This window comes from Polyodon spathula, chromosome 8 (genome assembly GCF_017654505.1).
Source record: "Polyodon spathula isolate WHYD16114869_AA chromosome 8, ASM1765450v1, whole genome shotgun sequence".
Classification (NCBI taxonomy): Eukaryota; Metazoa; Chordata; class Actinopteri; order Acipenseriformes; family Polyodontidae; genus Polyodon; species Polyodon spathula.
This window is the reverse complement of record NC_054541.1, coordinates 13,336,841-13,458,528: the sequence shown is the minus strand read 5'-3', so window position 1 is coordinate 13,458,528 and position 121,688 is coordinate 13,336,841. Positions and strand designations below refer to the sequence as shown.

General features: G+C 45.8%; 4 protein-coding genes and 1 long non-coding RNA gene across 9 annotated transcripts; 4 read left to right on the top strand and 1 right to left on the bottom strand.

Moving 5' to 3' along the window:
- Positions 1 to 2,913: 2,913 nt before the first annotated feature.
- Positions 2,914 to 18,043, top strand: LOC121319463. The gene is made up of 4 exons (XR_005950705.1): positions 2,914 to 3,091; positions 9,053 to 9,132; positions 17,390 to 17,530; positions 17,823 to 18,043. It is a non-coding gene; the product is annotated as an uncharacterized LOC121319463 (long non-coding RNA).
- A 6,247-nt stretch (positions 18,044 to 24,290) lies between these two features.
- LOC121319461 (matrix metalloproteinase-24-like) lies at positions 24,291 to 55,558 on the top strand. Of its 2 annotated transcripts, none has more exons than XM_041256910.1 (9): positions 24,291 to 25,008; positions 42,224 to 42,372; positions 42,743 to 42,859; positions 44,291 to 44,595; positions 45,243 to 45,404; positions 46,286 to 46,500; positions 46,832 to 46,970; positions 49,039 to 49,305; positions 50,034 to 55,558. In XM_041256910.1, the coding sequence occupies exons 1-9, from the start codon at positions 24,883 to 24,885 to the stop codon at positions 50,372 to 50,374; spliced, it is 1,821 nt and encodes a 606-aa protein (XP_041112844.1). In that variant the 5' UTR covers positions 24,291 to 24,882; the 3' UTR covers positions 50,375 to 55,558. The 2 variants fall into 2 exon arrangements, with proteins under 2 accessions (XP_041112844.1, XP_041112843.1); XM_041256909.1 differs by having other exon boundaries at positions 44,291 to 44,604.
- Positions 55,559 to 58,586: 3,028 nt separating this feature from the next.
- LOC121319462 (eukaryotic translation initiation factor 6-like) lies at positions 58,587 to 71,812 on the top strand. Its single transcript, XM_041256911.1, has 7 exons — positions 58,587 to 58,692; positions 60,341 to 60,472; positions 60,615 to 60,700; positions 62,876 to 63,051; positions 67,627 to 67,803; positions 70,337 to 70,518; positions 71,376 to 71,812. The coding sequence occupies exons 2-7, from the start codon at positions 60,369 to 60,371 to the stop codon at positions 71,383 to 71,385; spliced, it is 735 nt and encodes a 244-aa protein (XP_041112845.1). The 5' UTR covers positions 58,587 to 58,692; positions 60,341 to 60,368; the 3' UTR covers positions 71,386 to 71,812.
- Positions 71,813 to 83,161: 11,349 nt separating this feature from the next.
- LOC121319459 lies at positions 83,162 to 95,628 on the bottom strand. Of its 2 annotated transcripts, none has more exons than XM_041256906.1 (5): positions 95,484 to 95,628; positions 93,335 to 93,712; positions 91,235 to 91,501; positions 89,997 to 90,149; positions 83,162 to 83,988 (listed from the first exon to the last, which is right to left on the bottom strand). In XM_041256906.1, exons 2-5 carry the CDS (start codon positions 93,615 to 93,617, stop codon positions 83,858 to 83,860), a joined length of 834 nt encoding a protein of 277 aa, XP_041112840.1. In that variant the 5' UTR covers positions 93,618 to 93,712; positions 95,484 to 95,628; the 3' UTR covers positions 83,162 to 83,857. The 2 variants fall into 2 exon arrangements, with proteins under 2 accessions (XP_041112840.1, XP_041112841.1); XM_041256907.1 differs by lacking the exon at positions 95,484 to 95,628 and adding an exon at positions 95,090 to 95,189.
- A 12,127-nt stretch (positions 95,629 to 107,755) lies between these two features.
- Positions 107,756 to 117,434, top strand: LOC121319457 (oxidative stress-induced growth inhibitor 2-like). Of its 3 annotated transcripts, XM_041256903.1 has the most exons (7): positions 107,756 to 108,115; positions 108,753 to 108,861; positions 109,551 to 109,633; positions 110,863 to 110,999; positions 112,020 to 112,211; positions 114,672 to 114,763; positions 115,240 to 117,434. In XM_041256903.1, the coding sequence occupies exons 2-7, from the start codon at positions 108,836 to 108,838 to the stop codon at positions 116,264 to 116,266; spliced, it is 1,557 nt and encodes a 518-aa protein (XP_041112837.1). In that variant the 5' UTR covers positions 107,756 to 108,115; positions 108,753 to 108,835; the 3' UTR covers positions 116,267 to 117,434. The 3 variants fall into 3 exon arrangements, with proteins under 3 accessions (XP_041112837.1, XP_041112839.1, XP_041112838.1); XM_041256905.1 differs by lacking the exon at positions 108,753 to 108,861 and having other exon boundaries at positions 107,757 to 108,115; XM_041256904.1 differs by lacking the exon at positions 107,756 to 108,115 and having other exon boundaries at positions 108,122 to 108,861.
- Positions 117,435 to 121,688: the final 4,254 nt, after the last annotated feature.

Sequence of the window (121,688 nt, the reverse complement as noted above, 5' to 3'; positions counted from 1 at the left end):
CACACACTGTGTTTCACCAGGCAAGACAGATGCTTGGTAATGTTCCTGGTGACACTGTCCCAGGACCCAGCTTGTGACACTCTCCCAGGATCCAGCTTGTGACACTCTCCCAGGATCCAGCTTGTGACACTGTCCCAAGATCCAGCTTGTGACACTGTCCCAGAATCCAGCTTGTGACACTGTCCCAGAATCCAGCTTGTGACACTGTCCCAGGATCCAGCTTGTGACACTGTCCCAGGATCCAGCTTGTGACACTGGATCCAGCTTGTGACACTGTCCCAGGATCCAGCTTGTGACACTGTCCCAGGATCCAGCTTGTGACACTGTCCCAGGATCCAGCTTGTGACACTGTCCCAGGATCCAGCTTGTGACACTGTCCCAGGCTTGTGATCCAGCTTGTGACACTGTCCCAGGATCCAGCTTGTGACACTGTCCCAGGATCCAGCTTGTGACACTGTCCCAGAATCCAGCTTGTGACACTGTCCCAGGATCCAGCTTGTGACACTGTCCCAGGATCCAGCTTGTGACACTGTCCCAGGATCCAGCTTGTGACACTGCCCCAGGATCCAGCTTGTGACACTGTCCCAGGATCCAGCTTGTGACACTGTCCCAGGATCCAGCTTGTGACACCAGGATCCAGCTTGTGACACTGTCCCAGGATCCAGCTTGTGTCCTACAGAGGAGACACCCTGAAGAGCAAACACAAGGCCTGGGGAGTCGTTATTATAATGGGGAGAGGGAGGAGTGTAAAGAACCCTATAGAGAGAGAGGATCATTCATTCTGCTTAAGAGAGGATCATTCATTCTGCTTAAGAGAGGATCATTCATTCTGCTTAAGAGAGGATCATTCATTCTACTTGTTTTATGCTGTAATGCATCACATCATTGTTTCATCAGCATGGCTGGAGGTGAAAACCATTTGCACTGTGACTGTTATTACTTTGACTTCATTAGTCTGTTTGGAAGTGTTTCCATGAACACATTCAGGCAGCCTTACACACAATTATGGAGATCTATTTGAATAGCCTTTTTTTAAGCATGCTCAGGAATTCATGCAAAGACCCTGAAGATGTGTAGACTGTAAATTCTGTAGGAGCCTAAACATATGCAGCATGTACAGAAACACTGTGCTAGATAAATGCATCATCCATAATACATTACAAAGACCACTCTGCAGCCCAAACACTAATCCGGAGACACACAGCAGTGCCTTCTCAATCCTGAGATAAACAGTGTGCAAAAGGCAATGAGCCAGTCTCCTTTAGAGATTATTGACTTGAAGGCATTGGAGGTTTGGGAAGAGGGTTGTATTTCAGGAATCCTGCTGAGGTCACAATGCAGAACACAAAGAAGAGAAGGCTGGCAGTGCACCTTGGTCCCGGCTCACCGGCTATGCCGGTACCACACTGTACAGGTCCCTGTTTCAGACGGCAGTTTCAGAGGGCAGCTGCAGTCAGAACTGAGGGTGTTAGATATCCATTTGCATCACAGTTTGATCCATTCCAATGAGTTTAATAAGACACACCTGAGTTTGTTACCTGTACTCATAGTACTCATCAAGCTCATAGTAAAACCTGGAATGGGTGAAACAGCTATGCAAAAAGAGTCTTATTCCCATCCCTGCTCTTGAATGTATTCATGACGTCACAATGAAACAATAACATCTAGTAAAATGAACACCCACACGCTGCATTATAGAAATATAAATGGATAGTTGTTTTTTGTGTTTTTTTTTATTTTTAACTAAATATAATACAGGTATCTCTGAGTAGTCCGGGTCGATCACTAGTCAACAACAGGATGCCCAGATCAGATATTTAATCTCGCTCGCTGCATTCGTCTTTAAGAAGAGTGATACACTAGTTCTGGGAAAATCCATAGAATGATTTATTAGAGAGGCTCCCCACAGCCATAAATCTTTAAGGAAATAAAAATCTCTTCCCAAAGAAAGGGGTCAGCATGATGAATTGCCAGGCTGCAGCAGCGTGTTTGTTTAAGGGGCGTCCCTTTCACAGGCTGTCTGATAAAGCCCTCAAACTGGATGCCCTGTTACAGACCCAGTTCAACTCTCTAGCTGTCTCCAATTCAGCCTTTGAGATCAGTCCGGCTTCCCTTAGAAACGCACGATCTGCAATTCCAGATGTTTTCATGACTTGGAAAATTATTCAGGTCACACCAAAGGATGTTTTTAATGATCATTTTGTGAAACAGCTATTATACAAAATATTGCAATACATACAGTACAGTGCAAGTAAAGAATATGTAACGTTTATTTAACCAGTGAAGTGCTCTTGAGATTAGTATCTCTTTTTGAAGGGAGACCTGGTCAAGAAGGCGACACATTATACAAAAGCAGGTTTTCAAATATCCCCTGCAGGGTACTTTGTTAGGGGTGTGCTGATGCTCATGCCTTTGAGACGTATTAATCAGCAGGTATTACACGAATCCATTCATTAACATGTTGAGTTCAAAACCACAACAGCAGTGCAGCAGCAACAGTGTCAGCGCCCGGCTGAGAGGAAAACTCTTCCAATCGGCTTTTAAAACACTGTGTGGAACTTTATTGCAATTGAGTGCTCCTCAGCTGTAAAGGTGAGTGAAGGACAGCTTTTCTTGCTTTGCAATCAACACATTGATGAATGGCACTGTCTAATCCCTGCCCAGAAATACTTCTTAAAGGTGATTAGGGGTACCAGCAGGAGCATCAGTGCACCCCTAGTGCCGTCGAATCTGCAGAAACGTGAGAGTGAGCGTGCAGCGAGCCTCGCTCTCCTGGCGTGATAATCGACCCTCCCTCTTCTGTTTCTCCAACACTTTCCGAGCTCTTGTGAAGTGAACACGAGTCAATGGGTAGTGAAAGGGTTACTTCTTCCAGAACGCATTGTTATTGTTCCTGTTCTTTTGCAGAGGGACGGGACGGGACCGTACGGGACAGGACGGGACGGGACAGTGAGTCACACTGCTGTTGTGTCAGTACATTCACAGTACTGGATCACACAGAATGAACCAGCTTGTTTGCCAGAGCACTCTGAATTCCATGCATATGAATGTGGGAAGAAGATGCAACGCAACAGATTTTCAGCAAATAAAGGTTTGCATTGATTGGAAGTAAACATGCAGAGACGCATTTCACTTGCTGCTGCTTTCAGGATCATTTTTGTGTCAAGTTGCATGATTTAACTAGCTTGCTGTATTTATTATTTTAGTGTGCTAGCCACTCCTCTCAATGCGTTTTCTACAATCACTTTATTACAGCCTCCTTTTGATTGCAAAGTTCTTAATTTTGGGGTTGAACTCCCAGCGCTTGGCAGGGAGTCCCTCAGAGGTTTCTGTTTCTGTTCTCTGTGCATTTCAGTTCGGAGACACGTATTTGGCATTCAGCTGTCCTTGTGCTGAGTGTAATCTGCTTCTCTTTGAAACGGCAGGACACAGAACGAGACGGGCACAGCCTGCACGTTCATTAATAGCGAGTGCGTTAGTCTACACGTGTAATGAAGGCTGCACTCAGTTCAACAGGAGCCGCACTGCTCTCTGCCTCTGCGTTATGTGACTTCGTGCTGGTGTTGATAACTACTTTCCCCCCGGAGCGTGTTTAAACAGGCGCGCTGATTGCAATGCTGGTCCTCTTCGCGTGTTTAAGTATCATTTTTAACCACCAGAGGGCATGGCTGTCCCATAAACATGAAGACTGGAGGCTTCATTGTCAGTTCAAATATGTTCGTTATAAAGCATTGTTTTACTGTTTATTTTTAATGAAAAACCGCATGTTATTGTTATAAAACTACGAAGCACACAGCTCTTACGAGACTAGCTGACTTGCACTGCTCGGTAGTTAACCCTGGCTTTGGAATCCGACTACAAAATACTTACCGCATTAATTTTGAAGTAAAAAATGGAAGGCTTTGCCCTTATTAGCCAAACGGCAATATAATGAGATATTACTCTGAAAAATCGTTTTGTTAAAATCAATATTTGTATCTTGTTTCATTATTGTATTTGCATAATCAAGATCAATAGTGTTTGACAATCCCAGAACTTTTGAGCAGATTAAGAGCTCAGAACATCATTTAAAAAGAAATAGTCAAGTTAACCAAATAACTGAGGGGAGAGTAGGGTGGGGGTTGGGTTGGGGAGGGTGGTTAAAGGGGAGGGGAGTGTATGGTGGGGGTGGGTAGGGGAGGGGAGGGGGGACGGTGGGTAGGGGGAGGGTGGTTACGGAGGGGAGGGGAGGGGAGTGTAGGGTGGGGTGGGGAGGGTGGTTTACGGAGGGGAGGGGGAGTGTCCCTGGGGTGGGCAGGGGAGGGGAGGGGAGGGTGGTTACGGTGGGAGGAGAGAGGGGAGGATGGGGTGGGGAGCGTGTAGGGTGGGGTGGGTAGGGGAGGGGAGGGTAGGATGGGGTGGGGAGGGGAGGGTGGGTTACGGAGGGGAGGGGAGGGGAGTGTAGGGTGGGGAGGGGAGGGGAGGTTACGGAGGGGAGGGGGATTGTAGGGTGGGGTGGGTAGGGAGGGTGGTTACAGTCCCAGGGGAGGGGAGAGTGGAGTACGGTCCGGGGGGAGAGGGAGGGAGGAGGATGGGGGGGGGGTGGGGAGGGGAGGGTGGTTACGGAGGGGAGGGGAGTTTAGGGTGGGGTGGGTAGGGGAGGGGAGGGTGGCCCCTTTGTGGAGGGGAGGGGATGGTGGTTACGGTGGGGAGGAGAGGGTAGGATGGGGTGGGGAGGGGAGGGTGGTTCAGAGGGGAGGGGAGTGTAGGGTGGGGTGTGTAGGGGAGGTGAGGGGGAGGGTGGTTACGGTGGGGAGGAGAGGGTAGGATGGGGGTGGGGAGGGGGGGGGGTGGTTACGGAGGGGAGGGGAGTGTAGGGTGGGGTGGGGTGGGGAGGGGAGGGGAGGGGAGGGTGGTTGATTTGGGGAGGGGAGGGGAGGGTGGTTACTGCAGGGAGCTGAGGGGTTCTAGATCTAAAACGAGCGCAGGCTTAGCTGCATAAATCAATTCTAACAGCGCTTGGGAAAGCTGCAGATCAACAGCCACTCTCGCTTCGTCGATATTTAATTGTGCGTTCCATTCCTTGTTAATGACAAGGGTCTTTTTTGATGTATGTGTCCAGGATTAGTTGTCTGAGATTCTCTTCCAGTCCTCCAAGTTTTATAATGTGCCATACAAAACTACACAAGAGGGGGGAGGGCAGCTCCATATACAGAATTTAATACAATCTGAGCATTACAATATAGCATCATTCACAGCCAGCCCATGTCCATGTGGAGACACTCTGAAAAGTGTCCTGTATTGGGACAGGTTTGCTTCATTTCTGTTAGTCCTTTGATGACATATTGGCTAAAAAACGTTACAAAGGCTCCCATTCACTGCATGGCATATCATGCTGCCACTTCTTGACTGATTCTGATGAAGTCAGAGCGCATAACGGATTGTTATTTTTTAAAAATAAAATCTAGAGATGTCCAAGGCATACATCACATCCATAGCTATAACAGGAGGACACAGCTCATTCCAATAGCCCTGCTACACATCCTCTACACCTCGGCTCAGTTAGGCTTTTGCAATGAACAACCAATCGCCCAAAATGTCAACAAAGGAAACAAAGGGTGTATTTGTATTTCATTCTGAAGGCCTGGCACACCATGAACGGGGCTAAATGTTCCTTCACTTTCTCCTGCCATGCTGAGGGTGTGGATGAGCTCTGCAGGGAACTCTCTCTCTCCCTCTCCTTCTCTCTCTCTTTCTCTCTCTCTCGCTCTCTCGCTCTCTCGCTCTTTCCTCTCTCTCTCTGCCTGTCTCTCTCTCTCTCTCTGTCTCGCGCTCTCCTCTCTCTCTCTCTCTCTCTCTCTCTCTCTCTCTCTCTCTCTCTCTCTCTCTCTCTCTCGCTTTTAAAAAGTTGAGTCAGATGTTGGGACAATGTGCCACTGGTCATGTCCTCATACTGGGAGGAGATTTTAACTGCACTATGGATTTTAACAATGATAGAAACCACGGGGAGCCCAATCCCCGATCTGTTAGAGAGCTGGCCACTTTTGACCTGCAGGAGAGATGGCAGCATCTGGGCAGCTTGCTGGAGGAGAAGGCGAAGGGCTCCCTGCTCAGACCCCATTTCACTGAGCTTAAAGACATGGATGCTCCTACAGCCTTCTTCTTCAGCCTGGAGAGGAAGACAGTGGAGTGCAAGCAGATGAGCTGTCTGAGGCTGCCCTGCAGGAGAGAGGTCTCCAGCCCTGCACAGCTCAGACATGTGTCAGTGGATTTTTACAGTGGTCTCTTTAAGGCTGAGAACTGTGACCTGGGAGAGATGGAGCGACTGCATCAGGGGCTCCTCAGTCTGAGTGAGGAGGAGTGGCACAGTCTGGACACCTCGCTGACCTTCCAGGAGCTCACTGTCGCTGTAATGCAGCTCTCCAACGAGAAAGCACCCGGGATCGACGGGTTGCAAGCTGAATTTTATAAATGATTCTGGGACTGTATCGGACAGGATTTTTATAAGGTCCTTCAGGAATGCAACCAGGATGGAGAACTGCCTTTGAGCTGCCGCAGGGCATTAATCAAGCTGCTACCCAAGAAAGGAGACCTCTGTAACCTTAAGAACTGGCGCCCTGTCTCATTGTTGTGCTCAAACTACAAAATCTTTTCCAAGGTACTGGCAAATCGGTTGCAGACACAAATAGGATCAGTGGTGCATCAGGATCAATCCTATTGTCTACCAGACGGATACATTTTTGATAATCAGTTTTTAATAAGAGACCTTTTTAATGTGTCCAAACTTTTTAATATTGATGTTGGTTTAATTTCAATTGAGCAGGAAAAAGCTTTTCACAGAGTTGACCATGAGTATTTGTTTCATACACTAAAGGCATTGGGTTTTGGCCCTGTTTTTATTTCTAATATTAGACTCCTCTATAAGAATGTTTTTAGCCTGGTGAAAGTAAACAATGATCTGAGTGTCCTTTTCCCTGTGCAGAGGGGGATACGGCAGGGCTGCTCTCTCTCAGGGCTGCTCTACTCCCTCTGTATAGAGCCTTCCCTGCATCAGCTGAGGAAGAAGCTAACCAGGCTGGCTGTGCCAGCTGCACCTAACAGCGCCCCCATCAGGCTACCTGCGTATGCTTATGACCTTAATGTTTTCATTACTAATGACAGGGATGTCACTGTGCTGGAATCCTGCATTAAGAATTATGAAAAGGCCACTTTAGCTCAGGTCAATTGGGCAAAAAGTGCAGCTTTTCTGTCTGGTAGCTGAGAGGGAATAACTGCCCCATCACTGCCCCCAGCGCTGACCTGGGAAAACACTGGGGTTAAGATATTGGGAGTGTTTTTTGGGAAAGAAGTGTTTGTGCAACAGAACTGGGAGGGATTCCTGGATAAAGTGAAAGGGAGGCTGCAGAGCTAGGCTGGTGTGTCTGGACCCTCCCCTGGGTCTGTTAAATGAGATTCAGAAATGTCTGGTCCAATTTTTCTGGAGTGGGCATCACTGGTTGTGTCCGGCTGTCCTGTCCCTCCCCCGTGAGGAAAGGGGGCAGGGGCTGATTGATATCCCCAGCAGGGTGGCAGTGTTCAGGCTACAGGCTGCCCAGAAGCTGCTCTATGCCCCAGAGCTGAGCTCACCTGGCTCACTCACTCCTGCACAGAGCGGGAGAGTTGGGGCTCGACAAGCACCAGTTTTTAATACCCCCTGAACAGCTCAATGATAGCGGACTGGTTAGTTTTTATAAAAACCTGCTTAACGCATGCAGGATTTTAAAAAACACTAGATCAGAAGAGTCGCTGTGCACTAAATGGGTTTTTGAAAAGCCTCTGTTTTTTAATCCCATTTTTAAATGTGAAAGTTTTAATTCTGTACATATGTCTTCAGTGTTTTATAAAGCAGGTTTTTTACTAAGCTTGGCCAACTGCTTGATTTTAGTGTGTTTAAATGGAAAGCCAGTAGGGAGTTAGCTATATCACTACAGATCAAATCAGTGCGGTTTGTAAAAAAGATCCTGAGTGATTTACAGGTCTCTTTTATTCCAGCTATGTCCCAATTTTTGACTAGTCTTTTATCAGAGCGCTTGGTTTCAGAGCAGGAGCCCCTGCTCCCCACAGTGCTAGTCTCCCCCTCAGTGCCAGAGGAGGAGGAATCACCTGGCAAAATACTGCTGTTGAAGAAAGTGACAGAGGTGGCTTTCCATATGGCAGAGAAAAACCAGCTGTATGAAATGTATATTAAAAAGCTTTATTATAATCAGCTGAAGGATCTGGGAGACACTAAGTGGAGAGCTCACCTCAGTGTTCCTGACGATGAATCCCCTGTCTGGAGAGTTTTATATAAACTACCCCTGCCCAAGCACTCTGAAGACCTGCAGTGGAGAGTGCTGCACGGAATTATAGCCACAAACCGGTACTTGAACCGTGTGGAGCCGGGGGTCAGTGATCAGTGGAGACAGTTTTCCACCTGTTTTCAGACTGCCCCCAGCTGCAGCCTTTTTTAAGTTTTTTTAGAAAACCTGCTGGTTTCCTTGGGAGTTGTTTTTACAAAACAGCTCTTTGTTTTTAACATTAAATATAGTTTTGAACAAAGAAACAAGTGCACACTGGTCAACTTTGTACTGGGTCAGGCAAAATTGGCCATTTTAAAATCTGTAAATAATGCTGTAAGCATTTTTAGAATCCTGATGGTCTCCAGGATTAAGATTGATTTTCATTATTATCAAATGGTGCAGGACTTGGAGAGTTTTAAAGAGCGTTGGTGCGTTGGAGATTGGGTGTGCGATGTAAGTGAGGAGGGGGAGCACATTGTGTTCCTACAAAGGTAAAAAGAAAAACCCCAAAAAAACAAAAAAACTTTAAAAGTGATCTGAATGGACCGTGATAGTGTTGCTATTGTTTTGAAATTGTTGCTTTGTGGCTAGATGTATTTTTTGTTATTATTTTGGATATAATAAAGGGATTTTAAAACTCAAACTCTCAATCTCTCGATCTCTCTCTCTCTCTCTCTCTCTCTCCCTTTCCCTCTCTCTCTCTCTCTCTCTCTCTCTCTCTCTCTCTCTCTCTCTCTCTCTCTCCCCCTTCACAGGATGAGCAAGTGAGAGAAGCTCCACAGAGACAGGCTGGGAGCTCAGAGGCACACAGCATATAAAACATAGTGAAAGCATGGTAAATCACAGGCAAGCAATGTAAAGCACAGAGGTATGGTAAAGCAAATTAAAAAAATGATAAAAGCATGGCAAACCAGGTTGGTAAAAGAATCAGAAGATTGCAGAATTGCTGTTCAGATTTACTGTGAGAAACATCTATGATTTATTATGGTTCTAGAAGACTTCTCATGCATCAGAAACGACACACAGAGGATTGGTCAGCCCTGTTAGCCAATGAGAGTCAGAGTAACATGGAGTTTTTTTTTCCCCAATGCCATGAGTTCTATACTAATTTGAGAAAAATGAGCCCTCAGGTCCACTAGGACACCAAAACAATGTCAGCTTAGTGTGGGTCTAGATAGAGACCACTCGAAAAAATGCTTTCTATTTTCTGAAATAAAACTAAGAACAAAATAAAAAGCGTGCACTGTAAAGATGAAACTCATTAAAACAGCAGGGTTATTATACCCTTCAAAGAGCCCCAGACGAAGATCATTATTTATAGGTTTAATTACAGCTTTAGAACGCCAGCTGCTTGGCCGGATTAGACAGGTCCGCTGGTTCAGTCTCGCGCGCTGCGATTCTTCAGAGACTCTGCGTTATCTATAGAAGCGCTGTGTGTGCGCGCGCGTCGCTGAATAATTCACTCCCAGAGACTGCAATATAAAATATTAAAACACGCCTCCTGTTTGTTCTCATCGTGGGTTCACAAAGGCCACGTGCTTGTCAGCTCAAAGTAATACTGCTTCCCTGGCCTCCAAAATCAACAAATATACATTTCAGCCTTTCTTTGTGCTGCTGTAGGTCGCTGAGTCTCACTATCCATCTCCCATTAAAAATACACAGGCTGATTGTCATGGGGAAGTTTACCGGCTTACTGGGTAAGGCTAATGTCTTATTATACAGTACAGCCTTGCAGCTTCTATTAAAACTGACCCTTGCCCCATTTAAAGACAAAGATTCTGGCTAGATTAATAGGGACCCAATCATAATCTCAACCTCTTCAGTATTTACTGCATTTACTGGGGAGGGGAGGGGAGGTTTGGTGGTTACAGTGGGGTGGGGAGGGCAGGGTGGTTAAGGTGGGGAGGGGTGGGGATGGTACCATGGGGGTGGGTAGGGTAGGGTGGTTACTGTGGGGAGGGCAGGGTACGGCAGGGTCTCAATGAGAAACAAAGAGGACAGCAGAAGAAGCGGGAATGTGCATGGGAAACGGCACTGTGCTTGTTTCCTTTCTGTGCAGATTATAGGGAAGGTTATTTTTGGAAGCCTGCGCTGTGTAAGAAGTGTTATACTCCAAGGAGTCATTCTGCTGCAGAATTACAAAATCTCCCAATTAGAATGCCAGCACCTCCCCACCCACCCACCACACATTTCATAGACTGTCTGCTTTCTGATTAAAGATGAATCACACTTAAGATGAATGGTTATTAAGTGTGTGCTTTGGAGCTCTAACAGAGAGGAGAGTTTTATAGAAAACTACACTAACGACATGTAACTGACGATGCCCAGCACATGCTATCTTTAATACATATTGTCATTACTCTGTTTGCTATATTAACTTCTGACTAAAATCATTTCAATTATTCATGTATGTATGTCACCAAGGGCCATTGTGAATTAAATAAAAACCAAACCAAACTCACACACACCTTAACCTATGTAATGTGAGTATTTATAAACCTGTGTAATTTACATTACAAAATGCAACTTTCTTACCTGGGCAAACAGAGTTGAAAGGTGGTCAGGATTTCTGAGGGATCAGGAAGTGCAGCCTTGCCTTGCTAGAGATGGCTTTATAGTAAAGAGAGCCCACACTGGAGCAGCTGATACAGCATAGCTTTTCAACACGTTTCCAGTATAATGTCAGTGACCATGTGCAGATGTCCACACTTTAGAAAGACATCAAGATCAAAGCTATGCTAGAGAAGTGAAGCAATAAAGTAGACACACTGTGTACAAAAACAAGAGCTCACTTTTTAGAAGTGGAATAACTAGATGGATAACAATAATGGAATTATAAATGACAAGTGGCCTTCTCAAATGTGAATATCTAATTAATTAGCCATAGATCTAATAACCGAAGGCTATGATAGTGTCTCACTCACCGCCTACATACTACCTCAGCCCGGAAAAAACAGCATAAGCAGTATAATAAGATTATCCCACCCACACACCCCCAGCTCCCAGCCCCTATGTGTCAGCTCCCAGCTCCCAGCCCCCAGCCCCCAACTCCCAGCTCTCAGCCCCCAACTCCCTGCTCTCAGCCCCCAACTCCCTGCTCCAAGCTCCCAGCTTCCTACCCCCAGCTCCTAGCTCCTATCTCCCAGCCCCAACTCTCTGCTCCCAACTCCCTACTCCCAGCTTTCAGCTCCCAGCTTCCAGCTCCCAGCCTCCAGCTCCCAGCTCCCAGCTCCCAGCCCCCAGGTCTCAGCTCCCAGCTCTCAGCTCCCTGCCCCAAGCTCTCAGCTTCCAGCTCCCAGCCCCGAGCTCCCAGCTCCCAGCCCCCAGGTCTCAGCTCCCAGCTCTCAGCTCCCTGCCCCCAGCTCCCTGCTCCCAGCTCCCAGCCCCCAGCTCCCAGCCCCCAGCTCCCAGCTCCCTGCCCCCAGCTCCCAGTCCCAAGCTCCCAGCTCCCAGCCCTGAGCTCCCAGCTTCCAGCTCTCAGCTTCCAGCACCCAGCTCCCTGCTCTCAGCCCCCAACTCCCAGCTCCCTGCTCCCAGCTCTCAGCTCCCTGCCCCCAGCTCCCAGCCCCCAACTCCCTGCTCTCAACCCCCAACTCCCTGCTCCAAGCTCCCAGCCTCTAGCTCCCAGCTCTCAGCTCCTAGCTCCCAGCTCCCAGCTCCCAGCTCCCAGCTCCCAGCTCCCAGCTCCCAGCCCCCAGGTCTCAGCTCCCAGCTCCCAGCTCCCTGCCCGAGCTCTCAGCTTCCAGCTCCCAGCCATGAGCTCCCAGCTCTTGGCACCCAGCTCCCAGCCCCCAGGTCTCAGCTCCTAGCTCCCTGCTCTCAGCTCCCAGCACCAAGCTCCCTGCCCCCATCTCCCAGATCCCTGCCCCCAGCTCCTAGTCCCGAGCTCCCAGCTCCCAGCCCCGAGCTCCCAGCTTCCAGCTCTCAGCTTCCAGCACCCAGCTCCCTGCTCTCAGCTCTCAGCCCCCAACTCCCAGCTCCCTGCTCCCAGCTCTCAGCTCCCTGCCCCGAGCTCCCAGGTCTCAGCTCCCAGCTCCCTGCTCTCAGCGACCAGCACCCAGCTTCCTGCCCCAGCTCCCAGCTCACTGCCCCCAGCTCCCTGCTCCCTGCCCCCAGCTCCCAGCTCCCTGCCCCCAACTCCCAGCCCTGAGCTCCCAGCTCCCAACCCTGAGCTCCCAGCTCCCAGCTCCCAGCTCCCAGCTCCCAGCTCCCAGCTCCCAGCTCCCAGCTCCCAGCTCTCAGCTCCCAGCTCCCAGCTCCCAGCTCCCTTCTACGCTCTATCGTCTACCCTCTATTGATTCCCCCTACTCTCTACCCTCTATTGATTCACTCATCCCTGCAATCTGGAAAAGACAAACAAAACACAGGCACACAGTCAGAAGGAACAGTTAGGAATGAGCATCTGCTGAATGTCAAATTGAAGCACTGACCATAATGCAGAAATGTAATGCGAACATTCCTTACCCTTTAAAAACGGTGTGTGTGTGTGTGTGTGTATATGCATATATATATATACACACACACACACACACACACACACACACACACACACACACACACACACACACACACACACACACACACACTGTATTTATAACAACAACATCAGCATACCTAGTTATTTCTGCCAGGCGGAATCTGAAACAGTGTAGCTAATTATTAAAATAGTTTGCTTTTTTTTTTTTTTATTTAGCATTCCGAATTCTTTTAACTTGATTTTCTCCCCAGTTTGAAATTATTGTCAGCAGCAATTGCCCACACAGAGTGTTAATACAAATTGCCTTGAATTGGGAGATTATCTCTCAGACAGATGGACAGCAGCAGCCGCTTCCAGTGAACGGTTTCAGCTGCAATCTGTTATGTTCATGTTAGCACCGCTTGCATTCCTTGAAAAGTTATGTAATCAATATAATAACTGATAAGCATGTCTAGGACAGCTGTCTCAAAGCGCGGGATACGAACCCTAAACCAGCAGCGTTAACCATATCATATACTGTCACTGTCATCACCTGTGCTGCATAGCGCTATGGGGTTCCAGCTTCGTCTCTTACTGTTCTGCTGTAGTGACTTGCAGGTTCCTAGCATGGGGAGTTAATGAAACATTGGAACAGAGACTGGGGTCGCATTTGAATTATGATGCAGCTATCCCTTATAGGAATTCTTTCAAAAAATCAACCGAAAGAGAAACGTTGATGAAGATCATTCTATGCAGTGATGTCCATTGACAAGAGCCGTTCTGTGTCTTTGTACTTCATTAGGGGACCCGCAAGGGTACTTGCTGCATAGATAAAATGTATTACAAGCCAGTGAACCAGAGAGTGCTCTATTAACTCATCATGCCTTGTGAAAGGTTAGCAATGATTGTGACAGACTTTCCTAAGTTTATACTATGCATTTACAATAGAAAAACCTCCTTCGTGTAAACTGCACAGTGCTTTCCCATACTGTTCTTGTGCATGCTTTCCCATGCCTTTGCACTTTGCTACACTAGGCTCTTATCCACAGATCACTAGAGAGGACCCCCCTGGCTGACTGCGCCACATTTCAAACAGCGGCTGAACGGGAGCACTAATTGAAAGCACGCGCTGTAACTGGTTTCCCTCGCCTGGCTCCAGTGCGTGCGGGGGTGTCGTTTTAAACGCCCTTCTCTGTGTGTAAATGCTCCTGTGGCAGCATTGTTGAAAAACGCAAGTGTTGTAAATGATTTATATGCTTCATATGAAGCTAGATATTGGGAGAATTAAAGAAGAAAAAGAAGGGAGAAAGTGATCGAGCAGCGCAAAGGGATGATTCATCCTTGCCGATTTCTGTTTAGAAAGGCTTTGTGTTCCTAATCCAGAGTGCTGCCGCTTCATCATACTTCAACCAGGTGACCTTTACTGAAGTAAAAAAAAAAAAAAAAAGACAACAGGGATATGAAATTGACTTTTGAATTCCATAAAATGATAACATTTTAATGAATGCAAAGTCGACCGCAGTTAAAGATGGGATTTGTCACGTGAAATTTAACAACGAGAAGCGCTCACCCACCTCTCCCCCTTTCTCCCAATCCACGGAGGATTTGCATTCAATTTTGAAAAATCATATTGCTTTTGGCGAGATACAGCAGTTAATCCACGCCTGCATTAGCTTGTTTTTTCTTGATTTACATTTCAATAGAACTTCAAAACGAAATTGAAGAAAAGCCCAGCTCTGCAGCGAATCACTCCGGCATGCAACACGAGAGTATTATTTTTTGAATGTTGCAAACGCACTGCAGCAAAAACAGCAAAGATTACTGCTAACGTGTAGAGGTGCCTTGCAGCAAAAAATCTAATTGCTTCAATTATAATGATCTAAGATGAGGCAGATCTTAATTACACTGTTTAATAAATCTCTATTAATCCTCCCTTATCAATACAACAAATATAATTTTTCTTTTTAAGAGTGTCTGTATTAAGACCAGCCGCTATTTAGATTGTGAAAATAGACGCGGATTTGTTAAACTACACTTCAGTACATGGAAGTAGGAGGCGAGCGTTGGACTCGATGTTGTACTTAAAAAACAAACAAACAAAAAAAACGCTTCGGGCTCCAGTAAAGGCACTCGGCGTGGAGTGCAGGATGCGCCCTGTAGTCTGAACGTCGCTGGTTTGAGTCCAGTCTGTTTCTTGTTGCGCTCCGACGCTGTGGTTCTGGGTGGCTGCATGGTGAATCCGCACTGTGTAAAGAAGCGGGGGGCTGACCCACACGCTTTGGAGAACAGTGTGGGTTCGTCTTCGCCCCGCCCGAGTCAGCACAGGGGTGGTAGCAGTGGGCTGAGCCTATATCCACTACATCAAAAAAAACTAAGCATCTGCATTGACTCGTTTTATAATCGTGTATATTTAAAGAGACAGGGCTGTGCCGTATTTATTACAATTGAATGCTGAAGCTTCCCACAGCATAACACGAGCCACTTGAGAAGAGAATAGCACACTCTGTCTCTCTCCATGGCATTGTACCATTACAAACGCATATCTAACAGAGCAGCATGTAGTTCTGAATTGTGCATTGTCTGCTGTCTGCAGCCAGGAGGGGAATATCAGTGACAGGGAGTGCATCTGTCAAGCAGGAGGCTAATGATCCAGGACGGTACTCAGTCTGTTACCCAGCGAGTTACCTCACTTTATTGTAGTGGCATTTGAAACCACATCTCCTGCCACTTTTTTTTCATACTGGTCTAGCTTCTCCTGCTTCACAAGGTATACATCATCTCAACACCTCCAGGTTTCGTGCTTGAGTGAAGGCTTGGCAATCACATTAAGAAATGAATGCTTTAGAAACGCGTGAAATGTGTTTAATGCATGAAATAGATATTCCAGGACGGGAGACGCACAAGGTTACACTGCAGTTTGAAGGGTATGTTTTGAACAGGTCTTGTAATATTGTGATAAAAGACAATGCACTTGAAGCATTCTATATGCGCTCATCCGGTTCCTGCTGGCTGATCTCAAAACATAAAGGATCCAAGTGATTCAGCATCAACACCATGGCTGGGTACCCCGTTCCAAAAAAGCAGATATTAAAGAAATCGTTTGAGTCAAGATTATGGATTATGGGTTATGGATTATGGATTATGGATTATGGGTTATGGATTATGGATTATGGATTACGGGTTAGCCTGTTTATCAGTTATCACCTTGGGCCTTAACATTTTACATATATACAAAAATAATAGCGTTTTAGTTTTTCTTCTGGACGCTCAATCCAACAGTTGATGACTGTACAGATGGGCTGTCTGCTGTGGGCTAATTTCTCCATTGTTTCCTAATACTCTGCCAAGCACAATACACACTGTGTAACAAGCAGGTGATCCAGGAGGTCATAAATAATATTAATAATACTAATAATAATGACAGGATATACATATCTATTATAAACAGTCAATCTAAACATCTGTTATAAAGGGTGTTATAAATAATAATAATAATAATAATAAATAATAATAATAATAATAATAATAATAATAATAATAATAATAATAATAATAATAATAATAATAATAATAATAATAGTAAGTGTGTAGCAATCAAGATCCAGCTTTGTAAGACTAGGTGGTAACTTTGCTTTTCAGGGAGCTGGTTCTACAGGTTCAGACGAGAGAGGGTGTGCTTTTTAAGGACAGAGGGTGGTTTGGAGAGGGAGCACCTCCAGGGAACGCTTGCTGCATGTTCCTCATTACATGCTGCTTTTTAGCGCAGATGGAAGGTCTGCTGTGTAGGTTTTCTTCATGATCTGGTTCTCAGCCAAGCAATAAGACGAGAACACTGTGTATCAAACAAAATAGCATAGACAGAGGCCCAGAAGATTAGCACACAGCGCTCTGCCAGCACCATGCTGCATGCACTTCAGGTTGATTGAAGGACAAAACAATCTCGAATGTCAATACTCTTGGAAACATTGAAGAAGAAACACAAATGGTAACACATTTGTAACACAGTCTTGGTCCATGCTAGGTCTACTGAATGGCCGCATGCCTTATTGATTTCTCACAAACAATCAAGTCTCAACCTGCTTTGTATCAAGCCATTCATTGGTGTGTGTGTCTGTGTGTGTGTCTGTGTCTGTGTCTGTGTATGTGTGTGTGTGTGTGTGTGTGTGTGTGTGTGTGTCTGTGTGTGTGTGTGTGTGTGTGTGTGTGTGTGTGTGTGTGTGTGTGTGTGTGTGTGTGTGTGTGTGTGTGTGTGTGTGTGTGTGTGTGTGTGTGTGTGTGTGTGTGTGTGTGTGTGTGTGTGTGTGTGTGTGTGTGTGTGTGTGTGTGTGTGTGTGTGTGTGTGTGTGTGTGTGTGTGTGTGTGTGTGTGTGTGTGTGTGTGTGTCTGTGTGTGTGTGTGTGTGTGTGTGTGTGTGTGTGTGTGTGTGTGTGTGTGTGTGTGTGTGTGTGTGTGTGTGTGTGTGTCTGTGTGTGTGTGTGTGTGTGTGTGTGTGTGTGTGTGTGTGTGTGTGTCTGTGTGTGTCTGTGTGTGTCTGTGTGTGTGTATGTGCTACAGCAGTACAGACCCTGCAGCTCATATTATTAAAGTCCACAGTCCTGCACTCCATTCCGTAATGAAGGTCCATTTATTTTTACAGGTCCAAGGCCAGTGTTCTCCAAGGCTGGCTGAACACTTGAGTATCCCAGTTACAAGCCGTGCTCCCTGATGTGTGACACACTGAGCTGTGGAGAGTGGAGACCTTGTGTATACTTCAGAATACTACAGCCCAATTACACTGGTAAAGAATTACATGCTTCAACACTTTCAATCTGATTTCAATACCGAAGCATGCCTGGAAATGCAGAACAGCAGACAAAAGGTCACCTTATATCTCACTGCTGCTGATACATAACATGAATGTATGTATATATATATATTGGAACTTTCAGCGTCATAATATAATATGTACCAAGAAAAAGCAGTCTTTCAGGTGCATCATTGCATTTCTTCCCAATATTGTTTGCAGTTTGTCATCAGTAAGGATATACATTCTCTCCTGTCTTTTCACCTGTCGTTGTGTGTGTGTGCAGCACGCCAGGAAGTCCTCTCACAGTAAGAACACTGCTGTCTCCCAGCCACTGCAGAGCACACTGCCTGCCTGCCAGAGCGTCTGAAGACTGACTCATCGCTGTCCTCAAGCAGACTCGACACACTGCTATCAACACGCATATGGATCCATGGATACAATTACAAGAGTGTCATTTTCAAAAAGGGCATGATTTAAATCTGCTGTCAACTTAAATATACAGTACGTCCACTCCACTGTTCACAGAGTATTATTGAGTCAATATATTTATTTGACATTAGGTTTTTAAAAAAGTATATATATATATATATTATATATATATATATATATATATATATATATATATATATATATATATATATATATATATATTTTTTGTTAAACTCTCTTATTCTAAGCTGGAACATGAACAATATCTCAATGTACAAAAAAATTAATAATAATAATAATGAGCTAAAATGCCATAATGCATTACAGCAATAATACATCATGAATTACCAAAATGACAGATCAATTTGGCACACACGCTGCCCTGTCTAACAGACCCCCCCTGTGTCGGCTGTGATTGCTTTCTGATAAGCACATGTCTATAAGCAGTGCCAGATGATATTACTGATGAGAGGTCTATGGGAGAGATGTCTTGAGTGTGCTCCCCAATAAGCATGTACAAGATAATCACGCCCTGCGCAATTCTGTTGTGCTACTGGAGGCAAGAAATACCCTTGAGAACCCTGGCATAGGAGGAAAACATCCCTTTGAAAAGTACTAGAATCAGATGGAAAAAAAAAATTGCAAACCATTTTCTACAGCAGACCGAATCAATAAGACTGCACCCGCTTCATGGAACTGAATGCAAATCCCAGTGTTCAAAAGAGGATCTGGGAATCAGAGCCACCTTCTTGCTTTAGTCCCATGTGTTCTCTGTGTGATAAATACATCAGACTGACCTACTTCCAGAGACTGAAGAACTGTTTTAAAAATTCTGAACCACAAACCCCATGCACTTGACAGGTGACCCCTGAGTAGCTACTTGTGTGTGCGTGTGCGTGTGTTGCGTGTGTCTGTGATTGTGAGTGTGTGTGTATCTGTGCATGCGTGTGTGTATGTGTGTGTGTGCGTGTGTATGTGCGTGTGCGGTTGTGTGCGTGTGTGTGTGTGGGAGGGGGTCTACAACCTTATACTGACATTCTGAAGATCTCAATTAAAGAAGAAGAGAATGATATAATTGCGCATGTTTTCTTGTTGCTCAGAGAGGTATCTGCTTCAGGAGTCTGTGAGACGCTTCTGGCCCGATGAGCCCTTGTTGTTCCTGACAGCACTGCTGGAGAAACTCGCTTTGGCAGCCTTGTGATGACAGCAGCGCCACTCAATGTGACAAGTCAATGTGTTCACTCCCAGAGTTCATCTGCAAGCACATTAGATCCATAGTCATAACATTCTGGAAATGCATGTTATAGAGAGCAACACTGCAGAATATCGAGAGGTGAAGAGAAAAGGGACTGGGCTAACTCATGAATCTAGGATAACGCATTAGCAGTGCTGTACCAAGCATCAGCTCATGTTATAAATAAGAGCTTGTTACTGTGGTAGCAGTAGTAGTCATTACCTAATATTGCTTATAACATCCTTTATAACACAATCATAGATGCATTATTCACTGTTTATTAGAAATCCTTTAATGACACTGTTCCCATGAAAGTTTCCAGTGAAAGCTGGGTTTAATTCTGCAGCTGTGCCTGCATGAACAGTACAATAGATGTCCAGCTCTGATGTTAATTGACTAGAACAGAGCTGGACAGAATGGCTCTTCCAAGGGGTAGAGCTGCCGGGCCAGATTCCCAGACCCCAGAGAGAGGCAGTGTGAGTGAGTCTCCGTGCCGCGCCTGTCAATGCTCACATCACTGTGCTTGAGAACAAACAACAAGGGCCACAGTGTCAAGTAGAGTGAAGCAGACACCGCAGCCCACAACTGCATTTATCAGCACAAAAAGGAACAATTTGTCCAACACAATCCCCTATTACAGCGCTGCTTCTGAAGAGCGCCCGGTCTTAGCAGACTTAGGAGTTTGCAAATGAAAGGTTTCTTTTTTTATTATCTATGAGTTACTAGAGCAGCCCCATCGTGCAGACAATGCTCTGTGTGTTCTGGCTCGGAAAAAGGGATCAGCCAAATAAATTCAGCAGCTAATTAAAAAATCTGTGGAACAGAAGCGAGAAGCCCTGAAATTCTGCTTAATTAAAGGGTCCCTAAACTTTCCCTGCATAATTAAAACCATGCAAGATCTCCAAGGTCTTGTTGTTTCATCAGCGCACCTCACTCCCACTCCACCCACCGGTAAAGAGCAGCTCAAGTTATACTCATCCATCCAGAACTCTTTAAGAACTTCAACACTGGAGTGCATTCTATTGCTCATGGCTCTCAATAAGTACACAAAACTAAAGCAGCCTAATCACCAATGCCTGAACTACTGTAGATTTACAGACTACAATGTGAATTATTATTATCACCCTGTGACTGACGCCCATGCATACTTACATCACGCTTCAAACATTTTTCAATCTATCTAAAGAACTGCTTGTGCAGTTATCAGGAAACTTGGTATTCACAGTATTTAGCAGGCTATTGAGAGTCATCCAATCATGCTGCTACAGTATATGGGATTGTGTGTCATTGCTCATTCCTGCTCCTTACTCTGCTGGACATGCTGCTGCTGTTATTGAATTACGCTGATAGCTCTCCTTTTCAATTTGCAGCTGTGGCAATGGGGTATGCATGTTACTGATGCACTTCATTGGGGTGCAGTGTTATGTTCAACCAGAGACCGTGGTGATTTTAAAGGATTGATAAAAAGAAAAATGTTCCTACGCTGAGCTGTGTGTGAGTTGTCGGGCTGCCTTGGCCATGGCGCTGCTCCAGATGGAGGGGTGTGAGTTCATGTATTCCTTATTGTTCTCCTGGAGCCGATCAGAACGTCCCGCTGCCTTCACAGCCTGCAATGGAATTATCTGCATCCCAAAGAGTGGAGCTGCACAGATTGTGACCCACTTATAACAAGCCTCTGAACGAGTGAGGGACTAGAAGCGCTTCCTCGCTCAACCCCCAATTCAAAATCCCGCATTCATTCTATTTGTGCATCACTTCGCCGGGTGCATTTAAACAGTGCACATCCAGTTACAAGTGTGCAGCATCTTCTATAGGTTCCTGGATTGAAGATAATGGGACTGTTTTAATGATCTAAACAGTGTATAATGTTATTTTGCATTGCTACAATGTACTTAACGTGTACATCGTTTTGCACAATATATATAAGTCCACAACTGGATCAGAAATGGTTTCGGTTTAGGGTTAGGATTATGATTCTATCATGCAAAAAGATGAACACATTAAGTACATTGTAACTATGCATAATCACATTGTAATGCTGTGTTAGTACACATGTATTTACTAAGTATCTACTGTGTAAAGACATCGTAATTAGAGGCACAATGTAAAGTTTTACCAGAAAACATTCGAAAATGGTCAACTGCTGGTAAATTAGACTGAAATATCTTTGCACCAATCACAAGATGACGATGACTTAACCAAGCTACAATAAAAACTAAATGTTTACTTCACTTCTTTAAACAAATTAGTCAAGTGTAATTCTAGAGTCGTCAATTACAAGTACAGAGCTGCGGCATTGAGCTTTAAAAATATATAGTGATCTTAATGCGACTTGATCTGCCATATGTGTGAAAAGATAAGGACTGTGGCATGTCTTTGCACTGTAAGACGCTCCAGAGATATACCAGCTGTCTCCTCCATATGAGACATAGATGTGGCGATCGTACAAAAAACCAAAGAGCACTGAGAGAGGTAATGAGAAGCATGCATGCAGGGTTCAGCAGCATCTTGAGCAGGATAGCGATGCATAGCTTGCTGAGGTTAAAGCTCTGACTATTGAAAAGACTGTGCACGCTCCTGCATGCTGTACTGCTTCATTATTACCCAGGGTTTAGATGACTTCTGTTTGATCAGCCACATTGTCTGGTCAGATCGGTTGATGTGTCGTGACTTGTGACTCCACAAGCCTTCAGTACTGCATTGTTCTCACGACTCTGAGCCTTTCCAGGATCTCATTCTGAGAAATTTCTGCAACACCTGCCTACTGAAATTTCTGATTATCAACGTTAGCCCCATCGTGGTCTTTTAGTGCAACAGCATTAACCATTCATCAACACAGCTAACACATCTGCAGTAAGAATAAATGGTGTGTATCTAATGAAGCCTGTCTCAGCCATTGTTTCCCCAATGGTAGCACCAGCGTTGGTTGCTTAGTCTGAGGAGAGATGGACACATGAGAATGCAAAGTATTTCCATTGTAAGGGTATATCTTAGACACAGCAGTTCCAATGCATATCCAATATAGGCAGATCTGTGCAGTCAACAAGACGGTGGCAGCGTGCAGGAAAGCTGTGGCTGACCGTGTAATTATGAAGGTCATTGTGCACACTGGCTGATGCTCTTTCAGATGTCACAATACTCTACTCAAGTCATTGACTTCTGGGGCGTGCACCACATCTGAAAGACATTGGCCAGAAATAATGCTATGCCTTTCTACGCTTTGCAGGGAGCGTACCCTGGAAAGTCTTTCAGGAGAATGTTTAAGGAGTGTGTACTGTAGTTCTACATTGCAGTGATTGAATGGGTTTCATTTCTTCATGGCAACATGTCTAGTGACACACTCTAGTGCGCAAGTCAGCTTATACCCTGTCTGTGAGACTCCTTTAATGAAACAGCTGAACTCTTAATCCATGTGTGACTCCTCTGGAGTCTTCTGATTCATTAATAAACACCACCAGGATCTCAGGAAGTTAACGAACGTATTTCCACACGGGAACCACATTTTAATGACGGTGTTGCTATGGGGTGTGTGTGTGTGTGTATGGGTAAGAAGCAGCCCTGCAGTTGATCTGCATCACTGAGAGTGTGCACACTTTTAAAGGGACTTTTCAGGGGTTCAGATCATTGCAGTATTTGCAAAGGGAGTTGTTGTCCATCTCATGAACAAAAAGACAGACGCCATCAAAATAGGGCAAGCCTAGAACTAAATCGAGCTATTCTATTTCATTCACAGCAGCCTTTAAAAAAGTATCAGATTGCAAAAGCTGTGCTAACTGCATGCCATTATCTAACACTAATTTGTTTTTTGGTGCTACAGGGATAGCCACGCTGCCACGATTGACAATGTCGCCCCTGGCTTTGTATTTCTATCTGTTGCTCTGGCATTGACACAGCAGGCCCACTTCATGCAGTGCACTGCAGTTCAGCTGCCAGTACAAGCACTCTACCTTACTCACAAAACCAGCTCGCCTTTCTCTAGGAAGCAATTTGAGAAAAGTACCATTTACTGATGGCTTGTGCTGAGACTGTCCATTGCCATTCATTTCTCATTTGTAGGGAAGGTGACAGCCTGTATGCCTGGTGTATTGGATTCCGAATGGTCTCCCCATGGCTACAGTAACAGGATGCCCGTCTCCGCCACTTGGTATTCCACAGGGATTGCTCTCCTGTCATACATACTGTATATATTGTGCAGCTGAAAACCTGCTGTCATTTAGGAGAAGGAAAGCACAGCAGTGGCTTATTGAATGTGCATCATGGAAACACACATTAGAAGGAGGAAGGGGCTGGAGAGTTGCTTCCTCTTATTCCTGGTGACTATCACTGTGCTGCCCATTCACCAGCTGATCAGCAACCTCGCTGCAGGGCTTCTGTCAAGAAGGGCACTGGCAGCACAAGTGCCAAGTGGCCTCCTCTAGTTTGTTCATTATGTTTTAATGTTCTATTGTACTGGGTTGGAGTTGGGGTCAGGGTCAGAGTCAGGGTCAAGGTGAGGGTCAGAGTTAGGGTTAGGGTCAGAGTCAAGGTCAAGGTGAGGGTCAGGGTTAAGGTCAGGGTCAAGGTTAGGGTTATGGTTATTTGTTCCAAACAATGCTATGAAATACAGGCCTTATTGGCCTTCAGTTTAGAGAAAGAGACATGGAATTACTTTGATAATGTAGTTTGGAAAGGGTTTTACTGATGATATATATATATATATATATATATATATATATATATATATATATATATATATATATATATATATATATATATATATAGTGGCAGAGTAGGGGTTAGGAAAGAGGGTTTGCTGCAGGACTACATCCCCCAGAATGCCATAGGGTTGGGATAGAGTCAGCATCTAATTTAATGAGGGATACCTGCCTGGGATTGAGCAGGCAGGTATACTGTATAAGAAGGATTAGAGTTTGTTTTGTCTGTTTTGTTTGTGTGTTGGGGAATAAATATACAGGCACCGCCCTGTTTACACCCATCTGTCACAAGGTCCCTGAATGTGGTCCCCTGTGCCACTATGTATATGTGTGTGTGTGTGTGTGTGTGTGTGTGTGTGTGTGTGTGTGTGTGTGTGTGTGAATATAACGACATATATACTTGCCTCATGTAAATATAGTAGCTGAGTGCTGATCAGATAAAATGAACTCATATACTGTAAATACAATCTGAGCGTCATGTGACTGGCACAGAGATGTGAGATGATTGCCTGCACTTCTTTCACTTACACGGCACCCCTGTCCTCTGGGTGTTCGGGCACTTTCTGGAGAAATTGCATGTACACAAGAAGAGGGGATCAAATGTTTTGCTGATTAAAAATTACCTGAACTGCGTGCAACAGAACGCAATACAACTGTTGAATGAAGCATTAAGCCGTTCAGTTTAATATGTGCCTGTAGCGCGGCAGTGAACGTCTTACCTTAGCGAGCCTCGGCATTGTACGCCCCGGTTGCTAGGCTTGTCTCTGTACTGTGGAAACATTGCAGCTTTAAGAGACGAGTCTGCGCACTGAGGGACCGAGTTTAGTGGCTGGTCTGCAGTGAAATAAACCAGAAAAAAAATCAGGGAATGAAGGAGCATCGTTCAACCCAGGAATAAAGACAGGACCTGAAGACTGGGAAACAGGAGAAGAAGAAAAAAAAAAAAACAACTCACACGCACAGAGGGAAGAATAACGGGATCAAGCATGGCTGGGATGGGAGGAAAGAGGAGGAAAGCTGGGCTCCCGGGTTTCTGCTGGAAAACCTGCTATTTTCATATATTATTCTGGGTAGTTTCAGTGTGCGGAGAGGAGAAGACCTTCATTGTGGAGGTAGGTCAGGAGAAACAGAGTCTCGATGCAACTGCTTTCTGAGCACGGAGAAGAGCGGCAGCGTGGCATTGCTGCTGCTGCAACCTAGTAATAATAATAATAATAATAATAATAATAATAATAATAATAGAGAAACTATTGCAGTGCAATATGAGGTTCCACTCACAAAAGATAATTTGCATAAAATGCATGGAGAGAGATAGATAGATAGATTATACTAATAGGGTATTCTGCACCAGAGAATTTACAAGACATTGTAAATTAATATAGGCGCAGTCAATAACGAGCGAAGAAACAGAGGCGATAAAGCCAGTATCGTGCACTGCATTGATAGACCTGAATGATATTTCTGTTGAGGAATAGCTATACTATTCACAGAAGCGGAACCTCATTGAAGAATGATGAGCCCGCCAGATTCAATTTTAATAACATTTTAATTGTCAATCGGAACGCAGTGTAGAGCGTTGCATTGCGAATGTGTTTGCATTATATATACAGAACAGGAAGCGGCTGTGCGTTTGAGATGCAGTATAACGGCTTCTCTGTTTGATGGGGGTGACAAAAAACAAAAGAAATTCGTGGTAATCTTTGACTGCGTAGTAATACATCGCGGTCTGTTTGCCTCGCCGACACCGAAATAGCTGAATTCCATGCAGTGCAAACACAGCACGTGAGGCTTATGATGTCTACTCATTACCCATATGCCAGTAATTTAATAAAGATAAACAGTGCATTGTGGAATAAAAAAATGGCTAACATGGGACACTCGTTAAAGCATGTGGAGGTATGTTGTCATGCTGTGAAAGTGGGTGCCGCAGAAGCAAATTACAACAATAAACTCTATAAATATATAACACTACTCTGCAGCAGCACTATGAACTGCATCCCAGAGGTAAAGCAGTGTCTGTTTTTTTTTAAAATTTTATTTAACATTATACATCATTAATTCTTCTTCTTTTTTTTCTATTAGGTAATACTAAACTAAACTAATCTAATGCTAAGACCCCCACCCCACCCCCCAAACAAAGAAACCAGAATTCAGCTGGATTCCAAATATAGCTCATTTCTAATGTATGGGAATAGCAACGAGCCGCTTCAGAGCTCAAGGGGGCACTGGTGACATTAGAACTGAGGATATAGAAAATAGGGGGAGAGCATTTCTGCTTAGTTTAGAACAAAGAACTTGCACACCCTTTCTATAGAACAAAGAACTGTAACCTTGTTTCTGCATGTTACCAATACCAAAATAAATAAATACGCATGCAAGGATTATAACACGCACGTATGCAAGGATGGCATAAGGACAAGTAAGGGTTGCAAGCATGCTTTGCACAGAACCTTGCAGCCAGTTCCAGTCTTGCAGATTCCTTGTGTGAGAGAGACATGCATTCCTTGTCTCCTCTCAGCAACACACCTCTTGCGGGTGTTGTGCATGGCAGCCGTGCAATCCTTGCTTGCTCTTGTGTCCTCCTGGCACAGTTCCTGCGTTGAGCTTGCCTTCATGTATGGGCATCCACGCCTCGCTTGCTCCTGGTAGGATCCTTGTGTTTTTGTTGGAAGGGTAAAACACTCCACATGAGCAGGTGTTCATTTCAGTTCCTGATGCATGAGAAACGCACACACATTGACCTGCTATTGACTTTTGAGGTTGTTCTGTAGCCAAGACATGTGGCTCCTGCCCATTGTATTGCATTGTGTGTTTTTGCATTGTTCAAGTATGGTTACTGCGGGCCTTAGAGGGTTCTGCGTGGCAGAGTATTACACACAGACCCTGCTGTTAGATATTTCTGTGAGCAGTGTTTCTATGAGAGTGTTACAATAGCACATGGGAGGATTCTAAATGAGTTGTTTTGTTTTTGTTTTTTTTAATTAAGATATTATAAAACTGAAGGTGCATTAGCATTTGAACTGCATGGGTTTTTAATTTGTAGGATGCAGATTTTAATTTATGCAAAGAGATGTATTTTAAACAGGAAATGTATTAAAGCATTGTTCGTATCGTACTGTATCTGGATTTTCAAACATGTTTTATACACTTTGTATCAGGATGGGAAATATGCAGTCCGATCCATTGCACAGACCATTAGGTCAGTGCCAGGTTTTACTATCAGCTACACCATACACTCCTACTGTAAACCTCTTACCAGTGAAGTACAGTTTCACTTTTTAAGCTCACAGTAAAACCTGGAATGGCTCAAATTGCTATATATTGAGAGTCTTATTCTCCCAGCCTTGTTTATATGAGTCATATTATGATTTCTTTATGAATGTCTTTGATATTGGATTTTAATCCCTACCACTATATATATATATATATATATATATATATATATATATATATATATATATATATATATATATACTATATATATTAGTAAATCTATGACTTTTAGTACTGATGAATATTTTGACTAATTATAAATCATTGAAGAGGTAGATCTAAAAATGCATGAATCTAAGCAAGTTCTATTGATGGCTGAAGTGTGTGGTCACACCTTTTTAATGCACAGTATACAGTAATGGGAGATTGCAGAGCCGACAACCTGTTATATGAATAGATTGGCAACACTGAATATTTTATGCTATGCAATGAAAAAGCTGCCAGACAAACTGTCAGTAGTTGCTAGCAAATAACCTCCGAGCCTGCCTCCATGTTCTAATTTAACAGTGCATGTGATCAAGTAGTGAAGACGGGAGGGGTTTTAATGAGCTTCTTAACACTCTCACACTGCTTTTTTAGGAGGCTGTGTGAATACATTAACACAGGCAGCTCACGCTCATGATGTCATCTGCATCTGATTCCTGAGATCTTGAGATGCCATGCATAAAGAAGACGAGCTGGACACCACCAGGAGCCAGTCTAAAGTGCCTGTCCATTGTTAGTCTCTTAAATGCAAACAAACTGATGCATTGATGCCTAACTGTGAAATCACATTGGGTTTGCTTATCCAAATCCCAATTGACTTGAGTGAATACTGCTATATTGTGACCTGGAACCTCCCCACCACCCCCATGGTATTGGGCAGCAGGGCAGTCAGAATAACCCACAAAACAAATACTGAGGTGCAGTGAATTGCTGCTTCTGTTTCCCATAGGTGGCTCTTTTTATAAGCCCTTCTTCGAGGTCCTTAAAGGGCTGCTAGCCAAGGTTTAAAAGCCTGCCCTCCTCTTTCCTCGGTTAAAGATCTCTTGCTTCTCTGATGGTGTTTTGTACTGCTGTGATGGAGAATGCAGCCGCTCCCAGCGCTAATGTGCACATTGTGATCACAGCTCTGGAGATGGAAAAGTTGCTGTTTCTTCCTGGTATGATGTCATGTGAGCTGTGGCTCGGTTGGTCTTGCATTTGAACTCATATTCTTAAGTAATGCACAGCCGGTCATGGGGACCCTGTTGAAAGATATGTCTTGGGTACCATGTTTCTGCTGGTGAAACTCAGCATGGGCATTTGATATGAAATGCAACATTATTCTAGTGCATGCTGCTGATCTAGGTCATGGTGTCATACCTTTTCATGTGGTATTGAACTTACTGTCCATTCTTTACAATGGATCAGAATGATACCATGCCCCTTGTGTACAATGCATATTGACACTCTGTTAATTGCAATATTATTCTCAAGTGCTGCATACAGTAAGTTTTGATGGAGGTAGAGTTTGGTGAAGAATTGAGCAATTGACACAGATCTGTTGAGTCGAATATGAATTCCTGCTTTATTTTATTTGAGACATGAGCATGTGTTGTGTGTTGTTAAATAAACGTGCAATTAAAAGTTAAACATGTTTAATAAACAACACATAACAGTTTAATAACAGCAATGCATTCAGGCAGCTGAATGATCAATCGATATATAGATTGATTGATATAGTACCCATCAAACTGACTGTCGTCTGGAAGGGCAGGTTTAGCAGTTAGCCCTTTCGCGAGCCAGTCAGATGGACTTGCACGTTTGTTTTGCTGTAAGTCTTTTTAAATGTATTTTGCAGACCTGCAAGCTCCCTGACTTTATAAAACTTTAATTTGCTCGTAAATCTGCTGCTGTTAAAGTCTGCCTGTGGAGATGCTGCTGCTAGTCTGGCATTGGCATTCCAGTTTACTTGCATTAGCAATCTGAACCGCTGCTTCAGGCTAGAGAAGGAGAGGCTCAAGAGTGCACCATGGTGGGACATCATAATGCTCCCTGTGCTGTGTTATAGTTTACAGCAGAGAATGGACAACGGCATGCCGATCCAATGCACAGGGCACAGAGGGCACTGGCCTCGTGAGTGGCTGTGATTCTGCAGTGCATTGACTCCACAGGGAACAGAGGGAACTGGCCTCGTGAGTGGCTGTGATTCTACAGTGCATTGACTCCACAGGGCACAGAGGGCACTGGCCTCGTGAGTGGTTGTGATTCTACAGTGCATTGACTCCACAGGGAACAGAGGGCACTGGCCTCGTGAGTGGTTGTGATTCTACAGTGCATTGACTCCACAGGGAACAGAGGGAACTGGCCTCGTGAGTGGCTGTGATTCTACAGTGCATTGACTCCACAGGGAACAGAGGGAACTGGCCTCGTGAGTGGCTGTGATTCTACAGTGCATTGACTCCACAGGGAACAGAGGGAACTGGCCTCGTGAGTGGCTGTGATTCTACAGTGCATTGACTCCACAGGGAACAGAGGGAACTGGCCTCGTGAGTGGCTGTGATTCTGCAGTGCATTGACTCCACAGGGAACAGAGGGAACTGGCCTCGTGAGTGGCTGTGATTCTACAGTGCATTGACTCCACAGGGAACAGAGGGAACTGGCCTCGTGAGTGGCTGTGATTCTGCAGTGCATTGACTCCACAGGGAACAGAGGGAACTGGCCTCGTGAGTGGCTGTGATTCTGCAGTGCATTGACTCCACAGGGAACAGAGGGAACTGGCCTCGTGAGTGGCTGTGATTCTACAGTGCATTGACTCCACAGGGAACAGAGGGCACTGGCCTCGTGAGTGGTTGTGATTCTACAGTGCATTGACTCCACAGGGAACAGAGGGAACTGGCCTCGTGAGTGGCTGTGATTCTGCAGTGCATTGACTCCACAGGGAACAGAGGGAACTGGCCTCGTGAGTGGCTGTGATTCTACAGTGCATTGACTCCACAGGGAACAGAGGGCACTGGCCTCGTGAGTGGTTGTGATTCTACAGTGCATTGACTCCACAGGGAACAGAGGGAACTGGCCTTGTGAGTGGCTGTGATTCTGCAGTGCATTGACTCCACAGGGAACAGAGGGCACTGGCGTCGTGAGTGGCTGTGATTCTACAGTGCATTAGCGCTGGGATGGGTGTTAACACATGTCAGTTCTGTACTGTTCTAAAAGTGCACTGAATGCATAACTACATACTGCACTGTGTACAGGGTACAGCTGGAGCAAAGAGCAGGAAGGCTGGGCAACTCTGCACAATCTTAATTGTTTAACTGAACCATTTAAACCTCCTGAAGCAGATCATTGTTTCATTCTTCTTATCAGCCTGGAGTATATAATGGCCCTCCTCATCTGCTCAATGGTGTGATGTTTAGTATTCAGTATGAGCACTGACTGTATGAATGAAATCTTGGCTCCTCGCGCTACAGAAGGGACGTCCTTATTACAGTGCTGTTGCACCGGCGTAGCTTGTGTTTTCAAACTGGGACTCTGCTTCGTCTAGTTGAGCAGTGCTGAGGCAGGAGTTTGCTTTACAGAGCTTTAAAGAGAATCGAGAAGGCATGTCCAGGTTCTGTGTGAATACGGTATGTGTTTATATCACACAGCTATTTCAAGTTGCCTACTACAGTGCAGATGTTATTAATGTGGTGTAATCCACTCTCCTGCATGGGTCAGTGGTCACGAGAGTCGGTTCATTACGACACATTCATGTGCTTGGCTGACAGTGACGTTAACCCGCTTGTTGTTTGGTTTTTGCACTTGCTTAAGTATTAAATATTAAAACCCAGAGATAGATGTGGAGGAGCCAGGTGCTTGTTAATGGTGATTATCGCAGGGCGTGGTTTCTGGTCAGTGCAGTAACTCGTCACCTGACTGAATTCAGCGGCTGTGTTATTGTGCGTATTGATTGACACCTTTCAGATGTCAATCATAATATATAAATAGACATACTAGAGACAATCTTAGACAAAGCTTTCTGTGAGAAGTCTTCATCAGCTCTGCTTCTAGATGTTTGTCTAATCCTTTCGGACGCTACAATTCTCTCCAGTCACTTTGACCATGTGTAGGCCAGTCGTTACAGTCTTCTGGCCTCTGTGCCAGGAATCTGTTTCAGCTGCAGTTTGGGGTACAGATGCTGCTGTATGTCTCTGATCAATCTCTGCTTCTATCTATTTTAGGTTGAACTGTCTAATAGCTAATTGCCCTTGTTCAGTCAATCATGGCTCTTCACTGGGTTGTGCTTCTTTCCCACCCTTGCCTCCTGATGCGCTGGCTTCATTATCCCTGCCTAGGGAAGCTTTCCCCTGGAATGGGGAGATAGTGGAGGCCTCAGTGGCTTAGAGTTTTAATGCACATAAAGCAGTGGAGAAGTCACTGGAGCGCAATGCAATATGGAATACACTGGATTCCTTGGTTTGAGAGTAACCTGTTTAGGAAACTGCATCGATCCCATGTTGTGTGTTTCAGAGGCGCTTACTGCCTAGAGCGTCGGCCCATCCAAGCAATAATAAAATACTGTGAAAGGGCCTTGCACAGTAAGGTATAACCCATGTGCAATTTACAGTCAGCGTGCTCTAACCATGAACTATCGAAACCAGCAAGCAATATATATATATATATATATATATATATATATATATATAGAGAGAGAGAGAGAGAGCGCTGTCTGTCCATCTCCTCATCTGTCTGTCTCATCTGTATTTGTTTAAGCACATGCTGTGGTTGTGATGATCTCTTTTTGCAAGACACTGAGAGCTCTAATGTGAATGTGTTACATTATAAACCCCTTGAGCCCGTGCAGAGTTGAGTGACGTGGACAATAATGTGCAATGAAGCAGGGCTGAAGGGTACCTGACAAGGCTGGCTTGATCTCTCGATGAGAAACCCACGTCTCTGGAGTCCTCTTGCAGCTCAAATGAAAAAAACACTCCAGGATGAATAATGTTTGCAAACTGAAACAAATCTTTCAGAAGGTGGCTTGCAGTGTAACAGAGCTGCACATTTACCAGCGTTGAGGTGAAACTTTAGATCAATGTGAACCTCATGGGTCAATCGTTCAATGGCCTCTCTGAAACAAGCTGGATGGATCCAATCAAGTCTGTGACAGAAGTCACAATCACTGCACACTGGTCTAGGGTGCCAGGAAAGGGGGAGCAGTGACAGGGCCAGTGGCATTTTTTATCAATTGAAAGAGCTGTTCAGAGGCTGCCTCTTTGTTAATGGTTATGGGTGTGCAGAGCTGTTCAGGGGCTGCCTCTTTGTTAGGCTGCCTCTTTGTTAATGGTTATGGGTGTGCAGAGCTGTTCAGGGGCTGCCTCTTTGTTAATGGTTATGGGTGTGCAGAGCTGTTCAGAGGCTGCCTCTTTGTTAATGGTTATGGGTGTGCAGAGCTGTTCAGGGGCTGCCTCTTTGTTAATGGTTATGGGTGTGCAGAGCTGTTCAGAGGCTGCTGTTCAGAGGCTGCTCTTTGTTAATGGTTATGGGTGTGCAGAGCTGTTCAGAGGCTGCCTCTTTGTTAATGGTTATGGGTGTGCAGAGCTGTTCAGAGGCTGCCTCTTTGTTAATGGTTATGGGTGTGCAGAGCTGTTCAGAGGCTGCCTCTTTGTTAATGGTTATGGGTGTGCAGAGCTGTTCAGAGGCTGCCTCTTTGTTAATGGTTATGGGTGTGCAGAGCTGTTCAGAGGCTGCCTCTTTGTTAATGGTTATGGGTGTGCAGAGCTGTTCAGAGGCTGCCTCTTTGTTAATGGTTATGGGTGTGCAGAGCTGTTCAGAGGCTGCCTCTTTGTTAATGGTTATGGGTGTGCAGAGCTGTTCAGAGGCTGCCTCTTTGTTAATGGTTATGGGTGTGCAGAGCTGTTGGTCCAGTGCTGAGTAGGGTTAGGGAGAGCCCATATTAAACCCAGCTGAGGTGACACATCACTTATGAAATGGATGGACTCTGGCGATCTGTGCTGCTAAGCAATGCTCTTGTGTCGGATGGATGTAGCTGACCAGGAATTTCACTGTATTCAATGATAGAGCAGCAGCTGACTGTGCTGTGAAATGGTTTCAATTGAGAAACAGGCATGTGGCATGAAAAGGGGTTTCCATTGGTAAAAACACATCTATACATGCAGAGAGCTGTGCTTCACATGGTCTTCACTGTTTGCTCATTTCATTGAAATTCATTGCAGGACTGTGAATTCCCTTTAATTTAATGAATTATTCTCTCTAGTTAGTGTTTGATACTATATCTTACTTACCTGCGCTTCGCAATACTTTATAGCCCCTTGAGGTACAGTACTGTGCAAAAGTTTTAGGCAGTTGTGAAAAAATGCTGTAAAGTAAGAATGCTTTAAAAAATAGACATGTTAATAGTTTATATTTATCAATTAACAAAATGCAAAGTGAGTGAACAGAAGAAAGACCTACATCAAATCAATATTTGGTGTGACCACCCTTTGCCTTCAAAACAGCATCAATTCTTCTAGGTACACTTGCACAAAGTCAGGGATATTGTAGGCATATAGTCAGGTGTATGATTAAACAATTATACCAAACAGGTGCTAATGGCCATCAATTCAATACGTAGGTTGAAACACAATCATTAACTGAAACGGAAACAGCTGTGTAGGAGGAATAAAACTGTGTGAGGAACAGTCAAACTTAGCTAACAAGGTGAGGTTGCTGAAGACAGTTTACTGTCAAAAGTTATACACCATGGCAAGACTGAGCACAGCAACAAGACACAAGGTAGTTATACTGCATCAGCAAGGTCTCTCCCAGGCAGAAATTTCAAGGCAGACAGGGGTTTCCAGATGTGCTGTCCAAGTTCTTTTGAAGAAGCACAAAGAAACGGGCAACGTTGAGGACCGTAGACACAGTGGTCAGAAAACAGTGGGACCCTGGTACACCCATCTACTGTCCGGAGAAGTCTGGTCAGAAGTGGCCTTCATGGAAGACTTGCGGCCAAAAAGCTATACCGCCGATGTGGAAACAAGGCCAAGCGACTCAACTATGCAGGAAAACACAGGAACCGGGGTGCAGAAAAATGGCTGCAGGTGCTCTGGACTGCTGGTCAAAATTTGAAATATTTGGCTGTAGCAGAAGGCAGTTTGTTCGCCAAAGGGCTGGAGAGCGGTACACGAATGAAAGTCTGCAGGCAACAGTGAAGCATGGTGGAGGTTCCTTGCAAGTTTGGGGCTGCATTTCTGCAAATGGAGTTGGGGATTTGGTCAGAATTAATGGTCTCCTCAATGCTGAGAAGTACAGGCAGATACTTGTCCATCATGCAATACCATCAGAGAGGCATCTGATTGGCCCCAGATTTATTCAGCAGCCTGACAACGACCCCAAACATACAGCGAAAGTCATTAAGAACTAGGAAGAACAAGGAGTCCTGGAAGTGATGGTATGGCCCCCACAGAGCCCTGATCTCAACATCATCGAGTCTGTCTGGGATTACATGAAAAGAGAGAAGCAGCTGAGCCTGCCTAAATCCACAGAAGAACTGTGGTTAGTTCTCCAAGAGAGAGAGAGCCAACCTACCTGCCAAGTTCCTGTGTGCAAGTGTACCTAGAAGAATTGATGCTGTTTTGAAGGCAAAGGATGGTCACACCAAATATTGATTTGATGTAGATTTTTCTTCTGTTCACTCACTTTGCATTTTGTTAATTGATAAATATAATCTATTAACATGTCTATTTTTGAAAACATTGTTACTTTACAGCATTTTTCACACCTGTATATACTATATATCTGTGCTCTAGTTTGGTCAAGTGTGAAAGATGTAATGAACTCACTGTATAGAGATACAAACATTCCCATTGCAGGGAAATGAAAGATGCCAGATGGGATGCATTAGGAATAATTGATTAGAGAAATGCAGCAAGTCCTTTCACGTGATTCAGCTGAAATCAAATCAAACACGCTCCTGTTTCATGAAGAAATGGAGGGTCACAGCGAGCAGTGTTTCACATTTGCTGAAACTCCCAACCCCCTCCTGATCCAGAGCTTACCCAGGATTGTTATCAGGCTATCTTTCACCACACTTGTCTATACTTTGCTGTGCTTTCATTATGAAATACCGCAGTAAGCTTCATACAAATGTAGCTTTTCCTACAGCCTGTAGAAACAGGGACACTGGTTTTTAGGAGCGCTCTAGTTGGATAATACCAATAAACCAAAGTTGGAGAACTTTATGGTCAATTTAAAATATATATTTTAGCTGATGGAAAAAAAAGAAAATTGTACATTAACCTCTGTCAAGCAGAGACTGCAAATTGTGTCAGCTAGTGTGGTTGCATTGAGATATACTGGATGAATGTCCAAGACCACTCACCTCACAGCACTCCAGTGGGATTCAAACCCAGGGCTCCAGAGCTGAAAGGCATGAGCTCCTTTACTAGTCAGTTTATTGGTTCTTTAGTTTAGGCATGTCGTGGAAAAAAGTTTGATTTGTTAGTAACCTTTAGGGATGTTTGAGTGAGTAGGAAGAAGCCTCTGCAAAGTGACCAGAGGATCCAGAAGACTGTCAGCCGCTGTTAAGAAGCATTTCAATTTCAGATTTATCTGATTGGGAAATTGCTTCTATTAAGTAATGTGGGGCTTGTTAAAGAACTAATTAGCGCAGCAGCCTTGTCAGATCAGCTCTGTGAACGATCCTCAGTGTGGTTGCTGGGGTCCGCGCGGTTCATCACAGAGTCGATGCTCCACCAGTCCACATCGATCAATAGCACTCTCTCCACCTCGCCGGGATCCATTTCAAATCAGAGTGAATACTGACAGCGATTTAATGTCATTTCGTCTGAAAGCACTCGGATTTGAAAATGATACGCACCCTTGTGTCTACATTGAACTGGCCTGTCTCGCTGGTGTCATCTTTGGCCTCTGCGATCGTAAAGAGGAGACAGAAGCAGTTTTCTGAGTACGTTAGGTGCTCCTTTATTTGAACATGCTAGTCGGGCTCGTGATATGCCCTGCAGGATCGCTGAAGCAGCTTGAGTCACACTTTTCATCATGATGCCTTCTTCAGTGCTGCCAGCAGTACAGGTGTGCGCCTTGGTGAGCAGCAGACACCACTTTATACAGGTCCGCTCAGACCCAGCCCATTTCTGATCCCTGACAGTACAGACCGATGCAGTTCACGAGGAGTTTTTGTGTTGGGTCCCCTGTGCTGGTTACCAGTGTAACGTAGGCAACCCGGCTGTGTATTAAACTCCAAGCAAGCGCTGAGCCACTGTGTGAAACACTGAGACTCATGGGCATTTACTGTATATTCCATTATCTCAGCATGCGGACAGCGAGTATATTGTAAAAGCATGTTAACAAAAAGAAGCCTGCACATTCACTGTGGTAACATTTGTACACATGGATACTGTGCATTGAATTAGAAATGTACCCCCCTACTCAGAAAATAAGAAGCGGTTTAATAATGAGTGGTAAGGAGAAGGGGGTCAGAATAATAGATTTGGTGTAACTGGAGGCTTCAGCAGGCTGCAGTGTGAGAATAAATGACAATCATTATGTAGCTTGGACTGGAGAGAAGTAACAAAGCAGGCATTGGAAGGGTCGGCGTGTGCTGTGCCAGTTTCACAGTAAATTTCAGTTGGCAAAGCTAGCGTTTGCAATAACGTTTTCTAGCAATAAGAATTGCTCACAGTAGATGCCGATGGCAGCTGCGTTTCGCTCTGCTGTGTCGCAGTGCTGCCTAGTAAAAAGCTGGGGGAGCTGGCCTTGCTTTCAGCTCTGTTCCAGTAAAGGGATCTGTTCGAGACTTTGTTGTGAGAGCATCTAATGAAGTAGAGTGCGTTGGCGTATCCTTGGGGAGTTGGGGAGGGCTTTGCTATGATATCGCCCCTGGTATCTGCAGAGAGGACTGTGCTGGCAGAGCCTACTCAGGGAGAGTTTTCATACTGAAGTGCTATGCTTTTACTATGGGAAACTTTTATAAGGGCCAGTCAGGCTGGTATAAATGAGAATGTGTGCTAGTGGTACTAGCGAACAGGCCAGATATCAGCCTCCCTCTGTTTACCTCGGATTACCTTATGAGAGATCTTCAGATTTTGATTATAGGTCTGTGGTAGCGGAGCGTTCAGCTCTGGAATTCTCTCCCCAGTATATTCAGGAGGTACAACTTGAAGTGTTCTGCTCTGCCACCAGCATTAGTACATGCTGCTTTTGTACCAGTCATCTCTGCCAGACTGACACACAGAACAGCACGGAGAGATGCTTCTCGAAACTGGGAGGGAGAGCTCAGACAGAAGTACGGGGGGTGCTGTAAAAACAAATCCGCCACTTCTCTTGTACAGCATCTGTTGCAGTACAGTTAAATTCCCTGAACTGTTACTGGCTGCGTGGGTTTCCAGTGTTGAAGCACTGTGTTTTTTTAAATTATATCCAAGCTGGTTTCAGGCATTGGGCATGTGGATGCAAACCCTTTCCCTAGTTCTGTTGTGGGTTTTGTTCCTGCTTTTGCAGACTGCAGTAACAGTATTGGAAACTGTGTGGATTGATTCAGTAAGCAGATCTGGATTCTGCCAAATGGAAACTGAGGGTTGATCCATTGCAGATTTGACCTAACGAGCTTCGTTAGGCAAACCTGGGCTGGCTACTGTACATATACACTGTAGCTAATTAACCTCCTAGTAATGGATCAAAGTGCTTAGCAGTGTCCTAGTCCCTTCATTAATTAGGGGCTTGGTAAACCTCACTCACTTCCAAAATAAAAGCGAGGAGAGGAAGGTTGATATCTGGGTGCATAAATAAAGGAATGGAATCAAAAAAGCAAACCCAGCTTGCTTCTAGTGTGCTTCCTTGAGTCGTGGAATCCAGGGTTGCTTGTTTGTTGCGAGTTTATCTCCGTGGTTCTTCCCGTCTCCCTTCCTGTCATGGTACTCTGGGATTGTGGTGTAAAATCGCTGCCTCGTGATTCTATTGGAATGATATCCCCGAGCTGGAAGCAGCAGCTTGTCCAGGCCTCTCCACCTCTCCCTCCAGCAGCAGCTCTCTGGTGTCAAGATCTGCAGTTTGAATATTGCCTTGCTATTATAGTCAGCAAGAACCGGGCTTAACGAGTCTAAAGTGCCATGACAGCAGCCGCCCGGGGGGGTGTGTGTCCGTTCCCGCACCCTCCGCTTGCTGTTTCTCGAAAGCTAATTCAGCTGTAGCACTGAAATGTAAGCTTATGAGCTGATTTGTATTTTTATATAGAGTGGCTTGAGAAGATTAGTTATGGGTTGTTATGTTTCAACAGCATATTGGTCCTGGTCAGTTTCATTGTTTTTTGTCTTTTTAGTAGCCGGTGAGTGAGACTGATTCATTGTTTTATAGATTTCTGCTTTCATTTCAATGTGTATGTAAATGTATTAGTGTTGGAAATCATCGATGTTTAGTGTAACATTGTTGGTAGCAGTTATTTGGAACAGAAAAGCCACGCTGATTAGGAAAGATGTTTATACGAATGCCATTGCTATTGTGCGAGAAATGTATAATACCAGCTCCATTTGCTTTGTGACTTCTAAGACTCTCCATTTAAAAGCACGTCAGAAAATTAGATTTGGACATCTGTAGCTATCTTTTTTGCCTGTCTGCCTGCCTGCCTACCTGCCTGCTTCTCTGTTCACTCTTTTTCTGAAAGCCTGCTTTCGTCGCTCTCCCTCTCCCCGCTGTCACCTCCCTCCTCACAGATACACATTTCACGTTTTCATTTCCTGCCAGGATGACAGATGTTCGGTGCCACAATTATAACGTAACACACATCCACAATTGGACAGAAGATTGGTATTTTTCTCCAAATGTTTTAATATAGCAAAAACAATCCTGTGAGATCTACATATAATAGCCTTTGGGCTTCATAGCATTCTCCCATTTATGATTGGGTAGTATTATGCTGTGTAGTAAAGCAAACCCTACAGCAATCATCACAGGGAATAAATATGAAGTCTGTTCTTTTGATAATTACCAGCTGGTATATGCTTCATAATTAAATTAAAGGAGCCAATATAAACAATCATAATAAATACATATTTTAAAAAATGGTGCAAATTGAATTTTTTGTGTAAAGACCTTGATCAGTCTAAAGGTACTGTTGCTCAAATATACTGTAATCGAGGCATAATAAATGCTGGTGCATTCCCCCTCCTTTTATTGCATGGACTTTTCTTTTTCATTTCTGCAAATGTTTTTATTTTTGTTTCCCTGTGAAAAGATAATTGAATGTGGCTCTCTATCATAGTGTGGAGCAATAAAGGTTTATGAGGGTCTAAATTAAAACAGGAAAAGAAGGAGAGGCATGCTTGTGAACGCATGCTGCTGGAACAGGTCCCACTTGATTAACTACAGCTTGCCTTCTCATTAGCAGAGCCGCTTGCTTATTAAAATATGTAGAAAGGAAATCAACCTTCTGAGATGAACTGCTTCATTGTGGAGGTGTTGTGTTTATCTTTTTTTTTTAACAATTATTTTTATTCGTTTTCCAATTTTCACCCGATTTCGGAATGTTGAATTATTATTCAACCCCGCTCACCGCTGCAACCCCCAAACTGACTCGGGAGAGACGAAGACGAGTGCCGTCAGCCATCTGCTTTCTTTCGCTCTGCAAGCCCGCTGTGCAGCCACCTTCAAACTTACAGCGTCGGAGGACCACGCAGTTCTGAATTGTGTGCAGGCGCCCGGCCAGCCACAGGGGTTGCTGATGCGTGGTGAGCCAAGGACTCCCTAGCCGACCTAAACCCTCCCTGCCTGGGCAGCGCCTCGCCAATTGTGTGCCACCCCCTGGGAACTCTTGTCCATGGTCGGCAGTGGCATAGTTTGGATTCGGACCGCCGATCTCCAGGCTATAGGCGCATCCTGCACTTCAGCGGAGCGCCATTACCGGATGCACCGCTCGGGATCCCCCCGTCACTTGGATCCTTGACAATGTTTTGAGATCACAAAGCTGCTAGGAACCGAATGAGCTTAGATGGGCCGAATGGCCTCCCCGTGTTCATTAATTTTTTTTATTAACAAGGAACAACATTACAGCACTATATTAATAACGACACATTACCCGTGTCATGTTTTAAAGTAATGATAAGGATAAGTACAGTTAATGTCTTAGTTCATATAATGCTATGTCACATGTTATTACTATTAACAATGGCTTGGTATTGTTATAACACATTTTATTACACATCTATAGATGTAGGCTAGGATGTTTGTAACAGATACTCCAACTAAGCTGTTATCCGGCACATGCAGTCGTGTGACTAAGCTGGTATGGATTCTCAGTATTGGTAGCAGCACTGGTACTGATAAGCACATTTCAATTAGAGTGTAATGCATTAATGTCCAGCAGGTGGGTGTGCAGTATCTATCAATCAATCAATCAATATTTATTTTATGTAGCGCCTTTCATAGTGGACCACCATCACAAAGCACTGTACAGGGGTTATGGAAGCCAACAGCTGTAATTGTATTCAAAAAGTTGCTTCCTAAGAGTCTTTGATATTTTTAATAGGGGAAAAAGCATGGTACTTTTCCACTGTGACGGCTTGATTTATTATCATGTTTTCATCTGGCCCATGCTCTATAGATCTGCACACGCCTGTTTCGTGGTGCTGTGTGTGCTTATTATCTGATGATGAATGGCACACTGGTACAGTAAATGCTTACGTGTTATAAAAAAAGAATCATGGAAACCAGTGGGGGTTGTGCACAGATTAGGTTAACACTGTGTGTGCGTTTGTGTGTGTGTGTGTGTGTATGTGTGTGTGTGTGTGTGTGTGTGTGTGTGTGTGTGTGTGTGTGTGTGTGTGTGTGTGTGTGTGTGTGTGTGTGTGTGTGTGTGTGTGTGTGTGTGTGTGTGTGTGTGTTTGCACGTGTGTGTGTGTGTGTGTGTGTGTGTGTGTGTGTGTGTGTGTGTGTGTGTGTGTGTGTGTGTGTGTGTGTGTGTGTGTGTGTGTGGATGTGTGTGTGTGGGTGCGTGTGTGTGTGTGTGTGCGTCTGTGTTTAATTCTACTATTTAAGGGGCAGGTTATACATTATGTGTCTGTTCTGGCAACAGTTAAAAAAATACTTTTCTACAAGAGTAACACATTTGTTATCTTCTGGGACACCAGCTTGCTGCTGCCGCTGCTGCTGCATGATTAATAATGTGCTGAATGAGCAATTCCTTTTAGATTTTCCTCCCCCTCCTCCTCTTGCCGTGATCTCATTATGATGTCTCTCATGGTGTAACGATATATGTTTTACCATTGCCGATGTTTAATGCCCCGTGCTAACGGGACGTGCTCTTCCAATCGGCAAGCTGCAGAAATCAGTTCTTCTGCAGATACTTCTTCTGTTTGTGCTTGATTTCTGTAGTGCTGGGGGAAGTTGAGGAACAATGTTTACAGTCAGGCACAGTGCAGAAACATGGCTCTGCTTGATTTGGTTCTTCTAGTTTGATGTGCTGCCCCTCACAGCTCTGCAGGCAGTGCTCACTGCAGTGTTGACCTGAACTGCCCCCTGCAATCAGTCCTGAGCTCAAGCAAAGACTAAGTAACTGTGTGCTGTTTGTTTTGTGATGTGGACTGATCTCCACTGGGGACCGAGTTCAGCCCTCCAAACACATTTCAACTTGTGACCTGAATCGCACTCCATCTTGGAATTCATTGCCTTGGAACATAAAAACAGCCTCTTCAAATCCATCATAAATACGTATTTTCAATCTGACTTGGGTTGCAAATCCTGTAAATACTGACTGTGACCAGGATCATGTCCGTTGGAATTGTTTTATTTTTCATGCTTTTATTTTGCAGTGCTGTTTTTTTTATGCTTGTTCGAAGTGCTTTTGTCCTATTTTGAATGATTTGTCTCTTTTTGCCATTGATTTTATAATGTGTTATTTCTTGCTGCCTTCTCTTACCAGGACCCTCTTGAAATGAGATGTATTTCTCAAAGGTTCTGTCCTGGTTCAATAAAATAAATGTGTAATTTGTGTACGAACAGGAGCTGAGCCCTCTGTGCCATGCAGCCCCCTCCTCACCCTTCACCTGGCACTTTAGATACATCCTTCCTGATCTGGAGTCTCTGTTCTATGTTTCGTTCCAGACATGGCTGAAGAACTATGGCTACCTTCTCCCACACGACATCCGGACATCCGACCTGCGGTCCGAGAAGGCCATGCAGTCTGCCGTCGCTGCCATGCAGCGTTTCTATGGGATACCTGTGACAGGTGTGCTGGATCAGACAACGATAGAGTAAGAGATCTTTATTGGTCATCTCCTTCCCTTCTTTGGTTCGTGGAGTGACGGGAGTCTGTTAGTGGTGGTTCAGCGGACTGAAGTTTATTAAAGAGTAGGTCAACCCAAATTACCCGGGGGATAGGACTAGAAAGCATGAAATGCAAGTGGAGAAAATGAATATCTAGAGGGTAATTGATATGTGGGCATGTTTACCAGTCTGATGTGGTAGCAGGGTCATTAGTTACCTGGCTCATTAATGAATCCCGTTGATACAGCCCCTGGGGCAACAGACACAAACCCTGCTCCTGGATGTCGTAGACCAGTTCTCTTCCTTCCTTTCCCCCACACTGCACCAGAAAGCTGGATCTTCTTCTCATTTTTCCAGGTGGATGAGAAAGCCTCGGTGCGGAGTGCCGGACCACCCTGGGATCAGCCGGAGAAGGAGGAATAAACGCTATGCGCTGACAGGACAGAAGTGGAGACAGAAACACATCACCTACAGGTAGGAGCTTCTCCTGGGGACTCGGCTATTGCTGTAAATGAGATGGGAGTCGCTCGGCGGTTTGAAGGGCTGGAGTGGGCTCTTTGGGGTTGGCTTTTGATTCATTCATTTGGCCTTGCCTCTGCTATGGTCCTGCTATATGAAGCTTGAAATAGATGATCGGACTAATGATGTATAAAATCACATTACACAAGGGTAGACTCTTTTGCTAACTTACCCGGAGAATTGCATCCTTCAGGGTAGCTCATTCTAAAACTTTTCAAAGTGCTCCAACACAAATTCTGAGCTAAAACCCAGAGCTTGCCTGTTCTGGTGTTTGCAGCTCTGTCTCAGGTCAGCAGTAAAACATATTGATTCTCCAAAGCTGTACACTTTTATCGACTTGCCTTGGCTGTTCTCCAGGATGTATTTTAGAGATTTGCACTCCACTCCACCGGGTGCCAGTTTCTTCCATGAGGAGAGAGTGCATCTCTCCAGCTCCTGGATTGCCCTCATCTCTAAGCAAGGCTGAGTTCAGTAGCATTTTGATCTGCCCCCAGACGGGCCTCACAAAGGTGTTCCTGTGCTTTCCAGCCCTTTTCGGTCGAGTGCTATATTTGGGATTGTGTTGGAGGTAACTGAACCCGATCTAATCTTTGCATGCTGTCAGGACCCATCATTATCAAAGCTTAGTCTGGACACTGGACTCGAGACTTTGACGTCATGTTGCATGAGCGTCTGGCTTCAGCCAGCAGGCAGCCTTTTTATGATTGTTCTTGGCAGATGTGCTGTTTCATTTATGTGCACCTAGAGTCACCAAGAGATCCATTTGATATTTCTCTTGGGATTGTCCCATAAAAAGCACTAAGAAAAAACATCAATGTTTTCTTGTTCTCTGCTTACAGCGACTTAACTTGACCTTTGTCCTGTGCCACGCTGCAATTAATGGCATTTAGTTTGTATTATTGCATACTGGTATATTCCAATATTTTCCTGGTGTAGGCTAAAGTCACAGTTGCATCGCTCAGTGCATAAATCACGCCTTGCATGAGTACCACCTCCACATCCTGACTGGTTCACAATGTGCACACATGTCCACATCCCAGGAAATCCTTTTGGTCTCATTTTATTTCAGCTGAAATCTTTTCCAATTTTGGTTTTCTATTATTGTTACTGATGTCAAAAGGTTCCTGAGTGATCATCTTGCATGTCTGTATAGTCTTGCATTCAAGTACCTTTTTCAGTGCCGAATTGTCTTGGTGAGATTAACAATCCTGCAGGAGGGAATACATCTGTTGTTAAGCACAGCACAGCAGAGGACAGGCTCAGCCTGACTTCCGCAGGAGGCTGAAACCGTACTGTCCACGAATACAGATTTAGCTTTGAAATTGTCTTGACCTGAATTCATTTTAAGTCAAGAAACATATTTTGTTTTTCTTTTGACTGCTTCAGCATACATAACTACACCCCCAAGGTGGGAGAGCTTGAGACACGGAAAGCTATCCGGCAAGCTTTCGATGTGTGGCAGAGGGTGACCCCGCTGACGTTTGAGGAGGTCCCGTATCACGAGATTAAGAGCGAGAGGAAGGAGGCAGACATCATGATCTTCTTCGCTTCGGGTTTCCATGGAGACAGCTCTCCGTTTGACGGGGAGGGGGGGTTTCTGGCCCATGCCTATTTCCCGGGTCCGGGGATCGGAGGCGACACGCACTTCGACTCAGACGAGCCGTGGACTCTGGGGAACGCAAATCACGACGGTAACCGTGGTAAATTCCTTTCAATCTAGCATGAATAGGCCAGCTGTGAAAAAGATGATTTTGTGCTTATTAGCAAAGCCCTGTAGGATTTAGAAAGGGAAGGAATTTAAACATATAATCCAATCAAACATAGTCTGGTACCATGCGTAACAGTCCATAGGCTTTTCTCTTAAATGACATGACTGGAAATCAGGCACAGGTCAAATGCTGGGAAATTCAAGTTTTGCTGGATATTGACCTCAGCTGTGTATTAATTCCCAGAGTACAGGCCTTCCTTTTATTTTCATTATGATTTCTAATTCCTTGTTATTATATCATGGAAAGATAAATAACAAAGGTCAGCCGTGCTGGCAGTAAAACACAGTGGAGAATACTTGGTATTTTAGTTTATACAAAACACTGATCTACTTCAAGAAAGGAAAAAAAATCCAAACCTTTAAATTCCCTCTCCGTTCAGTTTTAAGCAAAGAGCAAAAGCTTCTCTCAGTGTGTCTGCCAGTCTCTCTGGTGTGGATCCGATTCGTTCTGCAGTCCTGTGTAATCTTGCTTTCTTTTTACAAGCAGCTTGTTTTTTTAATAATGACTGAGAGGAAACAAAAATGAAAATATCGTTGTGTTTGCTTGTTTCCCTCTGCCCGCTCTTTTAGGAAATGACTTGTTTTTAGTGGCAGTCCACGAGCTGGGCCATGCCCTGGGCTTAGAGCACTCCAACGATCCCAGCGCCATCATGGCTCCCTTCTACCAGTACATGGAGACGCAGAACTTCAAGCTCCCCCAGGACGATCTGCAGGGCATCCAGAAGATCTATGGTTTGTAAATGTGTGTCTTGTGAGTGGTGACTGAAAGGGTTAATTACCTTGGTGAGATGATATATACAGTATGCAGACAAAACACGTCCCACTCAATAAAAAAAAATTATATTCCCTTAATAAATGGAGCTAGTCAATCAAACCTCGAGACATGCCAGGAATGGCAAAAAAAATGTGGGTAAATCCAGGAAGATTTCTTTGGATTTAATCCCATTCAGTAAGCCAGCTTTGATACAGATGATGTAGTGCTAGTGGGATTTAGTTGATGGTAATTTAATAACATAACCCAATCAAACACAGCCTTTACGAGTTGCACATTCTCATGAGAGTTTTATTTAATTTGATTGTTTTTATGTTCTTTTGTCTTCCACGCTGTTTGGAAAAGAGTGCGTTTTTCCTCAGGGTTATCCCACAATCTCCTGACTGTGGTTTGAATATTTAAATGTTTCTGCTCAACGTTCCCACCCCTAGTGGTTTTCTGATCTGCATTCTCCAGCGTCAAGACAGAAATATGAGATTTGGCTGCAAGCCTAGGCTTGTTTTTAAGAGTGATTCTTTTCAAACCCAGGAAGGATCATTGCAAGTTGCAGACACTCCCCAGCAGGCTATTTGATTTGATCATCAACTGTGAGCCTTCCTGTCCAATTGGAAACCATTGGGAGACTTTTATCAGCCAGGTTCTGCTAGTCGAGGACTCACAGAGTCAACAAAAGTCTCAGGAGGTCTATGGGTCTTAACTTTCCGCTCCTTCAATCGCTGCCTCTGTTAGTTAAACCCAGTGAAGGGATTGTTTGGAGAGTTATGGGTGCCGTTTTATATCTCACTTACAGCAGTTTCTACAGAAGGGCCTTTGTTGCTATTTTTGTGTTTTTGTTTTTCAGGCCCTCCTGCTGAGATGCTGGAGCCCACCAGGCCCTTGCCTACTCTACCGGCCCGTCGATCCCACACCAACTCGGAAAGGAAACACGACCGGCAGTCCAGACCCCCGCGTCCTCCCTCGGGGGACAGGCCCCACTCTCCAGGGGCCAAGCCTAACATCTGTGATGGGAACTTCAACACTGTGGCCCTGTTCAGGGGGGAGATGTTCGTATTTAAGGTGAGAGGACACAAGTTCTCCCAGCAGTCCCTCACAGTTTAAATTCATTTGAAATTGGAAGCTCCATGGTCTAGCTCCCCTTCCAGCTGGTGTTGCTGTAGTTGTGTTTGTGTGTTCATATAAGACACTGGTCCTGTTTTAATGTGTCTTCTTGTTCTGTGTGTTCATTTAAGACACTGGTCCTGTTTCAGTGTGTCTTCGTGTTCTGTGTGTTCACTTAAGACACTGGTCCTGTTTCAGTGTGTCTTTGTGTTCTGTGTGTTCATTTATGACACCGGTCCTGTTTCAGTGTGTGTTCATATTCATGTTTTTTCCATGCTCTGTGTTGCAGGATCGCTGGTTCTGGAGGCTGCGTAACAGCAGGCTGCAGGAAGGCTATCCCATGCAGATCGAGCAGTTCTGGAAAGGGCTTCCTGCCAGGATCGACGCTGCCTACGAGAGGTCTGATGGAAAGTTTGTGTTCTTCAAAGGTATGTTTATTGTGTGTTCGTTGATGAAATACCTGTAGAAAGCTCTGTGGATGGAGAGTTTGCTGCATTGGTTTCATATCTTCATGATAATTTGTGAGATAAAGCTTTGTGAGTAGGGTCCACTACCTAAATACCTTTACATGGGCAAGGAATCATTTTGCAGTGTGCACAGCTCGCCTGCAGAATGCATAGAGAATTTTGATTCCTCAGATAGGTAGCTTTACTCTGACTTGACCATGCATGCAAACATGGCCTCTGTAAACGGGTAACATTGGATCCTTAAAATGAACGAAGTAAGTAAATGAATGTGGAGTGTGAGTTCTTGATGTGGGGTAGCCCGCAAGCTACAGTGCTCTCTTCTTTCTTAACGGTCCAGCACGCACAGAGAAATCCCAGCTCCGCTTTCCCTTTCAAGGCAGAGCGGCAGTCGCATCAAACTCTCTGCAGTGCCGTGTGCTTCAGTGTGAGCCTGTCTCATCTTTCCTGTGGCACTCGGAGCTGGCTCTGTGTTCATGAATTTACTGCAAGCTGCATGAGGCTGGTCTGTGGAAAAGGATGAGTCACCGCTGTTTTCAAGTCAACCCTTAGAGAAATGAAGCATCGGTTTAGCGCCGGAGAGAAATAAAGGTGATTTCTAATCTAAAACCCGATGCTCTCCCCCTACAGTCCCCAGTCCTTCCTCTCGAAGATCAAGGCTGCCTCTTATTAATCTCATTGAAAATGTGCACGCCAGTTACTGCGGGTTCACAGTGATGACTGGCAGGGTACTGCTCACACATGGCAATGTATCTCCCCATAGAAGAGTGTTCCTGCAGTATCAGCACTGCATTAAAGATTATCCGAACCCCTCTGTTGCCCTTGCTAGCCTGTCTGCTCGTCTCCTGCCTGCTGTTGTGAAGAAAGTGGAATTACTATTTACAGAGCAGCGCAGAACTGGGTGTTTTGTATTTAAAGGTAAAGGGGTTGTAATCTATACTGTATATTTGTTAGGAAGTGTCTTGAGCAAGAAAGTAATAAAATAATATCACAGTTGCAATCCGATGGCAGAGGTTTTGCTGTGTTTCTAGAAGCCCGTTTTGCACAAGCATAAAGCTGCTGCAAGGCTGAGAGGGAGCTGCTAGGTTTTAGCCAGGATGACTCATTTTGATGTTCCTGATACTGACAAAAGCTTTAATCGAAATGTTTGCCTGCTAGACTTACAGTTTCCGTACAGTGTGACCTTCGATGCTACAACAGTTCAATCAATCACTCAAGGTGTGTGTTCAAGTCCTCAGAACAGGCTGGTCCACACTGGGCCATGCTGTGGACCTCAAGATATGTGTTCAAGTCCTCAGAACAGGCTGGTCCACACAGGGCCATGCTGTGGACCTCAAGATATGTGTTCAAGTCCTCAGAACAGGCTGGTCCACACAGGGCCATGCTGTACACGCACATCGTGCTCCACCTGATTGGTGATTGCCTGTTTTCACGCTGATGTAATTCAGTTCCTTGACATCTCTCAGTGTCAGTGAGTGCGCGGCTCAGATACTAGTAACCCACCGAGTAACTAGCGGGGCTGCTTAGTCAGCAAATGGATGGGGAAGTCTTGTCATTATTTCTAGAAAATGGACGTATTCTAGCAATCCTCCGCTAACCCTGGTCTCTGTTAATAGCTGTCCTTCTTACTCCTCCTTACTTGATCTGTTCTCTATTAGTTATAGCCAGGGCTATTCTGGTCCCGCTGTTTCCTGCATCTACAGAACATCCCAACAGTATGCCTGTCACAGCACTCTTCAGCAGCAGGGTCTGCAGGATGTTGCAGTAGTCCAGGGAGGAGGGACACAGTACATACCCATTCCTCAACTTCCTTCAGGGACTCAGTTCTCCAGAATGACCTGGAGAGTCATTCCTTCTGAGCCTGTCCCCTTGGTAATGAAAGAACCTACAAAACAAGCACCTGCTGCCAGCCATTTAGAAAAGCGGTGACTTTAATATGGACCCTGAAAGCAAGACCCTCTGGGTCCATTCGGTGTTTCTTTAGGTTTCCAGGTGGCTTTTGTTCTGTAAAATCAATTTCCTGTCCTCGCAGGTGACAAGTACTGGGTGTTCAAGGAGGTGACCGCGGAGCCGGGGTACCCCCACAGCCTGGTGGAGCTGGGCAGCTGTTTGCCGCGTGAAGGAATTGACACAGCTCTGCGCTGGGAGCCCGTGGGCAAGACCTACTTCTTCAAGGGGGACAGGTACTGGAGATACAACGAGGAGAAGAGGGCTGCCGACCCCGGCTACCCCAAACCAATTACCGTGTGGAAAGGCATACCGGAGGCACCCCAGGGAGCATTCGTCAGCAAGGAGGGCTGTGAGTATCATTTTCTAATGTCAAGGAAATGTGTCTCCTTCATTATAGTGACTAGCGCTCTTCAGTTTGAAGACTCTGACTATTAGACGTGCAGATGGCCGGTCTCTATCCTCGCTTAGTCATGGGACTGGAGTTATTTTTAGCCGGTTCTGCAGAAAGCTGGCAAACAAGCAGTGCTGCTGTCCGTTTGGTAGAACTATTAGCATCTCCGCCGTTAGTGTCACAGCCTACTGCACTGGATGCCACAGAAGAACTTACCAGCTTAACCCTGCTAGCTTCCTGATTTGAACTTGTACGAATAAACCCCAGTCGACAGAGTTTGCCTTTGTGAACAAGAGGCATGTCTGCTGTTGTTATTATTCTGAGACATGCAATAGATAGATGCCATAGATAACCTTCTGGTGTTTATATATATATATATATATTATATATATATATATATATATATATATATATATATATATATATATATATATAATACACACACACACACACACACACACTAGGGGAAAAGAGACAGGTGTGTTGGCTGGTAAAATCAACTGCACATGCATGTTGGGGGTTGGGTTGGATTACGGTCAGGGTCGGGATTAGGGTTGGCTTTTTAGGTAAAAAGGTACAAATGCAACAGGCTTCGAGTAACCATATGCAAACCAGTTGAGAGGTTTAAAAAGGTTACTAAAAAATATCAGGCCAACTAAAACACGCCCCTCTCGTCCTTCTTCTAGTTTACACCTTCTTCTACAAAGGGAAAGAATACTGGAAGTTCGACAACCAGAAGCTGAACGTGGAGTCGGGATACCCGCGATCCATCCTCAAAGACTGGATGGGCTGCGACCAGTCTATGGTGGAGAAGAACAAAGACCGTCACCTCCCGCACGACGACGTGGACATCATGGTGACCATCAACGACGTCCCCAGCACGGTCAACGCCATCGCCGTGGTGATCCCGTGCATCCTCTCACTCTGCATCCTGGTCCTGGTCTACACCATCTTCCAGTTCAAGAACAAAGGCGTGCAGCAGCAGCATGTAACTTACTACAAGAGGCCCGTGCAGGAGTGGGTATGACAGACTCACCGGGGGTGCACCCGTTTTCTTTCGTAGACGAGGGCTGCAGGTGAACTGGACGCCATCCTTTGAAAATGCCCCTACCACCTTACCAACGGAGGAGGGGAGGGGGGGAGAGGGAGGGGAGGACCTAACAAAAGACCCCGGACCGATGAATCATGGGGAATTCACTGTGCTTCTGGTACTGAGCATGAGCAAAAACACAAAGCAGGGGCGGGGCTGACTTGGGCAAGCTCAGCAGCCTTGCCAGACTTGCTGCTTTACTCTTTTCTGGGGCATGCCATTCTACGTCGGCTCACGCTGTCCACTTTTCCGACGCCTTCTGTTGGACCTTCTGAAAGGAAGAAGTGAGGAGCGCACCTCTGAGTGTTCGCAAGGCTCGCTACCAGCATTCCTCTGTGGACCTCTTTCATTTCTGTCTCTCAGAAGTCAAATTGGAAATGGATTTAAAAAAAGGGGAAACAATTAAAAACATTTAAAAACAACAGAAACAGTAGGTAGAAAAGGAAGAGGAAACCCAAGGGATTTTCCAGGGGGCATTGAAACTTCCCATACAGTTTGTAAATGGATCATAAAAGGGAAATGCAGTTTTCTGTGAACTGTGATGACTCATGGACGATTTCAGACATGACTTTGTTTTTAAGTTCAGTAACCAGGACTCTTGTAAGGCTTGAATAAACTGTAGCTTACTAGTTTTCAGAGCCAGTGACCTTGTCAGAAACAGCTGGTTATTGAACTGATGGGGGTGGGAGGTAGGGGGGTAGGATTTTTTGTATTAGTGTGGGTGGTACGGCAGTTATTATTACTTGCCATTGCCGAAGGCTTTTGTTAGGAGCCCTGATCAACGTGCTCCATTCTGAATTCCTGTAGGGATAAATACCATTAAGGATTTATTAACAGGAATGAGTGGGCCATAAGAACTGCTATATTAAAGCAGCCTTAAAAAATAACTTTTTTTAAAAATAACTTTTGCCTAGAAATGTTTCCATTACTTGTCTTTGTATCAGAAAAAAAATACATCAGTTCTACAGCACAGCAGGAAAGTGATTTAGTTCAGTGATTTAGATGAACTGCTCATTGTCTTTTTTGAGGTATCAGAGAGGAAGATCGCTGAACGCTGAAATCACTGCGGAGTGTTGCTGGAGCTGATAGCAGCTTGCTAGCATTCCCTGACTGAGACTTGAGGTTGAGGATAAAAAAAGAACAAGGCTGCTTTAAACAATGACATAAAGACTCTGAGGTTTATAGCTTACAAGGCCTTGGTAAATGCAGAGGGTATAGAGAGCGGTCCAGAGTTCCTGTAAAGACTGTTATCAGTAACCTCCAGCACAGGCCGCAGTAATTGAACAATTTCCATTAAACCCAAAGCTATTGAAGGAGAGCTTGAGCTGAACCTGGTCCTTTAAACAGAGCTGCGTGCGTTCAAGCATTTCCTGAGGGAACCTGCAAGCCCCTCAGTGGAGATAGGGAAAGCTGGGATTGTATCATGTGACACGGGAGGGGAGGTGGAGAAAGGGAAAGCTGGGATTGTATCATGTGACATGGGAGGGGAAGTTTGTTAGTAAAGCACAGAAGCCTGTACAGATCATTTAGTTTCCATTAAGACATGCGTTGGTATCATTGTGTCTCATTTAGCGTAGACCTCGATTTAGCTCTACAGACACACTCTGTTTGCAGTGTTTTTAAACTCATCAATTTTGTTAACGTCGGTGCGAAACGGATCAGTTTAGAAGTCAACGGTTTTCCAATCCTATTGTGTATTGGGCCTCTCCCTCTGGTTGCATTCATGTGATTATTAAAACATTTAGGTACATCTGAATGCAGTATTAATGTAGATAAATAGCATCCTTTGATTGACGTCTTTATTGCACATCAGTCAGAAAACAGACCTGATGCCATCAATGCCATTAGTAGCACCAGAACTCCAGCATGGAGTGCAGAGCAGCACTGCACTTTCATAATAGCACACAGCTGTGCTTCTGGAATCATAGCTGCACTACTTGAAACGCCTGATTTGGATAGCCAGATATACCCATTACAAATGGGAAACGTCTGAAAGGCAGGGTTGATTTTGCAGGTGCTCCTGTGACTTGTTGCCATTCAGTGCTGATTGCTTCTCTGAGAAGTTTCCTGCCCTCCTCCAATTATAGCCTTGGCACGGACTACTTCCCTCTGAGGAAAATAGTTTTAATGGGAACCACGGGAGTGATTCTAGCAAGTGTTTACCTGAAGCTGGTTACATGGAGAGTGTTTCCTTTTAACAGCTGGAATCTGTTGTCTGGAATTTTAAGATGTGCTTTGTTCATGCTGAATTATTAACCCCACTATGAATGGTTGGTTTGAAAGCATGCTGTAGAACAAACAGCGTGTGCTGATGCTGCCTAACCAAGAGGACATCCCTGCAGGCGAGATGAAGTATCGACAGGATGCTCCTGTGTATAGGAAGGATGTGAAGTAGCTAGCTGGGTAACGCAGCAGAAAATCATGTTGCACTGCCTCTTGTTTTCCCATGTGTCAGAGGCACAGCCTTGCCACAAAACGTTTCCATGTGCTTTTAGAGTTCTCCGAGAGGCTTCTTTCACTGCTGTGGAAGGAAACGGAAATGCAAATGCAAAGAGGGGGTCGAGCGTTACCCGTTTGTGATTGCGAGTATTTTCAAGCAAAGACAAAAGGGAATGTAGCAGAGGAAAAATTAAAATGGTATTGGTGTTTGTGAGTTCTGCTGCTCCAATACTGAGATTTATTCATTTCCAGCTAGAATTGTTTTGTAAGCTCTTTTTTGAAGTGGTTGGTCTGGCCATGTCTGTGCTGCCTGACTCCACACAGAGCTGTTGTGAGTTCTGCTGCTCCAATACTGAGATTTCTTTGTCAGCTCTTCGCATTAACTAGAATATCACCATAAGGGAATCTTACAAGCCTTTGATTTTATTAACAGGGGGGCAGTGTCTGGAGAGCTTTGGCCAGTAGCAGTGATGGAAGTAAGACTCACACTGCATATTGCATTGAGCTGTGCCCGGTTTTACAATGCACAGCTTCTTTCATGGAGAGGATTGACAGCCCTGTAAAAAAAAGGCATTATTCTTAGCGAAAGAGGAGTGAAATAGTTCATTGCGAACATGTTTGCTTTTCCTTTGAAAGAGGAGCAGCTGATAGACTCTGATTTTAACACTGGGGGATTCAAATCCGAAGCAGTTTTTTTTTTTCTGCTGTCTTAAAGAGAGGTGATTTTAATAGCATTTCTAATGCTTATCGTTTGTTTTAACAGCCTTACAATAAGATAGAGTGTAACAGGATCCAGAGAAAAGGAGTTGTATACAGCAATATAAATACAAGCTTGTACACTTCACATCACCAGTGCAGTACCTTAATACTCCATTGGTCATAGGAAGTACTTCGTGTTTTTGATCTGTCAACGGTCATACGACACATGGCAGATAGTCCATATGCATGCCTTGGTTATTTATTGCATTATGGGTGCCATTCATTAAGAAATATAGACAGTCTATAATTGAGGCTTGTGGCATTTTGCAAAGGTCTTAACTAAGACGTCTTGCAAATTAGACCAGGTGGTCCATTTTAATGAAGATCTCAGTACACCACTCTTGTTCTTATCTTGCTAGTCATGTTACAGTGGAAAGAAGCCCACGTGAGCACGGGTTCAAGTTTTAGTGTAGCATCTTAAAGACCACAGGTCTAACACAGTATAAACCCATCTTAAAATATCTTTGACGCCACCTTAAAACCATTTAAAACCTTCCTAATTCCTAATTCCAGTGAATGACTACACTGTCTGTGAGATTTGAGAGGTAAAGAAAGCTGCTGTCTGCTTTGTCTGCTGTATGATCACAGGTTTTAGCTTCTAGTTATGGACAACAGAAACAGCCGCCTTTAAATTAACCTGCTGTTGCCTTTTTGTTCTCATTGCGTTTCTTTGTTGTGTGTTTTTTTTAATCTGGATAATTGTTAACACACGTTTTATGCTGAATATATCACTTGCCTTTCTTAATACCCTGGGGCACTAAAGAACAAGTCTGACGCTTCATTTAACATGGTTTTAAGGGTGTTGAATCTGGTGTTTTTATCCTACAGATTTCCAAGTAAAGCACAACATGTTTTCTCTTTAAAGATCTTGTGTAACAACGCTTTCCTCTCCACGTTTCTCATGGAAACCAGAATCACTGCTCTGTTTATTTCACAATTGAAAAGATGCCTTGCTTCCTTCTACAGATATTTCTTTCAGTAATTAAGTGTGAAATATATTTCAGACGCATTTCATTTTTGCATTCTAAAATGGTTGCAAAAAAGTAGCCATTTTTTTATATATATACATGAGAACATACAGTAGGTTTCGATATCCATTGCAAGATTTTTAATGCATGGATTTGTTAAACAACTTTCCTGTAACAAAGCTCAAAAGACTGAGGCCAACTTTCACATGACAAATGAACAAATCCAACAGAAGTATCGTTGATAACAGCGCCCTCTAACAATGTAATCTCACTCAGAGAGACTCATTTGCTTGGAAAGGGTTTTCTTAACCGCTTGGTGAGGTGAGGGGTTTGTTTTTATGAAGCAGCACCATTAGTTTCTCAATGGGGTTAAAAAAAAGAAACCCAATTAAAAGGAATAAGCAACAACTTCATTCAAGCCCGAATGGAAAGTCTTGTTTGTTTATTCCTGGGTTGGTACCCTTATTGGGTGCTCCTTTGTGAATAAATTATGGTAATTGTGTACGGACTGGAGTAAACAGCTTTGAGAATTCAGCCTACAGCGTCCCATGCCCAATAATGAACGAATACAAGTGTCTGGTTCTGACAGTTTGTACATATACCGTTTATTGAATTCACCACTGCTAGTCAACATCAGGAAGGTAAGAGTAGATAAACACCCACTGTTTATAGCTGGGGCTTGTGAGCGGCCTTTAGCTGTTTTTGTGTGGTTTTTACTTCCTTCCATTAAAAGCGCTAACAACAATTTGAAGTACACACAAAACAAAGCACTTTTCTTCCTTTTTCAAGCAATGTGGTTGCGATTGTAAATCATACTGAACAGGGCAAGGTGTTGGGTTAGCTTTTGGTTCCTTGTTTTTTTGTTTAACTCTACACTGTGTATCTAGGATTCTCTCACCATGTTGTATTTCAAATCAATTTGTCAATAAAAATAAAGGGAGCTGTCATAAAAAAATTTCTCCAATGTGTCTGGTGTGTGATTTCAGCCCCTATATCACACTCTATTCTAACCCTGCAGTTAATAAGCCAGGATGATCCCAAGCGACGCTGTCTGAAACCGGACTGGCTTTAATGATTACCTGCCAGAGCTGAACTAGACGCTATTATGCTTCTTTGGTGTCTTCTCCGCTCAATATTGTCAAAGGATTTTGAGCTTGAAGAACGACACAAGCGGATTGCTGTTAAGAAAGCAGGTTTCGAATGCATGATTGTGAATATGCTAAATGAAATCCCCATTAGGAGAAGCGTACTCTAATGCTTCCAGCAGCAGGTCATTCGTAACAGACTGGGCGAGGAGGAGGCGGCTGTGCCAGTCTTGCTGCAGTAGCATCCCCAATCCTGCAGGGTGCAGCGGCTTCTAGTACCAGTTGGTGCAGGTGATCATGAAGCACATGTCATCCACCGTTCTGGTTCCCAGCTTGCACTGGGGAAGCTCCCCTGCAAGTGGTCCATCTCTCTCTTCACATGAAGGTGCTTCTGCTGGGGTTTCGCTGGTGCCTGTGGAAGGTCCTTCTTCTGCCTGGCCTTGTTGGTCATGACTCTGTCCTCCCCCCATTCTGAAAATGTAACACAGCATGCACGTTATTCATATTGCTTGGGAAACAGAAAGACAATGCTCAACAGCTGTTGCATACACTAGACATGTCTCGGGTTACACAAGAGCGAAGCAGACGGCACTGCAGGCAGTGTATTCCCCACAGCGTACAGCATTAGCAGAAACTTTAGCCTGTAGTTACTGGAATGGATGTGTCTTTCTCATCATTACGTCACAGGTAACAAGAGTGCTGCTCTCCCAGAGACCTTGGGAGAACTTTGAAAGGACGGTTTCAAACTCACGCTGCTCGGCTCTAGGTATTGATCTCTTGATGAGAGATACGGGATCTCATTTCCAAACAGCACGCGCCTGCTCTTCAGCAGGATTCCAGGTGCAGTGCAAACTCCACGCCACGGAGGAGAGTGGCTTGGTAGCAGCACAGCGTCCTCCCCTGCCTCCAAACCAAAGTGAAACAAATGGAAAGAAAAGGGGAGGGGGGCGAAATGAAAAGTGCAGCTGAACCATATTAAGAGGAGCAGTGAGAACGTTACTATAAAGAGAACGAAGTGAAACACAGGAAACCCTTTATTTTGTGTTATGAAAGGTGTATTCATTGGAGGTGCTGTGATTAATCAATATACATAGCAGGTGGTTGTTTGGTAGACCTCTGGCTGCTTCCAGAGATCCTGATTAGCACTGATCTTGGACTGCCTACTGTTACCCTGGGCCAGAAGGGTCCAATCGCTGTCCCGGAGGGACATTCATTCCACTCCAGGTTTAACAGGTGAAATGAGATCATGAACGACTTCAGGGTGTGCGTGGCTGTTTCACTGGTTCAATTAAACAATTTAAAACATGGTTCGGACAGAGACCAGGAGTGGACGGACCAACTTTAGACCCCCCTGCCTAAGGTAAAGTGGTCCAAGATGAATGCCAGCCTGTAATAGGTCTGAGACAAAGGCAGGTCCACCTCGGATCAGATGTTTGATTTTCATGCATTGATCACCCAATAGCTGAACTAGACTTTACAATGCAAATATTCAAATTCCATTAATACCACATTTTATTATTTTATTTATTATTATTATTATTATTATTATTATTATTATTATTATTATTATTATTATATTAGCTATTTTATTGTGCAGTATCTTTACAGGACACATATCTCAAATACAGCCTTATAAATAAGCTGCTGGTTTTGATCCATTTTGGTATAAAATGCAAGAACTGGACAGACATTTAAAGGGGGGGGAGGGGGAGGGGGAGGCATGCTAGCATGCTAAATAAAGTCGAGCGTGTTATGGTATAGCGGCTGAGACACGGGTATTCTGCGATACCTACATGTTATAATGGAAGATTTTTTGAATGTTGTCACGGTTTATCGAATAAGCAGCGCTGCACGGAGACAGTACCGCACACTCACGTGCTCGTCCCGTGTATCGAGGCAGAAGTCTCCCGAAGCCTCTCTCCCAGGCAGCCACGACGTCGTTGCTGGAACTGAGCACGTCTTTACGTGGATGAACAGGACAACAATCGAACGTCAGAGAAACTCTGCTCTGGTTGGTTAACCCGGCCAGTGACTCTTTAGGGGCGGGGATTGTGTTCTACTGGTTGCTATGCGGTCGTGGTTATATTAGGGGTCTTGAATGAAAAGCCATTTGCTTGCCGTTACAAACAAATCCCCCACTCCTAAATCTGCAGCTTGCATAGTTCAAATAATAATAATAATAATAATAATAATAGAGATAGATAGATATACTCGTTCGTGCACGGTACGTGGGTAGAACTGCAGCGCTTTCCTGCTCGCCCCTCTAAGCGCCCTGTAGATCTGAAGCCACAGTGCATGTGTGGGAAACGCCATGAGAAAACCATACAGTGCAAAGGAGCTCGGCCGCTCGGTCTGTGTTGGTTGACTGTGCAGTATATAAGTCCTAGTGGAGTAGAGCTGTTAGCTGGACTCCGAAAAGATGGAAGCAAAATCGTGTACATGTTTATAAAGACGTATAGGTGTAACAGTACAGCTGCTGTATTACAAGGCATCTCCTCAGAACTTTGAGTTCAGACTGCGGTAGACTGCACAGAGATTCCTGTAAGTTCTCCCCAAGTAAAGATGTGCAGTTTTTCTTCATCAGCTTTCACCAGCTGCTTGATAGAATGCGTGTCTCTAATGTGTCTGTATTTGCTCCAGTGTCTCTGATTCAATCTCTCCCCTGTCGCTGATTTGTGTTTGTTTTTTATCAGTCCAGTAATATGAAGGGATGCTCTTTAAACATTTGAAATCTTTGACTCATTCAACATGTCCCAACATGTATTTATCTTTAGAGCTGCAAGCTGACATCATCCCAGAACCACGGCGCAAACAGCTCGCAAGAGGAACTGGTTCATTTCGAACATGGCGGTTGTGAAAGGGCTCTATCTCGCAGCGTGTGTAGCGTCTTCTGGATGACATCATGGCGTTGACCCCGACGCGAAAGTAGACACGTGAGGCGCGTGGGTTGTGTCCATGCTGGTGTACTGAGAGAGCGAAGAGGGCCCGATCACCTATAAAGCAGGTACCGGCCTGTTTAAAACAGTTTAACCAAGAGTAAATCGCATGGTATTTATATATAGGCGAGTTTTTAACGTGAATGAAGAAGCACGGATCACTGTGAATGTGGTGTGATTTGATTCCTGTAACGTCGTCAGTTGTTACACAATTAATAATAACAGCAATCGTGTCAGTTTCAGCGCAGTCTAGCAGCGTTACCGTTAAAAACAGTAATGGATTTGTGTTTAATGATTGATTTTGAATGTGATGTGATTCTGTTCATTTATGCCGTTGTGTTTACACTGTCCTGGCGGCTTAGATAAATACCAGCTACAGACACTGCCTCTACTAGTACTGATTTCAGTGTTGATAATATGTAGAACTCATTAAGAACACGCGGTTCGGCCACTCGCAGGCCATTATTGCATTTATTATTATTATTACATTTCCGATCGAGAATACAGAACTACAAAAAAAAGTTAGTATTTGGTCGAGTCTATTAGTACTACCACGATAGTCCGCTTTGTGCCATAGTATGTGAATCGTAAATCCAAGGACTTGACTGGAATAGTCATACTTATTGTCCTTTAATAATTAAATTCTGTATGGAATTTCAGGACTTCTTTTAAACCAGGTTTGCGCAAAATCATTTTTTGGACTTGTATGTTTTTATCATTACTTTTTGTTCGTATTAAATGCGCTTAATGTGTGGTGAACATGACGTTGACAGTGTTATTAAATGCGCTTGCTGTATCGTGAACATGACGTTGACACTGTTATTAAATGCGCTTGCTGTATCGTGAACATGACGTAGACAGTGTCATTAAATGCGCTTGCTGTATCGTGAACATGACGTTGACAGTGTTATTAAATGCGCTTGCTGTATCGTGAACATGACGTTGACAGTGTTATTAAATGCGCTTGCTGTATCGTGAACATGACGTTGACAGTGTTATTAAATGCGCTTGCTGTATCGTGAACATGACGTTGACAGTGTTATTAAATGCGCTTGCTGTATCGTGAACATGACGTTGACAGTGTTATTAAATGCGCTTGCTGTATCGTGAACATGACGTTGACACTGTTATTAAATGCGCTTGCTGTATCGTGAACATGACGTAGACAGTGTCATTAAATGCGCTTGCTGTATCGTGAACATGACGTTGACAGTGTTATTAAATGCGCTTGCTGTATCGTGAACATGACGTTGACAGTGTTATTAAATGCGCTTGCTGTATCGTTGACAGCCTTAGTCTGTAGCGACAGTACTTTTTAGTTACAAAACAAACACGCACGCGATAGTGGCACAGGCAGTAAAGCACTAAAGTGGGAGTTTTGCCTGTAAGTGACTTGACAAATAATAAATCAAAACAATAATTCCCAGACCTGGGATCAGTTACAAATATACTGCAGTGACTGCAATTAGAATTACACTAAAAAGAAAACCGCTGCACACATCATGTTCGCTCTGTATATTGTAAATAACAGAGCAATAACCACAGCTACATTACAGAAACATACTACGTTACTCATTTCAGTAGTAGCCCATTTTTTGGTGGGGTTATTGTGTAGGGTGTGTGCCAAGCTCATGCAATGAAAATATATATATATATATATATATATATATATATATATATATATATATATGTGTGTGTGTGTGTGTTTTCTTTCAGCCTGTGAGATTAGAGGACATTCTGAGCCATGGCAGTCCGTGCTTCCTTTGAGAATAATGAAATTGGCTGCTTTGCCAAACTGACCAACACGTACTGTCTCGTAGCGGTCGGGGGATCAGAAAACTTCTATAGGTAAGATCAGCCGTCACTCATTGCTGTGAGGCTCTGCCTGGCCAGGTCAGAAAGCAGTTCAGAGTGAGGCAGGTTACACCAGTAACTGCTGTGTTAATATGCTTGCAGGCACCTCCTTGACTGTGCTTGCCTTTCATTTCAGCGTCTTTGAAGGGGAGCTGTCAGAAACTATACCTGTGGTGCACGCCTCCATAGCGGGATGCAGAATCATTGGAAGAATGTGTGTTGGTGAGTTCTCTATTCTTATACACAGGTGGTTCTGTGGCAGTGCAGCTGCTGCTGTGTGCATTGTGCAGGTTCCACCAGAATACCCTGTGGAGGACACAGGGGGGTCCCATTCATCCCACACGCACTCGGATGAGTTGAGGGACTTGCACTGGCCCTTGAACAGGGCTAATTTCCAAAAAAGGGGCTATTGATTCCAAAAAGGTGAAAATGAATGCAGAACAGAACTGCAGGCTGTGGCAAAATGCAGCAGAAGACCTAACTGTGTGTCAGTGGAGCAGAGCTGCATGTAAGAAATGCCATGGTATAAGGTCATTGGTGAGAGAGCAGCCTGTCCCTTCCACATTAATCAGACCCTTTATCTTTATTGCACATCATTACATTAATCCTCGTATATTTAGTTTGGTACGTGTCAGTACTAGCAGGGCTGCTTTGTTTATTAAATTCAGATGGCGGTGTAGATTCATCTTCTTTATCCCCAGTATTACAGAGATCACTGGTGATGCTGGCAGCAGAGTGGGATTATTATTCATGATCCCCGGAGCTGGGGTGTGACTCGCATGCCATCTTCCAGGCATTGTCATCATGGTTTACACACTGCAGGTTGAGAAGCATTTAAAGATACACCACACCTATAGCAAATCTATCTACATTGTAATACATACATTACTATAACCCACAGGGTTATTAAGAAATGAGTCTGAGAAATCCGGCTATTTTCTGTCTGACTTTGAAGGCTGAGATTCAGTTTCCTGCAGTCAGACCCCATCCCAGTCTGAGTTTAACTAGCCCTTCAGGCGGTCTCCAGGATTGATGAAGCAGTGTGTTCGATCTTTCTGTCTCATGCGTGCCAACTCATTTCAGTCTGTGCAGTGTATTTATTTCAGAATAGTAATAGATGCGGTTCTGTTACCCCATCCCTTATTGCATATATGAATCATTCATGCATGGTCAAGTGGAGCCTGCATGTGAAAGATTTAGAGCGTTTTGATTCCATACAAATCACAAGTTTAGACTGACACAGCTCTCCATCATTGTTATGATGATTACAGAAAATCCACAGCTCCTGTAAGCGATCCTGCACGCTTGCACATTGACCAGATGGTGCAGAAAGGCTCCTTCGAGGTCCTGATGTATTGCACTGTAGCTGAAAGGGAACAAGGTCTGCCAAGTGCAATATGTGGAAGCTACAATGGAATGTGACAGAGTGGAACAAGCCCTTCACTGAGGTCTAATTAATCCCTCCCTGCTACCATCACCAAATATCCAGCAAACGTTGGGCCAAGGAGGTAGCTTCTACTGATATTTGTCTCTCAGTCATGATGAAAGCCGTTATTTTTGCAGAGCGTTAAATTCAGATCGCTGCATCGTGGTGGTGGGGTCACCTTAACTATCACTGCTGCACCCCGAACTTCTGTATTCACTCCGGGGTTCAGCCTTGCTCCCAGACCCCACCCACCCACCTGCCCTCTCCCCAGTTGTTGAATTGAAATTTTTAATTGATCTGAGTCGTCAATTTTTCGTTTTATGATGGAGTGTCTCGGCTATGGCCGACTGCGCAATGGAAAAAAAAAAACAAGAAGAAACAAGTCTGGGGCACTGAGTGCCCCCATAGCTGATGCTGAAGTGGAGGCTGGTGTAAGAGGTATTGATTGATACAGAACACAGTACAGTGCACCCCTCCCCCCACCAAGCCACACTGATATATTTGTATGTATTTCAATGTGGCGAGGCTCTGGGGAATTTCATATATGCAGTAAATGAGAGCCTGGCTCTGACGGCACTGTATACAAGCTGAATTGAGGAACAGCATTTACATCCGTTCGGCTTCCTTGGGCTTAAGTGCAAGCATCTCTGCCAAACTAGAGCCTGCAGAATGATGCCATTAATATTCCATGACTCCAGAGTAATTTGGAGAGGGTCTGTTTCGACAGGCGATTGACGGGGGCTTCTTGTGGCTGTGCTGTGTTTTAATGATGTGTTTGCTGATACTTTCGGGTGCTTGTAGGGTTTAGGATTTTAATAACTCGTTTTGTGTTACCAGTCCTATAGCAGATGCAGGACAGCAGTGCAGGGGACAGGTTCCTGGAAGATAGCAGCTTTGCCCTGCAGTGGGCAGAGGTTGCAACAGCGTAGGGGGTTTTTCTTTTTTAGTTTATCCGTTCTCTGTCTCTGCAGGGAATCGTCACGGGCTGCTGGTTCCAAACAACACGACAGACCAGGAGCTGCAGCACATCCGGAACTGCCTGCCAGAGTCTGTGAAGATCCAGAGAGTGGAGGAGAGGCTGTCCGCTCTCGGGAACGTCATCGCCTGCAACGACTACGTGGCTCTAGTGCATCCTGACCTGGACAGGGTAAGGGACCCGGGTTCAAGGGGTGATGGTAACACACACACACACACATTGCAGGTGTCTGTGCTTTGCTTCGAAATTGAAAAAAAAATGTGTGTGTGTGTGTGTGTGTGTGTGTATATATATATATATATATATATATATATATATATATATATATATATATATATATATATATATATATATATATATATATATTAGGTGGTAGCAAGCAGTCATGTCATTGAATTCCTGTCTGCAACACGAGGCAGTGATGCCATTCTCTGGTATGGCCGTGCCCGTGGACGTGCAGTTTTTACAGGATTGTTAGTCTGCACTCCCTCCTCATTATCGTGGCGCTCCCAGCACTCTGTTCCTCTTAGTGTTCTAGTTACAAGCGCAGAGCAATTGTGAAGAGCTCGGAGTAAAATGGAGGGCGTGGAAGCAGGGAGTCTTCGAGCAGTTTGATGAGCCCAGTCTCAATGCATGCTGAACTTCTGTACTGGGGGCTGCAAGGTGGGGCTTTGTATTTTAATACACATTATTCATACATTCATCAAACAGTAACTGACTGCTTTAATATTAGTAAAAATGAACACTGGTTTAAATTCTGTTTAACAGGTTTGAAACAAAACCAACATGCACTGTGTGGATTGAGCATTCACTTTTAAACTAAGTGTTCTTTGTTTTTTTAATTTCTCCCCCTGCAATAGTCTGCATAGTATTAGTAGAGGTTGCACACTGAAAGGCTGGGATGTGTGTCTGCATAACAGTTGCTGCAGGCGGGCCTCATCCGTTGCTCTGTTATCGCCAGACCTTTTATCTGTCTAAGGGCATCTGTCGCCCGCGGTGATCCTGCCAGTGCCAGCATGCCAGAGAAGCCACAGTGGGACGGCCACCCTTGCAGGCAAGGGGCACGCAGGCTACTCCAGGCTTTGTCATCGAAGGGCACAGGCTGAGATGAGGATTCTTCCAATTGTAAGCAGCATTCTTGTCATGCTGCTCCCACTGACCTGGTGTGTGTTGGACTGGATTGAAGCTGAAGGAAAGAAAAAACTCCTTTCACATGCAAACGAGTCTAGCTGTCTCTTATAACCCCTGACCCGTGTTGTTTTTTTATTTTGTTCAAGTAAAAATCCAAACCCTAAATCCTCAAGGACCATGCTCCAGCTCCCCTGGCAGAGACAGTGGGTTTCCTGAGCGTGCCTTGTGATCACTCGCTGGATCCACGGTCCTGTGGACCACGTCCTTCAGTAAAACTACCACCCTCGATTGACGTGGCGAGGGAGCAGAAGAAACGGGTGTCTGGCACAGTGCGGTGGACATGCAAGAGATGAAGAGGCTGCCAGTGAAGCATGATGGGCACTGAAGAAACTGTGCTTCCTGTTGATCCTCTGTTACAGAGGTCTCAAACACAGCCAGTTAAAAAAATAAATAAATCAAATCTACACATTGGTGTGGGGGAAGAGTGACTTGCAGACATTTTCAATGCCTTTTTCAAGTCTTTGCATAGCAGAACTAAACCAAAGAAAGTACTGAAGGAAGCCTAAAGGTTTTGGTATGAATAGTCTGGACAGTTCTGTTTAAACGGTATATAAATAAACATTTTTTGAAAAATACTAATAATCTGTCTCCCTGGGACAGTATGTTCTTGTATTTCGGTCATTGTTTTAGATGTGTGTCTGAGGCTTTGCCGGAGATCTGAAGCTGAATGTAGGTCAATACTGCCGTCCTAGCAGAGCAGGTCTCTGCACATGAAGAATCACTTGCAGCGCAGAATCTGCATTTCAAATCTTGCTGGCGAACATAACGTGCTCTCTGTAATGGCAAGTCTGAATCTGACACGTTTCGATATTTGCCAAGCCTGCTGTGACTGAGCACGCACCTCCCCTTGCGCCCTGAACCCACAGTTCTGGAGATTCAGTGCGTTCGGAGTCTGTGTGATGTGCCGAGCCAGAGAGGAGTGTGACAACTCCACCCGTCTGGACCTCCCGGAAACGAACTTGCAGATCAGCTGAGAACCACATGAGGCGTCCCGTGAGATTCACTGTCAAGTTAACGTTTTCATTGTCCTTCCAGTACAGTAAGTCAGTCGAGCGCGTTGCATTTCCTGGGGAATCTGAGTGTCTAACTCCCTACTGCCTGCCCTTAAGCAAACAAAAATATCCACGCAGACACGCGACCGAACTTCTCACTGCAGTCCGAATGCTGTGCCTCGCCTATCTTGCTTTGCTTTCTTATGAAATATTAATAGAATCACTTCTTAACAGCCCAGCCCAGATGCAGAGCGACAGCAGTAGGCTTAATGAGTTTGTCTCTGATTTTAATGAGCTCAGATAATGTGGTGGCATGACTGATATCGGTGATGTAGCTGAGGTTTATTTTGGCTGCACTAATATAACCAGGATGGGGTTAATGGAATGAGGCTAGTTTCACAAAGCAGTTCTAGGAAGAGATCACATTTACCGTTTAGACATTGCTGAGTGGATTTCTACTGAACTTTATCGTTCAGTCTTAAAAATACTGTTTCTTTTTTAATTTAGCCGTGCCAAAGATTGAGTTTAAACTAGACAAGTCTGCTGTGTTCTCGGAGTATGCAGCTCAACTTTGTCCTGTTTTTTGTTTCTGCCAGAAGCAGAGATTGGAAGAAGAAAATAATAATAATAATGATGATGATGATCCCTGTGTGAGCCTCGAGTCTCTTCCCTTCATTACTGCCGTCCCTCAACAGGCATCAGAGTGGGTTGCGCTGGAGAAAGGGAGAGTGGATAGGCAGAAGGATTTCAGAGCGAGGCGAGATGCTGGTTGTTTAGCTCCATTGCGATAGGGAATGAAATAGCGAGGCTCTGCCACTGCTGCTAGTTCAGCTCTTGAGATGAAAGCGAGTATGTGAAGTAAGATCTCTTCAGACTCGGTGTGGAGTGGGCCACAGCTCTTAAGTGGAGCAGCTCTGGCTCTGTAATTAGGCCCCCCCCCCCGGGAGAGGAGAGAACTGGGGGGGCTGGCGCTCGCTCGCTTACCTGAGGAGCTGTGAATAGATGAATATGTAGAGTGTGTGTGTGTGTGTGGATGCAAGCCTATGCAGTATTTGCAGTAGTATTGCTTCTGTCTGTTGGGACGTGGGGGGTTCCTGCAGATACAGTATTGCATGTGTTGTATAAAACCAATTTTTTTTTTTGTCGTAATTTTTTTACAAAACTAAATAATTTTTTTACAAACTCTGAATAATGCACCTGCGCCTGTGATCGTCATGGACAAGCTAGGTCTGCCTTTTAAACAGTCCTGCGTCTCATTAGCAGAAAGCCCCACTGAGGAATATTATTAATAATACTTGGAAAGGGTTTTTAAAAAGATAAACAGGGGAAAGTATCTTGAGTTGGAAGCCTTTCTTATAGCCTCTGATATAGAATTTTCTCATTTTTACCCGTTTCATTCTGCTGCTGTGAAAATATAAAACCCAAACTGTTTGTACACAGACGGTGAACCCTGTTGTGTGGAAGCAGGGATTCTAGTCCTGCCTCAATGAGACCGAGGGGGGGCTCAGTGTGTTTTTCCATGAACTGCCCAACACAGCCGGTGTGTGTTTCAAGTAGTGCTTTTGTTTCTGAGATTAAATTGAAGCCCTCCAAGTGCAGCATGCCCCCCTCAAATCACTTGACGGATACGGTCTGCTGAGCCTCGAACCCACAGCAACTTTGAGGAGCTGCTTCACTTTGTCATCCCCTGTATCTTCTCTGAAAACGATTTCTCTGCTCAGTCTGCGAGTTTGGAGCGCGCTTGCAGGAGTGTGAATGCTCAGCAGCTTGGGGGGGGCAGGGATGCATTACCACGTCTAATTCTGATCACGTCCCATTAAGAATTAGGGAGGAGAACCTGCTTTTTTTTTTATTCTGGTTTTAAAACCAAAAAAAAAAAGTTTCAGGGAAGCAAGGGTTTCCCGAGAGAGCTGCGTCATAGAGAAAATGAAATAAATAACAGGGGCACCTGCTTCCTGTCTGAGCCGTTTCTGATCCCAGCAAGGAGGAGATGGGACTGAGAGAGAGGAGCGGCAGCCTGACGGGCGGCTTCCATTGAAATAAATAACAGGGGCGCTGCAGTTCACATCTGACAAGTCTGAGATGAACAGACAGGAAAAGAAGCAGGGCTTCTATGAGTAAACTAAATTACCTGTTTGTACAGACAAGACCCTTGATGTCACACTTTTAAAATGAGTGACAGAATGAACATCGTTACTGGTGTGTGTGTGTCATTCATATAGATAGACGTTTCATTGCCTGTCCCCATGTGAAGGGCTCTGTGTATTGTACCATACTGTGGGGGTGGCACAGTGGAATGATCAGTAATCTTCCAGTAGGTTTTGATTGTGTCCATGGCCTGCTCATATTCCCAATCCTCGTCAAACACTAGTCAGTCAGCGATCCTGCTCGTGACGGTCTGGATCTGAAAGCTAGCACTGTATCTGCTGGATTCTGTTAGCAGTGTGAGGCGTGGGGGGTGGAGAATAGAGGCGTTCACAGCAGAGAAATGATGCTTTTGCAGTTGGGGTTAGAATGGTGGGATTTAGGATAATGTCGTCTTCGATGTTTGTTTTCCTCTTAGGAAACGGAGGAAATTTTAGCAGACGTCCTGAAAGTGGAGGTGTTTCGTCAGACCGTGGCGGAGCAGGTGCTGGTGGGGAGTTACTGTGCTTTCAGCAACCAGGGGGGGCTGGTGCACCCCAAGACTTCCATCGAAGACCAGGACGAGCTCTCCTCCCTGCTGCAAGTGCCCTTGGTGGTAAGAACTCGGCTTTCATTATGTTTTGCTCTTCAGGCATTTCCAGTGTCATTCAAACTCTCTAAAGTATGTGTTGTCCTTGTCACTCGCTCCCTGTGAAAGCTGAAGTCCTTTCATGTTTAATAAGACCACAGCTCTTGTTGTCTTACAGTTTAGATGTAGTGTAGAAGCCCCTCCTCTTGCTGTCTCTCATTGACTAGTCAGCGATGAGGTGTGGCTTCTCTGATTGGTTACTAAGATTCCTACCATGACACAGTTCTAATGTGTTTCTTCCTGTCGTTTTGGAAATGAAATCTGGCATCCCTACCAGAGAGTCTAGTTCTTGATGTTGTTTTTATTTTGCGTTTTCTTTCTGCAGGCGAGGGGTTCACAGCTCTGCTAGCCTGCAGCCGTCCATAAAAAAAAAAAAAAAAAAGAGGTTAGGAAGACATTGTCAGGATTTATACCCTTTGCCGTGTACTGAAACGAAAGATACCTTTGAGAAATCAATGTCTGAAAGAGAAAAGCTTTTCTCTTCTTGTGTTAGTGCCCTCTGCTAGTCTCAGTAAGCACTAGGCTTGAGTGTGTGCAGAATTAAAACATGGCACAGCAGGCAACACTGTTATCAACAAGAACTGATCCCTGGCAGTGAATCTGCAACACAGGACAGACACTTTGTTCCTGAAGTAACCCTGCAGGCCTGGGTGAGCCCATGAGGTTGTGATGATGCGTGTGGTCAGTGCAGTTAATATCTCACACACCTTCTAACCTGGCCTTTTAATGTGTAAGATAATCTATAACAACTGTGGAAACGAGGCCGGGAAGCCAAAGAGTTCAGTGTGTCTGCGCAGCAGCGGCCGGGCCCCTGTTTGTTCTTCCCACACAGAGAACTCAGAAGGCAGAATGTTAATTCCATCATTAATTCTTTGCTGCCATGGCAACAGAGCAGCATCTTTGAGCACATCACCGGTTTCTGAGGCATTGACGTCATGTTCGCTGGCTGCGAGAGGTACCTCCAGGGGGGAGAGGAGAGACGAGGCAAGGCAGAGACAGGCTCACATGACCCAAGAAGTGTTGATCGTTATTGTGCTGACATGAAGGATAGTTCCTTGTGACATCAGACCGGCCCTCTTCGTAAGAGAGCATACTGCCACTTGCTGTACCTTAGCATTTGGGTGGGATTGACAAGGAAATGCACATTTGTCTCATCTGTTCCGAGTCAGATTGGAGGTACCCCTGTCTACAAAAGTAAGAACACCGTTGATGGATGAAAACCCAAGAGTATGCAGTAGACATGTAAATTCAGAACAACAAACACACTGAGGGACTGTGCAGAAAGGTCACCTCCTGCCTCGCACTGGACAGGAAGGAGGCAGTTTTGGTGTCTTGGTCAGAGAAAGGTGACATACTGTTTGGGTGGACCAGCCGCGTTGAGTGGACTTCTGTCTAGAGCGATACACCAGGCTGCAGCCTTTAAAACAGTTATGTAAGGACTATAAGAGGATGCTTACAATAGATAGATGTGGACTCTGTTCACTCTAATGAGTGGACTTGGGAAAAAGCTAAACAGTTAGCTCATTGTTCTTCTCCGGTAATTTCCATTGTCCCTTCTGTGTTTTTGATCAGTTGTTTCTGTATTAATGTGTTATTGATCATCGTTCTTTTGCTTTTAAAACCATTCCGAAAGGGGCTTGAAGAAAAGTAATTGTTTTGCGGCTGCTGTCTTGATTATATTTTGTGTTTTGGTCGCATTCCTGGGTTTCAAACAGCTCAGCATGTTGAGATTGAGGCTTTTAATTTAATTTATTTCCTTAGAAAAATAAACCAGATCCATTACAAATCAGTGGTTAGAACAGCGAGGGCGCAGCCCTTAGGATGTCATGCATAGATGTTGGATATGAGGAGATGAAGACCGGGCTCACGGGCTCCACATGTCCACACCGATGTATTTAACCCCACACTCATTCTGATGCATCGCCTGTGAAGAAACCTCCCGTCCTGCAGGGTGCCTGACTCTGCAGGCTGAGGGTAGATGTCAATTGATTAATCTGCACATGGTTGGCTGCAGCTCATTCTGTGTAAAGGGAGAGGTGTAATTGTGTCTCTGGTCCCTCTGAGCCATCAGTGATGGATTTAAAAAAAAAAAAAAAAAAAAAAAAAAGCAAGCCTTTTTCCACCGGTAAATAAAAAGAAATTCTTCTTGGATGCCTGAGCTTTATTACAGAGAAAATTGAAAAGTCGAGAAAGCGAAACGGGGTCGCCTTGGGCAGGCTTCTTTTAAATTGGGTTGAGTAAATTCAGTGAACGTCCGGTATGTCTAGGGAATGCCACTGGAAGACAGGACACCGTCAGAGTGCTCAGTTTCTCCAGTCAATGGTGCTGTACAGCAGATCTGGCAACCTTTATTAACCAATCATTTCTCTGCAGGAGATCCTGATCCTTTTGAGCTTCAGATGACTGTCAGAAATGCAATTATCGGCCATGTCTTTCCAGCACGGTGAGTGATGGAGACTAAACCTGTGCTAACGGATGTCTTGCTCCCACCCCGATCCAGGCAGGTACGGTGAACAGGGGCAGCGAGGTGATCGCGGGCGGCATGGTGGTAAATGACTGGTGTGCCTTCTGCGGCCTGGACACCACGAGCACGGAGCTGTCTGTGATCGAGAGCGTGTTCCGACTGAGCGAAGCCCAGCCCAGCGCGATCGCCACCACCATGAGGGACTCTCTCATCGACAGGTGAGTGATCAGCAGTCCGGCAGGGGGAAACGAGCCTGGGGCGCGGAGCAGGACGCCCTGCCCCATCGTCCTTTAATCCAGTTATTACTGTGTGCGATACAGAACCCCCTCTGTTTTTTCAGTTGTGTTTTACAGCATGTGCATCTGCGGTCTATGACACTCTTGATGAAATTCCTTGATTTACTGGGATTGAAGAGGGTAGCATCGCTGCCCACACGCTACACACCAGCCTGTCGCTTTGTGCTTCGTGTGCACCGTGTTGTATTATGTGCTTTTCTTGCCAGATTAGAGATGTGTTAGTTATAATATCTGGGAAAACAAATGGCTTTAATATATATGTTTTTTGTTTTTTTAATAAAAAGGGCTGATGTCCTTCAAAGTGTGGCCTGGTTGCAAGGAAATCCCAGAGCGAGTGGCCCTGCATTAGAGGCAGATGCTGTCGAGGGGGAGTTCAGCTTTTAGGATTGTTATGAGTCAGAGATGCGGGGGCTCGGGGGGGTCCACAGCAGTCCATTAAACCGCTCTTCCTTCACCCAGGTGTTTCTGAGTGCAAAAATAGCTCGTCAGAGAGGCAGAAAATAGGGCTTTGGAGTGGGTTCTGATTGATGAGTTCAAAACCCAGTAAAGGGCTGAGCAGAGGAGGCACAGTGGACAGACCTTCCTGGAAATGAGTGAGAAGATCATCTGCAGATCCTCCTCCCCTCGGAGGTAGAGCCTCGTTTAGATCATTCAGACACAACCCGCTCTGTTCCAGCATTCCGATCAGAACATTGCAAGTGTTCTGCGTTTCAGTTCCATTCCGACTCTGCCGTTCATAGCATTATTATTATAACAACACTTTCCATTTCATGTTTCAGCCTCACATAAAGGAGCAGCAGGCGTGCTGAGAAGTCTGTGCTGCACAGCCGTTGTCTTTCATGAATTAAGAAAATGAATTGTGACGGGACCAGCCAGCTTTTACAGGAGCTCTGTCATCAAATCTGGAACCAAACACAACCAACCCACTCTCTCCCTCTTAAATGATTCAAACAGCACCAAACTTCATTCTACAGGATGTTGAGATGGAATATTATGGTCGGAATGATCCTGAATTTGTAACCTAGAGTAAAATCTTTTTTATATTTGTCAAAACTATTGGCTTCCTGCTGTACTAACAGAATATTGTGTGAGCAGCTCTTGCTAAAGGGCTAGTAAGGAAGCAGGAGAGGACTGTGTCATATTGTCATCCGTGGATCGTCCCAGTGTATCGCTTTCATTCACTTCTAAACTCAATAAAGTCATTGCTATTCTGTGATGCTGCCTTGCTCTTGTTTTATTGAAGGGTGTTATTAAACAGCAAACCCCAATGAGGGGAGCTGGACTCAGCCGTAAGCCTTTCACACTGTTTAACTGACAGGAAGGGTTTCCAGGTGTGTGTTGCAGTCTGGTGCTGCTGATCTCTGACTCCCTAATGTAAGCCGCGCCGTTATCCTGCAAGATCACGTCCTTGATTTAACAGACGATAACAGTTTGCAGTGTCGCCGGTGTCTGTTGCTGCAGCCCTAGCTGGAAGCAGCTCTGTCTCTAGCACGCACCGTGACACCCTGAGCCTGGTCTGATGAGGTACGATGCAAGAGGCTTCTGTGGGATTAAGTGGCACTGTGCAGTGCTCTGATGAGACTGGGAGTTTCCTGTAGGCTGGCGATTAACTGCACAGTGTGGGATGGCTGTCCTGTTTCTGTACAGCTTCACACAGAGAACGCATGGGCAAGCTCTGTGTTCACAAAGGAGCAGCGTGACAGTCACACTGCTGTGATGTTTTAATATAATGGATTCACTTTCCTCTGTCTGATATACAGATAGGAGCTGATCAGTGGATTGCTATGCTAACTGGGTGCACAACATTTTGTCAAGGGTTCAAAAAGCACGATGCCCAGGGATTAGGGGTACATGTTTTGCATTCTTGTGCTTCAGTGATTTATTTATTTTACAACCAGCAACACCTTGCTTTCTTATTTAATATACAAATGATCACACTACACTGTCTGCGTTGTCAGAGTATTCCCATCTGTACTTATGACTTCCACTGAAGTAATAATTAAGCTGAATATATTTCTTCTCCATTTGGTGCATTTTCTGTTTTCTCTTGACATGCTTGCATTTTGATTTCTGATTCAGTTGGATGTCCCTGATTTTATTTCCTTCGTAGATTAATCACCAATACTTCATGTTGCATTTGTGTTTTGCATTCAAGTTTTGTTACCCTAAAGTTAACTCTTGTGTACGCAGTGCTACTGGTTTGAAACCAGCTGAGATGCAGGAGTACTAGGGGTCTCACTGAACCAGTTCAATTATATTACAGCTCATTTAAATTAAGGAGGGCGTTTGCAATGTGGGTTGTTTTTTTTTTTTTTTTTCTGTGGTGCAGTGAAGGGTAATAAGGGTCATGGGCTCTCGTTCAGGGAAACTTTCATAAACTCCAAACTGTTTCAGCATTACAAAAATCAATGTGTACGTTTTTGGGTACAATCTGATTCAGACTGTTTGCCTCTGGCCTTTTTCTTTGCCAGGCTGCTCTATCCTGATACATGAAAGCTTATCTGGCTCAGAGCTGTGGGTGACAGTAGGAGATCAAACAGCTGTGTCTTTTAATGTGTGACTGGCCAGTCAGAGAGCCCTCTCAAGCAGGACGTGCAGCCCAGATTTAAGGATAATTTGCTTTAAAAAATCATTCCTAGATATTACCGTTTCCTTGGAATATCTATATGCGTGCCGAACATTCACTCCCTCCAATATCTGTAGTGGTCACTCCCCCCGGGATATTAATGTCAAAAGACATCCATGCTAAGCACTTCAGATAGTTTAACTTGGTGTATATTCAGAATTCACGTAGTGAAGTTAGTGTTGTTGCAGGCTGCATGTGTGCTTTTAAAATCTTGCATAACAGGCTTTTGGTATCTTATTTAACCTTGAAATGACTAAATTTCAACAGCGTGTTGACGTCAAAGGCAGGTTTAAAAGCTATCCAGTTATTCCTTTTAAATATCAGCACAGGCAGGGGGACACGTCATGAATGCAAAAGTGTGTTTTTATTGCCATTAACTGCTGCCTAAAAAACACTGCCTGGAAGGCAGCAACAACAACAAAACCCCGCGGGACATAAAAGGACAAAACAATTGAAGTGCTGTCTGGATCTGTTCAGGGAGCCCAAATGTTTTCAGACAGACCACTGAAGGAGAAAATGTGCCGTGGTTCTCTGAAGGAGCAGGTAATTGCAGTTAATAATGTCCTGAAGCTTTTGAAATTGCACCCGGGCGATTCCGCTTTGTGACTGTGGCAGCCTGGCGGACGCTGTGCCTCAGACTGTGTTCCATGCTAAATTAGGATGCTGGGTTTTTTTTTTTGGGTTTTTTTTTTTGTTTTTGTTTTTGTGGTTTTGTTGTGTGTGTCTGCTTTTAGGTTTCAGCCTGCCTGACCCAGTGCACCAGCAGGTTGATCCATTAATCGCTCTGTGATGACCAGTCTGCGATGCATCTGTCTGCAGGACGAACTTTCGGCTGAAATCCGGGCTTATTAGTGCTGGGGCCTGACTCAAATTAGTTTTAATAGATTCAAAGGCTGTCTGACACTCTGCACTCCACTTAATTTTATTTGGAGCGTTCTTTTTAGTGAGATCAGTGAGAGGGGCGGCTATAGTGGAAAAGTGTGGAATAAAGCGGTGGTAATAACCAGCCAACCTTAACAGTGATCTCACCTGGATTTTCGTGGTAGGTACCGGTGAATCCAACAAAGCCTGGACTTTTGAAACCAATGGTTTCACTCTACCCTTACCCATTATGAAACCTAAATATTTAGTTTCTTCTTTTCCAATAGCGCACTTTGCCATGTTCGCTGTGAGCCCCACCCTCCTCAGAGACTGTAAGACGGCTTCTAATCTAGTCAAATGTTCTCTCCAGGAAGAACTATAAATGACTACATCATCGATATACGCAGCTGCATACTCTCGATGAGGTTGTAAAACCTTGTCCATTAGTCACTGAAAAGTAGCAGGCGCTCCATGAAGTCCGAACGGCATAGTACAAAATTGAAAAAGACCCTCTGAGGTTGAAAATGCCGTTTTCTCACGAGAGGCTTTCGTTAATGGAATTTGCCAATATCCTTTCGTCAGATCCAGAGTTGAAATAAACCGAGCTTGCCCCAGCTTGTTTAAGAGTTCATCTACTCGAGGCATGGGATATGCATCAAACTTGGAGATAGCATTCACCCTCCTAAAATCGATACATAATCGTAGTGACCCATCTGGCTTGTCTATTGGTACTATTGGGCTACACCACTCACTTCGGGAAGGTTCAATTACCCCAAGTTTCAACATACACTCCACCTCCCTTCGAACAGAATCTCTCCGACTCTCTGGAATGCAATACGGTCTCTGTCTAACTCTTAGACCTGGTAGAGTGATAATAGCATGTTCGATCAAATGCGTTCTTCCAGGCACGTTAGAAAACACATCACTGAACATATTAATTAGATTGCTTACCTCTTCATGCTGATCAGGAGTTAATTGTTCCCCCATCGGGACCTCAATTGCTGACTCTGGCTCAATTGAGGGTCCAAAATCCTCTCCCTCCTGTACAGGAGATATAAAATGGACTTCCCGTTCTTTCCACGGTTTCAGGAGATTAACATGATAAATTTGACTTTCTTTCCGACGCCCAGGCTGTCGGATCTCATAATTGACTTTACCAATTGCTCGAATAATCTGAAAGGGACCCTGCCATTTAGCAAACAACTTAGATTCCGATGAGGGCAACAATAACAACACTTTATCTCCAGGTCGAAAGTTCCTAATTCTTGCATTTTTATTGTAGCTTTGTTGCTGCTTCTGCTATGCCGCTTTGAGATTGTCATGTGCCAATTGACCGACTAATTTTAAGCGATCGCGTAACTGCAACACATATTTTACTACATTTTTAGACTCCTTTGACTGTTCTTCCCAGCCTTCTCTTATGAGATCCAAGATACCCCGCGGCTGCCGACCGTACAAGAGCTTAAACGGGGAAAACCCCGTTGAGGATTGTGGTACCACGCGAACCGCAAAGAGCAAGTAGAGAAGCAGTTTAGCCCAATTGCGTTTTTCTTGATCTACAAAGCGGCGCAACATATTTTTTAAAGTCTGATTAAATCGTTCAACAAGCCCATCCGTTTGAGGATGAAAAACTGAGTTTCTAATTGAATGGATTTTCAATAATTTATATAGTTGCTGAATACAGTCTGACGCTACAGCTACTGCATTCATAGAGCGTAAGGGAACAGCTTCTGGATATTTCGTTGCGTAGTCCACTACTACTAAAATATACCGATATCCTGACTCTGTTCCCTCCAGAGGGCCTACTAAATCTACACTAATCCTTTCAAACGGTACCCCAATAATTGGAAGTGGAACCAGAGGTGCGGGGCGAACTGACTTAGGGGCAGCTAATTGACATTCGGGACACTCCGATACATACTTCCGCACAAGACCATAAACCCCAGGCCAAAAAAACCGGGCCAGAATTCGTTCCTGAGTCTTTTCAGTTCCCAAATGACCTGAAAATGGAATGTCATGCGCCAATCTCATGACTTCTGACTGAAAAGGCCTAGGAACCAATAACTGTTTTACGAGCTGTCCCGTCCCGGGAGCCCGGGTTATTCTATATAATAAGTGCCCAGATACAGAAAAATGCGGAAATACCACCGGTTGTCCTTCCTGCATATCCTTCCCCTCGATATATCTAACCTGTTTCCAAGCATACCGTAACGTGGGATCATTTTGTTGTTCATATCCCAAGTCAATATCTCGGTCCCAATGGTTAGGTACACAGAGGGGGGTGTCTTTTATTACATGACCTTCCACCTCAGTAACCTCGCAGCCCCAGTTACATTGAATACCTACTCCCTTTCCTTGCCGTTTAAGCGATTGGTTTACTTTTGTGTCAGACCCCTCCCCTTGTCGTCTCAGAGTTCCCTCATATTTTTCCACCCTGACGCTCTCTTCTTGTTTTTCTTGGGCGGATTTTAGGGTTAAACAGATCGGATTGCAACGGAAAAATCTCGCCAATTGTTTTCTCCTGTTGCTTTAATTGTCCCCTGGTAGAAACTAAGACCATTTCCCGACCTAAAATACGATCAAAAAACGGCCAGTCTCTTCCCATTAGAACAGGGTATGGTAAACATTGCGCTACAGCCACTTTAACGTAAGCTGAATAATCACCTACAATAAGTCTAACTTTAGTGGTGGGATAAACCCGAGTTTCTCCATGAATACAGGAGATAGCCACTTTACCCTGTGGCTCCCAGGCTACCCCATCCAAGAGAGCTTGCCGAATCAATGTTTGTGCACACCCAGAGTCCGCAAATGCGTAAGTACTCTTTCCCCCGACCTGTACTCTTAACTGATAAGGGCCCTCCCGACATTCCCCAGTGTTCCTACCTGTTACTGCTGACCAGGATCTTGTCGCCAGGTCCACCTTCATTACTGGACAATTCCTGGCAATGTGTCCAGGCTCATTACATTGGTAGCACACTTGGTTAGGAGGCATCAACGGAGTTAATCTGTCCTGCGAGGTTAGGGGGATTCTCTCTCGCCCAGGATGGGGCTACCCTCGACCTCCATGGTCTGAAGGTCTGGTTACCCCTTCTGGGCTTAATTGGTTGGTTGGTCCGAGTTAGTTTAGGGGTAGGAGTGGGGTCTGAGCCGGCGCCTTCGTTTGTGTCTTCATAGGACTCCGCCAGGAGGATGGCATCCTCAAGAGTGGTAGGTCGATTCCTCTTAATCCACTCTCGATTCCCTGGCGGTAATATAGACGCGAACTGTTCTATAACTATTTTCTGGACCAGTTCTTGGGGTGTATGTTCTTCTGGTCGCAGCCACCGGGTGCACTGATCTAAAAGATATTGTCCCGCAACCCGGGGCCGCATCCCCTTGGACAGCTGGTATTCCCGAAAACGGCGCCGGTATGTTTCCTCCGTGATCCCGAGGCGTGAGAGAATGGCTTCTTTAACTTTAACATAGTCCCCTGCATTCGTGGCCGTCAGGGCTCGATACGCTGCCTGAGCTTCCCCTGTCAGGCATGGTGCCAATTTCATGGCCCAGTTTTCCCTAAGCCACTCTGCAGCCTCTGCCACTCTCTCAAAAGTAATCAAGAAAGCCTCGGGATCATCTTCCGAGGTCATCTTCTGAAGCTTTGGCTGAGCTGCAAACATCCGGGCAACCGCTCTCTCTGATGTTGATATTGATAGTTTTTCCACCAGCTGTCCAAAGAACTGGGCGAGCTGTTCCTGGCGCCGTGTCTCTGTCTCCTCTCGCTTCTCCTCCTGCTCCCTAAACATTGCCAAAACTGTAGCTGGATCCATTTTCACTTCTGACACCACGTGTGAGGTGAGAGTGTATTAAATGGAATGTCTGGACAGTAATTTATGTGTACAGAAATAAAATAATTTATTTTTATTATCTATACACAACAAAATAATTAAATAACAAAAGAAAACAAAATGGTGTGAGGGAAGGAGTGCAGGGGTGAAATCCAAAACAGATCGTGAGAACTCGTCTTTAATCGTCTTCGTGGCGAACAATACATAAACAAAAAAAGACAAAAGAAATGTTAGTGTTTTCAAAAAATCCCGCTGCACCAAACTAGTCTCTCCCTCCACCTGTTACTCCGCCTATTTTACTTTTGGACCAACCCCGAACACAGTAGTACGTTCCCTTTAGTATGTAATGTCCCGCCTCTGTAGTCAGTGGAACACCAATCCCCAACTGACAAGTGTCCTTATCCTTCACTTGACTCCAGTGGCTGGAATTTACATACTCGTACTTCTGCCCCTCACCAAGGTGCCGCCCCTCAAAAAGATGACTTTTGCCATGGTCACGAGATCTTGGTAAGGGAAGTCCCGAGTTGGTTTGATGCCATCTACTGTTGGGAGGCTGAATCACAGACCGAAATCTCTTTGACTCATCACACGCTCCTAGTAGCCTGCTTAACTGCTGGTCCTGTGAGTTCATCTGAAGCACTGGCCTGGTTCACAGAGGCTGGGGCTGTTAGGATGATAAAACTGCAGAGTTACCAAGCGAGGGTTAACTGATTGAAACATTAAAGAGAATGAACAAGGGCATTGAAAATATCTCAAGGGGAGGTTTGCATCCCTTTGAAGTTGTTTTTTTTTTTTTCTTATTAACGTGATCATTCCACCAAGCTGGTTTCCATTTCAATCCCCCACTCCCTTTCAAGTCCAGAGTGGTTTCCAGCAGCGAGACAAGCGAGGTTAACCTCCCTGAGCTAAACTGGATGTAATGAAGCATGAATTATTGACAGTGGGAAGGGGTGAGGATGTTCAGGGAATTAGGTCTTCATTCAGAAAATGGTGGGGGGGCAGGGGTCAGATTCACTGTGCTTATCTTGCTGGGTGATGTGCTGCTTGGAGCTGGTTAAGATAACATCTTAGGTAAGTCAAACACTGATAAATACTGTGTGCACAGGGCAGGCAAGTGATAGCTGGCACACTGACTCCATCGTCATTCTAGATCATTTTACGGAGAAAAAACAAAGCAGCGTACTGCACGGCCAGGATAGGTCCCATCTATTTTAAACTGTGGAAGGATTGCCCCAAAGAAAAGCATAGCCCTCGGCAGCAGGTGCCGGGCAGGGATCGGGGGCAGGAGCCTTGGCTGCTGGTGGATGTGCTGTGCACTCAGCCGACGGCTCTGGTCACACATTCATTTAGCAAGAAGAAAACAATTTGTATATTATGTAACTTGTACAAAGATATTGCTTATCAACTCTAGCTTCATAAATTCCATAACAAACATTTGATTGTAATGTCTTTTTTTTCTCTCTCTCTGAAGGCACTGGAAAAAAGAGTGTTAGTGGAACTGAATTTATGTTGCTTTTAGTATTTCAAATGTAGCTCTATTGAGTGTTTCATTGTTATGGGTGGTTAGAAATAGAACTGGTTTTGCAGAGAACGGTGTGCAAGTATGGATCCAGAAGAGCTGGATACAGAGCTGATGTGATCTTTTCTGTCGGTTGTTTTTCAACCAGCCCAACAACTTGAGTGAATGAGATATGATGGCACTGAAGCGATTTCGCACTGTGGTACCCTGTGTCGTTTTGCAAAGGGCAGGAGTGCGGGAGGCAGTGGGTTTGGTAAGGGGAAGGTAGGCGATGGGGTTATACAGGATCATACTTGAAACCGAGCCCTCAAAACGTCACATAAACGCAAACATGGGATCCTAGTAATCAAAGGCACTGAGTCATTCCCCAGCCTCTCTGAACATCCACCCTGAGTGACATTCAGGGATGCGCAGCCCGCTCAGTCACTCATGCTAATTGGACGTGTGTCTGATCGAGCGGGGGCTGAATTGAAGGATGAAGTAATGGCCGGAGATGATTGGTTTTCTCACTGCCATTGTCTGAAGAGAAGGTCAGACACTGCCTGGCTCATGTCTGAAGCCCCTGGATGGGTTTTCCTGAGCTGTGGAAGCAGACGGCCCCCAGTCTCGCAGTGTTAGACTCTGGGTGAGAACAACTGTAGCATGTTGAAAATGCCACTCTGTTTTGATTATGCGGTGCCAGTGGTAATGGTTTTTGCCATGGGGTTGAGACAGTGTCTTGAACAGCCCTCCTCTTTGCAGCGTCTACTGAACCCAGGTGCCCCACAGACCATAGTCGCGACTCCTGCTTCAGTATTTCATTTGCAATGCTTATTTATTTTAAAGCGCTTGAGCCCTGCAAGGTTTTCAAGCAGGAGACTTGTAGTTAGTTTCCTGCAAGGGCTTTTTGCAGCATCAATGTGAGGCTCCAGTTAAGACAGCATGTCTAATCTGATCATTTGTCTCACTTTCTACACCTGTGTGAGCGCCCCTGCTGACAGTTGCGTTGTGCTGGGCTAGTTGCGTTAATTGCGCTCTGCTAACGAGATGCATTGAGTCTGATGGGTTGAGTTGTTCATCACAGGGAAGCTCACACAGGTTTTGAAGTCGAGGCTATTAATCAAATGAATCTAACTTTTATGTCACACTGATGCTGCAAAAAAGCCTTTGTGGAGAACTAACTAGAAGTCTGCAGTAATGGTCTTATTAGTCTTAGTACAGTAGAGGGAATAGTGCTATGAACCAAACCATGCTGAGCTTAAACACTCAACACAACAATATAACAGGATTTCATGAAAAAAAAAATTGCATTCTTTTTATGGTACATTCAAAGCCAGTGATCCTGCTCTGTCTCTGTGACCCTTTCTGCAAACCGGGCGTGGAACTCTGAAAACCCTCGCAGCATGAAAGCGATTTGCTTCGATATGTAAAATCTGAATGAATATTTCATCCCCTGCCTCTTCGTCAGACCTGATTTCACCTCGTCTGGCAGGAAGCCCAGTCTATTCTTAATTGAAAACTGACAAATCTTTTAAAATAAGTTATTAAAACACAGACCTCCTCAAGTGCTTCGTTAATCCGTTTGCTGTGTCGGCCGCTGCTGATCGTAACAACCAACCAACACAAAGACCTTTCATTAGTGTGAGAGTGGAGGCCAGGCATGCTGTCGAGTGAGCAGAGATGTCCTCTGTGAAGGTATTCTGTAGTAATGCAGAGTGGATTTCACTGCTCTCGACACTGACATTGAGGTTTCTGTTTTTAAAAGAAAAAAACACCCTTAGAAAAGTTTCCCAAGGTAAAGCTGCACACTATATTAGCAGTTTTCCCTTGCTTTTACCAGAATGGGCTTTCCAGTGCTTACCTGTGCTCTACCATGCTTTCACTGTGCTTTTTGACACTTTGCCATGCTTTTCATAAGCGGTAAACGATAGTGTGTAAACGTGGATACTATCCTCCATGCTGTAGCTGCTCCATTTCAGTATGATTTGGAGGCTTTGACCCTGAAAAGGCTGCAGTGCGTTTTGGCCTCTGTTCGATTGTACATTGCTGTCATCTGTACATACTGTACCTAATAATCCTGATAGCAGTGTCCAGAGCCTCGCTTCACTCTCCAGGGTGTCTGCTTGTGCTCCGGCTGCATTCACGTATCGCTGCTGTGCAGAATGAAGATTGGCATGTGCAGTGCACAGAAATGAGAGATTGTGTGTGTGTCATCTCCCCCACCTCGCTTCACAGTGGAAGATCTGCGATTCTGTTCTCTGCGCTATTCTGGGCTGCTTTGATGCGTTCTGACAGATTATCTCCCTGCCAGGCCAGTATTGTGCCCGTGCTTCTGAGCAGTTACAGACCAATAAGCAGTCATGATTTCCATTGCTGGAGGAAGGAACCAGCACAGGCTGTTCTTATGCCCACTGTGGATGAAACACCCTGCCTCTTGATGTTAGCTGGTTTTAATCCATATATAAATAAAAGCTCTACATTGCCATCTGCTGGTCTGTTTTTGAACTGGCCCTGAGGTACTGAACTTTCCTATCGGAATAGGGTTTACGGTTCAGGACCAGGCTTTACTTACCCATTTGTTAACCTCTCATAAACATAAAGTTTGTAGGCTGGTTTGCAATGCGTGTAAACTAGATTTATAAGGTGTACAAAGCTTGTAAACTTTACATTTTGTGCAGCATGCACAGCTTGACTGTGGTTAGGATTACAGCCATGGAAGGAATGTAACACTGCATCAGACTGTACAGAAACCAGAACAATTCTTTGACACAGTTTTGATTCAGGTGTAATAATAGACTGCAGTCAAACTGCTGAGAACATTTCAATATATTATGTGCATTAAGATACAATGGACTCCTGCGTGAAACCAGGAGAGACGAGCCCCGGCAGAGACGAGCCCCGAGCCCCAAACCCCGGGCCCCAAGGACAGACGAGCCACGAGGCCCGGCAGAAACGAGCCCCAAGCCCCAAGGACAGACAAGCCCTGAGCCCCAAGCCCCAGGCCCCAAGGACACGAGCCACGAGGCCCGGCAAAGACGAGCCCCAAGCCCCGGGCCCCAAGGACAGACGAGCCATGAGGCCCGGCAGAGACGAGCCCCGAGCTCCAAGCCCCGGGACCCAAGCCTCGGGCCCCAAGGACAGACGAGCCACGAGGCCCGGCAAAGACGAGCCCCGAGCCACAAGACCCGAGCCCCAAGCCCCAAGGACAGACGAGCCCCGAGCCCCAAGGACAGATGAGCCACGAGGCCCAGCAGAGACAAGCCCCAAGCCCCAAGCCCCAAGCTCCGGGGGAGATGAGAGACGAGTCACAAGCCCCAAGCCTCAAGGACAGAAGAGCCACGAGGCCAGAGTCTCAGGAGAGATGAGCCCCCAAGGACAGAAGAGCCCCGGGAGACGAGCCCCGAGCCCCAAGCTCCAAGGGCAGACAAGCCACGAGGCCCGGGTCTCGGGAGAGACGAGCCACGAGCCACGAGCCACGAGCTCTGAGCTGGGATCAAACAGCCAGCAGTGTGTGAGAGGACAGCTTGAAAGTGCATTTAAAGATTCAGATGTGTGTCTCGGTTGTTTGCAGCTAATTTTGTAACTATAAAGAATGGAATACAAAATCCTAAAACAAGAGCCACTGAATCCTCATCAGAAATTAAATCATGTTCCAGCCACTAAAATCATATTGATTTTTTATTTCAAAACTGTATTTATACATTTTCTGTCTTTAAAAACACCAAATAAATGCATGCAGTAAACTGAAAGAAACTTCACTGAAAAATAAAACAAATCTTTACAGCATATTAGATTTCATTCGTTTAAACAATAATAAAAACATTACAAAAAATCTGTCCATTTTTTTTCTATGCAATTGCTCCACCTCCTGGCCCAAAAATACATAGCCAGCAAAGAAGACCACCCAGGTCAGAAGGGCCGCTGAGTGCCCCTATATACTTGTATAATGTTAAAATCCCTGCCATTATAAAAAGGACCAGAACGATTGTTAAAGGTGCGACTGGAATCGGGACTTTAGATCAGGCAGACCCAGGGAGCAGTGAGTGCCAGTGTGAAAGGGGCTTTAGAGATTTGATTACGAATAATACGCTTTCAACTAGATCAAACTAAAGAGAAAACCCCATGCTTACAATTCAAACAGCCCTCATGATGGAGCCCTTTGTGAGCTGTGCTTGCAATGCCTGTAATGATCCCTGTGTGCAACATGTGCTGATAGTGGTGTGGTTGACAAGGTCATGAGTGTCAGGGGGTGTGTGCGTGTGCACGTGTGTGTTCAGTGAGGGGGGTGCGTGTGCGCATGTGTGTTCAGTGAGGGGGGTGCAGCAGTGTCGGGGATGTGTGCGCGTGTGTGTTCAGTGAGGGGGATGCAGCAGTGTCGGGGTGTGTGTTCGTGTGCGTGTGTGTTCAGTGAGGGGGGTGCAGCAGTGGCAGGTCTGCAGCACTCAGCAGCTCCTATCCCAGCTCGCTGTCCTTCACTGCAAACAGAGTGATCCCTGATTTATACATTGCTGGGATAACCAGGTGGGTGGTGGCAGCGCCTTCATCCGGTGTGATCTCCTCATATATCATCTGACCCACCTGGCCTGCAGAGGAGAAAAAACAAGGATGTTATAATCACACACCCTCTACCCCACTCCATTACAATCACACCCCCTCTACCCCACCCCACTACAATCACAATCCCTCTACCCCACTCCATTACAATCACACCCCCTCTACCCCACCCCACTACAATCACAATCCCTCTACCCCACTCCATTACAATCACACCCCCTCTACCCCACCCCACTACAATCACAATCCCTCTACCCCACTCCATTACAATCACACCCCCTCTACCCCACCCCACTACAATCACACCCCCTCTACCCCACTCCATTACAATCACACCCCCTCTACCCCACCCCACTCTACAATCACACCCCCTCTACCCCACTCCACAATCACACCCCCTCTACCCCACCCCACTACAATCACACCCCCTCTACCCCACTACAATCACACCCCCTCTACCCCACCCCACTACAATCACACCCCCTCTACCCCACTCCATTACAATCACACCCCCTCTACCCCACTACAATCACACCCCCTCTACCCCACCCCACTACAATCACACCCCCTCTACCCCACCCCATTATAATCACACCCCACTCCATTACAATCACACCCCCTCTACCCCACCCCATTACAATCACACCCCCTCTACCCCACCCCACTACAATCACACCCCCTCTACCCCACTCCATTACAATCACACCCCCTCTACCCCACTCCACTACAATCACACCCCCTCTACCCCACCCCACTACAATCCCCCAGTATTACCCCACTGTTAGGAGATGGTTTTGGGGTTTGGTAATGTTAGTGTTGTCGGGGGGGAGCCGGGGTGATGTTTAGTGTGGGTGGAGATTGGGGGTGACACCATTACAATCACACCCCCTCTACCCCACCCCATTATAATCACACCCCCTCTACCCCACTCCATTACAATCACACCCCCTCTACCCCACCCCACTACAATCACACCCCCTCTACCCCACCCCATTATAATCACACCCCCTCTACAATCACACCCCCTCTACCCCACTCCATTACAATCACACCCCCTCTACCCCACCCCATTATAATCACACCCCCTCTACAATCACACCCCCTCTACCCCACTCCATTACAATCACACCCCCTCTACCCCACCCCATTACAATCACACCCCCTCTACCCCACCCCACTACAATCACACCCCCTCTACCCCACCCCAATCACACCCCCTATACCCCACTCCATTACAATCACACCCCCTCTACCCCACTCCATTACAATCACACCCCCTCTACCCCACCCCACTTCAATCACACACCCTCTACCCCACCCCATTATAATCACACCCCCTCGACAATCACACCCCCTATACCCCACCCCACTACAATCACAATCCCTCTACTTGTCTACAGATTGGGGGTTCATAGTGGGGGGGGGACACTGCTCTACCCCCACCCATCATTACAACACAACCCATGTTGTGGGGGATACCCCACCCCCTCTAACACCACCCCATACAATGTTACACCCCTCTACCCCCACCCCATTATAAATTCACACCCCCTCTACCAATTACACCAACTCTACCCCACCCCACTACAATCACAACCCCTCCACCTCTACCCCACCCACTATCACACCCCCTCGACCCCACTCCATTACAATCACACCCCCTCTACCCCACCCCACTACAATCACACCCCCCTCTTACAATCCCACCCCCTCTACAACAATCACACCCCCTCTACCCCACTCCATTACAATCACACCCCCTCTACCCCACCCCACTACAATCACACCCCCTCTACCCCACCCCATTACAATCACACCCCCTCTACAATCACACCCCTGCTACCCCACTCCATTACAATCACACCCCCTCTACCCCACCCCACTACAATCACACCCCCTCTACCCCACCCCATTACAATCACACCCCCTCTACAATCACACCCCCTCTACCCCACCCCATTATAATCACACCCCCTCGACAATCACACCCCCTCTACCCCACCCCATTACAATCACACCCCCTCTACCCCACTCCATTACAATCACACCCCCTCTACCCCACCCCACTACAATCACACCCCCTCTACCCCACTCCATTACAATCACACCCCCTCTACCCCACCCCACTACAATCACACCCCCTCTACCCCACCCCACCCCACTACAATCACACCCCCTCTACCCCACCCCATTACAATCACACCCCCTCTACAATCTCCATCTACAATCACACCCCCTCTACCCCACCCCATTATAATCACACCCCCTCTACAATCACACCCCCTCTACCCCACTCCACTACAATCACACCCCCTCTACCCCACCCCATTACAATCACACCCCCTCTACCCCACCCCACTACAATCACAATCCCTCTACCCCACTCCATTACAATCACACCCCCTCTACCCCCCACTACAATCACACCCCCTCTACCCCACTCCATTACAATCACACCCCCTCTACCCCACCCCACTACAATCACACCCCCTCTACCCCACCCCATTACAATCACACCCCCTCTACAATCACACCCCCTCTACCCCACTCCATTACAATCACACCCCCTCTACCCCACCCCACTACAATCACACCCCCTCTACCCCACTCCATTACAATCACACCCCCTCCACCCCACTACAATCACACCCCCTCTACCCCACTCCATTACAATCACACCCCCTCTACCCCACCCCACTACAATCACACCCCCTCTACCCCACCCCATTACAATCACACCCCCTCTACCCCACCCCATTACAATCACACCCCCCTACTATCACACCCCCCACCCCACCCCATTATAATCACACCCCCTCTACCCAATCACACCCCCTCTACCCCACCCCATTACAATCACACCCCCTCTACCCCACTCCATTACAATCACACCCCCTCTACCCCACCCCACTACAATCACACCCCCTCTACCCCACCCCACTACAATCACACCCCCTCTACCCCACTCCATTACAATCACACCCCCTCTACCCCACCCCACCACACCCCCTCTACAATCACACCCCCTATACCCCACTCCATTATAATCACACCCCCTCTACCCCATCCATTCCAATACAATCACACCCCCTCTACCCCACTCCATTACAATCACACCCCCTCTACCCCACTCCATTACAATCACACCCCCTCTACCCCACCCCATTACAATCACACCCCCTCTACCCCACCCCATCAATCACACCCCCTCTACCCCACCCCATTACAATCACACCCCCTCTACCCCACTCCATTACAATCACACCCCCTCTACCCCACCCCATCAATCACACCCCCTCTACCCCACCCCACTACAATCACACCCCCTCTACCCCACCCCACTACAATCACACCCCCTCCCCTCTACCCCACCCCACCCCATCACACCCACTCCACCCCCACTACAAGTGGGGAGATTGGGGTGGGGATCTCACCCCCCACCCGACTAGGATAATCACACACCCCTCTACCCCCCCACTGATGTTAGTGTGTGGGGGAATGTAGTGTGGGGTGATGTTAGTGTTGTGGGGGAGATGTTATAGGTTAATGTTACCACCACCCCCTCTACCCCACCCCATGTGGGGGAGACACACCTGAGGTAACACCACTCTACAATCACTCCCCCTCTACCCACACCCCCTCTACCCCACTATAATCACACCCCCTCTACCCCACCCCACTACAATCACAATCCCTCTACCCCACTCCATTACAATCACACCCCCTCTACCCCACCCCACTACAATCACACCCCCTCTACCCCACTCCACCCCAATCACACCCCCTGTACCCCACTCCATCCATACACACCCCCTCTACCCCACCCCATTACAATCACACCCCCTCTACCCCACCCCACTACAATCACACCCCCTCTACCCCACCCTCTACCCCACACCCATTACAATCACACCCCCTCTACCCCACTCCACTACAATCACACCCCCTCTACCCCACCCCATTATAATCACACCCCCTCTACAATCACACCCCCTCTACCCCACTCCATTACAATCACACCCCCTCTACCCCACCCCATTATAATCACACCCCCTCTACAATCACACCCCCTCTACCCCACTCCATTACAATCACACCCCCTCTACCCCACCCCACTACAATCACATACAATCACACCCCCTCTACCCCACCCCCACTACAATCACACCCCCTCTACCCCACTCCATTACAATCACACCCCCTCTACCCCACCCCACTACAATCACACCCCCTCTACCCCACTCCATTACAATCACACCCCCTCTACCCCACTCCATTACAATCACACCCCCTCTACCCCACCCCATTATCACACCCCACACCCCCTCCACTACAATCACACCCCCTCTACCCCACTCCATTACAATCACACCCCCTCTACCCCACCTCCACTACAAACTCCCCCCACCCCTCCACAATCTACCCCACCTACTACAACACCCCATTGGGGCTGGAATCACACCCCCTCTACCCCCCCCCTTACAACCATTAGGGGAATCCACACCCCCTCTGGCCACCCCCTCTACCCACACCCCCTCTACAATCACTCCCCCTCAATCACACCCCCTCTACCCCACCCCACTACAATCACACCCCCTCTACCCCACTCCATTACAATCACACCCCCTCTACCCCACTCCATTACAATCACACCCCCTCTACCCCACCCCACTACAATCACACATCCCTCTACCCCACCCCATTACTCACACCCCCTCTACAATCACACCCCCTCTACCCCACTCCATTACAATCACACCCCCTCTACCCCACCCCATTACAATCACACCCCCTCTACCCCACTCCATTACAATCACACCCCCTCTACCCCACCCCACTACAATCACAATCCCTCTACCCCACTCCATTACAATCACACCCCCTCTACCCCACTACATCCATTATAATCACACCCCCTCTACAATCACACCCCCTCTACCCCACCCCACTACAATCACACCCCCTCTACCCCACTCCATTACAATCACACCCCCTCTACCCCACTCCCCTACAATCACACCCCCTCCACTTGACCACACTCCATTGGGATGGGGTCATACCCCCTCTACCCACCCCACTGGTGTGGGTCACACCCATCTACCGCCCCACCCCTTCTACAATCACCCCCCTCCCTCACCCCACTACAAGACCCCCTCTACCCCCCTACAATCACACACCCTCTACCCATCACACCCAGACAACACACACCCAATACCACACAACAATCCCCTCCTCTACCCCCCCACCTACAATCACACCCCCTCTACCCCACCCCACTACAATCACACCCCCTCTACCCCACCCCATTACAATCACACCCCCTCTACACCCCATCACACCCCCTCTACCCCACCCCACTACTCCATTACAATCACACCCCCTCTACTACACCCCACTACAATCACACCCCCTCTACCCTACCCCATTATAATCACACCCCCTCTACAATCACACCCCCTCTACCCCACTCCATTACAATCACACCCCCTCTACCCCACTCCATTACAATCACACCCCCTCTACCCCACTACAATCACACCCCCTCTACCCCACCCCACTACAATCACACCCCCTCTACCCCACCCCACTACAATCACACCCCCTCTACCCCACTCCATTACAATCACACCCCCTCTACCCCACTCCACCCCCTTACAATCACACCCCCTCTACCCCACTCCATTACAATCACACCCCCTCTACCCCACCCCATTACAATCACACCCCCTCTACCCCACCACACTACAATCCCCCTCTACCCCACTCCATTACAATCACACCCCCTCTACCCCACCCCACTCCGTCACCAGTGCCACTACAATCACAGATACAGTATCAGCAGCATGAAACAGTAGATCTTTAGCCTCCGTGTAGAACTAGAAAAGCAGTCTGAAATGAACGTGTTTTTATCAAAGCATAAAAACCTGTAAAACTGACAATAAAGTATTGGGTTAGGGTTAGGGTCTAAATAAAGCTTCCATAGCTCCAACTGGGAGAGGGGAAGGGCGAGCCGGTCAGCTCAGGTCCTCAGTCTCACCTGCCACGTCCAGCTGGTCCCAGCGAGGGTCGTCCTGCACTTGGGACAGCGCGGACAGTTTGGTGTCGTCGGACAGCCTCACCAGAACGTCCTCTCTCCGAACCAGCAGCACAGAGTCACTGCACAGCCGCTGCATCACCAGGCTGGCCTTCTCTGCACAGAGCGAAACAGACACTCATAACAGCAGCAGCGCAACTGTGCCTCACAACCTGGCACTGACTCTCAAAAGCATGCGAAGCACACCAGTTACAATTCTATAACGAGTAAGAAACAGCTTCGAGCTGCTCACAAGCCCAGAAATGAAAAGGCTGGAGTTGTTTATTCCTGGCTGGGGTAACTACTGGCTGTGTTTTGTCTTTTCTTTCGATTTCAGAGCTTTGGGAATCCTGTGCACTCTGATGCCACTGCGTCCCTTCTATCCAGGTATCAGATTATCGGGTGCCCGTTTGCTGCTTTGTTTCGTACTGTGCCTGTCCATTTGTCATTCTAGAAGCCAAACAGCTACAGGCTGCTGCTACCACAGTAGAATATTATTTGAATGCCATCTGCAAGGTTATAGCTATGGAAGCAAAGGAGATATTTAACGTTTCGATAACTCAAACTTTATCTAGGACTCTCAAATCTAGTGCTGGGCTCACTTCACGGCTGCTTCTATTGCTGGGTGGCTGTTCTTTTAGAAATTCCTTTATGCATCACTCATTATGTATTTGGGACACAGCGCAATTAAACATCTACAAGAGCTTTAAGTTAATTAATTGCAGAAACTGATCAAGAGATTTAAGTAAATCAGCTGTCAGCTTTTACAACACTAGGCTTGGAAATGAAGGATGTTATTCCGGTAGAAACAGAATCTTATTTCACGCAAACTGATTTTCTACGAGTATCTGCTAATTACCTGTCACTGCTTCCTTTGAAGCTGAGAAGGTAGATCTTGTCCACACTGAATTAATAAAGCAGTGGGTGCTGCAGGCTGGCGCTCTGTCTCGATGGCTCCTCGAGTGGGTGAGACGGCTGTCCAGGGAGCAGGTGGGTGTGTGGTCCGAACGGGCTTGCTGGCCCACACTTTGCTCCCTTGCTCAGGTATATTATTGACACGAGCAGGTACGAGTCAGCAGTTTGAAGAGTCAGGTCCCTGGCTAACCGGCTCTTCTCAGCACTACATGAATAACTAACACCTGAGGTTTACTAAAAGGATTTGAAAAGGATCAGCTATGAGAAACAAACCCACAGAGGCTCACCCGCTTCCAGAGGGTTGGTCATGTAGACGGTGTCTGGCGCCACCCCAAACACCATCTGGTGGTGCCAGGCGTCGGGAATCTCCTCCCCCGGGGGCACGCCCACCTGCATGTTCATGGTGGCCACGGGCACCGCCCCCTTCCGGATCCACTGGCCCAGCCACCTGCACAGGTCCACCTGCCGCTCCGGATACAGGCAGAACAACCTGCCCACCACCACACCCCCGCTGAGCTTCTCCACACCGGCCACCAGCTGAGCGGCCGTGGCCCCTGAGAGATACATTCAAAAAAACAACCACCACTTCACTGCCCAGCTTCATGCGTGAATGTTTTCATGAGCTCTGTTGCTAGAGCATGGGACTCTGATGCCCTGGTTAGTGGGTTCAAACCCCACGTTAGGGGCAAGGCTTTTTTGAGAGACTGTGTCACAGCGGTCTTAAGCATAAAATTAATACTATAAAGAGGTTGTTATAAGATCGTTTTCATGTGAAACGCTCCCCCCCCAAACATCTGATGGTTTCTAGCTCAAACCCCAGGCCAGTCTTTCTTAAATAAATGTGTGGGCTTTGTGGCTTTACCTGTAAAAAAAAAAACACAACAAGCACATGAAATAACAGAAATGATACAAAGCACCAGTGTTCATGGTGACCCAGCCCTGTGATAATGTCACCCAGACAGTTCCATCTACTTACCAGAGGACTGATCCAGACCCAACCCCCTTACTGTGGACATGATGTGCCTGGCCTGCCTGAGCACGACTTGGTTCTCCCTCACCACAGAGCGGGATGACGGGGCTTCATTCACCTACCTGCCACACTCCAGGAGAGCAGGCATCAGGCAGGAGGGCTTCATTCACTTACCTGCCACACTCCTGGAGAGCAGGCATCAGGCAGGAGGGCTTCATTCACTTACCTGCCACACTCCAGGAGAGCAGGCATCAGGCAGGAGGGCTTCATTCACTTACCTGCCACACTCCAGGAGAGCAGGCATCAGGCAGGAGGGCTTCATTCACTTACCTGCCACACTCCAGGAGAGCAGGCATCAGGCAGGAGGGCTTCATTCACTTACCTGCCACACTCCAGGAGAGCAGGCATCAGGCAGGAGGGCTTCATTCACTTACCTGCCACACTCCAGGAGAGCAGGCATCAGGCAGGAGGGCTTCATTCACTTACCTGCCACACTCCAGGAGAGCAGGCATCAGGCAGGGGGGCTTCATTCACTTACCTGCCACACTCCAGGAGAGCAGGCATCAGGCAGGAGGGCTTCATTCACTTACCTGCCACACTCCAGCAGGCATCAGGCAGGAGGGCTTCATTCACTTACCTGCCACACTCCAGGAGAGCAGGCATCAGGCAGGAGGGCTTCATTCACTTACCTGCCACACTCCAGAAGAGCAGGCATCAGGCAGGAGGGCTTCATTCACTTACCTGCCACACTCCAGGAGAGCAGGCATCAGGCAGGAGGGCTTCATTCACTTACCTGCCACACTCCAGAAGAGCAGGCATCAGGCAGGAGGGCTTCATTCACTTACCTGCCACACTCCAGAAGAGCAGGCATCAGGCAGGAGGGCTTCATTCACTTACCTGCCACACTCCAGGAGAGCAGGCATCAGGCAGGAGGGCTTCATTCACTTACCTGCCACACTCCAGGAGAGCAGGCATCAGGCAGGAGGGCTTCATTCACTTACCTGCCACACTCCAGGAGAGCAGGCATCAGGCAGGAGGGCTTCATTCACTTACCTGCCACACTCCAGGAGAGCAGGCATCAGGCAGGAGGGCTTCATTCACTTACCTGCCACACTCCAGGAGAGCAGGCATCAGGCAGGGGGGCTTCATTCACTTACCTGCCACACTCCAGGAGAGCAGGCATCAGGCAGGAGGGCTTCATTCACTTACCTGCCACACTCCAGGAGAGCAGGCATCAGGCAGGAGGGCTTCATTCACTTACCTGCCACACTCCAGGAGAGCAGGCATCAGGCAGGAGGGCTTCATTCACTTACCTGCCACACTCCAGAAGAGCAGGCATCAGGCAGGAGGGCTTCATTCACTTACCTGCCACACTCCAGGAGAGCAGGCATCAGGCAGGAGGGCTTCATTCACTTACCTGCCACACTCCTGGACAGTAGGTATTCTGGCAGGAGGGCTTCATTCTTGCGCAGGTTGGTCCCGACAAAGCAGTCAACGACCTCAGCAGCCACGTTGAAGCCCAGTGCCTGAAGCACGTCGATCACTGCCGTGGCGCCGCATGCAGAGGCACCGATCTGAGACGTCTGCTTCTCATTTGCCTCTTCCAGGCTCCAGATCATTGCGGAAGATCCATTTTCCTCCTCTTCCTCCGCTGTTCCCCTGGACTCCCTCTCTACTGCCTCAGGAACCCCAGTCTCCATCACTGGGAATCTTCTTCATTAACGCTGGGGGGCTGGTGTTGGGTTCTCTAGATTTGCTCTTTCCCGTGGCTTGTTTCCTTCAGCTTGTCGAAATCCTGAAGGGTAAAGAACAAACGTTAGCGCCAACCGATAAACAATTTCCGCTGTCGCTAAACCAAGCGACTGATGTTAGATGACATCAGTTCTTTAACATTGACAGGACAGGAGGCAGTGCAGTCAGGGTGACACAGTGATCAGCACCGACACGGTGGGGTACTCACACACACACGTCACACAGTTCATAACAACAGCCTCTGCAAACAAGCATATGATAAGGTGCAGCGAGACAACGCTGCAGAGCTGCAAGGAAATGAATAAACCAACCCTGCAGCAGCAGCTAGCGCAGTGTGACAGCTCTTACACACGACAGGGCATTAAAATGGAAGGGCAGTACTGGAGATGGCCAATAGAGGTCAGCAAATGCAACTGCACTAACTGCTGTACCGTCACACTGCCTTGTTTCTGAAGGGAACGCCAGGGTGACAGAAAGCGCTGGACAGTCTCCGTAGCCACTTGTTCGTTTGCTTGAATCTGAGAGGACTGCGACGGGCTAGAAGAGAGACGCGTTCAAACCGCCTCCAGCACACGAGCCGGGGGGAGCGGGAGACAGTTGTTTAAATGCACGTCTCTGAGTAAATCTAACCGTCTGCTGATAGGAAACCCCCGTGGCCACCGCTCACGTTTCACCTTGGCACAGTGTGTGCTGCTGGACGAGCGAAGCTCTGATCAGCTTGCCCTGCCCTGCAGAGCTGATTCAAGATTCAGGTTTTAGTAAATATTTCACAGACAATAAACAGGACTGACTCCCTCTCTACTGTACAGGCAGAAATAAAAACATACGAACACATCCAAAAATCTGCCCTGATATTGCACTGGAGGCAAAATCACTTAGCAAAATAAAAGGGATTAAAAGAATTGAGTGCTGCTGGCATTTTTATATAGGCAATGTGTCATCTTAAACTCTCCAGGAGTGGATCAAACTGCTATGCAGTGGCAGTCTTATTTCTGTCCCTTGGGGCGTGTCAGTTAGATTGGACATAGGAGTTCAATAAAGATCAAACAGCCCATTCTGTGAAATCAGTTCCCTGGTTTATTTCTAATATCAAGCGCAGCTGCCACGGTTAACGTGTAAAACTAATGGCGTGGCTGGTGAACAGCTAAGCGTGTGGAAAAGAAAGCAGACGTGTAGTGTCCCGGGTACTGGCACCCAGCACGTGTAACACAATCAACCAGACAACGTCTTTCAAAACAGAGCACGATTACTTTAATCTGTATGCGGAGTCACACACTGTCCTGCAACTGCTAGCATAAGAGGACACAAAAGGGCACCCAGTGGCATTTTCATTTTACAACGTGTCACTTCTGTGTGAAAGAAATACAACAGCTAGTGTAAATTAGCATACCGCCGCGGTCTTACAGAATCACCTCCTTACCTTTCCAAACGCGTGTGGTGAAACCCAAAACTGTACTTCTGCACCAGCTACGACTCGGGGGAAAGTTTGCAAGAGTCCGTTTACTATACAGGCGCTGCATTTTATTAATCACAAAGGCGCAGTAACAGTTTACAGTTCAAAGTGCGCAGGTACACTGTTGATATAAACAGTTGCCAACTTGTACCCGATCGATTTATCCCATGCAGAGAGCGCTTGTTAAATACTTTTAAATATGCTGACTTACAAACATGCATGTACAGTAGAATATCAAAATCGGTACCGTACTGTACCGCCAGCGCAGTTCATTCTGACGTGAAAGAAGAGTCATTTTTTGTGTACAAATCAAGCGAGCGGCCGTGTTTCTGCGTGTTTATGTGAATAAACTGCTGCTTACCCGGTAAAGTTCATTTTCCTCCGCCTGTCAGTTTGCAGTCTCCGGCAGCTCTCGATCGCAGGTGACGCTTTCCTGTCGATCACAACATGACCACTGAAACTGACTCAGACAGCCTTGACTGAAGGCTGGTGTCCCCCCTCTGTGTGTGTTTTTCTGCGTTCTGGTTGGACATGTGTGTTTGAGTTTGGCTTGTAATAGGACAGATCGTCTGCCCGTCATTGAAGATTCTGTTCATTTTATAGGTGTCGGCGGCCTGGAGGGCGTGTCGTGAGTGGAGGTGTGGCTTGGCCAAAGCGCTGCAGAAAGAAGAATAGCGCGTGGAAGGAGGGTAGTGTAGTTAAACACTTACATTTGTAATGATATACTCTGATGTATTTAGCTGAGCAAATGTGTATAAACTAAAGGAAACCATACAGCCTAAAAAATATATTTTGGGACAGTAACTTTTTTCATGTAGTGTAGTGCAATACCTTTTGAGAGTACAAAGATGCTTTAAATATATATATATATATATATATATATATATATATATATATATATATATATATATATATATCTATATATATATTATCTGCGTTGCAAGCAGTGTTTGTTCTGCGTTGCATCTTGAATGTGCTTGGCTGCAAGTCCATGGGAATAAATGCAGGGAGGGCTGCTAGGAGGGAGTGATAACCTTGATACTGAAGCAGAGAAGAAAAATAAAATAGCTAGCATCTGGGAAGCAGCCAGTATCCTTGAACAAACAAACCTACAGCATAGAAACCACGTGTCCATCTCTGCATGCTGTCTGTCTGTCTGTCTGTCTGTCAGTTCCCCATAGTAAATGCATAGTAAAGTGTAATGCAGCACAGTGAACGCATGTAAAAGCATGTGGTATAACCAAGAGCAAAGCATGGGCAAAGCATGGCAGGTTTTTTATGAGGGAGTATTTGCAGAAGCTGCAATACCATTATTATTATTAAAAGTTTTACATTCATGTTATTGAATTTTAATGGGGAATTTAACACTGTTTATGGACAGTGCCACCTTGTGGGTTACAGTTGTAACTGTGGTATCTTTCTGTATTATTTTTTTAAGGAGCTATCTTTTTAAACTCATTTCATACTCTGCTGGTCATAAAAGAGGACGATAGCTCGATTCATTTTCTAAATTGACTTATGAATTCGGGCCAGGTTTTTGTAAATGTTGAAATAACTGCAATCTTCTTCTCAAACCACAGGATATCACAGCCCTGCAAGCCAGAACATAAACAGGTCTATAAACGTTGACTGGGCTGCTAACCAAAAGTAGCCTCACTAGTATTTCAAGTGCTTACTATTTCCTCCAAGGAACTGCAGTGATTGGAATTAGGACAGATAGGGTATATAAACTGGATTATAATTCACAGGACATGGGTGGAAATAAGACTCCCATTGCAGAGCAGTTTGATTCCTGGTTCCTGGTTTCACTACAAGCACCTGAGTTTGTTGTCTATACACTCTTCGATAATGCCCTTTTATATGAGGGCTTTGAACCAGGCTGCTGGCCAGCTCTTGTATCGCATGTTGAAATGGATATGTTATCACCATGAGAGAGAGAGGCATGCAGCACATTAATCCCCAGGAACAAAGAGCCTTTTACTGGGAACTGGGTTGTCTTTGTCAGAAGAAACGGACGGAGAAATGCTCCGTAAATCCCTTTTTTTTTTTGCTGTGGTGTCGACAGTTTCTTTCCTCACTGAGTAAATGAAGTTGTGTGTTGCTTTGTTGTTAGGTTGAGCCTGTCCTGCAGTAAGTTCTGAATCTCTGTGTCAGGACAGGAACTCATCATCAGTGCATTAACCTCAGAAAAAAAAAGAAATTAGATAAATAAATTAACAGGTGTGACGCCAGAATGTAAAGACGGGGGGAGGGGATTCAGCAACTGTTCAATTATTATGTCTGCATTGCCACTCTCGCACTGAATTGTTAGTATTGCATTGCATAGAGCGCCACCTGCAGGAGAAAGGGAGTAAAGGCACTCTCAGTCAAACTCCAAGGGAATTTGCCTGTTCATTAGAAAGAGTGTTCGTGGTGCTGTGGTACAGTCATTGGTGTTTCACTCTTGATAGCCTTGATACTAATATATTTTCAGATTTATAATACTGATTTTTAATCTTGAGGGTAATCAATAAATTGCTTTATTACCCTATTAAGGCAGCAGTTTGATTTCAGACCCTGCCTCTCTTCTCCCTGGTTAGTTGCCCCCTGCTCCAGCAGCAGGACCGTCTGAAACTTTGTTTCATTTTCAGCTCAGCTTGGCTGGTTGGTGAGATGCGCGTGACGTCGTTCACAGGGAGAATTCTGCTACTGCACCTATTTAAAGAAACCTTCTAAAAATGGCACCTAATTGGGTGTTCTAAGCTGCCACCTCAGGGAATGAGGTGTGCTCACACCTGCCATACTTCGGTGCATCAGATATGAATAGAAAGCGTTGCAGGGGCCGTGCATCGTGTATGAGCTCAGCCCAGCACCGTGGTGCATACTGCACAGAAACTACAGCAACAAGAAACAAGGGCGTTTGGGCTTCCATCTGATTCCACACAGTCACATCGCTCTGCTGGTTGTGGCGTGGATGAAATCTGTTTCTCGTTGCTCCTGTTTCCCTCCACTCCTTCATACCCCGCCTGCTGCACAGGGGAATGCTGGGTACAGGTGGTTCTCAGTAGTGCAGCACTAATACAAAGAGGAGAGACCTATGGTGGTTGAAATGCATAAACCAAATGTGTCTCACAAAGCCTAAGTGAAAGTTCTGTGTTTCTACCTTAGGAGGGCAGTGTTGCCTAGATATCCAAAGCCTGCGTCAAGGTGTTTGGAGCAGATAAGCAATACTTTGTGTCTGGAAGTTTCCGCACCTCCTGCAATGGTTTTCCAGCTTATTAAGTGCAACCAACCACAGTTTGGACAATGTTTCAATGTACCTTTCACCGTGCTTGCCTGTGCTTTACTATCCCTCTGGGTAGGGGGTTAGCTGTCACCTGCAGCAGGTACCAGCACAGGGTACTGAAACTGTGAACTTCCAGTGCACCAATCCAGTCATCTTTCAAAGGGAAACTCCTGCCTTATACATAGAACAACCAATCAGACCGTTATTTCCTGATGCATGCTTCAGATTCAGCGCATTCAGCCTGGATGCAACACTAGTTACTTTGCTTCTATTAAAGGAAGCAGCTGGTAGTTGGCTGTACTCCCAAGCCTTTTTTTCGGGATGGCGTCATTCGTTTTATCTCAGGGTGTATCTGGCCCGTTCCAGCTGGCACACACACACCTTTCTGGATAATAGGATCTATTGGATGCTCCGTGAGTGATATCCCATCGTGGCCGTTCTGAAATTAACGCTGGGCCTCAAATAGCTTCCAGTCTCAGGCTTTCATCTGAGCGTTAGGCAGGCTGGCGAGACATGAGAGAGAGAGATGGCCTTGCATTCCAGCACTGCCCTACACAGACTGTGGAGACGCCAGCAGACTCCAGTTAAACACATGAATGTGTTTATTAATTGTTGCACTATGTTTCATCAACCCTTCAGCTTTCAGGTCACTTTTTCCTATATCGTGTGCTATTACACAGACATGCATATACATGCATAGATTGATACATGTCTACATACATACTGTAATTCCATGCAAACACACATACGGTAGGTTTAGCTGCTAATTGAAATATCAGAGGCACTGGGTGTCACTGTTATGGGACAGAGTTTGCGCACATCTTTTGTTTCTGCTGGAATGTGCAGCTGGGTGATCTTTGGAGGCATGCCTAATCCATTAAGTTTGTTTTCCTTTCTTTCCTGGATAGAAGCAGTTTGCACGAAACTGGAGTGTGGAGTTGTGAAGGCATCTCCTCATCAAGGGAATATTTCCACTTACAGTAACCATGGCTTTCTTTTTCCTTCCTCTGGCCTGTACAACAGCCCCAATAGCACTTTCACTTTTGGTAACCTGTCATGATGCATGCAGCGCTTTTCTGTCCCAGTCCATTGCCATGGAGAAACCACACGCACACGCACACCCACATGCACACGCACACGCACACCCACATGCACACACATGCACACGCACACCCACATGCACACACATGCACACGCACACGTGCACTCAGTCTTTCTCTTCCTGGACGTTCAGGAACGTGACCTCAGTTTAGCTGCAGTGTGAATCATGAATCACCAGCTCGATGGCTGTCTTTGCCTTTGGAGAGGTTTTCCCAGGCTGTGACGGGCACTTCAATTAGATTCAGTGAGGCCGGCAAGCTCCTGCTCTGTCTCTCTCAGACACACACACTGCCATGCACAACCCCACACTTGCTTTAAAGGGAGTAGGGTCCCATATAAAAATGTACCAGGGCAAATTTGCAACTTTTCCTATGCTTTTCCCATGGTTATACAATTTTTTTTTAATGTGCCACCCTTAACAAACACATGAACAACATTGTGCCATTGTGTTAGGAAGCTAGTTGTTAATTAACTGACCAAGGATTTAAATAAGTTGCATTAAAAAAATATTTTAACAGAAAATAAGCCAACCCAGTCCTCCCTTATACAAGTTCCTCACAGGGAAAGCACAACAAAGTGCAATATGGTAAAGCACAGAGGAGTATGGTAAAGCACAGAGAGGTATAGTAAAGCACAGAGGAGTATAGTAAAGCACAGAGAGGTATGGTAAAGCACAGAGAGGTATAGTAAAGCACAGAGGAGTATGGTAAAGCACAGAGAGGTATGGTAAAGCAGAGAGATGGTAAAGCACAGAGGAGTGTGGTAAAGCACAGAGTGGTAAAGCACAGAGAGAGGTATGGTAAAGCACAGAGAGGTATGGTAAAGCACAGAGAGGTATGGTAAAGCACAGTCTTTCGATACTATGCCTTAAAGCACAGAGTAGACATGGTTAGTATGGGTTTCCGTGTCTCTCCTTTAGCACAGAGAGGATGGTAAGGTCCTACTCACACGAGTCTCTCCTAAAGGCACAGAGTGAGTATGGTAAAGCACAGAGGGAGTATCATAAAGCACCAGCGAGTATGCATCTAAAGCATACTATTTCGTGTATGGTAAAGCACGAGAGGTATTATGTCTTAAAGCAAGAGCACAGGTATGTTAAAGCACAGAACGTGACCAGAGAGAGGAGTATTAAAGCACAGAGGAGTACGGTAAAGCAAAGAGGAGTATGGTAAAGCACAGATGGCTGTCTTTGCCTTTGGTAAAGCACAGAGTTTTCACAGGCATGGTAAAGCACAGACAGAGTCAATATAGAAAGCAGTGAGGCCGGCACAGGTAAAGCATCATTCTCACAGCACCTCTCTTCAGACTCGGCACAGAGAGAAGAGTTTCATTCATTCTCACAACCCCTCTTCAGACTCGGCTGTGATAAAGAGGAGTTTCAGGGTCTCACAGCACCTCTCTTCAGACTCGGCTGTGATACAGAGAGTAGAGTTTCATTCATTCTCACAGCACCTCTCTTCAGACTCGGCTGTGATACAGAGAGTAGAGTTTCATTTTCTCACATCTCTTCAGGTTATACAATTTTTTTTTAATGTGCCATTGGAATCAGACTCGGCTGTAACAGAGAGTAGAGTTTCATTCATTCTCACAGCACCTCTCTTCAGATTCGTGTGATACAGAGAGTAGAGTTCATTCATTCTCACAGCACCTCTCTTCAGACTCGGCTGTGATACAGAGAGTAGAGTTTCATTCATTCTCACAGCACCTATCTTCAGACTCGGCTGTGATACAGAGAGTAGATTTCATTCATTCTCACAGCACCTCTCCTCAGACTCGGCTGTGATACAGAGAGTAGAGTTTCATTCATTCTCACAGCACCTCTCTTCAGACTCGGCTGTGATACAGAGAGTAGAGTTTCATTCATTCTCACAGCACCTCTCTTCAGACTCGGCTGTGATACAGAGAGTAGAGTTTCATTCATTCTCACAGCACCTCTCTTCAGACTCGGCTGTGATACAGAGAGTAGAGTTTCATTCATTCTCACAGCACCTCTCTTCAGACTCGGCTGTGATACAGAGAGTAGAGTTTCATTCATTCTCACAGCACCTCTCTTCAGACTCGGCTGTGATACAGAGAGTAGAGTTTCATTCATTCTCACAGCACCTCTCTTCAGACTCGGCTGTGATACAGAGAGTAGAGTTTCATTCATTCTCACAGCACCTCTCTTCAGACTCGGCTGTGATACAGAGAGTAGAGTTTCATTCATTCTCACAGCACCTCTCTTCAGACTCGGCTGTGATACAGAGAGTAGAGTTTCATTCATTCTCACAGCACCTCTCTTCAGACTCGGCTGTGATACAGAGAGTAGAGTTTCATTCATTCTCACAGCACCTCTCTTCAGACTCGGCTGTGATACAGAGAGTAGAGTTTCATTCATTCTCACAGCACCTCTCTTCAGACTCGGCTGTGATACAGAGAGTAGAGTTTCATTCATTCTCACAGCACCTCTCTTCAGACTCGGCTGTGATACAGAGAGTAGAGTTTCATTCATTCTCACAGCACCTCTCTTCAGACTCGGCTGTGATACAGAGAGTAGAGTTTCATTCATTCTCACAGCACCTCTCTTCAGACTCGGCTGTGATACAGAGAGTAGAGTTTCATTCATTCTCACAGCACCTCTCTTCAGACTCGGCTGTGATACAGAGAGTAGAGTTTCATTCATTCTCACAGCACCTCTCTTCAGACTCGGCTGTGATACAGAGAGTAGAGTTTCATTCATTCTCACAGCACCTCTCTTCAGACTCGGCTGTGATACAGAGAGTAGAGTTTCATTCATTCTCACAGCACCTCTCTTCAGACTCGGCTGTGATACAGAGAGTAGAGTTTCATTCATTCTCACAGCACCTCTCTTCAGACTCGGCTGTGATACAGAGAGTAGAGTTTCATTCATTCTCACAGCACCTCTCTTCAGACTCGGCTGTGATACAGAGAGTAGAGTTTCATTCATTCTCACAGCACCTCTCTTCAGACTCGGCTGTGATACAGAGAGTAGAGTTTCATTCATTCTCACAGCACCTCTCTTCAGACTCGGCTGTGATACAGAGAGTAGAGTTTCATTCATTCTCACAGCACCTCTCTTCAGACTCGGCTGTGATACAGAGAGTAGAGTTTCATTCATTCTCACAGCACCTCTCTTCAGACTCGGCTGTGATACAGAGAGTAGAGTTTCATTCATTCTCACAGCACCTCTCTTCAGACTCGGCTGTGATACAGAGAGTAGAGTTTCATTCATTCTCACAGCACCTCTCTTCAGACTCGGCTGTGATACAGAGAGTAGAGTTTCATTCATTCTCACAGCACCTCTCTTCAGACTCGGCTGTGATACAGAGAGTAGAGTTTCATTCATTCTCACAGCACCTCTCTTCAGACTCGGCTGTGATACAGAGAGTAGAGTTTCATTCATTCTCACAGCACCTCTCTTCAGACTCGGCTGTGATACAGAGAGTAGAGTTTCATTCATTCTCACAGCACCTCTCTTCAGACTCGGCTGTGATACAGAGAGTAGAGTTTCATTCATTCTCACAGCACCTCTCTTCAGACTCGGCTGTGATACAGAGAGTAGAGTTTCATTCATTCTCACAGCACCTCTCTTCAGACTCGGCTGTGATACAGAGAGTAGAGTTTCATTCATTCTCACAGCACCTCTCTTCAGACTCGGCTGTGATACAGAGAGTAGAGTTTCATTCATTCTCACAGCACCTCTCTTCAGACTCGGCTGTGATACAGAGAGTAGAGTTTCATTCATTCTCACAGCACCTCTCTTCAGACTCGGCTGTGATACAGAGAGTAGAGTTTCATTCATTCTCACAGCACCTCTCTTCAGACTCGGCTGTGATACAGAGAGTAGAGTTTCATTCATTCTCACAGCACCTCTCTTCAGACTCGGCTGTGATACAGAGAGTAGAGTTTCATTCATTCTCACAGCACCTCTCTTCAGACTCGGCTGTGATACAGAGAGTAGAGTTTCATTCATTCTCACAGCACCTCTCTTCAGACTCGGCTGTGATACAGAGAGTAGAGTTTCATTCATTCTCACAGCACCTCTCTTCAGACTCGGCTGTGATACAGAGAGTAGAGTTTCATTCATTCTCACAGCACCTCTCTTCAGACTCGGCTGTGATACAGAGAGTAGAGTTTCATTCATTCTCACAGCACCTCTCTTCAGACTCGGCTGTGATACAGAGAGTAGAGTTTCATTCATTCTCACAGCACCTCTCTTCAGACTCGGCTGTGATACAGAGAGTAGAGTTTCATTCATTCTCACAGCACCTCTCTTCAGACTCGGCTGTGATACAGAGAGTAGAGTTTCATTCATTCTCACAGCACCTCTCTTCAGACTCGGCTGTGATACAGAGAGTAGAGTTTCATTCATTCTCACAGCACCTCTCTTCAGACTCGGCTGTGATACAGAGAGTAGAGTTTCATTCATTCTCACAGCACCTCTCTTCAGACTCGGCTGTGATACAGAGAGTAGAGTTTCATTCATTCTCACAGCACCTCTCTTCAGACTCGGCTGTGATACAGAGAGTAGAGTTTCATTCATTCTCACAGCACCTCTCTTCAGACTCGGCTGTGATACAGAGAGTAGAGTTTCATTCATTCTCACAGCACCTCTCTTCAGACTCGGCTGTGATACAGAGAGTAGAGTTTCATTCATTCTCACAGCACCTCTCTTCAGACTCGGCTGTGATACAGAGAGTAGAGTTTCATTCATTCTCACAGCACCTCTCTTCAGACTCGGCTGTGATACAGAGAGTAGAGTTTCATTCATTCTCACAGCACCTCTCTTCAGACTCGGCTGTGATACAGAGAGTAGAGTTTCATTCATTCTCACAGCACCTCTCTTCAGACTCGGCTGTGATACAGAGAGTAGAGTTTCATTCATTCTCACAGCACCTCTCTTCAGACTCGGCTGTGATACAGAGAGTAGAGTTTCATTCATTCTCACAGCACCTCTCTTCAGACTCGGCTGTGATACAGAGAGTAGAGTTTCATTCATTCTCACAGCACCTCTCTTCAGACTCGGCTGTGATACAGAGAGTAGAGTTTCATTCATTCTCACAGCACCTCTCTTCAGACTCGGCTGTGATACAGAGAGTAGAGTTTCATTCATTCTCACAGCACCTCTCTTCAGACTCGGCTGTGATACAGAGAGTAGAGTTTCATTCATTCTCACAGCACCTCTCTTCAGACTAGTTTATTCTGGTGGTTCCCTGTGTTTAAACTGTGTAAGAACTTTCTGTTCTTCCATGTCAGCAGCCTGCATTTCCTTCATCTTCCTGTATTGAGGTGACCTCTAGCATGTGATCTTATGCTTACAGTACGCTGAGTCTGTGTTTTTTTTTCTTGCTCTTTCATTGTGACAAGACAGCTCCAGTATTATCAATGAACATCTTTAGTACGTGATTCTAGTCAGTTACACTATTTCAGGTCATGTTCCTAACATACATTCCAAACCACCACAACTCCCCTCTCCCTCTCTCCTCTCCCCTCTCCCCTCTCTCTCCCCTTCAGTCGTCATGACTGATTATTTTACCACCTTCCCTCACATGTGTAACCGAGACGGATTTACCAGTGAGCAGGAGGATGATGGGAAATGTGGTTCTGAGAGGTCCATGCAGATACACGTGAAGCCATCTTGAGGCAGGGAATGCAATTTGAAAGTTTTAAAAAAGTGGTCAAAATGTAAAAAAATAAATGTAAGCAATAAACACACTTTACATAAACAGTTGTAGCAACACATGGGATCACACCCTGCAGTCTTCAGCCAACTCGCTCCTACTCTTGGCATGTTGAAAAACAACACAAGATCATACCTGTCACAGAGCTGTGCCAAGCAGAGCAAAGCAACACATGGAATTAGTTTAACTTCTTTGTTAAAGGGACCAGCTTTACATCATTTTCATCATACCAGTTAAATATCTTCTTTATTAGATGATGATGAGAAACGCAAGGCAACCTGCTCTGCGGATTTTAGCATGCCATATCAAGCTCTGGTCTCTGCTTAATTATAGTGTTTTGCTTGATCAATTATTTAGGAACTCGGTTGTCTCACCTTTCTGGTATGACTTTGCAATTTAACACTACATAGAGAAAGTTATTTAAACACCATTGGGATATGCGAAGGGAAACCAAAACCTCAATACAGCAACAACAACACTGCTGTGTTCCCTCCTTCAGCTGTGCAGCCTGGACCCAGTGAAATTCTGACACATTGTATTGCTTTTGTGACAGGCCTGGCTAAAAATATTCTAACAGTGCTAAGGATAGTTCCAGAATATCTTATCCAGTACGCTGCACATACGCCTCTTAAAGACCACGACCACATTGTTTTGTCTTCGTTATCAATTTATCTTTTTGTAATATATTATTCAAATGCAGTTTTTTTTTTAAGGTCATGGGTCTCCCGGTTGCTAAGAGGTGCCGACACAAGCACTGCACAAAACGCAACGCGGCACACAATACAAATATTAAGACTTGCAATGCAGGTATCGCTCGCATCCTAACATTAAACACCACATCTGTAGACACAATACACATTGCGTGTGGAACATGTTTAGTGAAGTACTGTATGCGGTTGTTTTTCAACATTGGTATAATCAGAGCTAGTTCATTCTCACCTTGACATTCCTCAAGCAATCAGAGCAGCAGACTGCAGCAGTATAGCAGAGCAGCGGCCAGGGCTGTCACTCACAGGCTATACAGTGTACACTATACAGAATAATGCAGAGCCGCCACCACCAGCCCTGATCTCTGTCATGATAGAGCTGCCACCTCCACCAGCCCTGATCTCTGTAATGATAGAGCTGCCACCTCCACCAGCCCTGATCTCTGTAATGATAGAGCTGCCACTTCCAGCCCTGATCTCTGTAATGATAGAGCTGCCACTTCCAGCCCTGATCTCTGTAATGATAGCTGCCACCTCCACCAGCCCTGATCTCTGTAATGATAGAGCTGCCACCTCCACCAGCCCTGATCTCTGTAATGATAGAGCTGCCACTTCCAGCCCTGATCTCTGTAATGATAGCTGCCATCTCCACCAGCCCTGATCTCTGTAATGATAGAGCTGCCACCTCCACCAGCCCTGATCTCTGTAATGATAGAGCTGCCACCTCCACCAGCCCTGATCTCTGTAATGATAGAGCTGCCACTTCCAGCACTGATCTCCACCAGCCCTGATCTCTGTAATGATAGAGCTGCCACCTCCACCAGCCCTGATCTCTGTAATGATAGAGCTGCCACCTTCCAGCCCTCTGTAATGATAGAGCTGCCACTTCCAGCCCTGATCTCTGTAATGATAGCTGCCATCTCCACCAGCCCTGATCTCTGTAATGACAGAGCTGCCACCACCACCAGCCCTGATCTCTGTAATGATAGAGCTGCCACCTCCACCAGCCCTGATCTCTGTAATGATAGAGCTGCCACCTCCACCAGCCCTGATCTCTGTAATGATAGAGCTGCCACCTCCACCAGCCCTGATCTCTGTAATGACAGAGCTGCCACCTCCAGCCCTGATCTCTGTAATGATAGAGCTGCCACCACCATCAGCCCTGATCTCTGTAATGACAGAGCTGCCACCTCCACCAGCCCTGATCTCTGTAATGACAGAGCTGCCACCTCCACCAGCCCTGATCTCTGTAATGATAGAGCTGCCACCACCACCAGCCCTGATCTCTGTAATGATAGAGCTGCCACCTCCACCAGCCCTGATCTCTGTAATGATAGAGCTGCCACCTCCACCAGCCCTGATCTCTGTAATGATAGAGCTGCCACCTCCACCAGCCCTGATCTCTGTAATGATAGAGCTGCCACCTCCACCAGCCCTGATCTCTGTAATGATAGAGCTGCCACCTCCACCAGCCCTGATCTCTGTAATGATAGAGCTGCCACCTCCACCAGCACTGATCTCTGTAATGATAGAGCTGCCACCACCACCAGCCCTGATCTCTGTAATGATAGAGCTGCCACTTCCAGCACTGATCTCTGTAATGATAGAGCTGCCACCACCACCAGCCCTGATCTCTGTAATGATAGAGCTGCCACCTCCACCAGCACTGATCTCTGTAATGATAGAGCTGCCACCACCACCAGCCCTGATCTCTGTAATGATAGAGCTGCCACTTCCAGCACTGATCTCTGTAATGATAGAGCTGCCACCACCACCAGCCCTGATCTATATAATGATAGAGCTGCCACCTCCACCAGCACTGATCTCTGTAATGACAGAGCTGGTGGAGGTGGCAGCTCTATCAAAAAGCAAACAAAAAAAAAACCAAAAACGAGTTCCGTTACTGCAGTGACTTCACTCTGCAGCTTTAAGAAAAATAATTATACAACATGCATGTACGTCACCGGGGAGATAGCTTTGTGATTGGTCAGGACGCGAAGTAGGCGATTGAAGTTACTGAAGCCATTGCTCCGTCCTCCCCCGCCCCCTGGCAGATGCGGTAACGACAAAAGACAGCTGAGTGTCATCCTGTGGGAATCGGCACACTTTCTGCCGTGATATTCTGGGATCGAAGTGGTATACAGTGTCAAACGTTGCAGACTGAACCTTGAGCAGTTATCTCACTGTAGAGTTACTAGCGGAAAGCGGATCAAACGCCAAGAACATTTGCTATGCAAGGGTAAGTGAACATGCTTAATTTCATTGCATCCAGCAGCCTCTGTCAAAAAAAAATAAAAACTATCAAACCCCACCCGGGGGGGGGGCGGTGTTGGTTCGGGAATGGGTCACATTATAACGATGCAGCGTTTCAATTTCTAAACGGATAGGGTTTTTTTAACGATGAGCGCACGTGGTAGCGGTGTGGGTTACAGTATCTGTCGCAAGTAAATTCATCTTTGTAATTGGAATCCGCTTTGCCAGTGCCGTGGCGGGTCACAATCACACACACACACACACACACACACACACACACACTCACATCCGCCGCTAGTGTTGCTGCCGCTGCAAGTCTAGACTTCATCGGTGACTGTGAATCTGATCAAGTACGCTGGCTTCGTACCATATTCCTTTTTAGATCGTAACCTCTATACTGCTGCAGTCTGCTGCTCTGATTGCTTGAGGAATGTCAAGGTGAGAATAAACTAGCTCATATTATACCAATGTTGAAAAATAACCGTATACAGTACTTCACTAAACATGTTCCACATGCAATGTGTATTGTGTCTACAGATGTGGTGTTTAATGTTAGGATGCGAGCGATACCTGCATTGCAAGTCTTAATATTGTTATTGTGCGCCGCGTTGCGTTTTGTGCAGTGCACAGGTAGTGGTAATTACACAGATGGTGCTGGCAGGACCTCCTTGGCACAGTGAAATATCCGTTGCAGCACAGACAGACGATGTCTGGATATTTACACAAGAGCGGGTAAGCCTTTAAATGATGCTCTTCTTCTCGCAGCCGCCCCACACGACATTATGTCCCGTGTCCTTTTTTGAATTTTACAGTTTTGCTTTAAAGAAAAGTATTTGGCTTTGATGTTCTAATCCTAGCTTGTCTGGAAGCTTCCCCTTTAAGAGTTCTGCTCAGTAAGGGTTACTCAGCAGTTTAGAACCCCGCCCCCTTCCTGGTGTTCCGAACCCCGGCCCCTCCCTGGTGTTTCGATCCCGCCCCTCCGGGGGAGTTCCGAACAAGGCTTGCCCCCTCCTGGTGTTCCGGGACGGGGGAGGGACCCCAAGGCTTGGGGCGGGGGAGGGACCCCAAGGCTTGGGGGGGTTCCGAGGGACCGCCCCCTCCCTGGTGGGGAGAACCCCGCCCCTCCCTGGGGCCGGGGGAGCCTGGTGTTCCGAACCCCGCCACCTCAGGAACGCCTCCATACATGTTTAATAGAAGAGCTTGTCTTGCATTGTGCTGTTTGTGATTCCTTGTCATCTATTTTGACCCTACAGTAACTGGAAGATTAAAATACTGTCATCCTAAAGCTTGCAGTCCTTCTAAAAATTGACCCTTCTTTCACCATGTTATTAACAGATCTAGCAGCTTGGTTATGCCCGTGTTGCAGTCCAGGACTGTTGCACGGTTCTTTGATAATGATCCAATTCGTTCTTTTATTACAGGAACACATTTGCAGACACGCCAGTTGTGAAAGAGCGAATCCTCCCCAATGATCTGCGTGGAACCGTGCCAGTGGTGATCATCGGTGAGAGAACTGCCTTCTCTAACAGCCCCTAACAGGAACACAGACACAATGCCACTTTTGTACAGGAGACTCAGACAGGCTGGAAGCTCTTAATGGAATTCTCTTTACATGTCTGCCCCCAGGCTGTGCAGAAATACTACAGTAAAGATAATGTTCTGGTAATACAAAGTATCAGTGAAAGCACTTCAGTGCAATACAATACAATACAATACAATACAATACAATACAATACAATACAGTACACATTTCTGTAGCGCCTTTCAACACAGGGATCCCAAAGCGTGTCACACAAATAAGCGAGTCAATGAATCCATTCAATTAAAAACAGCCTTATACAAAGTGTTATCAAATTTAAATGAAGACTTTGTAAAATTAAGATAAAAAGCTGGTTTGTAAAAATATAAAACAATTTAAAAAGATCTAAAACTAAAATGTTCTAAAATTGGAACTAAGAAAAGACACAAAAGAAAAGCAGTTTAACTGTAAAAATTAGACAAGACAGGTTGTAAAAATGGACCAATTAAAAACAGTTTAATACAATGTGAATTAAAAAGACAATAAAATGCAGTTTGGATTGTACAATTAGAAAACGAAGATGTAAAATGTGATTTGGAAACAGTAAGAGTCCCAGCTTCCCTGCCGTTGTGACAGGACAGCTTGGCAGTGATTAGTTGTCACAACCTGTAGGAATCTCTTCACGTGTGTCCTATCAGGAATAAACTGCCACATTGTAAAAATCAAACCTCTGATTCCACACTCCAATTCATTTTCAGCTTCTCTAGGGCAAATCAGACTTTTCCGTGTATTTGCAACCTCTGTACATGTTTTGAAATAGAGTCAGCTCTTGGGAAACAGTAGGTCAGTTTTCATAAAGTGTGGTATTTATTGTTTTAATACGATTTACAAAAGCCGGGAGAGATGCGTGTATTTACAAGAACACTACACCCTTTCCTGATGATTATAACTGAAGAGCCCAGGCTTCACAGGAATCCATCAGAAACAGTTACTGTAGGGAAAGCACAGCAAGGTGAAAGCATGGTGAGCGTTGGGAGAGCAAGGTGAAGTATTTTTGTGTGTTGTGTGCTCTTTACCTCAGTGCAGTGTTTCAGTGGTTCAGCTTTAACAATGTCTGGAAGGCATTCTTCTCCCAGGCTGCCCTGTGGAGCTGCGGCTGGGTTTTTCACCCTGCGGGCTGTGCTACAGTTCTTCTTGTTCTGTGTGTGTTTTAGGGAATGGCCCCTCTGGGATCTGCCTGTCTTACTTGCTGTCAGGATACACCCCTTACTTAGCCCCGGGAGCGACTCACCCAAACCCTCTCTTGCTGAGAAAGCTGGAGGAGAGGCCGGATGTGTCCCTGCTGGAACAGGTGTGCTGGCTGCTTGTGTAACGATGGGATTCAGGGTCTGTGTGGTAAAAAGACCTCCATGCAGCACGGATCACAGCTGTGGAATAAGGAAATAAATAAAACACAGGCGCATTGGTTTGTGTATTAGGAGACCGTGTCCGAGGCTGTGTGCTGTGTGCTGTGGACTGTGTGCTCTGTGTTGTGGATTGTGTGCTGTGGGCTGTGGACTGTGTGTTGTGGACTGTGTTGTGGACTGTGTGCTGTGGACTATGTGTTGTGGACTGTGTTGTGGACTGTGTGCTGTGGACTATGTGTTGTGGACTGTGTTGTGGACTGTGTGCTGTGGACTGTGTTGTGGACTGTGTGCTGTGGACTGTGTGTTGTGGACTGTGTTGTGGACTGTGTGCTGTGGACTGTGTGTTGTGGACTGTGTGCTGTGGGCTGTGTTGTGGACTGTGTGCTGTGGACTGTGTGTTGTGGACTGTGTGTTGTGGACTGTGTGTTGTGGACTGTGTGTTGTGGACTGTGTGTTGTGGACTGTGTGTTGTGGACTGTGTTGTGGACTGTGTGTGGTGGGCTGTGGACTATGTGTTGTGGACTGTGTTGTGGACTGTGTGCTGTGGACTGTGTGTTGTGGACTGTGTTGTGGGCTGTGTTGTGGACTGTGTGTTGTGGACTGTGTTGTGGGCTGTGTGTTGTGGACTGTGTGTTGTGGACTGTGTGTTGTGGACTGTGTGTTGTGGACTGTGTTGTGGACTGTGTGTTGTGGACTGTGTGTTGTGGACTGTGTGTTGTGGACTGTGTAATGTGTATTTTGAGCTCTATTCTGGTTATTTTATTTGTAACACAAGGTATGTAGAGGTCATGTGCAAATGTTTCAAGAGTTTTATTCAGTCTTTGTGACTTTCTGAATATTTCTAAATTCAACACTATTGAGTGTTCAGTAGTTGTGGTTGCTGTTTTTTGTTCTTGTAATGATGAGGTGTAAGAAAAGGGATTTTCCTAGCTGAACCTATTCAGTGCCGTGGTTCTCATTTGCAGGATCTCGAATACCTTTCTGAAGGTTTGGAAGGCAGGTCCTCGAACCCGGTCGCGGTCCTCTTCGACACGCTGCTGCTGCCGGATGGGGATTTCGGGCGGGACTGCGCCTCCTCGCTGCAGTGGCGATGGGAGTGCGAGCGGAGCGTCCCGCACCTGGTGCTGGGGAAGGGCCCCCCTGGTGGAGCGTGGCATGTAAGTACTCTGAAAACACACTCAAGTGCAATACAGGGCTCTACGTTTTAGATTTTTAACTACTGGCCCCTTGGGCCACTGAGCTAGCGTTTTTACTGGCCCGGATGCAATTTTATCTGGCCCAATATATTTATATATTTTTTCATGAAGGTTTTTATTTTCAGTATGTTTCTAACTGTGTATGGAACCAAAGAGAGCCCACGACTCAAAAGAAAGTGGCTAAACGAAGCCTTTCAATATATGTTACTTCAGCCAGTAAACATGTATATAGCAAGTGTTCTTGTTTTGATTTATTTACAGGTTACTGAATAAACAGAGTAACTTGACTTCGATTCATCTGATGTCAGTACTTGATGGCTAGTTGTAATTAGTAATGTTAAACTATTGTAATGTTGGAATGTATTTTCTATTTTGGCCAGGTTACAATTTTTACACTAAGATTATGTTATAAATATTATTTGTTAGAATTAAACAGATGTAGAATATTTAGGCTGCTATATAGGTGCTATTTTATTCTGAAGACATTACAGCAAAAATTATTATTTGGTGGTTTGTGCATTATTATACGACTGTTGCTTTAATTGGAAGAGATACGCGCTGTGACGTTGATGCTATTTGAGTTCCGGGTATTTTAATTCAGAAAACAAAAGAAAAAAACTTGTGCCTAAGGTAATAGGGTGCAGAGCGAAGAAATCTCGTCTCGTCACTTTGTGAACCCGGCTAAACTTGACCGGCTTACACTGTTATGCTGTCTGCTTGTGCACATGCATTTGCCTTTTACTCTTGGGAGCGTAAGGGACCAGAGTTCGGGTAATCGAATACACAAAAATGTTGCACCCTGTGTATTCAAATAGGAAACTATTCGAAATTCCCATCCCTAATCCTAATAATAAACCCTATTAAAACAATATTCATAATACAAAGCAATAACAACCCTTCTCAGAGCGTTGTCGCTTGTGTCGCCTCTCCCTAGTCAGCACCAATCTTGCTGAGCGATACCAACGAGTCCTGGAAAGATTGTGAATGGCATTTTTGACGTGAACACATCGGATCCCAAATCAAAAAGTATCCAGCCTTACTGTGAGACTGGATAGGATGCAAACGAAATGTTGAATTCACAACAAATAAAGCTGCTGTTTTATCTGGAAGTCTGAGAAACTGACGCCAAACAAGGCAGAACATTACCTTTTTTTCTCTGTCATAATGAAGCCTCCACTCTAAATGTTTGTCTTCATTTTTTTTCTTAATTACATTCTTTATGATTTATTGATTTCAGCACTTTCCTTTTGGCTTATAGGTTGCTTAGTTGTAGAAAACCTGATTTGTAAAAGATTTGCCGCAGGAACGAGTACCAACACAGCACTTCGGTACGCAGTGTCAGATACTGACTGTACAACAAACATGACGCGTGGCAGGAAAGTTAGGATTAGTTCGTAATGTTTATAAAAAAATGGTTTGTAAATTAATTTTCAGCTTTTTGACACACTTGCCCATTTTCCTGGATTCATGAAACGGAAGCCACGTGCACTATATATATATATTATACTAGTTAAATGTAACCGGCCCAGTCGGGCCTGTGGTGCTTCATAACTACCAGCCTGTGGCCACCGGGCCATGGTTAATGTCAATCCCTGCAATACCTCATGTACCATCACCAGGGACGTGGTCTTCACTAGACTGCTGCTCCAAGCTCAGGCACTGAGGCAGGGACTTATTTGGATTGTCTTCAAGTCTGGGTGGGGCTGAGGGAGTGGTTTTAATAAGGAGGCATGGTTCTTGGGAGTGCCTCTATTTAATGCCATTTCCAGTTACTGAAACTTTAATTACTGTTTAGAAGATTTGCATGAAATCAATTTGTGTAAAAATTCTCTAGGAGTGAATGATACAAGTTTGGGGAAAGGATTAGTGCAGTAAGGCAGTAAGATTCGTGCTCACTGTTTAGAGTGAGGTGGACTCCTCAAACATACATTGGTTGAGAAGTCTCTTTTAATGAGAGTTGCTAGATTTCCATTGTGACCTTGAGACTCCTCCACAAGGTAATCCCAATTGGTCTCCTCACATTGCTTCCAGCACTGTGAAAGGTACAAACTTCATAGAAATCGTTGACGCTTTGATGTTGTTTGTGCTTGAGGAAATTTGGTCAGGTACCCTTTCATCTAAGCTGTGCCTGTATGTGCACTGCAGGATTGCACCCCTGCTTATCTCTCAGTGTGCAAGTTCTGTTCATTCTTCAAGGGGTGTCTCTCTTTATGCTCCCGGGCGCGCAGTATCAAACAGCGACAGTGAAATCGTCTGGATTTGCATGATGGAGCCCGATGTGGTGCTGCATTTAAATTCTTTGTCAAATGCACACTGTGCCCCACGGCAGGATCTCGTTGGGTTCTTGTTATGGGCACTGTGAAATGAAATCTTTTTTGAATGTGGTTTCTCTTCAGTGCTAGTACTGTTCTGTTTGTGCAGGCCATGGAGGGTTCAATGCTGACCGTCAGCTTGGCAAACTGGATGGAGCTGCCAGGCCTGAAGCTCAAAGACTGGGTCAGAGACAAACGCAGGTCAGTTCACTGAAGCACTAGCACCACCTTGTGGCTGCTCAGTATATTTACCCAGTAATCAAGGGCAATACGCAATGAATAAGTCAGTAAAAATCAGTGATAAAACGACACATGAATGCATTGCTGTGTTTCTGATTAATATTAATATCTGCACATCCTGACGATGGCGTGCTGGTTGTTTTATGGTTCTACGATCTTTAGCAATGGAAGTTAGGGTTATTGTATATTTCAATTACTTGCTTGCTGTGTATTCTTTATATTGCTGCAGCATCAATATCTTCAGTCCATCTGGAAACTGATTCCAGTTAATTATACAGTAGGGCAAGCTTTTAACCATATAGAATTGTTAGCTGGGAGTCTTCAGGAAACCAAAGTTTGAATATAAATATATAATATATAAAAAATCTACTGGCAACACGGGGATTTGAATTTCCATCCCTCACTTTATTTTAAATGCATTTCTTGATTTTGCACAGAAACCTGCGGATTGACCGAGCCACCCCTGCTGAAATCGCCTCATACTACCAGCACTTTGTGTCTGAGACAGGCCTGCAGAGCAACTTTGTGAGCCACACCGTGGTGACGTCAGTGCGAAGGGCGCTCCGCAGAGAGGGCAGGCGCGGCTCCGTGAACCAGGAGCACGGAGAGCATCCCAGGACAGCCTGGGAGGTGCGCGGCTACCAGAGAAGCAGCGAGGGCCTGGAGCTGCCCTTCGCGGTGAGCGCGGAGAACGTGGTGCTGGCCACCGGCACACACGACGAGCCCGCCAGGCTGGGGGTGGAAGGGGAGGACCTGCCCTTCATCTGCCACAGCTTCTGGGAGTTCGAAGCTGCCATCGCCAGGGGCCAGGTGGACCAGCACTCGGACCCGGTTCTGATCGTGGGGGCCGGGCTGACCGCTGCGGACGGCGTGCTGACGGCTCACCACCTCAACATCCCCGTCTACCACGCCTTCCGCCGCGCCGTCACCGACCCCGCCCTCATCTTCAACCAGCTGCCCAAGGTGCTGTACCCCGAGTACCACAAGGTGCACCAGATGATGCAGCAGCAGCAGCAGGAGGTGGGCGGCGGCTTCATGGGGTCCTACCCGGGCTATGTCAGCTACCCCAAGCACCACGTCGTGGCTTTCAAACCTGACCACAGATGTGTGCTGGAGGGGGCCGGGGGCCGGCTGTTGCTGAAGATATCCATGGCGCTCGTGCTCATAGGGGCTCACCCTAACCTCTCCTTCCTCCAGGACAGCGGCAGGTACCTGGGCATCAACCCCCAGCAGCCCATCTCCTGCCGAGGAAACCCAGTGGACGTCCACCCCTTCACCTACGAGTCTCTGCAGGAGCCCGGCCTCTTCGCAATGGGCCCCCTGGTGGGGGATAATTTTGTGCGGTTCCTCAAAGGAGGGGCCCTGAGCATCGCCAGTGCACTCTCAAAGCGCCGCAGCAAGGAGGGGGTTCTGTCTGAGAACAGCTCAGGAGAGGCGGGCTCTTTCAGCTCTTTGGACACATAGGAGGGAAGGACGGAAGAGACTTTGGAAGAGTCTGGAATCGCTGGAATGCAGCAGTCCGAGGGGAGCAGTGCAGTGTGCTGCTGGACTCCTCAAAGGACGCTGGGAATGGCTTCAGGGTTTAGCGCAGAGTTGCTGCTCTTTCGCTGATCTCTCAATGCAGAGCAGGAGGAGGACTGCTGGAGTCGAATGAAAGTCGCTTTCCTTTAACACCTCATCAGTGATGGCCATTTCATATAGAGAAGAACCATTGGAGAACGGGACTGTTTAGTTAAATGTTTTTCTGTGTTTGTAAACCGTCTTTTGTCTTAATTTGTTCGGTGGAGCTGCTGTGTCTTCTGTGTGTAACAGCCTTTAAAAACAGGAACAGTCCTGGGGTCTCTGCATCTCCTCTCCATCCAGCAGAGTCCTGGGGTCTCTGCCTCTCCTCTCCATCCAGCAGAGTCCTGGGGTCTCTGCCTCTCCTCTCCATCCAGCAGAGTCCTGGGGTCTCTGCATCTCCTCTCCATCCAGCAGAGTCCTGGGGTCTCTGCCTCTCCTCTCCATCCAGCAGAGTCCTGGGGTCTCTGCATCTCCTCTCCATCCAGCAGAGTCCTGGGGTCTCTGCATCTCCTGTCCACCTCCGTTGGTGCCAGCACAGCTGAGCTTGTTGGCCGTCAAGCCTGGTATGGATTACAGGGGGTGCTAATAGAGAAGTCCTTGAAGTGTGTGATCAGCAGAGTAATTGCTAATTGAGAATGAGTTCATGGTAAACCCACGGCAGGGTTATGATTGTGTCAGTTTGAAGCCAGTGTCTCTCAGGGATGCCTTCTTTCTGTGTTACTCTTCAGGGTAGTTTTGCTCGGGCTGCAGTCCATGTCAGAGAAGATGTTCATGCTGAAGTAAAGAACACTGCCAGCTCAACTGGTTTCTGCACTCCAGATGTGTTTTTGTAATCTTTTACACAACACTGCTGTTCATTTTTCTCTAGACTCTACTTGAGTTGCAAACAGTCAAGAGACAGATCTTTCATTTCTGGTGAAACAAGTTTGTTGTCCAATCTGGTAGATGGTAGCTGAGTCTAAATCTGTGCCAATTCCAGTGCCTGTCTGGTTTTGGTAATGCCTGCAATAAAATGGAACAAAACATCTTGTATTTTGGCTTGAGGAGACAAAGTCAGAGATTTGTTCTCTGTTTTGTAATGAGCTAAAAAACACAAATCCAACCTAATCTGATGTGTTCCTGTACCTTCAATGCTTTCGCAACCATTGTTTTATATATATATATATATATATAAACGTATTTGTGATATATATATATATATATTAATTATAAATAAATAAATAAATGTGGAAGAAGCATGCCGACTTTGGCTTTGTATGTTGACGTGCCAAATGAGCAGATTGTAAAACTGAAGCCAAAGGTGCATTTTCTATAACTGCTGTGCCCTGGGTTATAGAGGAGTGCCTTGCCTGCCTCAGGAGATGAGCTAAAAAACACAAATCCAACCTAATCTGATGTGTTCCTGTACCTTCAATGCTTTCGCAACCATTGTTTTATATGCACTGTGATTTTTATAAAGGATGTTGTGTTTTTTTATATATATTTTATATTAAACGTATACATATTTGTGAATTTCATTTGCGTTCTTGATATTTTTTCCTAACTGTTTTTGCAACTGCCATTAATCGGTCTGCTTGAGGTAAACTACGTTCTCAACTAGAAATACGGTATGTATAATTCCTCTGTGAATTCAAACCCGATCTCACCCCTGTAATACAGGCTCGCCCCTCAGTGATTCAAACCCGATCTCACCCCTGTAATACAGGCTCGCCCCTCAGTGATTCAAACCCGATCTCACCCCTGTAATACAGGCTCGCCCCTCGGTGATTCAAACCCGATCTCACCCCTGTAATGCAGGCTCGCCCCTCGGTGATTCAAACCCGATCTCACCCCTGTAATGCAGGCTCGCCCCTCGGTGATTCAAACCCGATCTTACCCCTGTAATACAGACTCGCCCCTCAGTGATTCAAACCCCCGATTCCAGAGCTGGCACGGCTCAATTACACGCACAATCGGTCCTTTCGAAAGTGCTTGAATAAAAAAACAAATGTGCATGGGAGCCCAGGCTTATGACCTGTGTGGCTGGAGTCTGATTGGTAACTCCCACTCCAGCTGCAGTATTTGTGGGGAGGTTTTCCACTGCTGAAATGGTTTATTACTTTGCAGTGTCTGTGGAGTATCGATGTCCCTGGAGATGACCTCTTGAAACCTCCTAATCCTAAACGAAGATGTGCTAAAATTACAATCGAGGTGCTGGGATTAGAGCAGCACCTTGGAAAACCTTCTTGTCTTCTGCTGAGGCACCACTAGGTGGCAGCGAACTCCTTGTATTCAGTCGTGTGCTGAAACCGTAGCAAAGATAAAAAAGAATACACCTGTGGAGATCACAGCTATTTGTCGGTAAGCAGGCACATGTTTAAAAACCTCAATGTGTTAGATAAAAAAAAAAAAACAGCCCTGGTCTCCCTGGCAACGTGCTGCACCTCTTGTCTTTACTGCCATACCAGGAGCCTGTCCTCTCTCAGACCCTGTTTCAGTGCCATGTTTGAGAAGGCTATGTTGAAGTTGGTTATGTTCAGCTCTCCTGCCCTTGCACACCTGACTGCCTCTGGACAGTGTTAATGCAGATCAGGACAGGGCATGGGCGTCCTGGTTTTGGTTGACCTTTTGCTTAGTTTAACCAACAGAATTACATTTCTGTACACAATCTCAGCTCTTTCATGTATTGTAACTGCATACAAATCAAGGATTGTATGGTTGAAATCGTTTTTTGGGTTTTTTTTTGGAGGACGAGAGAAAAAATTAAAAAGAAGGTAACCTGGATTGGGTGTAGATTCTTAGTTTTTATTTCTACAGTGGGAATATTATTTTGAAATAAATTTAAAAAAGAAAGTCTCTTGTCATAAGAGATAACTCGCTCTAAAGATCAGTGAAGTGAATCTGAGGAGTTTGTCTCCGGTCTCCTGGGTTCCTGGAGCAGCTACTGACTCTTCCTGCTGTCAGAAGCCAAGGCTGAGAGTGGCATTGCTGATGAAGTGACGATTTGTTTTCCACCAGACATCAATCAAACCAGTGCTTGGCAGGCAGTATCCAGCAGACCTGTGCCCAGGCTTCAGTACGACTTGTCAAGCCTGTGTCTTCGGTTTAGTCTGTAAACAATATTGTGCAGTTGCTGCAGTGATCTGCAATCTGTTTCAAGCAACAAGAGATGCATGCATATCTAACTGTTCTATGAACTAAAAGGTGTTCATATTATTATTACCCTTGAATACCTGGTTGTAAATGTGATGGTAGTTCTTTAGCGCCGCCTGCTGGGCAGTTGAAGAGTAACATGCGGACGCGTGGGTTCAGTGGGGAGATGAGTCCTCAGTATACCTGGCAACACTTCAACCACAGCCACACGCGTGAAAGCAAACTCACCATACAGGTCTGCTTCTATACAGAGCGCACAGAGCAGCCTGCTCTTGTGTAGCTAACAGCGCGTTCTAACAGTCACCTACCTTTGTCTTTGGTCTGACAAATGTTTGTTTCATGTTTATTTTTTACCGGATTGTATCTCGTCCACTCCGAGAGGGAAGTGGCTTTGACAGGAACGAATGTTGCTTCCAATCTGATAAATACGCTTCTGACCAGAATAGAGGCTTTGAATATAGTCAAACACTGCAGCCGCTGCAAGAAGAGCTCTGGAAAACTCCAGCGCTGTGATGCTGTGGGACTTGTTCCCCATGCAACAGACTGGCTGACCTGCTTAGTATAAAAAAGTACCTTAAACAGAGCCCTGTACTGCATATGAAATACTGAATGAAACTTACATTACAACAAGGAGTACTTGAAATCCTTTTTAAGATCACACGAGAGTGGGCAGTACAGTATCTAAAGGTACCGACTAGCTGTCCTCCCTTATCTCCTAGGAGAGGACCTGCAGGTGCCCTGCTGGGTATTAATACAGAGCAGACAGAGGAGTGTAGCAGAGCGCAGGTCCACCCTGCTTCACTGCAATGGAGATTTATAGGATGGATATTGAAACAGAGTAGATTGAGGGTATAGCAAAGTGCAGGTCAACCCTGCTTCACTGCAGTGCTTTACATCTTTGAGAGATTTATATGATGGCTCCAGCGAGCACCAGACTGGCCCTCCTGCAGGTTGAAAGAACATGTGAAGGTAACAGCACAGATGGAATTGACCATGGCTGTGCCTGATAGGAAACACATGCGGGTTGAGAATCCCTGCATACCATTCATCTGCTGCAGAGCGAGGCTGGGGTCCACACACACGTATAGCACTCATCACTGTGGGAAAGAAACCTGACATGACTGGGAAAATAACAACAACAAAAGTGATGCAAAACTCAGTTCTATTGTAAACATGATTGAGACTGCTGTCCAAATCTGAGTCCATACAGCATGGAAGAAGGTCATGTGACTCTGCAAGCAACACTACTAACCCTGTTCTTTAAACTGTTTACATGCACACAACCCAGCACAAACAAACAAACACAGGAGAAAACAGACACTCCCAGCAATACAAACCTTCTCTATTAGAACTGCAGACAGGCAGCTGGGAAGAGAACACACGTCATACTGGCTTCATGCTGGTTACTCCTTTTAATACAACTGTCCTGGTGACAGTGTAACAAGGCATAGCGGTGACACTAGTGACAACAAAAAATATTGTTGAACAAGGGACTGGATCAAAAAACAGAATTACAGAAAATAGAGCTACATATTACAACGTTTACGATTATTATTAGTGTTATTATTACTGAACAGTAATTATGTTCAATGGTTAAATAAGTTACATAAATTGTTTTTGTAAATGCCTCTAGTAAAAAAAAAAAAAAAAAAAAAATCTATTTAATCGTTTTGCTAAACGTATTATTAAAGTGTAAATGTGCATTTGATTATCAGAAAAGAAACACACACACACACACACACACACATATTACTCAATTTAGGAAAAAATTAACAATTTAAACAACGTGCCCCTGTGCACAGATTTACATTACACCAGCCTGCATACAGACCCCTAGAGACCCGAACATGGCCGAGGAGGCGTCAGGGAGCGGGTTCGCCATGGACGGAAGTGAACGGAGAAATCCGAAAAGGATCGTTGGAGCTCCGCCCTCGGACGGAATTGGCTCTGGGTGAGGGAATGGGTTTCCCAAGCGGAGAAAAATCCAAGCACACAGACGCATCACACCGAGACTGCGGGAGCTGCGCACACAACACGCATTGTGTTGCAAACGAGAGATACATACAACTCTACACATTATCAACACAAGCGATTCGCGTTGAGAAGCGCAGAAACAAGGGCAAACGACATTGTTTTACTAATCATGGGGACAAGGAAAAAGACGTGTTGTTGATGATGACGACTGCTGTAA

What these genes read in the sequence shown, in the direction of transcription:
- LOC121319461 (XM_041256909.1), top strand. Translation starts at nt 24,883, where the DNA reads ATGGCTGGGATGGGAGGAAAGAGGAGGAAAGCTGGGCTCCCGGGTTTC. An exon ending in CAGAAACACATCACCTACAG is followed by an intron (nt 42,860 to 44,290) that starts GTAGGAGCTTCT and finishes TGACTGCTTCAG; the next exon opens with CATACATAACTACACCCCCA. An exon ending in AAAGTTTGTGTTCTTCAAAG is followed by an intron (nt 46,971 to 49,038) that starts GTATGTTTATTG and finishes CTGTCCTCGCAG; the next exon opens with GTGACAAGTACTGGGTGTTC.
- LOC121319462 (XM_041256911.1), top strand. Translation starts at nt 60,369, where the DNA reads ATGGCAGTCCGTGCTTCCTTTGAGAATAATGAAATTGGCTGCTTTGCC. An exon ending in GGATCAGAAAACTTCTATAG is followed by an intron (nt 60,473 to 60,614) that starts GTAAGATCAGCC and finishes CTTTCATTTCAG; the next exon opens with CGTCTTTGAAGGGGAGCTGT. An exon ending in TGCTGCAAGTGCCCTTGGTG is followed by an intron (nt 67,804 to 70,336) that starts GTAAGAACTCGG and finishes ACCCCGATCCAG; the next exon opens with GCAGGTACGGTGAACAGGGG.
- LOC121319459 (XM_041256906.1), bottom strand. Translation starts at nt 93,617, where the DNA reads ATGGAGACTGGGGTTCCTGAGGCAGTAGAGAGGGAGTCCAGGGGAACA. An exon ending in ACTGTCCAGGAGTGTGGCAG is followed by an intron (nt 91,502 to 93,334) that starts GTAAGTGAATGA and finishes TGTATCTCTCAG; the next exon opens with GGGCCACGGCCGCTCAGCTG. An exon ending in GACCAACCCTCTGGAAGCGG is followed by an intron (nt 90,150 to 91,234) that starts GTGAGCCTCTGT and finishes CGCTCTGTGCAG; the next exon opens with AGAAGGCCAGCCTGGTGATG.
- LOC121319457 (XM_041256903.1), top strand. Translation starts at nt 108,836, where the DNA reads ATGTCTGGATATTTACACAAGAGCGG. An exon ending in GGATATTTACACAAGAGCGG is followed by an intron (nt 108,862 to 109,550) that starts GTAAGCCTTTAA and finishes CTTTTATTACAG; the next exon opens with GAACACATTTGCAGACACGC. An exon ending in CGTGCCAGTGGTGATCATCG is followed by an intron (nt 109,634 to 110,862) that starts GTGAGAGAACTG and finishes TGTGTGTTTTAG; the next exon opens with GGAATGGCCCCTCTGGGATC.